Source organism: Aricia agestis, chromosome 9 (assembly GCF_905147365.1).
Source record: "Aricia agestis chromosome 9, ilAriAges1.1, whole genome shotgun sequence".
In the NCBI taxonomy this organism is placed as follows: domain Eukaryota; kingdom Metazoa; phylum Arthropoda; class Insecta; order Lepidoptera; family Lycaenidae; genus Aricia; species Aricia agestis.
The window spans coordinates 9106889-9235787 of NC_056414.1; the positions used below are offsets into that span (position 1 = coordinate 9106889).

The 128899-nt window shown below is 35.8% G+C and overlaps 3 protein-coding genes across 5 annotated transcripts; all 3 read right to left on the bottom strand.

Annotated features, from left to right (window-relative positions):
* Positions 1-17319: 17319 nt before the first annotated feature.
* LOC121730467 (lachesin-like) lies at positions 17320-99372 on the bottom strand. Its single transcript, XM_042119511.1, has 9 exons — positions 99047-99372; positions 30021-30124; positions 22371-22578; positions 21767-21925; positions 21565-21693; positions 20993-21286; positions 19952-20047; positions 17758-17868; positions 17320-17586 (listed from the first exon to the last, which is right to left on the bottom strand). Exons 1-9 carry the CDS (start codon positions 99195-99197, stop codon positions 17510-17512), a joined length of 1329 nt encoding a protein of 442 aa, XP_041975445.1. The 5' UTR covers positions 99198-99372; the 3' UTR covers positions 17320-17509.
* Positions 82029-107212, bottom strand: LOC121730471 (survival of motor neuron-related-splicing factor 30). 3 transcript variants are annotated; one of them, XM_042119516.1, is made up of 7 exons: positions 107047-107212; positions 106636-106898; positions 106273-106419; positions 105917-106187; positions 104099-104102; positions 98632-98640; positions 82029-82040 (listed from the first exon to the last, which is right to left on the bottom strand). In XM_042119516.1, exons 1-4 carry the CDS (start codon positions 107086-107088, stop codon positions 105917-105919), a joined length of 723 nt encoding a protein of 240 aa, XP_041975450.1. In that variant the 5' UTR covers positions 107089-107212; the 3' UTR covers positions 82029-82040; positions 98632-98640; positions 104099-104102. The 3 variants fall into 3 exon arrangements, with proteins under 3 accessions (XP_041975450.1, XP_041975449.1, XP_041975451.1); XM_042119515.1 differs by lacking the exons at positions 82029-82040; positions 98632-98640; positions 104099-104102 and having other exon boundaries at positions 105819-106187; XM_042119517.1 differs by lacking the exons at positions 82029-82040; positions 98632-98640; positions 104099-104102 and having other exon boundaries at positions 105819-106187; positions 106273-106415; positions 106632-106898.
* Positions 107213-109721: 2509 nt separating this feature from the next.
* On the bottom strand, positions 109722-117829 carry LOC121730465 (solute carrier family 12 member 8). The gene is made up of 11 exons (XM_042119508.1): positions 117590-117829; positions 117338-117518; positions 117117-117262; positions 116726-116954; positions 116435-116636; positions 115987-116221; positions 115585-115778; positions 114897-114996; positions 114226-114369; positions 110416-110594; positions 109722-109972 (listed from the first exon to the last, which is right to left on the bottom strand). The coding sequence occupies exons 1-11, from the start codon at positions 117770-117772 to the stop codon at positions 109810-109812; spliced, it is 1956 nt and encodes a 651-aa protein (XP_041975442.1). The 5' UTR covers positions 117773-117829; the 3' UTR covers positions 109722-109809.
* Positions 117830-128899: the final 11070 nt, after the last annotated feature.

The window sequence follows — 128899 nt, forward strand, 5'->3', positions numbered from 1 at the left end:
TTCAACCTAAACGCGATCAGAACTCTATGTAAACAAGTTTGCGGTTCGGAGCATATTCTCGTAAACATAAAGACCGGTGATATGCCAACTTTATCAATAACAATGAAAACTTGTCGCTTAAAAAGGAAATTCGCTGTATAAAAACGGTATTCATTAAAAACTTTACTATTTTTAGTTTTACCCGCGACATATTTTACTCGAAAGAACCTTTTATGTGTCTAGTAAAATACGTCTCGCTTTTAATCAAAAGTAAATTTTACAACTTTTCTATATCGGATAAAATTAAATTTAACCACCTGCCTAAGTTTGGAACTCACCAACAACAGTAACTAAAGTGTACTTGTGGTTTGACGAACTCTATGTCTCAGAATTTGAGTTGGAGAATAATGAATATTGAATATAACTTACTTATAAATTTTGATTTGACTTTAATAACCTAATAGTAACATAATTATTAATTATTATATTATATTTTATTATAGTGCCTTTGCCTGGGACTGTCTGTACAATATGTTAATTTTATTACTAATTCATTGAAGTGACTATAATTTATGACATTCAATATTTAAAATAAAAGGAATTTTTAATTTTGATAGTCTCGCTTAAACTCGGGAACTACTGAACGGATTTGCCAAATTTTAGTCTTGAAATATTATGAGGATCAGGGAAGAAAATTGAAGAGGTATATTAAGAGTAATACAATTTATAAGAAATTGATTAGTGTAAATAAATAAAATAAAAATAGCGTGTACATTTACTACCGTTTTACATGCAGGATTCATTTAACAATTTCACAATAAAATAATGCTTAGTTAGTTTTAAGTAATTCAAATTTCAAGTAGTGGACCGACTACTAAAGCTTTAATAAAAAACTTTAGGAAATACCTACGTCGTAGAAGCGACTACTGTAGTCGCCTCTACGACGTAGGCCTCTCCTAAATCCTTCCAGCAGTTTCTAATAGTTTGAATAATAAAGACCTAATAGTAAATAATTTAAATTATGTAAACTTATGTCATAAATTGTATATACTTGTCATTTATTTCAATACATTAAGTTTTCACCCGTACGGTATAGCTACTTATGACATCATTATTCATTTACCATAAAGTATGTATTTCCTAAGTTATACATTAAAATACCTTGAAATTTATTCGGAATGTTCGTATAATATAGAATTTAGCTTTCATTACGTTTACTAATAACTGTCAATAGTCTCCGTTATTTTTATGATAGGTTTAAGGTTCAGCAATAAAATGTCTTCAGTGAACATATTCTTCGACTCACATAGCTTGTCATCTTTCTGAACTTTGAGTTCAGATAGCACATGTCGAAGTTGTAAGATGATAAGCAAAATATTAGGTAGGTGGAGGAAAATCGACCTACCGAATAAAAGTTTAATTGCAAAAGTTATTTGTAGTGCGCAGACAGCGCACGACTTATCGACTCGATCTTTCTAACTCTAAACACGGCTAGACTTACATTTGACTCGAACATCTAATTTGATTCTGAGTCCTACTGAAAAATATTTTATCCTAAGACTTTTTTTTACTTATAATAAAAATGTACAATGAGTTTCTCACACTGGCATCGCCTATTGGTGATGATGGTTTATTTCATTGATATTATCAAATATTACGCCAGCTACGCAGGAGTAATTTATATAGTTAAAATTCGCTTGCATTATATACTGGTAGAAAGGAACTAAATAAATAGTATACCTGTCTATGTAATTTAAATCCTACCAAAAACATGCTTGTTAAAATGGGGCCGAGTTCCTATCGACTAATTCTTGGCCTAAAAAAAAGAGTTGAAATCCAATCCAAGGCCAAGTTTATATGCACTTCATCGATCATAATCATCTTCATCTACAGCCTGATCCATAATACTTCTAATTTGAACCAGATAAATTTAATTAATGTACTTAGTACTTACGCGAATTAATTATGAGAAAACGTGCAGATACTCTAAATTATTCTATTTTTTGCTTACATTCAAGACCGTGGTAATTAGATCAAACTTAGAGAAATATCTGAGATCTAGACTTGAAGTAATAGGATTTAATGTTAACTGAGTATTGGGGCTACGAAACGTGGACGACATCGGTCTTATTCGGCTACGTTATTGATCACTCGTTTAACCCTCTGACTTCGTCTGCTTCGTCTACAGCTGCCAATTTGAGGCCTAGGCCTCAAATTGGCAGCTGTAGACGAAGCCGAAGTAGACGAAGCCACTTAAGTAAAAATTCGTAATATTATCTTAACCCTAGAATCCTAATCTATTTCAGGAATACACAAAGCCTGTAATATACGTCTCAGGGGCGTACACATAATTATTATAATTCACAATTTTTATGTAAAAAAAATAGCATTATTTTGCTTCTTTTGGGAGTGAAAATTTAAATTTGGAACATAAACTAATAATAAATACGAAATTTAATGAATAATTACTATGGTAATAGTTATTTATCACAACAATAAAATATTTGCAAAAATAGGAACAAAAAATCAGATGCCTCAAAAATGAACAGAAATATATTATTTTTGTAAAGCAATTTTTGTTTTTTTTTTAATTCTAATCAGTTATTCATAGAGCAAACATATAAACTAATTAGATTTCAAAAGACTAGATAAACCTTAAGAGCAATCTACACACATATAAGCCTTTCGCTCGCTATACACATATTTTTCAACATTTAACAGACCAAATTAATACTTATTTTCCTTTTTTTATAGGAATAAAAGGTGCAATATTGACGTAAAGACGAAACACAATCAGTCACATAACTTTTTTTTCTTCCCTTTGAACGTCGTCGATATTTTGGTCATTCTCAACTTCGGTATCCGAATCCGAATCTTCCTTATATATGTATATATATATATATATATATATATATATATATATATATATATATATATATATATATATATATGCACCAATGACCAACAATTTTACTGCCGTTTGAGAAGACTAGATAAGCTGCAAATAAACATTACCCTAATGCTACCGTTAACGTAATTAGTGTTGAACAAATACACCCGCTTATAAAATGCACGCTGAAACAACACTCGGATCCGAGCCTCGGTCTATAATTGGTTTAAGTGGCCTTTGGAACTAAATTAATTGGGATAACAAAAAGTTTATTTGTTTGTGTAGGCTTGCCACCCTGGTGTCATAAAACTAATATAGAGTAGGTATTATCGTACCTGATGTGGAGCAGAAGATTCTTTCTTGAACGTAAGCGGTATATGATATCATTAAAAATAAAACTATAAAGCGTGTTCAAATAGAATAAAGTGTAATAAATTATTAATGTAATAGAATGGAATACAAAACATTTAGATACAAGTACACGACACCCATGACGTATTATTGAAACCAACCCAAAGCAGGATTAGAGGAATCTAAAAATACATGTTTGAAAATACTAAGTATTAAGCTTTCTTTGTTGTCTGAGTAGTTCAGAAATCAAATATTTTATATTTTCATAAAATATAATATTGTATAGTAAATTGAATAACACACAGCACATAAGGTAAAAGCACTAATGCTAGACACGGAACTAATAGATGACACTTACGAAAAAAATACCATAAAATAAGAATTATTTTAATTATTTCTCAAAACTGTTAAGCTTGGTGTCTAATATTAGGCCTTGTATTGATCTAACAAAAGAAGAAAAAAGAAGAGGCAAAAGAATCACGGAAACTAAAGACTGAAAATAAATTTGCTAGGAAAAATATGAAAAATAAAAATAAGAGGAAAGATAGTTCCAGCATGGAAGAAGAATGGATAGAATCTGGAGACAACGTGGATAATATTTCTGATGCATGTAGTTACTATGATGAAGTAAATGAAATCTTTAAAAAAACGGCAAACAAAGACCTAAATAATAGGAAAAATGTAAAATGTAATGTAATGTTCTATGTCAACTATTAGTTCATGTTGGTTTGGTGTCTACTATTAGTGATGTTAATTTTTTGTGATGTCATCCATTAGGTCTTATGACTAAGTTTACAAAAATACCATTTTTTTAATGATTTATCTAATAGAATAATAATATCTGCGTCGTCTTAACACTAGTAAACTACTTTGAATTTACTCGACTTCCAAAAACGGTGGAGGTTCTATGTATTTCTAGATTAGTAAAATACAATATGAATAGTTGTAAGTTTTTTAAACTCTAGAAGCTACGTCTGCGAGACGTACATTAAATCTAATATCGTTTGTATTTTTCTCATCATTAGCCGTGTACTGACCAAGCGAGCAACCTCGAGAGGCAGTTGCTGCGGTCGGTCATGACGTGGCAAACGCATGCGTTGCCTCGCCCGAGCGTGTCGCGGCTCACTCAAGACGGCAGTGTCTTGCCTCACTTTTTCGTTGCGTGTTAGGACTTATGCGTCATGCAAAAAGAACAGTGTCTTAAACTAATACAACTATATGGTGAATATAGACGATTTTGGGATGCTCAATGTCCTGATTACACAAATAGGGGACTAAGGGAAGATGCATGGAGAAAAATAAGCCAGGAAATGAACCTTCCAATAGCTGAATCATTAAAAAGGCAGTGGTGGCGACAGCTTTCCAAACGTGCATTGTGCGGCCTCATGGTGGTCTTGGGCAAACTATACGCACGTGCGGTCTCTATTTGACTTCAAGCTAAACTGAGCGTCGATGCTGGCTCAGCCTAATGATGGCTTGGCCTTGCCGCGCGAGGAAGCCTCGGATTAGAATAATATAGACCGAGGCCGCCTCGCGCGGCATGCGTACCGCGGCAAATGTCCGAGGCGGCCTCGCGTGGCTGCTCGCTTGGTCAGTACGCGTCGTGCTCTTACGCCAACTCAATGGAAAAACGAGCTAGCATACGATGTCCTTATTGTTAAAATAAGTTCCACCATTTTTGACTTATCGAAGGATTGCACGCCTGCGAGACGTATGTTTAGGCTTTGTGTAAGTTTTAACTAGTTTTATGTGATTTTACTTTTGCTTGTTTTTCGAACTTTTCATGTCTTTTTCGTCGTTGTTTCAGACATATATATATATATATATATATATATATATATATATATATATATATATATATATATATATATATATATATGTCTGAAACAACGACGAAAAAGACAATCCTTATATATATATATATATATATATATATATATATATATATATATATATATATATATATATATATATATATATATATATATAAAAAGCCTCGGATTAGAATAATATAGACCGAGGCCGCCTCGCGCGGCATGCGTACCGCGGCAAATGTCCGAGGCGGCCTCGCGTGGCTGCTCGCTTGGTCAGTACGCGTCGTGCTCTTACGCCAACTCAATGGAAAAACGAGCTAGCATACGATGTCCTTATTGTTAAAATAAGTTCCACCATTTTTGACTTATCGAAGGATTGTCTTTTTCGTCGTTGTTTCAGACATATATATATATATATATATATATATATATATATATATATATATATATATATATATATATATATATATATATATATATATATATATATATATATATATATGTCTGAAACAACGACGAAAAAGACATGAAAAGTTCGAAAAACAAGCAAAAGTAAAATCACATAAAACTAGTTAAAACTTACACAAAGCCTAAACATACGTCTCGCAGGCGTGCAATCCTTCGATAAGTCAAAAATGGTGGAACTTATTTTAACAATAAGGACATCGTATGCTAGCTCGTTTTTCCATTGAGTTGGCGTAAGAGCACGACGCGTACTGACCAAGCGAGCAGCCACGCGAGGCCGCCTCGGACATTTGCCGCGGTACGCATGCCGCGCGAGGCGGCCTCGGTCTATATTATTCTAATCCGAGGCTTCCTCGCGCGGCAAGGCCAAGCCATCATTAGGCTGAGCCAGCATCGACGCTCAGTTTAGCTTGAAGTCAAATAGAGACCGCACGTGCGTATAGTTTGCCCAAGACCACCATGAGGCCGCACAATGCACGTTTGGAAAGCTGTCGCCACCACTGCCTTTTTAATGATTCAGCTATTGGAAGGTTCATTTCCTGGCTTATTTTTCTCCATGCATCTTCCCTTAGTCCCCTATTTGTGTAATCAGGACATTGAGCATCCCAAAATCGTCTATATTCACCATATAGTTGTATTAGTTTAAGACACTGTTCTTTTTGCATGACGCATAAGTCCTAACACGCAACGAAAAAGTGAGGCAAGACACTGCCGTCTTGAGTGAGCCGCGACACGCTCGGGCGAGGCAACGCATGCGTTTGCCACGTCATGACCGACCGCAGCAACTGCCTCTCGAGGTTGCTCGCTTGGTCAGTACACGGCTAATGATGAGAAAAATACAAACGATATTAGATTTAATGTACGTCTCGCAGACGTAGCTTCTAGAGTTTAAAAAACTTACAACTATTCATATTGTATTTTACTAATCTAGAAATACATAGAACCTCCACCGTTTTTGGAAGTCGAGTAAATTCAAAGTAGTTTACTAGTGTTAAGACGACGCAGATATTATTATTCTATTAGATAAATCATTAAAAAAATGGTATTTTTGTAAACTTAGTCATAAGACCTAATGGATGACATCACAAAAAATTAACATCACTAATAGTAGACACCAAACCAACATGAACTAATAGTTGACATAGAACATTACATTACATTTTACATTTTTCCTATTATTTAGGTCTTTGTTTGCCGTTTTTTTAAAGATTTCATTTACTTCATCATAGTAACTACATGCATCAGAAATATTATCCACGTTGTCTCCAGATTCTATCCATTCTTCTTCCATGCTGGAACTATCTTTCCTCTTATTTTTATTTTTCATATTTTTCCTAGCAAATTTATTTTCAGTCTTTAGTTTCCGTGATTCTTTTGCCTCTTCTTTTTTCTTCTTTTGTTAGATCAATACAAGGCCTAATATTAGACACCAAGCTTAACAGTTTTGAGAAATAATTAAAATAATTCTTATTTTATGGTATTTTTTTCGTAAGTGTCATCTATTAGTTCCGTGTCTAGCATTAGTGCTTTTACCTTATGTGCTGTGTGTTATTCAATTTACTATACAATATTATATTTTATGAAAATATAAAATATTTGATTTCTGAACTACTCAGACAACAAAGAAAGCTTAATACTTAGTATTTTCAAACATGTATTTTTAGATTCCTCTAATCCTGCTTTGGGTTGGTTTCAATAATACGTCATGGGTGTCGTGTACTTGTATCTAAATGTTTTGTATTCCATTCTATTACATTAATAATTTATTACACTTTATTCTATTTGAACACGCTTTATAGTTTTATTTTTAATGATATCATATACCGCTTACGTTCAAGAAAGAATCTTCTGCTCCACATCAGGTACGATAATACCTACTCTATATTAGTTTTATGACACCAGGGTGGCAAGCCTACACAAACAAATAAACTTTTTGTTATCCCAATTAATTTAGTTCCAAAGGCCACTTAAACCAATTATAGACCGAGGCTCGGATCCGAGTGTTGTTTCAGCGTGCATTTTATAAGCGGGTGTATTTGTTCAACACTAATTACGTTAACGGTAGCATTAGGGTAATGTTTATTTGCAGCTTATCTAGTCTTCTCAAACGGCAGTAAAATTGTTGGTCGCAAGGTAGTTAACCCTTGCGGGAGGCGCCCCAGCCGGAGCGCGGGGGCCGCGGTCACGGGGCCCCGGCGGCCCCGCGATAGATAAAACAGTGATAGAACATGCACCGCACCGCTACCCATGAATTATTCATTAGGTTCAGTTGCCACTTTTGTCGGTATCGGTGGCTTTTCAGCGCTTCACGCCGTCAAAAATGTGCGTCCGCTCCCCATTATCAACTGAAATGTATTACCGCCTTTGTTTATTTTGCGCTTTATGTCATCGAGTTTGAGCATCTAAACACTCTGCCATATCTACTACTATAGTGGCTAACCGCTAAATAATTTGAAATCTCGTGATAACCCCTATTTTTACCAGAATCGTGATTATGTTTTCTGACGACTGGTATTATTCGTCAAAGATTTCAACAAATACATAATTTTATTGCTGCTTTCTTTTAAGTGCTTGTTTTATACTACATACTATTGGGTTTTAAAGAAATCGGTTCTTCTCAAGGACCAGAGTTAGGCAGGCCAGACGTTCATTTCGTCCGACCCCTGCTACCCACGTAATTTACGATCATCCAGGAAATCTCTGGATTATTTTTATTCGATAACAATAAAGGTCGGGAGGGTTACCTTTATTATCACTCACTGAGGGACTTTTTACAACTTAACATATTATGTAGCAAATGGTGACGGACCTAAAACGATTATTCTGGTTGTATTAACGTATGACTTACCTTTATTTTTATCCGAATACAATTTTTCAATATCAATATTAATTATGCATCACGAAAATATTTTCCTCATTTTGTAAAGGTCTCAATTAAAATAACTTTAATTAAAAAAAAATAAAAAGTAAATTCGTTTGAATGTCCAATATTAGTGACACAATATGGGCCATATCATTTATGTTAATAGATTATAATTGATGGAAAATAGGCTGAGGATGGGCTGCGGATTAGGCGGCGAAAGTGATCCGTTATAATTTCGGAAGCTGCGGCTGGTACGCACAGATTAGCCCCTTCGATAAACAACAGCATTAGTATGCGAGGACGCGGTGACCGGCGCCGATCAGGCCAGCCGTGCTCGGATTAATTTGCCTCCTCCAAATTATGGGGGCCCAATAAGTCTGTGTGGGGGCCTCTGTGCACGAGAACACCCTATAATCTCCGACGGGTTATTCTTCTTTTGTTATCGTGACGTTCAAAACTATTGATCAGGTATAATAGTAGTGTAGATTATAAAAATGTTGTAATTACACGTAACTTTCAGGGTTTCTTTAGGCGTGTTTTGTTATAAGAAGGGGTATGGGTGTAGTCTAGTCTAGTAGGTAACTAGAACGAAAGTTATATTATGAAGAGCTGTGCTTTTTAAATATTATTAAGAAAAAACTATAATTTTATTGATTCTCATTACAAGCAATAGCGTGACTTTCTATGTAGGTCAATGTGTCGAAGTCCGTCTGTGAGGTAAGTCCGTCTAGCGGTAATAACTTCCATATTTGAACGACTAGTTTCATATGGCTCAGTGGGTAAAACAATATTGCAAAGTTAGTTTGACCTAAGAAACAGACATGTTGTACCTGTTACGAAAAAAACGATCTCAAATTTTTTTTCGTTTTGTACTCGCAGTCGGAGTGTAAGTCTCTGCCAAAAAAATTAAAAAAAAGTGGAAATACGAAGGAGTTTTTGGAGTTTCTTGGATTACATAAGTAATTTAGTGATCCTTTTACTTATTACTGGTGTTCGATTCGTTAATATCGCTTTAATTTCGTTATTATCACCTGCAACATGTGTCTAACCTAAAATTGCAATAATTGGGAAATCCGTCTAGTTTTCATAAGGAAAGGCCGCCATATGCCGGTCTTGCCTCGAATCAAATATTGTCAACATTTTCAAATATACATGTCTTTATTGTTAATTTGCATTTAAACTTAGGACTAGAAAATCATAGCATTGCCCAAATTTTACTGCACGAAAAGAGCATACAAGAGGGGCTGATAAAAATGGCAAAAGTTATAAACAACAAATTAAAAAAGAAGGGTTTGGTTTTTTTAATATTCCCAAAACCAACAATTATTTGAGATAATCAAAATTTAAAAAAATATCTTTAAAGTTTTTTTTTTTTTAAATCCTACCTCCCGGACCAACAAACCTTATAATTTTAATTGAGCGGCGAAAATAATGGTAAAAACGCGTAACTTTCGCGTGCATGGCCTTAATCTGCCACATAAACTAAAAAGTTATTTTAACTAACTAAATATTAATATTACGGAATAAAAATAGGTACTATGTAGACTTTCAATAACAATAATCAAATCAAAATTAAGTAGGGGAGTATGTTGAAAAATGTCTCATCCCATAAATGATGATGAAGCAAAGTTGTAGATTTTACCGGCACTAATTAATATACTTTTGTTGTAATAAACATTTATGTTTATACTTAGTGTTTAATTTTTCAAAAAAATTACTATAATTTTAATGAAAATGTTTGCAACCACTTAGACTTACGATATGCTGGACTTGCCTCAAAATGATATAAAATTAATTATCTCTGGAATACGAACCGTATTATAACTTAAACACATATTTGAATGGCCGTTTTGCGGCTTTGCTAGACATCGTTGCCATGCATTTTACTTCACAAGTTATGCCTATACTGCTGCTAGACGGACTTACCTCAAACTGTAAGGGAAGTCCGTCTACACGCCGAGTTTAAAAAAAATACCACGTAAGTAAAAAAATACGGCAACTAAGATTATTTTTAGATCATTATAGGTCTAATTAATATATAGCCTATAGTTTCCGATAACACAAGTAACTTTAAAAAGCGAATCTCAAGTCAAAAAATTATGTTAAACTTAAATTTTAGAAAAGTATGCCGGACTTCGACACATTGACCTTATAAAATACTCTGTCGCATAAGAGGCCTATTAGCAATACTGCAATTGCGAAGGGTGACTTTTAGAGAGCTCCCCAGATTGCTTGGGGGACCTAGATGAATGAATTACCTATTTCCACTTTCAAAAGTATGCTAGCTCAGAAAGTTTATTTGAATATACACACTAGTTACGTGTAATTGTGTAATTTAATATATTTTATTAAGTCTACTATGTAAATGTTGTACTGTTATGAATATGATGCTGAATGTAAAAAGAATCAGCCAAGTGCGAGTCGGACTCGTCATAGAGTATCGAAAGTAAGGAAAAATGTGTTTTTTGAATGAGATTTATTTATTTAATTATTTATTTAATTTTTTTTTAATTTTATTATTAAATATTAATGTACACATATTATAAATGAGGATTTTGTAAATATTTCAAGTGTCTACATGTTACCGTTATGGATTATGAGCCAAAAAGGCCAAAAAAATCATGTTTGTTTTATATCCCCTTAAATATTAACTTTATTTTTTTAGTATTTTTTATTAAAGAAGCAACAGAAATACACAATCTCTAAAAATTTCAGAAGCCTAGCTACGACGGTTCTTGAGATACAGCCTGGAGACAGACAGACGGACATTGAAGTCTCAGTAATAGGGTCCTGTTTTTACCCTTTGGGTACGGGACCCTAAAAAGACAATTTTAATTAACTTCAAACGCAAATGCGTCGGATCGTTTAAACACTAAAATCGATTAATTTTGCAAATAAAACTTAAAATGCATACTCTATATAAACATAAACATTACCTTTCGGAGCATTCGGTATAAAATAAGGCTGAATATCCCCTGGATGACATAAGCCACAGAATCATACCTCAGTAACAGTATTAAAAGATTTTCTCCTGCGAGAAACAAGTTGCATTAATTTTAAGTTCCAAGAAACGACTGTCTGGCAAAATGTGTTCCGGCAAATACCTGTCTTGGATTTCCGTGTGCAGTCTTTAACGTTCACTCCTTAAATGCACTACCTGAAATCCTTTTATTTTGGAGAAACGAGCAAAAAACTTCAACTTTAAAATGTTACTTACTGTGAGCTCTGCTTTTTAGACTTGCCGTCGTTTGTTTTGTAACTTATTTTCGGCGACTTCAAAAATTTTTATTATAAGGTGGTTTATTATAATTTTTGTGGTCATTCAATAAGCAGCAACCAACCAGTATTTCAGATGTTTTTTAATGGAATAAGGGGGCAAACGAGCAAACTTTTTATACGTGGGAGAGCCATGCTTCGGCACAAATGGGCCGGCTTGACCGGATAAATACCACGTTCTCACAGAAAACCGGCGTGAAACAACGCTTGCGCTGTGTTTCGCCGAGTGAGTGAGTTTACCGGAGGCCCAATCCCCTAACCCCTACCCTATTCCCTTCCCTACCCTCAACTATTCCCTTCCCTTCCCTACCCTCTCCTATTACCCTATTCCCTCTTAAAAGGTCGGCAACGCACTTGCAGCTCTTCTAATGCTGCGAGTGTCCATGGGCGACGGAAGTTGCTTTCCATCAGGTGACCCGTTTACTCGTTTGCCCCCTTATTTCATTAAAAAAAAAGGGTCACCTGATGGAAAGCAACTTCCGTCGCCCATCGACACTCGCAGCATCAGAAGAGCTGCAGGTGCGTTGCCGGCCTTTAAGAGGGAATAGGGTTATAGGGGAGGGTAGGGATGGGAAGGGAAGGGAATAGGGGAGGGTAGGGAAGGGAATAAGGGAGGGTAGGGAAGGGAATAGGGGAGGGTAGGGAAGGGAATAGGGGAGGGTAGGGAAGGGAATAGGGTAGGGGATTGGGCCTCCGGTAAACTCACTCACTCACCGGTTTTCTGTGAGAACGTGGTATTTATCCGGTCGAGCCGGCCCATTTGTGCCGAAGCATGGCTCTCCCACGTATAAATATATTTTTATTTATATATTTTTATTTAACAGTTTTTTTTAACCTAATAAAAGTCAACTTTATCTACTTTACTTACTAATTTCAGAATTTTAGATATACAAATCGATAGCCACTAAAAGTCATCAATCGAGGTACTTAGAAACAGTCATAGTAGAACCCTTCTTCTGTGCAGTTGAGTAAAAAGTAACATAAAAGAGCTCAAAAAGCATCGTAGATATACAGTGGTTATACATCGCTGAAAGTATCCCCAGCTTACAGTTGACAGAACAACAGTGTCCAAGCAGCTGGGAAGCCATACATAAGCTATTTAATGTTAGTGCAACATTTTACAAGATTGTATTGGTAGCTCTTAAGTTAATACGTGTTAATTTTATTTGATTGCTGTGGTGTCACCGGTATCCGGTTGCGGAAGCGGGAACGCCCTATCCATCTATTCACTAAGTAATGAACTAATTAAATTATGCGATTCAAACCTTACGTCGCACTCTTAAAGCTCAAGTTTGTTAAGCAATTTAGTTCAGAGTAAAGTGATACTATCGAATGTATTGCCACGGTTTCGATTTAAGTCAATTAAAAACAAATTAAGCTTTTTATCAATCACTTGTTAACATTAACGTTAGTTTTTTTATTTCAGGTGTTAGTTAAATCTACAAATATCTTTAAGGTTTACCCTTCCTATTCTCGTAATTCCGTAATGACTAATGACCACTGGTGCTATTTTATTCTATTTTGAATATTTACACCTATGTCTACTGAAAAGTCAGTCTGAAGTCTTTATCCCTACCCTCCCCTATTACCCTATTCCCTCTTAAAAGGTCGGCAACGCACTTGCAGCTCTTCTAATGCTGCGAGTGTCCATGGGCGACGGAAGTTGCTTTCCATCAGGTGACCCGTTTACTCGTTTGCCCCCTTATTTCATTAAAAAAAAAGGGTCACCTGATGGAAAGCAACTTCCGTCGCCCATCGACACTCGCAGCATCAGAAGAGCTGCAGGTGCGTTGCCGGCCTTTAAGAGGGAATAGGGTTATAGGGGAGGGTAGGGATGGGAAGGGAAGGGAATAGGGGAGGGTAGGGAAGGGAATAAGGGAGGGTAGGGAAGGGAATAGGGGAGGGTAGGGAAGGGAATAGGGGAGGGTAGGGAAGGGAATAGGGTAGGGGATTGGGCCTCCGGTAAACTCACTCACTCACCGGTTTTCTGTGAGAACGTGGTATTTATCCGGTCGAGCCGGCCCATTTGTGCCGAAGCATGGCTCTCCCACGTATAAATATATTTTTATTTATATATTTTTATTTAACAGTTTTTTTTAACCTAATAAAAGTCAACTTTATCTACTTTACTTACTAATTTCAGAATTTTAGATATACAAATCGATAGCCACTAAAAGTCATCAATCGAGGTACTTAGAAACAGTCATAGTAGAACCCTTCTTCTGTGCAGTTGAGTAAAAAGTAACATAAAAGAGCTCAAAAAGCATCGTAGATATACAGTGGTTATACATCGCTGAAAGTATCCCCAGCTTACAGTTGACAGAACAACAGTGTCCAAGCAGCTGGGAAGCCATACATAAGCTATTTAATGTTAGTGCAACATTTTACAAGATTGTATTGGTAGCTCTTAAGTTAATACGTGTTAATTTTATTTGATTGCTGTGGTGTCACCGGTATCCGGTTGCGGAAGCGGGAACGCCCTATCCATCTATTCACTAAGTAATGAACTAATTAAATTATGCGATTCAAACCTTACGTCGCACTCTTAAAGCTCAAGTTTGTTAAGCAATTTAGTTCAGAGTAAAGTGATACTATCGAATGTATTGCCACGGTTTCGATTTAAGTCAATTAAAAACAAATTAAGCTTTTTATCAATCACTTGTTAACATTAACGTTAGTTTTTTTATTTCAGGTGTTAGTTAAATCTACAAATATCTTTAAGGTTTACCCTTCCTATTCTCGTAATTCCGTAATGACTAATGACCACTGGTGCTATTTTATTCTATTTTGAATATTTACACCTATGTCTACTGAAAAGTCAGTCTGAAGTCTTTATTTTTGGCAATATAAACGATAGTTTCCGATAAATTCTGGTCAAATTCATTATTATATTTTCAATGAGTCCGCAATAATTCAATAGACCAAAAATACAATGAGAAAATCCCTAAAGAGTTCCGCTGAAAAAATAATTCCGTTAACTTAAGGATTGAAATACATAACATAATTAAGAAAATAGGTGTAACATTTTAAAACTACATTCATCACGAACTAAAAGGGTTTGAAGCAAATTGCGATTAAAAACGTAATTTATTAATAACAGAACACCGGTCGTAGGAATGGAAAACTTCAGGAGCAATATATCAAAAGCTAATTTAGTAAAACATTTAGGGGCGGAAGTCGATGCGTACCGTAATGCTAACATCAAAAACACATTTAAAAGAAGTTAGATTGGCTTACGGACTTGGCCATACAAACAGTGCGTTCAGGGATCATTTACATCAGAATTTCTTTAAGAATGAATCTTATGTTGAAGCAAGTAAAGGTCATGCTTGGTGTAAAATTAATTTGAACAGACTGTAGTTCGAGCCTTTTCGGTGCCTCATGTTAGTGTATTGTATACATTGTTTAATGACGAATCCGTAAGTTTAAACTTCGAGTGTATTTGCATCATAAGATGTGTAGCAATATCAAATCCTCGTCGGTTTAAACTTGCTACCAGACAAATCCTTCGATTGATTAATGTAGGTAAATCTTATTACATATACAAGATGTTAGTGTAAACACCGTTATCCTTAAAACCATCTAATGAGCCCGTCAAAATTAACAACTTTTTCTTTGAGAACAATGCTGGGTACTCAAAAAAATCCGTCTTCATACCCATACAAATTGCCAATCCGGGCATCCGGGTATGAAGATGGCATTTTTTTGGGTTCCCAGCATTGTTCTCATAGAAAAAGTTGTTCATTTTGACGGGCTCATTTGATGGTTTCAAGGACAACGGTGTTTACACTAACACTGTATAATATAATGAGAAGGTTGAAGAGAATAAAACACAGTCTTTTAAAACAAGCTTTATTTTTATTACCTACAATAATATTATAGCCTTACGCACAAAGCGTACTCGCAGTTTGACGTACAATAAACATTTCGAACAATCAATATCTGTTAAAACTTTCCACTGCTTTGGCTTATGGGATATATTTACAATATAATCTATGCAGCTTCCTTATATTAGCGAATTTGGCAACATTTTAATATTTATACTTACATAATAGGTATATATAAACATTAATTGACTGATAAAATGTACGAAAAAATAAATTTCAAACATTCGGACAGCAAATAAACGAACGCCTCGAAAGAATATTCGAAATTTGAAATAAATCATGAAGTGGTAAACAAGTGTTAGACCAGAACAAAGTTTGCTTGATAATATCAAGTTTTCGTGTCTCCTCTCACATTTTCTGTACAATTTAAATTTCGTTTCAAGTTTCCCAATGAAATATATGTTCAGACGTATCCAATATAAATTTTTGGTTCTTTGTGGCATAAAATGTTGTATGTAAATATTTGGATGGAACCGCTCTTTAAAAGACAGACGACATTTACACGGGTGCACAAAACCACGCTAAATACGCATTTAAACGTTTCTATGACTGTTAAAAACCTCTTACAAAGAAACGGTTAATTGGCCTACTGTTATATAAGCTGGAATTATAATATTACTACGTTAGTTGGGCATTTGTCGCGTACCATAAATTCACCCGTCTAAATAAAGTCTTACTACATAATTTATTTAATTTTAGGTTCGTAAACTATTTTACTTATGAATATTAATGCCTGATGTTATCAAACAATGTTTATCACAGCACGAGGTTAGGCGGTTGAATCAAAATAAATAACTCAGTCTTATCCTATACGGTAAGTGTAATGTACTTAGTATAGTGCACTTTATTCTATATTAATATACGTGCAGCGATTACATTAAAATCATAGGGGTGCAGATTTATTTAAAAAAAATAATAAAATAAAGGAGAATTCAAATAATTTTAAATCTGCTCCGCTATGATTGTCTTCACAGAGCAAAGAAAGGAGTAGACACGTCTATGTGAACGCTCTTTACCGGCTAAAGGCTCTATCAGGGATTTCTTCGTTGTGAGTATTATAACCGGCGTGATGGATTATTATTTTAACAACCGATTTTACAATATTACATTGTTATTATTTTATTTAATCACGAAGGAAATACATTAAAATATTTTCGTCTAATAAAACTCAGTCACATTACAGATGCGAAGCCGCACAGACGAGAACTGACTCTCCTTTGCCCCGTGAACATTTCTAACTACTCTTAAGGAACTGTTATACATTAATATAAACAACAACATTTATACACTTTATATAAATATCGTCTGAGACAGTTGAAACTAAGGATCATAGTGTAAAAATGTATAAGTATATCTTAAGACTACGATACCTGTTTCGACGTAAAATTTTTGATAAAATTAAAACGATCAATATATTTTTTTTCATTTTAAGTCTCCTGTGTTAAGCTCTTTTCTAGAGCGTCGTTCGAAAGCAAGCGATTCTTAAGAGTGATTAGCTAAGCCAAGATAGTGCAAAATTATAAACCATCTACCTAAAATTTAAGTCACTAATTCCAGTATTATATTAATCTGTGCACGAAGAAGAGAAATAAAATTACCATTAAAGAACAATCATTCAATCATAACTTCACATTTTCTTTCATGAAAATTTTACAAAATAATCTAGAAAGACAAAGACAAGAAGCCAAATGCTTCCATGACAAACGCTCAACTCGCATACTTATATTTTTTGAGTATTTAATATATTTTATTATATTGAAGTTAAATAAATCGTACATTAATTTAAATTGCATTTTGAATGTCTAAAATATTTAAAATCTATTTTCGTTATAATTACGGACTAGGTTAACATGGAGTGATCGATCTATTCCTTATTTCTTTAGTTTTTGTGATTAAACGTCCCATTTACAAAATTTCAAATTTTGATTTGTTAAAACAAAAATCTCAACATGCGTTGACTTTGTAGTAAGTAACACAAGTGCATTTAAAATAATCCTAAGTTTACAATGACGTAAATAACTACGACAAGTTCTAGATGGCACCTTCTCCTCTCAGCGTTATCTGAAAAAGATTATACAATTTCAAGATATAAAGTAAAAGAATAATAGAATTCAAATTAAATTCTTAGTTTTATCCCACTGCCTTTTTGTAAAAAAAACTCGGTTCCATTTTTAAAATTGACCATAGACGCTAATCTGTTTTACTCAACTGAAGTGAAAAATATTTGTTTACCTGTAACTTGTGATGCACCACCCACCCAGTTGAGGTGCGTCTTCCCGCCCCCCTCGTCAGACTTCTGCTTCCCCTTATCGATTTCATTCAAGTTGGACTGATACTTCGTTCCTGGTAAAAAAAGCACACGATTGAATACTTCGCCAAGGAAATGTCTTGGTCAAAGATTGTGATTTAAAGTTGAGTAAATAAACTGAGAATTTATGTAGGAAATTATTTACGTAAAGAGTGAGATACACGTTATATGAAAGATATTTTTGAATTTAAATAAAAACGTATGTCTAAGACATGATTTTATATTCTATTTAATTTAAAAATGTATTTATTAATAAAATAGCACTGTCCTTTATAATATTTTTTTACATAATATAATAGTTTCATTAACGTTTGTTACTTATATTGTATCTAAACAGAGCCTAATTCGGCACCGTTGAGGGTTCATATTACTATAAGAACTAAACATAACATTAAATCAATTTTTGTAGAAGTTCAATAGCGAAAAGATTCAATATGGGAAAGGGCGAAAAGGGGCGAAACGTAAATATTGAAAAGTTGCGCAATTGTCAAGTAGCCCGCCTAACCGTAAATTCGTAGTGGACAAAAAAAATTAAATCGGACCGACCGCAGAGTCGCGGAGACATCGAGCAAAAACAACTCTACAACTCTAGATGTTCTCACTTTAATAAATTGTTAAATTGAAAGTTTATTTTTAGGGAGATTAAAATCCGGGGAAGTCATCGTGCTGTTTTGATTCCAACATTAAGATTTTAAGCCCGCGGAGGTTTATATAATTCAAAGAACGATGTAAGCTTTGGACGTCGTAAAATTAGGAAGTTGTAAACAAATTATGATAAACACGTGCACGTTTCATAATTTTGCATCGAATTACAAAACTTAAATCTTTCTAACAGTGCATAGAACTATGTAAAATTTCAACTTTAAAAAGCCAATGCACTAACATCAATAACACAGCAAACTCGAGTTTAACTGATATAAAAGTGAGGCTTCAATATTATTTAGAAAGAAACGTTAGCGATATCCGACGAGGGACATTTTGACTTTAATAGGTTCTGGCGCAAGATGTTGTCTTGTCCTACATGTCTGGGAAGTGGCGAACTTACCAATAACGTCGACGTAATGGCGCCCGAGTCCCGACTACTTCCCCGAGCAATATCGCGCACGGACGCCGATATTAAATTATCACATGTTGTTCATTACAAACAGCTCCACGTAATGAAATCTCTGTTAATTTCGGCGCTACGGTCTATAGTTATTGTCGTTATTGTTTCGGAAGATAGTTAACTTTTAATCGACTCCACTCGTAACAACTTTTTAATAGGCGCAAACGTAAACACGAGTTAACAGAGCAGATTTTGTATTTTATCGGCGTTGTAACATTTAAAGCCAGTTAACTGTTTGACGATACAACGTCGTAACGCTTTACGATCTATAAACAAATATGACGACCACTAATAATAACTGGAACAGCAAATAGTGAAAATAAACTGAGCGGTCCCCGGGGCCGCCTCGTAAAAGTATTATTATCTCTTAATAAACGAAATCACCGGCATAAAAATCTTGTTTGGACGAATTTTATTGTATCGATATAGGGAATTAATGAACTCATCTGACCACGAAAATTGTTGAATCGTTTTGTTATATAAATAATCGATCGCTATCTAGCGGAGCTGCGTAATAACGGTTTATGTTGTAGTAAATTTTAGTGTATTTCTAAGCGTACTCCTGTTTATGGACATTAAGTTCTCGGATATTCTGTAACTATTATTCATTTAGTTAACGTGTGCAGTTCCACGAATGTTACTGTTAATTAATTTCAAATACAAACATCTCGAGTAGGAATGAGGGAGTGATACAATATCTCCGCTTCCGCATCGCAACGTGAGTCGAAGAGCGACGTAGCCATCGTAGACAGGCGTAGCGCTACGTAGCAGACATTATTTGGACATATTTTTTTTTTAATTTAAAACCCACATTGGATTTTACCTGTATAATAGGCACATTAATTTAGTTTTATCGCGACTCATAAATAGTAGAGTAATAAAAATTATTTCTGTAGCTATGGTTAAACCACTGATGCAATAAAATGATGTGCCCGCATTGTTTTATTGCCTCAGCGGTTTCGCTTACCTGCAGCAGAACTGAATACTTAGTCAAAGTGCGCATTTGGATATACCTTTGTCTGTGAGTGGTGTGTCTCGTCGCGGCGGCTTTGACGGTGGCGGCACCGTCATCGCTAGGGGGTCCGGCGTCGTTGTCGGTGGTGACGATGCTGGAACGAACCAAACACGTTTATTCTCCTACTAAAGACCTGGATTACACATATCGAGTGGATCGGCGGGACAGTGCCACAGTGGCGAGACAGTTTTCGGTAAATCAAATTGGTGAAACCATGCCGAGAGCACTGTCTCGCTACTCTACTCGGTAGGTGCAATCATGGCATAAATACTTGGCAAATAAAATTATTTGCATGGTGAATGATGATGATGGTATACATTTTATTCATAATATAGTAATTGGGGAGGGGAAGAGGGGATTTCGGGACAAGCTCGAGCGTGTCAGATTAACCTTGTATAGGCTTCCAACATATTGTGTCTAGTTATCATGGTAAGTATAGAAATCAGATTTCTCACGTGGTGGGTTAAAAAAAAGGATTAATATTGAAATATCATCGGATCTGTCAGATTAAGAAAGGGGATGTTTAGTATGTCCCAAAGAAGCCTGTAGGGACATTTTAAAATATAAAAAAATAAAGCTTCATATTTTCGTAACTAAGCTTCGCAGATATTTTATTTTGCACCAAACTAAATGATTTAGTCCTTTTTGTCTAAAATATGTTTATAATTTACCTAAATAAGCAATTTTCTGAATATATTTTCTTTTTCGGAACTTTAAAATGGCTGCAGTTTTTGAACCCATCGCTAAAATAAAAAAAAACGCTCTTATTATTTTTTTATCAGTTTTACCTAATGCAAAAAACTTACTAGGTCACCATGACGCTCGAGTGACTACACAAATAGCACCTTCCCCTCCCCTACTATAGTTATTAGTTGGTGATGATTCGACTACATGTGGTAAGTTTATAATTTTTAGTCGTGTATTTTGTGCGATTTAAAATTAACATGTGATATATTTTATGAACATTGAAAAGGCAGGAATCATGTTAAAAGCCCCTTCACAACTGGTAACCGCCAACCGGTAATAAAATAATACGTACTGTATAATCTGATTGTCCCGTCCGACTCCCCTCTGGGATTTTTAGCGACGCATTTGTATGTCCCGTAGTCCTCGGATATGATGTTTCTGATGAGAAGTTTCATGTGGGTCTTGTAGGAAGGCGATCCCACGGTATTTTCCATGTGGTATTTAGGGCTTTCGTGTATCATGTGCCCATCGTCTCTGGTCCAGTAGTTCAGTGAGGTGGGGTGGGCTTCGGTAAAACACTCCAGCGTCACGTTGTAGTACAGTGGCGCTCCGACCAGCTGGTGCGGGATCCAGAGCATGGGTGGAACTGAAAATGTTTCAATGTATTAAAAAAAGTTTTCTTAAAATATTTTAAACTACTATCAGGAAATTGTTTCGAAGACATATTGCAGATCTGCTTAATTTGATCGTGTATAATATTATAATTAAATAAGATGTCGATTAATAATGACTTGTCTCTTGATAATTATAATCAGAACAAAATATGACCTTGGTCCGCTTTCTACATTTGAATCAATTTATTTAGCGATACGAATTGGAAAATAAAATAATCATTAATTATTATTAATTAATGAATAAACTAACAATCAACGCTGACTTTGACTCGTTTGGACACAGTGGGCGGCACGCCGTTGCTCGCTATACACAGGTAGGCGCCCATATCAAGCCGCGAGATGCGCGCCATCTCTAGCACCTCGCCCTCCCACTCCGACACTGCAGCGAAAAAATATAATTAAAATAATTTCACGAGGGCGCTTAACATTTTTTGTTCATTAACAAGTCTGACCTGAATGGCTCTTGCTGATGGAGATTTTTGAGTTGTCATCCCGCTTCCACTTGATGGTCGGCTTAGGAGAGCCATTAGCGCGACACGTCAGGGTGACGTTCGCCCCCTCTCGGACGATGACGTCGCTCGAGCTCAACGAGTCGTCGATCGACGGGGGAACTGTAAACATCAATAACCGAACTTTCGAATCACTTTTAGTTTGTCCGACTACGTTTTTTTGTTACTTCAAAGTACGGCCTAATGAAGTAGAAAGTTAGGTAGGTTTCGATTTAAGATCGCTTTTTATGTCTACAAAATTTATTATGCTAGAAAAAGTTAAAGTGGAAGAAAAAATATCTCATCTGTAAGTATTTTTTTTTTCTCTCCATTTAATGACAACTCCATATAACGCCATAAAATGCAAGGTCCCTTCAGTGTCGTTATATAGAGTTTACACTGTATTAGCAAGGTTATACATAAGTCATGACGTATGACTCGTATGAGTTATGACCTTACTAATAGCGCTCGAATCTAGATTTAGACTTTTCTATGAAAATTAAGGATGACTTTTTTGACGACATGTCCTTGCTAAACTAATATTCTGACTTGGGCACTATCATCTCACCGACAACATGTAGATATCCGAACTGAGTCTTGGCGGTGACGGTGTTGATCTGGCACATGTAGCGGCCGCGGTCCTCCTCGCGCACGTCGCTGATGTGCAGGAACCACGTGCGGTGCTTGTCGTGCGTCACGCTGACACGCGGGTTGCGCGTGATCACGTGGTTGTGCACAGTCAAGATGGCCGACTGCTCGAAGTGCATCCATGCCACCTGTGTGCGTAAACTTATGTTAGTTTAGTGGTAATTTAAATTGTTACCGTAGGAGGCAGAGGCAACACAATTTCGGAGCTGCATTGGCATGATTAAAAAAAATTACTGAGTTCAGTATAAACAGTGTGTCCACTACTGCATCAAAATATGTAAATCGAATTCCAATCGAGGATAAATTGTTATAATTTATTGAATAGGTATTCAAAACTTTCAAAATACCATCAACATAACTTTGTATTAATATAGATTATAGATGTACGATATCATGAAGTTGTGTAAGACCCAGGCGGGGTGTAAAAATCGGAAAGTGCCATGCTCCAATGATTTCCAATTGCTTTCTAAATTTGACAAGTGACGTAACGGAAATTAAAGATTTCAGCGAATGTTTGTATTTGAAATCGGAAATGTGATAGTCAAGATGATATAGAATTTTATCGGCTAAATTGGTCTACGTATTTTGATGGGTAGGTACCTAAAATATTTCAAATCGGCCAAGTGCGAGTTGGACTCGCGCATAAAGGTTCCTCAGCAGCAATAAGGTTTATATTTTGTATATTCCAGTTGATTTAATGAAAGTTAAATTGTGTAGGTGAATATTAAAACCCGGCAAGTCACATCCATACTCGAAACTAAATTCTTGTCGATTTTATTGAATTTTGTGAGAAAAATGGAACAACGCAGTATATACAAATTAGTGTGGTGAATTCTGAAAGAGAAAAGAAGATGTCTGTGTCAAAAGTTAAAAAGAAAAATGCCGAGAATAAAGTTAAAAAAAACATATTTCTCTCATTTGCCAAGTTTCGCTTATGGTGGACATACCATTGGGATTTGATATTTGCCTACATAATTAAGGTTTATCATTTATGATTTATGGCCTATAAAAAGAACTACTCGATTTGATTTTCGAAGACTTATCCATAGATACCCCACACGCATAGGTTAGATAAAAAAAAACCTTTTTTTTAGTTGTGCCTATGCAGACCCCAGAATTTTTCCATTTTTATATCAAAATCTTAATGCGGTTCACAGATAACATCTACTTACCAAGTTTCAATAGCTCTTATAGTTTCGGAGGAGGAGTGGCTGTGACAGACAAACAGCTGACAGACATGACGAATCTATAAGGGTTCCGTTTTTTGCCATTTGGCTACGGAACCCTAAGAATCAAAACATAATTTACATTCCAGTTTTTCAAATTGATGTTTTGCAAAACTGTTCAAGCAGAGCTGCCATTAGATCAATAAATATTATTATTTGTTACATTCTACCACAGAATAGATAATAGTGCAAGTAATTCTACTAAAAATATATTAAAAATGTTTGCACTGTGTGTCGAGCTATTACTACATTTTTTTCATTTTTACACACATTAGAGAGGTTTCAAAACTAATCAAGGGCATCAAAAATATTCGATGGTGCGGTAACGTAGTGGAAACAACAGTAATGTCGGCGAAATTGAACGCGGCACCATTAGACGCGACATCTGTGTAATTGCGTCCCTTCGCCCCGTTCGCCCCTTCACACAGCGCTAACCGCTCAAAATGCATTTTCCCTGAGATTGTCACTGAAAACAATCCGGCCACTTTTAATCTTGACTCGGACGCAATTTTGCATAACAAACATTTCGTTTCGCTACGTTTATTTGAGTAGGAATTTAAATTATAGGTAAGTAAATTGTCTTACTCCAGTTTCAAATTTCGTAGAATTGTGTAAGCAGTTAGGGGTTGCGAATTATATTTTATTCGTATGGAAGTGGTGTTGGATATTTTTGGGTAATTGTTTGTAAAATGCTCTATATTGTTTTATTTCATTTCAATTAAAATTGTTTATTTAACTAATCTACTTTCGTCAAGAATTAGATAATATTTAAGTAATTTAGTGTGGTTAAGATTAATTAACCTCTTATTAGAGTCTATATAGTTTTTACAATTACTATATAATAACTAATTACTTCAACTCAATAACATTAAATCTCATTTAAAAAGCACTTCTAAAAAGCGTTGTAGAAAGTACTTAAAAAATTAAGTGAAGTAATAAAAACCGTAGTGTGGTTTGAATTTCAAAAGTTACAAGAACACTTCATCTTTTAATCCGGCTTTAAGTTTGAATCATGGCTAGTTCTTTTTATCAAGATTGTGGGGCGATATAGGTGGAAGTTTGTTAGCCGTAAGTCGTGCCCGGTCACATCTTACCTATCTTAAGATACGCTCTCAGCCGCCGTCTAATTTATAATGGACTTGAGGGAACTTCGTCCATTTTATTATTCAATGGGCCGGCGGCTTCTAATGACGGCCACCGGAGTTGGTGACCTCACAAACTGTACAGAATTCGTTATTCAGAGTACGTTTTGTTGCTTAAATTAGTAATTAGCGCAAAATTGTGTATAAGGAAGCGGAATATAAAAATATATATTTGGCCCTAGCCGTGGCGAGATAATTAGGAAAGAAATATTTAAGGGACATTAATGTAGTAAAAGGTGGCCATTTAAGACTGTTTAAACTTTTGAACTGACTGTTTGAACGTTTAAATTTTGAATTGCGAAAGGATTCAAATTTGGGGACTGCAGTTCATTTAAGGAGTCGGGAGATGAGATGCGGGGGCTGCGAGATGAGGGGCGTGGGGTGAGGGGCGCGGGCACCGCCGGCGGCGACGGATGTAAATCTGATCTGCGTAATTGTGGCCGGCGTCTAATCTAATCACACCGGTGTGTCCGTCTGCGGCGCGCTCATTCAATTATGAACCTTAACTCCCCGCAACAACCTATATTATATCGATATTTAAATGTATGTCACGAACGTTGAGATTCGCAAAACATAGGTTTATTTAGGCGCAAGGACTCAAGGAGTAATTCTAGCTGGAGTTAAGTCGGACAATCATTCATGACAATGTTGTGTAAGTGAGAGAGAGAGAGAGAGAGAAGTAGATTTTACTGTCATTTTGCAAAATATTCTTGTTTTCCTTTTTATGATTTACCTAGCTAATTTGTAATCTACACAAAAACTGTAAACGTATACCATGTCATTATCAGCCCAGCCTTTTACTGCCGGGGATGCATAATAGCATTTCCCGATTTCCCGACCAAAAAAAATATTGAGAGGTGTCAAGGGACACCCGAATGGAACGAAGTTTCTTATGTTCAAAAAACCTGTATACACTATGCAATACTACACATATACACCCAAAAAAAATATTAAAAAAAAACATATATTGACGCCCAGGAATACTAACGAGTCGGTTTATTCTCAAAAACCGGTATATAGTTGACGCACAGGAATACTGTCAACACCCTCTGCCCCTACCATGCAGGTACTAATAAAATAGTGTCGTTACACGCGATAAGTGACGTTCCAAAAAAAAGGCTCAGCCTTTTGGTCATGGACTCCTATAGCTAATTCAACTATATCGTTGTGAAAACATATTCTAAGTATATTAATAATAAATTAATATACGATAAAATTTTAATGAAAGTGATTATTAAAATACTTTTTACAGTTTCATTAACGACTCTTCACTCTACTACTGTAATTATGACCACGTGCTCTGAGAAAAGCAGTTATAATTGCCTTCGACGTCATAAAACTCGCTTCTATTGTTCGAGCTATTAAGGAGGAATCAGGATTTTACAAGCGGTTTAGAGATAAGCTGAGTGTTGAACTCGGAGAATTTTACGTCCCGCGGTCGGTCGGGGCGGCAAACTCAAATATTTCCTAATGTTCCAACTTAATTCGGAATTCGGATGAAATGTGTAGCTTAATGAGAGAAATTGTGAAATGGGAAAAGATTCAATTTCGTTCAAATGAAATTAATTACTTATGATTCATTACAAAAGTTGAATTTATATAAAAAGCGTTTGTACTACGGTTTCGGTTTTGTGGAATTTATTTTACATACCAAGTAAAATTACTTGAAGTAAGTATTTTTTAAAATAATACATAATTTATAAAAAGGAAAATAAACGATAGCAGAAGTTGCGATGTATAATTGCTGCGTACTAGAAAACTTAACTTAATTAGTTTATATTACAAAATCTAAAGTGGTAGCTCATTAAATACTACAACAAAGAGCCAACTTGTTTACAATAATTAGCGACAATTGGAAATGGCGCTTAACGTGCTTAGTGTGTAATGAAGATGCCTGCAAATATGATATTTGAAATGCGGCGGATAAGTAATTCCATTTGGCGGCGCGGTCTAAACGAATTACACGCGGCGAGTTGACACCCAGAGCTAGGACATGAAAAAATTACCAATTACGGTCGAAGAAAATTTTATTTATCATATTGAGGCCGTACTTAGTACTTGGCTGAGTTAAAAAAAAATTAAGTTAGTTATTTTAATTTGGTTACCTACTAGTTACTCGGTAGGTACTCAGTAGTAGTTGACCTTAAAATTAAATTAGTTTCTTAAAAAGATTTAAGAGTGAACAAGAAGCTGACGTAGCAAATTAAAATGGATATCTCCTTATTTTTATGTTTTTTTTTTCAACGCATTTCTAACAGAGATTACTAATGTAGATTTACCTACATTACTCTGGCAAACTCCTTTTAAAAATTTCCGGGGATAAAGCTCCACCCTCAAAGTAAGTTTTCATTAGGTTTATCGAAAGTCATAAATTGTAACCGCCACGTGTTTCAACGTAAAGCGTTGAACTTGCGTAAGCCTATTACCTCGTTATCTTGAACCACCTTTAATTTGGCGCTCCTTTCTTTTTATCTTAATTGTTGAGGCATTAGGGAGAAGTCGAGGCTCGATGGGAGACGATCCCTCAGGACATGCCTGGAAGGCGTCGTTTGATTTATAATGGACTCGTAGCAAACTTTGGCCATTCCAGCGCGCACCGCACCGAACCTCTTTAACGACGGACCCCATCGCCCGAGGAGATGATTCGTAGATGTGTTTAATAATATTACGACAGATTTAATTATGAAACGTTTAAGGGGCCGCAATTTACGCGGTTATCTCTGTTGTTTGCTCAAAACTTTGCTGAATCTTTTTATGAGAGAGTTTGTAACTTTTGTAAATTTACAATTAAATACAAGCTGTTGAGAAAAGTGGACTCGAGTTCAAGGTGAATGTTTCATTTTAAAATCAGTCACACCATAAAAAGTTGAAGAATTCATTATCTAAATTGACCTCTATGTGCATATTTTAAATAACTACGAAAGAGTAATAGAAAGCGTATAAAGCGCGCCGCAAATAAGAGCGCTGAAACATTTTATTTATATAAAAGCAGCGCAAACGATGGCTCACTAAGTAATGCAATCACACACGTAGAAATAAGTGAACATCTTGCACAAGACGGCTTAGCTTACTTCTACTAAAAGCCCACTTAGAGATCTCTTCGGCTACGGATTTGTGTCGAGGGTCCTTTAACTTTGCGCCAATCTTCAGCCAATAAGTTTATTTTAGGACCGATGTCACATCACAGCACGCTACTTTATCTTGTCTACGTGAACTGTGTGTGTTGTGTGCAACTATATACATGACTAATTAATCAAACTTATCGATACTTTGTACTTCTATAAAATTATCTCTAAGCCTAAAAGTTTATATATATCTTTGTTTTCAAAATTAAACCACTGCATCGGGTTTGATGGTAGAGAGAAGTAGATTTTCTTAATTTTGAAAGATATACGACAGTGTTTTTTTTTTTTCAAGGAAAAATGTTAATAAATAAACCTGTGTGTTCAATTATTAAATCAATAAAGAAACGTATGTCTTCGACCTTCGTATTATTAGATAAACTAAAGAAGACGAAGGCATGAGTTTCCCGAATATACTGTATGTACGAGGGATGCAGCCTCAGAGAGCGACCGGCCTTCAAGCTATTTGTTATTATAAAACATGCAGACACTACTCGTAACGGCATCTCTTAATCTCGATTGTATTAAAGGGTCCATATTAAGGCACGAGAAATATGTCAGAATTTGAACAAGCGGCGCTCACATGTGGCGTGCGAGCGGTGTGTGGGGGCGGTGTAACATAGCTGCGACTCGTTGCGGCATGTTATTGCAAAGCCGCATACGTGCTATTACGACTATCTGACATTTCATGCCGATGAACTGGCTACGTGCGCATACTTTGTAGCATTCTCTTAAAACGGGAAATGTACCGCTTGTTTTCATACGAATATCTCCATTTATCATTGCATTGTCGGTGGAGTTCATGCGAGGTCAATTATTATGAAGCTTGGTTAATGGTTATGTTTAAAATATTCTTCAGTAGCTAAAGCAACTTTACGGCCGACTAACGAAATTGTTCACTCTGAATATTTTATTGCTCCTTGTAGAGAAGTATATAGAATCTAGATACTTTTCTACCTGAATTACTCTCCAGATTGTATAGAGTAATTCGTTAACAAGATATGTTTAGTATACTTATGCTCATTTACAAAAATGTGTACTTGAATACGGAAATAATAAAATATAAAAGCACCTGATAAATAAAATGGAAAGCATTTTACCACAATATTTGCGTGACTCAATAATTCTAAAAAGACGGACGGAGAAGCAAATCTTTTTAACCGATGCGGAAAACTAATGGCACAGGCGAGGCTTTCGGGGAAATCCGCTTCTTGTTGTCAATACAGAGCAACACTGATGGGCCCCTCTGTTAAGCCTTTATTTCACTTCACTATCTACCTTTATTTCCAATATTTTAGAGCTGCAGGTAACTTATTCTGAGTTTAATACAAATTGTAAAAGTCAATAGAGCCAAGGCTGTTTATTTAATTATTAATATCCATTATCTTTAGGTTCACATTATGATATTATATCGTTATAAAAATATTATAAGTTTTTACCTATCTACTCGTATTACTATAAAACTTTAAGTTATCTATTCTTCTATAATTGTTGCTCTGCTATCAAAGAGCTATGAATGTAAAGTATTTCTGGAGCCACGTCCGTGGTACGTGTACGAGGTGCAAACTCGACGCCATGACACTAAATTATAACCCCCTCCGTTTATATGGACACTTTGTTACAGAAGCGCGTTCTAAATCAAATGATAAAATGCTTTTTATTTTATGTTTCCTTCGGATGCTGCGTGCAGATCGCTTTGCGACTTCTTGTGACATATTTTCGATAAGCGATCCAATTTTATTGCGATTTATAAACTTATAAGACATGTTATATATTATGGAAGTTTATAATGCCAAAGTATCTATGAAATATGTGCACCATATTTTATGCCTTAGTTCAGTCGCATAGTTTTTAAAACTACACGTACAAAAATTAATGAAGCGACATGAATAAGTCTGTTTTTTCAACTGAGTGTTCATGTGTGCTAGGTGCCAAATTAATTACGTAGACAACAGTACTCAAACTATGGACAAGTAGTCTTTTCTGTATAAAGAATTGAACTAAAAGTGGTGAGTGACTGAATGAAGAAGTACGTGCCAATTTACGATATAGAGAGTATAGAGATATGTGTGTGGCATACCTTGTAGGAGCCCAGGTTTTTCACGGAACAGGCCAGCCGGACGCTCCTCCCGGCCGGAACAGTTACGTTTTGTATAACATCGGTGAATTCCGGCTCCTCCAGAACTGCGAAAAAGAAAATTAATCATTTAAATGGGCAACTCACTCGTTAGGATTAAACTCCGAGAAGAATTATTTTTACCCCTTGAGGCTTATCAAACAGAAATTCTGCAGTCGGAGACATTTTTGTGACAGAGAATACGATTTGTAATTTTCAAATTATCAAAGCAGAACGCTTTTACACAAATTGAGTGGGCGATAAGGAATAATGTCGTCGTTTATCAACCTGCAAGATAGATTGCCACTGCTCTACTCTACCCATTTTAAATGCGTTCGTCTTTGACTCGCCGAATCGTCTTCGTGAATTCTCACCTTAATTGGGAACATTTTTGTTTCACGACGCTACGCGATGTTTACTGGGAAAGTTTGCGAGTCGTGTGGCAGTAAACATTAGTTATTATTTGTCCGGCGTGGATCGGAACGGAGCGAGCGGTCGCCGACTAAGGACGAGCCAACTGACTCGGCGTTCGCACACAAGCCCGCAGTGTTTGAAGAATAAACTCACCGCTGCCAGAGCTTGTTTACGTATCACAGTCTCGCACAAACTGCCATCCCAGAATTTATTTTACAGTGAATTTGTACCCTACCTTATACGGCGTCACTGGATATATTTTATCTATGTGTGGTTTCATTTTGTTTGCTACAGTTATTATGTATTTTACTTTGTAAGATCATATACAGTGTGTAACAAAAATAACTGATAATACTTTAGGGTGTGTACGTGTTCCTTGTACAGAGTTCACTGTGAAAGTAGCAGTGCTGAAAGACGAAAATGTTTTTTCACTTTTGTATGGCCTGAGCGTCACGAGTTTCCCCATACAAAAGTAAAAAAATTTTTGGTCTTTCAGCGCTGTTACTTTCACAGTGAACTCTCTACAAGGAACACGTACACACCCTTAAGTATTATCACTTATTTTTGTTACACCCTGTATAACTATGTATTAAAATACTAAGAATATTCAATTTGAACTTGAACAAGTTAGGCTATTAGACTAAAGAAAGAACAAGGAGTTAATAGTTAAGGTATAATATTATTCTAGTTAAAGTATGGTAATATCTATTCAATCTTTAATTATTTCATTCAAAAGAATTCAAGAGATTCTAATTATTTTTAAATAGCCGTACTTGGTTGTACATTTGCACAAAATTACTGTCGAGTGTTAATTTATTGAAATCCTTTCCGAGAGACATTAGCGGGGCGACGCGCGACTGGAGATGAAAGCTCGGGTATTCGTTCACCTGATCGTATTAGCTCTAAGCTTCATTTTCTAGCCGGCTGCTTAAACTCAACGGATATGAATCGCACACATTATCACCACAACGCACCCCGTCCCCGTATACGTTCACGGTTAATTCTTACGTGGGTGTTAATTCATTTGAATAATTCTGGATTGTGTATCGAGTAGACACAGTCTGTTTATGTCTGATGAGTTATAATAATGCAGTTATAATTCCATTAGAAGTAAACTGAAAGGATTTTTTTTTAAATAAATATGGTTTGATTTGATTTGAGAAAATATATACAAAATACGTTACTTGACTTTTAGAGAGGAAAATGGTTTTTATGTGGTTTTTATCCACGTGTATATTTTCATTGTGAGTTCAAATGACTAACATAACATATGAAATGTTCATTAACGATGTGGTTAGAAGAAAAAACATAACGTAGACAAACAAATAGATACGTTGCTTTTAATAAGCTTGACAGAAATGTCGGTTTGTTAATACATTAAAATGAACCAATAATCGTGTTGCCGTGCGGCGGCCGGCGGGGCGGTGGGGGTTTAGGGTTAATTAAGAAACCGCAGACAACCGTACACGGTAATTCCTTTGTCGCCAAGACTCCCTAGTCCCTACATACGCTCTCGCATTGCAAGTAATGTAAGTCGACTTTTGTAATTTTCTGTTTACAATTTTTTAGTTTTAAATTTAGTTTTGAGGATCGAAGGGTTTTATCAATTGCGTTTGAAATAATAAGATCAAAATGTTTAATTTATTCTTTAGTCAATGTTTGTACAGGATCATATATTATTTTAAATTGTAATTTAGTTTCTAATTTTTGTACAAATAAAGCATTTTCTATCTATCTATCTATCTAGTCACTAGGAATTTGGAAAATTACTAGAAATGATAACAACAGACATCAAATTATTTTTGTTCACGTATCTAAAAAAAAACTATTTTTAATTTAGTGCTTTTATCTTCTTTCTTAAATATTATCGTTATTTTGTTATTATTAGTGACACAAGCAACATCGCTACAAATTGACAGTCTCATTTAGCGTTGAGCAACGATTGACAGAGCAGATAATCACAACATTCGTGCGTGGTCGATGGTGACGCAAATATAGCGTGAAAATATTTTTTTATGATCTATAATAATATAATATCTATGGACGCTTTACACTATGTCAGTCTGGCCCTTTGGTAAGTACCTGAAGGACTTGTGTTACGGGTACCAGACAACGGAAATATATTTAATACTTTTATACTATACTTATATTTAAGATTTTTATTATATTATACATATATTTAATACACATCCATGACTCAGGAACTTTGAAAACTTTTTGTTCAAATACAACCCATTTAATCAACAGCTGCTAAAAATGTAAACTGCGGTTCATTTCAGTCTCGCTAACAACTATAGTAATCAATTAGTATTTGTGGGTTTATTACTCAGCGTAGTCCGTTCCGGTTTTCGTTAGATAAAAAGTATATTGGAAGTAGTCCAAAAGCAAACGTACCCAAGTAATATGCAGTGTAACACACTGTTTGCAATCTCCCGTTTATTTGAGATAAGAGTACATGTTGAATTTTTGCGGAATACGAAAATAATATAGGAGCAGATAGGACTAAGGAAATAAAGCTCAAATTTCCGATGCTCATTATAAATTTTATTTTGTTAAAATCATTGCCATATATTTTAAGTACTTTTTTGAGCACGTGTAGTCTGAGTTACTTTATAGGAGCAACAAATTTTAAAATAGCGTTTTAGCACATTTTGTTTCACACCATTGCAAAAAGCGAAAGATAAAATCCAATATTTAATAAAGTATGTCTATTATTTTGCTCATATATCTATCAACGCAACTCATTGTATTGTATGTACCCGGGTAAACTAACCGTAACTATTTCCTTTATTGACAAAATAATCTATTTTACTCAATTGTGATAAAATTGTTACACAAATAAACAATTTAACAAGTAATAGGCAATCGTGATTGGGTTACAACTATATTGTTGTTATTTCCACAAAAAATAGATACGGTAATATACTCGCTGGACAAAAAAGAATGATTATTATGTATTTATCATCTGCTAACTTCCTGATGTAGCCTAAAAAATTACCAACAATTTGATTGACTACTTCTTTTCTAAATGTTATATTTCTTACATAAAGTATATTATCTACTTTTTTACTAATATCATGCGATTACATAATTTAGTAAATCCCCTAAACCACATTTATTAAATAAGATTCCCGACACGCTGGCTAAATAAAGTATACAATTATTTTCCTTGTCCCAGTGGCCTCTATATTCAAATAGTCGAGTCCCGCCGCAGCTGCCACCCGTAATATTCTCATATGCGATCAAATTCTTTTAAGAGATCCGCAGATAAAGAACATGGCGGGTGTTCGGACGGTCTCGGACTTTCACTTATTTGTATGCCTCACCCTTCGCGCGGCCGGGACGTGACTATTCGAGATACATAAACCCTGAGTGAATACAGAAAATAGAAATAAAGTAACATATTATCTTGCAGTGGACGGATTGAAAAAGTATTTCCGTAATGGTGCTTCGTTAGGCTTTCACGGCATTTGAAAACATCTAGTGGTGGTGAAGGTGGTTTAAAAATAAAGCGTGTGAATGTGTTAATCCCAAAAAGATGAGTAAGATAATTTGAATTTTCAACTTTTTTTTATGAACATAATATAAATAAAAGTAATAAAAACATTGTTAAAAGAATAAATGTAATGACACATGTTTGTTCTTATTTCGTGGTTACTTGTTTGGATACAATGAAAAAATAAAATATATAAAAATATTCACAAATTAGAAGTATAAATATTATTCATCATTCTAAAATGACGACTTCTGTGGCTTAGTGGTGAGCGCGTTGGTAGCTCAAGCCGGGGGGGTCGCGGGTTCGAATCCCGCCGACGGAACAAAAAAAGTTTTTCAAAAGTTCCTGGGTCATGGATGTGTATTAAATATGTGTATCATATAATAAAAATCTTAAATATATGTATAGTATAAAAAGCATTAAATATATACCGTTGTCTGGTACCTGTAACACAAGTCCTTCAGGTACTTACCACGGGGCCAGACCGACGTGGTGTAAAGCGTCCATAAATATTATTATTATTGTTAAAAAGTAATAACCGATTATACTTAACATAACTAATCAGTAGTAACGCCTTGACCGAAATACATATATTAACTGCTTCAAATAACGGTAACAATTGGGCAGTTATCATATTTCATTGGTAGTATAGCTATATCTAAGGGTGGGTCATGTCATATTCAGTCTGCACCGGAAGATGTCGAAGAACCAGCTAGCTGTCACTGATACTTACAAAAACGCCCTTCCTTACCCGAGAAAACGTACAGATAGGTAATACAATTACTACAATGTGTTAGAAGTGATATTTTTGGTACAGATGCAACAAGAAAATGTATTTTCTTGTAACTAATTCCAAAAAGGAGGAGGTAATACGTTCGGCTGTATGTATCTTTTTTTTTACAATACTAATTGGACTATACCTGGTTTATTTGCAAGTCATATCTGTGATCTTTTTTAAAGTCTAGTTACACACGGTAGGGTGTCGAGTTCAAGTTTTGAGAGTATTGCTTGCTTTATATTAAAAAAAATGACTAACACATATCTTCATGTTATGTCTCACATAAATTAATTTATTTTGGGCTATTATTAATGATCTTCAAGTATTCGATAATCGTCGTTCATTGCCAATCAAAATATAGCCACTCTACGACTTACAGAGTGCAAGATCACCCGGACTAGCAGTTGAATCTTAACGAGTGAGCGTTTGCATAATAACGTTTCTTAAGGCTGATCGCTAATTGAACAAGTGTTTGGCGGCTCACGGCGCGCGGCTGGCGGGGGCTCTAATTAAGGCACCTACCGCGGCCCGGAGCCTATTATCGCGCCTCCGCCTCCATTAGCATTGTCTCCGAGAGGGCGATACTTATCTTTATTTAAATTCACTTCTTGGTAATTGGGTTGACGACTAGACAACGTGATTTGCATTGATGAGAATTGGCCAGTATCCGTCGCCGTAATTTACTTTATTGTTTGCGTCATCCGGTCCGGGGCGCACCCTAATATGATCCGAAATGTGATTCGCGAAATCATAGCGAGCGACGCGTTCGACGACGGGAATTCGCTAACGACTCTCGTCTATAAAATTCCGCGTACAATTACTTTTCACTGTTGCCGGCGCGGTGTCGCGAGCGGAGTTTATGAAACGTAAAAATATAAGGGGTTAATGTGTAGCGGCGATGTGTGCGCGGGCGACGGCGGGGGGCGGCGCGGGGGCCGGGCGGGGTCGGGCGGGGGACGGAGCTGCGTGCGAGTGCAGTCAAAGAGGATGCGCTTGGTTATTTCTCATTAAGGCACGCGATAAAATCACACAGACTCGTTGCCTCATTAAAATCTTCTGGTGCGCGCATCTGTAAGCCTTTTGTGAAGGCGGCAGCGCGACGCTCTTGACGCCTTTCACATGTCATTTTGGGCACAATAACGTACGCGGGGACGCCGAGTCTCGCAATTTTAGCGGTGACATATCAGCGTGTGCTCTTTATCGGTTTATCGAAATATTTTTCGACGGTGCGTATATTTGGGAATAGGATTTGTTATGGAAATGTCATTTCATGTTTTTTTCTCGTGAACATACCCTTTATTTACGTACCCCTTCCCCTTCTTTTCTTTTATAACATAAGTCTATTTCTTGAGGCATTAAAATGTGTGATACCAATTTGAAAAGTTTTAGATACCTAAAATGTAAGATATAAAACTTGTACTTCATACAGAATTACTTCAGTTGAAATAATAAATTATTCAGATATTCTTTAGAGGAAAAAATAAATTTATCGGTGCGTCAAATTAACTTACTCGAACGGCAGACATGTTTGTGATTTTATAATGTTTTCTAAACATATATTTGCTATTGCGAAGCAGAGCAACATTGAAAGCTTAAATAAATAGAGGAATGGTAATTGATGGAGTGTGCATTAAGGCAATACCGTCGACATGAAAATGTATGAAACTGCGGACGTGCTACGAACGAGCTACGAAAAAGCTACGAGCCTGATTATGTGCTACGCCGAGCTACGTATGTGCTACGCCGAGCTACGTATGAGCTACGTTTGGCTACGAATGTGCTACGTATGTGCTACGAAAGTTTATACGAGCAAGAAACGGGCTCCACAAGTCACAACTCACAACACGGATTATATACGGGTTTTCGAGCATATTAAACTGTATGTAAAAATAAGCAGAATAAAATTAAAAATGTCAACACAGTAAATTCACCAACTAAAAATTTAAGACATGAGTGGATGAAATGGGTGACTACAAATTTGACTATAATAATACGCGACCCGCCCCGGCGTCGCACGCGTATAATATATATATAGCCACTGAAAAAATGATTAAAATCGATAGCCTATGATCCTTCACGTGGTGGTCTACTTCTTATCTGTGCCAAATAACATAAAAATTGCTCCAGTTATAGTTCGCGAGATAAGCCCTTTCAAATAATTTCCCCCGTTTTTTCCACATTCTCCTATTAGTCTTAGCGTGATAAAATATAGCTTATAGCCTTCCTCAGTAAATGAGCTATCTAACACTGAAATATTTTTTCAAATCGGACCAGTATTGCCTGAGATTAGCGCGTTCAAGTTAGCCCTTTCAAATAGTTTTTCCCGTTTTGTCCACATTTTCCTCTATTTCTTCGCTCCTATTGGTCTTAGCGTGATAATTTTCCTCGATAAATGGGCTATCTAATACTGAAATAATCATCAAAATCCGTAGCGTAGTTTTAAAGATTAAAGGGACACGAGGGAAAAAAGCGACTTTGTTTTATAATATGTATCGATATATAGATACTTTAGGACAGGGAAATTTATTTGAAATAAAGCTATGTGAATTCTATGTATAGCTTAATGATACGAGGTAGGTAAGTGTCGAGGTTTGTTTGAATTATAAGGGAAAAAATTAGTAATTGCTCTTATGTTGTAAAATGTCACTTACCCACTTCAATAAATGTTTTAATAGTTGAAAATTAAAATTACATTTTAATAATATTATATTTGGAATCTATATATTAAATTTTATTAAAAATTAAACACAATCCAACAAGTTTTACGACGGACACGGGAGGATGTGCAAGTACTTCAATAAGATCAGGTAGCGGGTTTAAACGCACATTTAAACACAATAAGGTGGTCTGATATTCGAAAAGCTTTTGCATATTCAGAAGGCTGGTAACGCGGTAACGGGTAAGGTAAACCGTAAAGCATATTACACACTACGCAGATATACGGTAATATTTTATTTTCGTATAAAAACTATAAAGTTTTATATCTAAAGGTGCCGGTTGGCAGCGGGCGACATGAAGCAGCGGCAGACGACGTGTCGTCGTGACATTACTGGTTTTTATTATTTCTATGAAATGTCGCTAGCTGCGGAGGATATTTCATAGAAAAACATAGAAACCGGTAGTGTCGCGACGACACGTAGTCTACCGCCGCTTCATGTGGCCGGCTTCTAAACACACTAACCATTTACAGTAATATACGAAATGATTAACTTTTGCTCGGAACATTACTTTTTAAAAACTTACATTGTTTTTCTGTCACCTTCTGTCTCACAGAAAACTTAGTAAAAATAGCATCATCAGATGATATATTTGTAGTCGCAGATAATAATCGCACCATTTTTCTAGGCATGCTCATGGATACGTTACGATAAAATATAAATTATTTGCGCTTTATATTCATACAAAAAAAGAACATATTATATAATATATACGGTCATCTACAGAAATCTCCTCCTTTTTGGAAATCAGTTAAAACATATAGAGAACTAATGAAAGATCTCAGATATCTTACCGTATCTATATAGTGTGTGACAGGCTTTACGGGTAACGGGTAGGGTAACGCGGGTCACGGGCTGCGCTACACCGGGCCGGAATTGTAATGCCGCCCATTAGCCGCAATGTGCCCCGGCCCCGGCCGCGGTGAAACTTAAAGCGATTATTACCTATTCTCTAATTTTATTGGTCAAGTAAGCGATTGTGGAGATCTATTTTTTAGGGTTCCGTACCCAAAGGGTAAAAACGGGACCCTATTACTCGTTATTATTATTAAGTCTTAGTGACTTCGTTGTCTGTCTGTCCGTCTGTCCCTCTGTCTGTCAGCAGGCTGTATTTCAAAAACCGCTATAGCCAGACTTCTGAAATTTTCACAGATTGTGTATTTCTGTTGCCGCTATAACAACAAATACTAAAAACAAAATAAAATTAATAATGAAGGGAGGCTTCCATACACGAAACGTGATTTTTCTGGCCTTTTATGTTTGATTTCAGTAATGGTAACAATTAGTCACTTGACATTTTTATAAAATCCTTTATTATATGTGTACTTTAATAATAATTGATAATAAATAATAATATTAAAATTAAAAAAATGAGGGGGGCTCCCATACAAAAAACACAATTTGTGGCTTACTTTTGCTCTATAACGGTACGGAACCCTTCGTTCGCGAGTCCGACTCGCACTTGGCTGATTTTTTAGTTCATGTCAGCTATTTCTTTCTAGTAATCTTGAATCCAGTAGATGCAAAATTGCAAAGCTACAAAAATCAAACATGTGTAATGAATATTGTTATTCATGTAGTTGCAAACTTAATAGTCACATATAACATTATATCACCGAATAACCTTTAATAAAAAATTAAAATTAAAGCACAATTAAAATTATTTAATATTAATTGTGCGAGAATGAAATAATTGAGTTATAAATGGCTCGAGCCTCGAGTATGAACACTCAATCAGCCGCCTACCTGCACCCCCTGCACCGTCAGATACAAATATTGACTGCGGCGCTGCCACTACCGCGTAATTACTGGAGGGTAAGTCTGTTGACACAAGCACCGTCAGCATCACAACAACTTCGTTCACCACATGTGCCAATGAGGGGAGACTCGTTCGAGTATTTCTAAGCCTGAGATGCTTTTTGTATTCATCAACTTGCAAGAAATAAAATGTACTCGCATTTATCATTGATGGACCAACACAAACAATTACGGACTTGAAATGGGGTATATTCGTCTACATATCTAGGAACTTTGCAATCTGTAATACCCTAATGTGAAGTAGAGCCTGTATTTTGTTTCGCATTATCATCACCAAAAACTGTAACAATTGGCTGGATGATATTATATTTCGTGAAATATTAAATTTAATACATTAACACCGTTAAGATTGTTTTATAAATGGTAATGTCTTCTAAAGCCATACATATCGTAGAGGATTTAAAATTGTCTGAGTCATGGGCAGCGTAATACCTGGATGAGAAGGCAGCGGTTCATTCCACGTAAAATATAGGATTCTAGGAACGCTCCCGTGTTCAGCTGCGAAATACGAATCCTCATATATCAGTGGTTAACATGATTCCAGTAATGTTACTGGAAAGGTTTCTGATGGAATTGAAAAATTGAAACAAATATTCCTAGACAAATTATTTATTGTACCCAAATATATAATATGTCTGGATATAATTTATATACTTTATGTCTGTAAAATTTTGTTGTTTTGTAGAGTTTGGGCGATCAAATTTGGATGTAGGACGTTCAAAAATGCATATAGCATATCGTACTGTTACATGGTGTCATATATCGCAAAAATAACACACAAAATTCTTCTTTAAAGCGAATAGGAGTTCATATAAGAAAAAAAGTTATTTTAATTGAACCGTTTACAAAATTTGAACCCAACTCTTACTTCGTCCTTCGTTCGCAAGATACAAAATAAACTGCACAATTTAATCCATTTTACCAGAGCAACCACAGACTGCTACACCACTTTAAAGGCTAACGCTAAGTAACTAAATCTGAGCGAAAATGTAAATTAAAGCTTAAATAACGCCATGACACTCCAACAAGAATACAAAATGTGCAAACAAAGATGTAACTTGCGTAGATGTGCCAAGTCTGAGATTGTGAGTAATTAACTATTATAATTAAAGATTCCTGTGTGAGTATTAAAATAAATGTTTTGACTGAATTACTCAGTAAGGAGCTGATAGTTTTGTTTTTATTGCAATAACACCAGTAAATGTATCGATTGTAAATTAAAGTTTAAATTTGCGTTTTTTGTAACATCTCAATCGATTCTTATAAAATGACTAGCTTTTGCCCGCGGCTTCGCTCTCGTAAAGAAGTATTATTATATAAAATCTTTCATCCTCTATCCCACCTCTAAGAGGATAAAATAGAGTCTATTTTATCCTCTTACGGGTGGAATTGATCAAAATCCTTTCTTAGCGAATGCCTACGTCATAACATCTACCTGCATGCCAAATTTTAGCCCGATCCCTCCAGTGGTTTGGGCTGTGCGTCGATAGGTCTTAATGTCAGTCAGTCAGTCACCTTTGAGTTGTATATATTTAGATTGTATCTTAACTATAGTATTTTTATTACTGGTTTTAAACATATTAATCTAGATTGTTAAAGAACATAAATTACTACTTAACTAAATTCTATAACAGAGTAAAGTGGTAAACGGACTTTCCACTTTACGCTTACAATTTTCTACGGAATGAATAGGAATGTTCCACTAATTTAATATAATCCGATGATAAAAAGATATGACACTGACTCAGGGAATTTGCTTTAAGGATTCCTTTGATCGGATAGCTGGCCGCTAGTATGTAGATCTTAGTGAATGCAGTTACGTATTCTGTCGTCGGGGCGGATCGTTATCTGTTTCCACTAAAAGAAACTGGCTTTTCCATGAAGACCCCCGCAGTTCGCCTCCCCAACTCGCCCGCGACGGTTTCTCCTTTTGACTTATTTCATTTTTCTTTGCTCCGTGCCTGCTAGTTAGCTACCGTGAGCTTTGAATGGTCGTGCGATATTTCAACGTATCTAGCGTATAGAAATTAAGTTTGCTCTTTTATTTCTGCATTCACGTTCCGCGATAATATTCAAATTTAGGGAAGACTTTGAACGATTCCTCGGGGAGTAACTGGCGCGACTGGCGCTACCATAAAATTCTTAAGCTATGCTATGGTCAAACTTGTAAATTGAGGCAGGAAACGTGTATGTTGATGTACACTATGATTTATGAAATTCTGTGCTATGTGCTGCTTTGACCATATTTATATTATAACAGGTATAAGACGTAATGGTCAAAGCCACGTGACATGCACCTACATACTTGAAAATTATGTTCAAATTACGAACCGCAAAAATATGCTTAAATAACTGATCGCTGTACATAATGTTTAATCACCACACCCAGCAGTAAACTAAGTACTTCTTTAATAAACGCTGACGTTGACGCGACGGGCCACGCACTTAACGTCCGTGAGCGGTCCACAGTATGTTATGTTAAATATTCATAAATTCATTATAAGCTTAACAATGTAACGGTTAAAAACATGTTAAATAGTACTTGAATATAAACTATTAATTTAGAAAGGTTTTTTTTAAACCTATTTATAAACTCTATATTACTAACATTAAAATAGGTTTAATCAATATAAGTATTTTATATAAAATTTATTTGTTTTGTTAAAGTTAAAGTTACATTCGTCATTTGGCTTCTCTACTTTTTAAAGTAAACCTACATTTAAATTACAACTAAAAGATATTTAAACACATAAATAAATCCAATAATAGAAGTAATTCAAATTGAAACGAACAATTTATACAGAACGCAATAAGAATTTGCTATTCCATATTAAGGGTCGTAGATGAAACTTAATGGTGGATGTCAGCGCGAAGAATAGCTCGGAGGTGCTTGAACACAGTTTCCTGATACATTTGTATTCCTCACAGACGAGTAATCAATATCGCTTCGACGGAGATCGCTCGGACAGGAGTGTCTTTTGATCGAGCCATTTTTCTCGAACTCTACAACTGCTTTTAATAACTGTCTATAATGACGGTTATATAATATGTAAGAGCGGGGGGGGGGGTGTATGTAAGAGCGGGGGGGGGGGGTATGTAAGAGGGGAGGAGTCTCTATATTGTTAGTATGTATGTGGGAAGCAAAACGAGTGGTGGAGTTTTTTAAAATAACCAGTCGGTCACCGAAGAGTATTGGTTTCACTATGTACATATTATTTTTTTAGAAAATTTGATTTTCATGTTGAAATATCTTCTAGGAAGTCATTTTATTGCCTACAATGCAGATACTAGAAATACCAAGATCTTGATGAAATTAATAGAATAATGCTTAGGCCAAACCTACGCGAACAGGCGTCTGCGAAGCGGAGCGGAGCGTCAAGTTGTCAAATGTGTGTTTTGTATACAAAAAAACACATTTGACAACTTGACGCTCCGCTTCGCAGACGCCTGTTCGCGTAGGTTTGGCCTAAGCTTAACGAAGATATTATGGCCTACCCTTATAGTATCTGCATAGAGAAAATATACGTATATTTTCCTTAGTCTATGGTATCTGTAAGGCCACACATGGAAGTTTGCACAATTTTGTAGTAAATCTTGGCAAAACTTAAAACTGGAATAATATAATATTCGTACATCAACAATTTTTTTTTTAAATAATGTCATAGCGTCAGCGACGTGGACTCAATGGGTTTTCAAATCTGTTGGAATTTGAGCATCGCACGGCCGGAGAAATATAGGCCCAGCGTCACGTGTACAAAATAACAACGACAACACAGTGCGGATGGGGGTTGATACATATTTGAATATATTACCGAACATGCAGATAATACTCGCCATCGAAGGTATTCATAACGCCGCCTCATATCGAACGTGAACGAGAATATTTTACCGCGCCGCGCCCAGACGAGACGACGAGAATACTGCGTAATGATTTACTGTAATAACATTACGAGGTACATAATTTGTAGGAAACATACGCTGGTTCTTTGTTTATGGGTGGATTGGCTTTATAGGTGTGTTTTCGAACATTAACTTTTTAGATACCATATAATATATTTTTTTAATAGTATCTCTTACAAAATTAACTTTTTGAAAGTCAGTTAACAAAAGATCTATAGAAGAAGAGATAAAAATAGCATCTTCCTTTCTTCTCACGAACGCCCGACAACATAGTATTTAATTGTATATTTTTAAATAGGAGCCTTAGAAAAGGATCGTCAGTTTCGACTCATATCGAAGTTCAAAATCTTCAGCCAGTGTAAAAAATAAATAGGTTTTAATATAACTTCGGTATGTTATACTACAAAAATTCCGGGTTAAATGAAAGACGTATTTATATTGTATATTTCATGAAGGCTATTAAAATTTGTGTGAACGCTATTAAAGTACAGGTATTAGACAGGGCTTGTCACCTTACAAAGGTGCTCTCAAGTGAAGTAGCTCTTGAGACAAGCCTCTCCTTCTATAGAGACGTTTGAGCAAATATAGCGCTGACAAAATATTCAATATTAAATATGATAATATGACCTTTTTATTCCTAATGTTAAGTAATTGGGATCACCTAATTTTCATATAGTCATAATTTGGGTATTAGCAAATAATCTGGGTATTTGTGTGATAGGCAATTGGTAATTTGCTTACATGGAAAAAAGGTTTAAACACTCGTAGATAGGGAAAGATTACTTCGTTAATAAAGCAACCCATAAAATCAAAACTATTACACTCCTAAATCTTTCATTCTTAATAAGCTATTCCCCTCCCGTCTTCTACTGGGGGTGACAAAAATATTATAAATTTAACAGAGATGACAATATAGAGAATTTAGCCGAAAGCGAAGCGAATAATTAGAAATGTTCAGGCGCAGCGTCCGCGAGTGATTGATGTAGTGGAAGCCGTGCCCCCCCCTGCCCCTCCCCGCCACCCGACCGCGCCCGCGCCGAGCTCTTGGAGACATTAAGAATATTTAAATTGTAAATTGCACCCCTGTACTGAATACCTATTTGCTAAAAGTTTGCCCTTCTCGAATCGACGCATCGTTAGAATGTTTATGCCGACCGGAAATTTTCACGCGACTAAATTATCCCGAAGTAATCTTTTGTGAAACACCCATAGTATGTTCAGATTTATTCGGGCAGATGTTAGAGACCTAATAAAATTGTTTGGGTTTAGTTTAGCGATTAGATAAAAAAGGAGTAGGTATAGATATTAGGTATAAGATATAGCAAGTTATGCAGTTATTTTCCTCATTCTCAATAATTTTGAAACCTCAGTAAAATAATATAAGTAAGACTAATAAGCTAAGTAGTGTTCAACAAAGCTGTCTTTGCCGTCTGTGCCTCGCTGATATTTCATTCCGTAACATTTGCGCTTTCATTTTACAACTATGCTCTTTCCCATTGAAATCCCGCAAGATGAAAAAAGTCATACAAAAAGACAACAAGCTTTTAACAATAAGGCTCATGGATCCCGGATAGCGACTATAATATGAATATAACAAACTAAAGAACTGCTCTGATTGAATCAGCCGACTGTTCTTTGTCATAAATCCGGCGCGGCCGGTCGTCCAACAATGCGTCCTGAAATCGTTCCATTTCTCATTTTGTTAGTCTCCCCTTTAATCTCGCATCCGTAGAAAAGTAGATCAGCCTTGCAAAAGGGCACTGCAGTGTAGACTCGGTCTGATTAATATATCACCGAAAGGGCACCGACGAATATCCTGCTCCATTGTGATGAAATGATTATACTTATTAGCTTTTACGTGCATTACTTATGCTTACGCAACTTCTGCTCGAACCTAAAAACACCAACTTAATCGTTGATGCGGAACGCTGCACACACACTCAACCAATTTTCAATCCTTCGGTAAATGTAAACAGCAAATAAAAAGTTTTCACATAATTGCGTAGCGTCAAAGAGCGAAGTCAGCCGAGATTACCGCCGCTAACCGACTGATCCCTGGCGAAGAAAACAGAATGTCTCGCGAGTGGGATAATGTAAAATTTATTGCAGTGCTAAAATGTTTACGGATATCGTTTGGCGCAGCTCGGAGTGGCTCGGCTCGGCTCGGCGGCGTTCGGCGCTGGGCGGGCGCGGGCGGGCGAGCGCTACTCACCCTTGTAAACACGTTTTATTGGCTTTATAATATGTTTTACGCGTGACGTTTTACAAACGATCCCAGAAGAGCGTCGAATTATTTTTACGGCACGTACTTGTACGCGAAAACATTGGGAAATTTTGGCACACGAGGGACTCGGTAATTACACCTCCTGAACAAACAGTTTTTATTCATTGATGCTTGAATTGAAATTAACTGACTCGACTTGTTGGTAAAGTTTCGTTGTTCCAGTCTTATTGAACTTGTAAATTTTCTTCCGTAAAAATTGTTAAAGACTTAATGATTTAATTGATGGTTTTTGTCATAATATTATTGTTGTAGTTGTAGTGTAGTGTAGTTGGGCCACCACGAACGTGTAGGGTGAATATTCGACATTGTTTTTGCATGCTATAGACAGCTTGTCAATCGTGGTAACAATCGTATAGTTATTCATTATGACTTAAAGATAGCTATATAATAAAAAAAAAAACGGCTAAGTGCGAATTGAACTCGCGCACGAAGGGTTCCGTACCACAATAGAGCAAAAAAAAGACTGCAAATTGTGTTTTTTTTGTATGGGCCACTTACTTCAATATATCTTTAGACCGTATTGGAGTAGCAATTAGCGTCTAAATGTCCGCAAACCGTTGGCTAATCCGGGAAATCAGTGAGTGAAATATGTTAGTGAGTTGCGGAATGTAACGGAAACAATTGCGCGCTAATACCAGTCAGCCACTTGATGAAGGTCCGGCGCCCCGCGTCACCACCACGTAGCTACTAAATACTGACACACCCCGACATGAACGCCAAATGAAATTAATACAAAGCCACCATTAATTTTGGTGCATCATTTCCCTTTACTATTGTGTATACTATGGAATGTTGGAATTATTGCAAATCGTTCACAAATATGCCTATTATAACGAAATTATTATATCTCTACTGTAATTATTATTTATTCGAAGTATTACGTTAGCTGACAGCAAATAGGTAAACACCGCAGATACTACAAGAAAAAAACTAAATTAAAAGTCCATATATTTGAGGAAAGTTGACGTCGGGGAGGTGTTTATATAAATGCAAAACAGTTCGGCGGCTTGTCAGTTCGGCTCAGCGGGGAATATCGAGATTCCCGCATGGCCGGGGACCGTCGAGTGCCTCACACCCCACTACCTCAAACTTCATAGACAAGGTTGGACAGCCGAAAAATTATGTCAGCTGGGAATAACGTTCCTTTAATTTTATAGGAACCTGCGTATTAAGTAAAAAATTCGTTTTAGGTGAAATTTTCAAGTTAAAAAGCCGTAGACTAAAAGTGATTACTGAAAGAAACAATTAAACTCAATAAGACATTATCACAATAAAAATAAAGCTCAAAGAATATTTGAATTACTAAAGAAATCCTCAAGAAGATATCTCGAGCCAAGTATAAAATGCAGGGAATAAATGAAAGAAATTTCATAAAATTTATATTTCTTGTAACATTTTGTTTGGTCATTCGGATTTTAACGAGTAAGCAAAACAATATTAGGATTAATGTCACCGGCAATACGGCTGGCGTAAAGAAGTAAACCTGCGGTAAGCCGATTTCCTTACCTTCGTATTCGGATTCAATAGTAAAATATTTCCCTTCGGTTCGTCCCTCCCCGCTGCGGCTGAATCTAATCGGAGGGATATTAAAACTTTCCGTCCGCTGCCGAGCCCTTTGTACTAAATGGAGACCGCGACCCTCCGTACCGTTCGCTCCGTACTCCCCCGCTTTATCTGTTTGCTTTTTATTAAACATACACGAAGATAATTCAGATTCTTAAATTAGGATTATAATTACAAAATAGCAGGTAATTTGATATTTTGCTATGATTTATCGACTTATTCCGGACACTGAAATGTACGGCTTAAAAAAACATACTCGCTTAATAGTTAATACAAAACTATATGTATCTATCTACCTATGAATATTTTACAAAAAGTAATTGAATAAAATAGATATTTTTAAAGAATTTATCATTTTCACGATATAGGTTTTCGTTTTAATTTTGGCGCAGCGGCAAGAGTGTTCCTTATTCAGGCTGCAGCGCATAAATAATGAAGAGCGCGCCGCGTGCCACTTGGCACCGGCCACTGCTAATTACAACTACCCTCCTTCGACACTGGATCACTCCACTCCGGATATAGAACCCATAGACGGTTTTCAACTTTTTAATATTTAGATATTAGACTCGGGTAGTATCTTTAAAATCTTTTTTTAAACAAAGTCAAACAAGATTAACATGGATTAAAATGTACACTTGTATATTATACAAGTCGAATCTGGTAGCACGACACGTCGGGGACTGCCAACAAATCGGATTTCCCTATCTTTCCATATTTGTATTCGAAGCCAGATCCATCTAATATTTCCTTCCAACCCCGCCGCTATCTGCGTTCTTTCCTGACACTGAATCTAATCGGAATAGATATTAAAACTTCCTACGAATGTCTCGCTCTTTTTCCGTCACGGCCGGGATAATAAGACAGGAAGTAAAACCGCTCATTTTATACTTTGCTTGTCGGATTCTATCAAATCAAATCTAACGGCAAGTCGCATTTTGTAACGGAAAGAGAGAAATTGTAATAACTAATATCCACTTGAATGCGGCTAGCCATAGTTTTAGTCATACACGTAGATTTACAGATTACACATTATTATAATTATAATGACAGATTGTAATCTTTATATAGTAACGATAGTTAAACAAAGAAACAGTGATAACAGATAACAATAGTTGAAAGTAAATATAATTAAGTATAATATTTACTTTCAATTTCATTCCTTATGTGTGTTCCTTGTCTTATAACATCTTTTATTATCTAACTAACTACTATTAATAACAGATGTCATAACAATCTACTTATTATTTATTTCCGACTTTTATAAAAAATAATGAAAATTTTGCATTATAATTACATTTTGGTATTGACTCTGGTACTCTTATATTTAAAACGAGGTTTGTAAGTGAAGTTATAATTATTTAAAAATCTTATTGCAAAATTTAATCTACTTGGATTTGTAAATGAAATTGAAAAGAATTAATTGAAAAAGACCCTGGGAATTTTAGTCAAATAAATACTCAAAGAGCGACCCTTGATTAAATGAACCGTCCGAGTTTAAAACGCGACGTAAGCATACAATATCAATCCTTACATCTGACAGACTCGACGAAGACTTTCTAAGGAATGATATAAAAGAAAGGGGTGCAATAGACGAAATATGTAAGTAGGGGGAAGCACGGATATTTCGCTTAAGTAACAAAACGGAAGATCTTCAATCATGCAATTTCAGACGAAATAGAAAACATTTTTTTAATGGGAAAAACATTTTTGTATTTTGACACACAACATTTCGTTTAACACGGTAGCTTAGTTTAGTCTTTAAGCCAAGATAGATTCCATAATATCGACAACAGAGTGAAATTTTAAATTTATAGGATTTTACATAAGGCATTGGAAGCATCAAGTCCACTTAGTGACGCGTTATGTCAAGTCATAAGTACGTTCTTTACTTAGCTAAGTACACTGGTGAGGTTATCGAACATATATTATCGAAGCACTCAGATTGTAAATTAAACGTCAATTTTAACTTTTATTGACATGGAAACGACAATATTGCTGTTCATCAAACCTCATTATTGCAGTAAATTATGTCGTTCACGAGCCACGGCGGAACACAAAATATGACATGATTACGATCTCTTTATCATAACATGTGCTGAGTTCTGCGGTGGGGAATGTGTAGCAGTAATAAGCCTCACATACATATTCAGATCATATTGTTTTGACGGTCTTCGGTAGAGCAAAACAAATTAGTAAGGCTGATATATTATGGTTTATCAAAAACTGTATTCGTGTTCACGATTTTTAGTGATCAAGAAAGTTAGAGATATGCTGAAACTCCTTAAAAACTGATCAAGTTCTATAAGATATCATTTTATGATTAGTGCCCTGCAAAATGTAATAATTTTGTATGGCTGAAATCATGATGCGATGCTAGGAAATATTTCATATACTTTATTGCAAAGATAAAGATGAACCTACTACGATATTATGAAGTTTAAGGTACACTTGATAGTCTGAAACAGTAATTCAAAGTAATTTTTTACAAAAAGAAAAATAATATTCTCGTTACGTTCATAAAGTTTCTTAGGGACCACGCTCTACCTCCCCACGGCACTTTGCACCGACTTTTCTTAGACTCCAAGTTATGTTTTATTAATACAATGTTAAGGAGGAAATAACGTGTATTTACATGCGAGGAAAATAAAATTTGGTTTGAGCTCTAGAAGAGGCCCATTACTTGTCGCAGTCTTGTGAGGTCATAAAATATTTAACAAAAGACTCGACAGTGCGGTTCTCTCCCGGGACTGACGATGGGACTACTGGCTGCGTCTTCTCTGCAACGCTAAGCGCTTAAACACTGAACTGTTTTTTTAATACTTTAAAGTTATAATTTAGTTGCGTTCTCGATAGCAAATTGGATTTGATTTGTCTTCCAAACTCTGCATTTTTGTTAACGTGATAAGAGTGAAATAACTAACTAAAAACCATACAAAAACAGTATTACGAATACCATAATATATAATACTAGCTGTTACCCGCGACTTCGTCCGCATCAAAAAAATGTGATAAGTTGATGTGATGTTAATGTGATGTTCAGCCATTTCGGAGATTAGCCGGAACAAACAGACAGACATACAGACAGACAAAAAATCTAAAAATTGTTATTTTGGTGTTTGTAGCGTCTAAATATATGTATGTAATGTATGTATGTATATGTATATGTATGTATCTAGTAAAAAATGGTTATTTCAATATTACAAACAGACACTCTAATTTTATTTAAATGTATAGATGTATAAATGTGTAGATATACCAACCATATAGATTACGAATACGCAAAAATTTTGAAATCTGTACGATTGGTTTCAATTGAAAGGTTGAGAGGCGGAACTGGACGCAGTGGAGCGGCTGAACGGTGTTGCTTTGTGCCCCGTATCTCTGGTGCCCCGCCGGGCCCGCCGTGCCCGTTGCCCCGTGCTTTTAGTCGAGTGAGTCGCCCTGTCCTCACTCATTTCGCTTCACCTGCCTATTACTATAAATTATTATCAATGTATATTAATTTATTAATGCATTTGATTATTTTTTTTGTTGTCCATTTTTATGTGCGTTTCTATTAGAATGTAGATATTATTAGGGAAAAAAACTTAATTTATTACGCAAATTATATAAGTACCGATAGACTACGTTTCGTGTAGTCTTTACAAAAATAAAATTCAAGTAATGCAATATCTAGGCATGTCATAAAGCAAGATGCACAATCTGGTGAGGCTAAAATACTGAATTCATAACGTTAAAGAGGAATGGAATCAATCACATTAAACTCCAGATATATAAAGTTTCCACAAATAAACTAGTGGGGGAGTTATTGCGATGTTACAAGTTCCGAGTTCGCTGAGTGCTCTCAGTGCCTGTCTGTCTTCGATTGTGCCACGAGGAATAATTTCGTGATCGGATGCCTCGTTTTATTTTGTGCATAAGAATATTTGAATTTTCAATTTAATGTATTTTGTAAAGTGTTTTATAGTTTCAGACTAGGTATATCGTTTCTGTGATAGAATATTTTGTTCCGTTACAGGATGTAATAAAACTAAGTGATAATAATTTAGGGTGTATGTGACCCTCATATAAAGTTCACTGTGTAAGTAACAGCGTTGAAAGAGCAAATTTTTTTTTGTCATTTGTATGGGCAAGCGCTCGAGCGTCAGAATTTTCCCATACAAAAGTTTTTAAAAAAAGTTACTCTTTCAGCGCTGCTACTTGCATAGTGAACTTAATACAGGGGACTCGTACACACCCTAAAGTATTATCACTTAGTTTTGTTGCACCCTGTAGATGATTCGATAATAAACAATTTAATAAAAGGTACATCTCTTATTTATAAAATATGCACAATTATTATTTCTAAAATAAATACGAAAACATGTCTGACATCTGTCTTATATAATACCTTGCGCAGACACGTCGTCTGCTGCCGCTTCATGTCGCCCGCTGCCAACCGGTACCTTCAGTTACTACCTTCAAAAAAACTAAATTATAATTTTAAAGTAAAAGCTCTCTGATAATATAATAATAAAACACTTCCGAATATAATATCACAATGCATACCGTTTAATATCATGACATACCATTTCTGTAATAATTAGCAAGAAAATTCAAATCTTTTCAATTCAAACGTCTGGTAGCAGGAGGAAGTACTCAATTGAAACCAAGGAGCTCGTTGATGAAATGTGGCTCTTATTATCCCTCTCAGATTAAGTTACAATAAGGATCGCTTCGTAACTTCATGTACTGGATGTCGCGTTGCTTTTCCATTCACCGATCGACGCAGAACTTTTTAATTAGTTCAACAACAATAATAGACGTTCGTCTTGTTACGAATTATCGCTCGAGCAGGGCTCCGCCGTACACTTTTTGTGCTTTATTTTTGTCTTTCATTTTAGTATCGGCAAATTTTACTTTGTATATAAATTGAATAAGAAGTTTAGGTATGTGAAATCATTATGGGCTCTAAAATAAAAGTTTATTACTAGAATCCCTTTCTCTTAATTCAACTTAGGTGAATATAGAGTTATTTTAATTAACAGTTAATATTGATTTAAGAAAATATCACTAACAAAAGACTATAGATGCAACCAAACGATACTAATTAACGATACTAATAACCGAACAATATTAAAATGCAGTGACACGAAACAAAAATAAAAACAAGCATACTCAATAGTTATCTCCCCGAAGAATTCATACACATAAACCACTACGAAAACATAAATAAAATCGGACATTACAATAAAAATCATTGTTTCGTATAATAAAACACGTGCGCCATACTTGTATAAAGGTAAAACGGGAAGTAATGACATGTAGGCGAATGAATGCCCATCGGAAAGTCATCAGTTATGTAGGGCGTATCGTCGCGCCATGTGGCCGCCGCTCTCCGCCATTTTTCCGCAGGCTATAGCGGCTATACTCCAATTTTCCAAACAACGATGCCCCTCATCCTTTATTAAAAAATCAAATGCTAACGAAATATCTGATGCCGAAATATAAACAGCGGCGTGTGTCCTCGTAAATGACATTTAAATAAATTATTACGACCGCCGCGTCTCTGTCGGGCCTCATTTGAGCTTCTTGTCGGATGTTTGTTTACATACATTAATTTGTGATTTTTCCGCAATATGGAGGTCAGATTTGTTAACGCCGGATGAATACTGTATGAATATATTCGTGATGGAGACCATTCACTCCCTACAACTCGGGCCCAAAATAAATAGGCACCACGACTCCCGTGCCCGACGTAGTGCATTAAAATAGTATGTTTTACATCACGTACGTAAACTCATGTCTATATTATCTCAGTCTATAGAAAAACTAATTCTGCTACCTAAATACCCCAGCCCCCATCAAACACGGTTTCAACGAGATAAACGCTCGAAACGGTAATTCATTAAACCACAATCGGGAGCAACTATGTAATGTCCGCAGAATTATTTAGTTCGGAAATTGAAAAGGGAATGAATGAGTTCGTGATAATTGGAAAATTATTTATAAATTAATTTTACATTCGAATACATGTCAAAGAGAAAACATGAAAATATGAATGTTCTACCACTTTACACTTGATGATTTAACTTATAAAATAATATTTACAGTAGCTTTTGTCGTTGGTAATAATATTGTATGTGGTTTTATTCGTAAATATTGATTTTAAATAAAATTGGGAGACTCAATATTTAGGAGGGTCCTAAATATTGAGTCTCCCAATTTTAAATCCAATCTTCCTTTGCTCACTTAGCATTCCTTACCAAACCATATCACAAAATTTTTAAACGCATAAAATAATAATTACTCACGTTATCTCGACTGAATTCACCTACAAAACTTTTAAAACTGGAAGTACAGGCATTACTTTATAACTATGAGCATTCATAAAATGTTATGGCCCATTCACTCCAGCGGAGCACCTATAGTTTAGAAAACCGGTGCATCATATTGCCAAACAAAATTAATAAAATAAGGGAAGGATATTAGGTACACTACATCGAGCTTCTATATTAGAATATTATTATTGAAATAAAGATTTTATAAAGAAATAAAATACGTACACAACTGTTTTACATATTATATACAACATAATTATAATGGTTATGTATATTTCTGTAATTTTATTTTTGAATGCATCTAAGAAAAATAGCAAAATATTAAAATATTTTTAAATGTTTAATGACAAATTGATGATTGCTGATACAATATTACGTCGTAGAGTTGTTCGTTTGGTGCGTTTACTCTTGCTATGTACTTTTATTGTACTGCCGTGCAATAATCGTTGCATTTAAACTACCACAGACCAAAAATTATGGGCACGTATGAAACGGTTATAGTAATTTGTAATATTGTCATGTAATTAATGTTAATAAATTAATCTCCAATTCAGTAGACAAATTAGACGCAGGCTGCTCGACTAACGACGGACTATTTGGATTAAATGGAGGGTTGATGTTTATGATTTACGGAGGCTGTGTAATTGTGGCGCCCGCCAGCCGCCCACGGCCCACGCCACGCCACGCCACGCCGCAACACGCCGCAACACGCGACGTGCTCTGACGTCTGGCTTATGTAAATATTTTATTAATTTCTAGTGCATACAAACGCTTAGGCAACGATAACACCGTACGTGCTGTAAGAGACAACTCGCATTATTGCGGGTGACAAAACAAAGATCTCAGTCACCTTTTCAATATGTTCGAATTTTAATTTTTCCTTTGAACAGCACAATTTTATTGATTCGGAGAATGTAGGAGAAACGCAATTGAAACTTAAAACACTTTTTACCGTCTGCGTTATAATTAATTAAACGTCAGGGGGCGACGAGCGACGCTTATGAGCAATTAATTTTCACTTATCTCCTCATTACAGAAGATCATTATCTATGGCCCTCGTGATGTGAATAGACGGTGACAGACGGGGCCACGAGACGCCACAATCACGGTGACGTCACGTGTTGACTATTCATTATAAGTAGAGCAACACAAACAGTCGGTGTTATTAGATGCGCTGGCCGCCCGCCGCCCGCCCTGTGTTATCACGTGGCCTGCTCGCAGGATTTAGGCTTAAGGCTATGCAAATATGATTATTTTGCATCGAGACATAGGTACATAAGATCAAGACAAACCATAGGAACAATATGAAGCTCCTCTCTAAGCTTTATGAGGTAATTTTTAATAGACATTAAAGGTAATTTAAACATTATTAGAAAGATATAATAGTAGTAAAGTTATTAGTTATTACTGTTCAAAAATATTTCTTTTTAATATTATTATTGTCGCCTTAAAATACACTGACACCTTTGTCCGTTTCTTAAACTTCCTACATAGAAAGTTTCAAAAACTAACTAGACTATTTTTTTCTCTATATAATATTATAATCAGAACTTATTAATACAGATTAGTACCATACTTCTATTTAGTTAGCTGCATTTGCGGGCAGATGTCGGTTACGGTCCTATTAATATTCACCCTGAGAACTAAAAGGCACGTATTACATTAACCGCACAACATTGCCTTAGGCCCAAAGGCGCTAGCCTGGGTTGAAGATTATCGTGGATTAAGTATCATGTTATCTCTATCGTTTTAGTGTTTAAAAAGAGAAGGCAGGATAATTTGACAAACGAAAAACAATATTATTATTATTATTATAACTTAGCCTGGCGGAAATCGGAATCCATATCTAGAGCCCATGGTCTCTTATTACAACAAAATACTGCAAACAAAAAAAAACTTAGATACGCTACGTATATAGAGTTAAACATACTATTGAGATTTGACGCACGAGTATGCAGGCAACATTTCGTAGTTAAATACTATCATGAAGAAATTGAAGAAATTAATATAATGCAATTAAAATGTCGTTAACCACATTAGGTATTTTGAAATAGAGCCGTCGGTCGGATAACAAGAAGCTCGTACTCGGGAAGTAATAGAAATAGGTACATAAGGAACTGAAACTATGAAGACAACTTGTTTGTCCTCGCAGACTAATTAAAAAGTTTGTTTTGAGAAGTTCCGAGCAGAAGTGGCGCCCGAGTAGAGCCACCATCAATTTTGTTCGAGTTAAGAAAACGACTACATTCAGTTTTCAATTTAATTTACATAAAGTATAGTTTGAGTACATATTGTTCGCTTTAGTTGGAGTTTATTAAGAGATCCCCGATGTAAGTTCCATAATACACAAATTTGTATAACATTAGACAATTGTTATGAATTTTACCTTGTTTGTTTTCATTATAAATGAGGGGATTACGCGACATGCTCGAGCGTGTCAGATTAATCTTTTATAGGCTTCCCACATGTTTTTTAATGTAGTTCAACTACTGTCAAGTTAACTTAATGAATAGCATCAGCGGTAAAACATTTTATATTTTTAATTCCTTTATTCTAAATCATTTTACAATAGTCAGCTTAAAAACGTAACATACGACATCTTTAAACCGGTACAGTGGATTTAAAATATAGCGTATGTGTAGACGGGAGTCGAACACCGTATGAATATGCATGAGCGGGGACGATCCTACAGATAATGGAATATGCAGACGGAAGTGGATCCGATTAGTTTCCTGCCACAATTAACACACTCGTTACGCGCGTACGGAAAACGGAAAATATGCTCGCATCTCCATACTAAATTGTGTTATTTTTTTACTTTATGTGAATTGTTGTGACATGCTGATTACATGATTATTGTTTTGATTTTGTTGTAATTCATTTTCTTTTGATCAATTGTGATTTATCTCAGGATATATCGTTGCACGCACGTTATATATCTCAGGATTGTAATTTATTTAAAAATAATAATAACTCTACTGTTTGTGTTTAAAAATTAAGGGAGTTTTCAAATTTTTCCTTTTTTATTTCTCACAGTAGTGTTTTATTTACCGTGTAATCTTAAGCTATATTTCTTGTATACATTGTCGTTATGTCCTATCTCTTAAGTAACTTTTTAAGTAAATTAATTTTTCAGTAACACCACAAACATTTCGCCGCGTTTGTCACCTTTGCAACCAATTTATTATCATTAATCATACAAAACAAACAGGGTAACACGTGAAATAATATCTGAAGATTCCCGTAATGGCGAAGTTTGTTGGCAGTCAATTTGTTAATTAAGTGCTGTGGAGGTAATTATATAAATTATTTAAGTTGTTTGTACAGACGGTGCGGGGGGCGGCGCGGAGTGCGGGGCGCGCGTGGTCGCCGGCGGCTGTCGACGAAGTGCCACCTTAAATAAACCTACAACTTTACTCATATTTTACAACTCGTCTATTCCACTCATTCTGAATGTTTATAAACACTCTTTGTGTATAATTCATGTCTTTGTGTGATTAATTTGTTAATAGTCATTATTTTGAAGTTCCAAATTTAATCAGAAATTGAACAACACGATGGCGTACATTTTAACATGTTTTTTTATGTCAAACATGATCGTTTATTTGGAAATTAAATCTGACATAAACTTGCATGAAAATGGCATTGACTAATTAATTAAACCGGTTGCTAATAAACGTATAATATGAAAATTAAATTAGGTAATAAACAAATCCAACAAATTTGAAAATCAAATGTGGCACAAAATAATAAATGAAATACATAATGAGCATCGGGTATGATAAGCTCAGTCTACCATAATAATATTTGTTAATTTTGTTATGAGTATTTATTTCAGGTTTTATTGTGCCATTTAGTTTTTCCTTTGAAGTTTAGTTGTTTAATATCAGTTCTAATATGGTCAAAGGGACAACTTTCACGTTATACGATTGTAGCTTCTAATTCCACAAAGTCTAGTAGACGATAGCGGCTAGTCACAGCACGTGGTGGCAGCGAGCGGCCGACGACGTCTGGCCGAGGTGCGGCCGGGAAGCGGGCGAGGGTCCGCACTAAGCCCGCCGTACGCCGTAATAAATTGCGATTTAACTTGTCTCCCGGATAACGGCAACTTTCCCGCGTTCGTTCCGCACCCGACACTTTTTTCCGCATCTTCATTTCCTATCTTTTACTTTTGTATTTTTCGTTCTCTCCTCGCCGAGATAAACAGGCGAGAGACGGTGAAAGGGGCTTTACAAATTCAAATTGAACTTATCACACAACTTTTTACATTTGTTTCTGGTCGGAGTTCGGAGGGAAAGACCGAGTAGGCATTTAATAGTACAATCTCGGGCAAGATTGATGATTTTGTATCACACCTCGCTCGGGGCGGGCGGCGAGGGCGGAGGGCGGGCGGCGAGCGGTTGTAACGAGTTACATGGCACTCGACGTGGGCGCCCACACTTATCTCCGACCCGCTGTTTTATCTCAAATTACATATTTAACTTTATACGTTTCTTAAATCACAGCCCTTCTCTCGTAAGACATGTTTTTTGGCAAATAAAAAATATATTAAACCGAGAACGAACAAATTTGACTTAAGCTCGTTAGATTTGTCCCTTTTTAGGGTTCAGTACCCGAAGGGTAAAAACGAGACCGTATTGGACTTGGATGTCTGTCTGTCCGACTGCTTGTCTCCAGGCTGTATCTCAAGAACGATGATAGCTAGAGAAATGAAATTTTCACAGATTACGTATTTCTGTTGCCGCTATAATAAAAAATACTAAAAATAAAACAAATGAAATATTTAAGGGGGGCTCCCATGGCTAAACAACAAACTTGATTTTTTAGGCATTTTTTGCTCCATATCAATAATGGCAGCAGGTAGGCACTTGATATTTTCACAAAGGTCTTAAATATATATCTACTTTAATAATTAATAATAAAATAAAAATTTAAGGGGGGCTCCCATGCAAAAAACACAAGTTTTGGCCTATTTTTGCTCTATGACGGTACAGCCCGACTGGCACTTGGCCTATTATTTTCTAGACATATTAGAAAATAGCGGGCCCGACAGACGTTGTTCCATCGTCGAGTATGAATAAATTTTACAACTGTCCGCATAATATTACAATATGTTTTTTATTACATAACCTCCTTCCGACAATTTAACGAGATATAGGTAAACAACACATTTAGCTATTTATTAGGGTTCCGTATCCAAATGGTAAAAACTCCCCGTCTGTCCGTCTGTCTGTCTGCCTGTCTGTCTGCCTGCCTGTATGTCTGCCTCCAGGCTGTATTTCAAGAACCTTTGATATTTTCGCAGATTGTGTATTTCTGTTGGCGCTATAATAACAAATACTAATAAAATTAATATTTAAGGGGGGCTTCCCCCCTACTTTAGGGTGTATAATATTATGTGTCTCTTATAAAGAGTTCACTGTAAAAGTAGGAACGCTGAAAGAGTAATTTTGGTCACAGTTTTTGAATACATTGTGGCGGACCATATCCTGGTCGCCATATCCCCACAACATAACATACCATAGTAAAACAATACACAGAACTATTTCATTGCGAAAAATTTGTTAATATAATAAGATAATTGATTACATAAGCCACAAGAAAATATGGCGCGTGTAGCAAATTGCGTTCAGTTAATTTGAGGGCCATGTGCGGGCATAACCGCGGCATATTTATCCCATTATGCACGGCACGGCGACGGCGCGGATGCCGGGCACGTACTCCGAAACGAATCGCATGTGACATTATTTGTGAAGATCGTGCTCTATCTTCGTCGCCGACATGGGCGGGACGTGGAGGGATTACTCACAAAGAAGTACGATTTCAACGGCGCGATAAAGAAGCGAGGATATTCTCCTCGGGATTAACTCATGGTTAGACATTTTCACTTTTGTACGACGCTCATATAAAATTCATATGAAAAATGGACCGCCGGCTAGTTTGACTTTCTTCAATTTACTTATGAACCTTTTGATATTATTTCTGTACCTGGCAAAATATAACCAAGTATAATGTTTTACACAACAAAGTGATAATACTTTAGGGTTGTGTATGTGCCTCTTATATGAACTGTGAAAATAGCAGTGCTGAAAAAATATTTTTTAAAATCGGATATTTTTTCAATATAGGTACCAAATTTTATTATAATTAGTTTGTACGCCAGAGTGCATCTGTCGAGCGAACGACAACAAGGCCCCACAGAACACTAGGGATCGCGGTGTAGGTACTATACCGCGATCATCACCTGAGTGGGGTCCTTTTCGGCAGCATTCGCATTACACTACATTGTGTTTTGTACCCAGATAGATATTGAAAATGTGTATTATACTCGTAATGTCCGTCTGATTGTTTTTTTTCTTTGTTTTTTGTTTTGCTATGTTCTGTTTGATTTCTTATTTCATTTACTTACTTATTTTTTTCCCTTGCGATATCTTTATTGTAATGTGTTTACATGTTGAATAAAATATGTTTATTATTATTATCGAATATGGGCAAAATGGCGATGAGTAATTTCTCATAGCAACATTTCCATGTTTAGCTGATTTGTCAGCACCGTACGCGCCGTATTTTAGAAATGGTTGCATCAAATGATGTCATAAAATGCAGCGCGAAATAACGTCACGAAATGCAGCGCGTACGGTGCTGACAAATGTGCGATCACCTTTTTTATGAAATGTCAAAAATAACGTAGTTACATCCTGTATAGTGCATTAAATAAGTGGTTCAATCATCATAACCGACATTGTGTGTGCAAATAGTGATACGCATCTCGTGCATAACAAAACCGAGCGATTTCCGGAGCCGAGTTTAAAATAGTTTACAAACAGAATATCACTGTACGGGCACTCATTACTACCCATTTTGGTAATGAAATCGACGTGTGTATTTGTTATTCCGCCGGCACACGGCCGTGTTTGTGCTCATCTCAATATTGTTTATAACTCAATTAACGGTTGTTTTCTATTCGATATTAATAATAATTTGGGTAGTTTATATTAAGCCACATAAAATATAGGCCTTTTAAAATAGTTACACATTTATTTGGCACAAGCATTTGCGTGCTCATTTATGAAATTTGATTAATACACTACAAGGCCAAAAAGTCTGAAAAACAATGTATAGTTACAATATAAAAGTTACAGTAGTTTATTTACAAGTATATCGAGAGTGAAATTACAAATTCCAAAAGTTTTTGTGTATCGACGAAAAACAACATACTTATTAATATTCTTTATTAAGATCCCGTTCTCTGAAGAAAAGTACCTTGAAAGTTTCAAAAAGTGAGCAAAGAATACAAAAGCCGAGAAAGCGCTAAGCGGTGAGTATATGAGTCAGCGGATGTTGAGCAGGAGTCGGCGGTACTTGGTATTCGCCGCGCGCCGCCTGTCGACGATACCTTTAAGACAATTTGCTTTAGCTCCCATACGTTATTTACGGTGCGCTCGCAATATAACTACGTGCTAACCACGACCGCAACACATATTGTTATTCATGAGGCTTTCTGTGTCGTCATGTTTAGTTTTTTTGAACTGAAGTAGTTTTTGCGTATAACTTAGTTTGCGCAGATATTTGTATCAAGAACCACGTATTTGCTGCATTTATACCTTGATGCTTGGACCCAAGGTACTCATACCAATTTCATTCGTTTACGTTTAAGGGTCAATTCAGACTGCAACGAATATATTGTATGGATTTGACTGATTTCAAATGCGTGAGACGTCTTGCGAATCTATCAAATCCATATAAATTTAGAAATGCATCTACGCGTCGCGTTGCGGTCTGAACCAACCCTAATGCCGCATTTTCACTGGTCAATAGGGCCCGCACGCGGGGTGCGGGAGATTTCTGAAACGCATGCCACGGCCAATAAAAATGCGCCATTAGTGGTTATAGACTCCCCGTATGCTGTATACCGTACGAGTTAACGACTAATGAAAATGCGCCCTAACAGATGGGCAGATATTTTTGCAGTAACAATAGTAGTATACAGAATAGGCAAGTACGAATTAAATGATATCTATAACTTTCGAATGCACCATTTGCAATTCACAAAGCCATTAAATATTATGTTTTATTTTTATGTAACTAAACTAAACTAAGCGCTTACTTGCTAAACAATGTTGTTTCATAATATATTTAAGATGGAGACATTTAAAATCAAAAAGCTATTTGAAAATAAAACAAACAATAATAACTCATCTGTAGTACGTCTGTAGAGGCCCACAATTATTGCAAAATAACCATTCATTTTTCGAGCGCTCGGCGCGCGCTCAACCATGCGTGATTTTGTTTTTGTGCGTTTGTTCAGTGTCTGGACGCTTTACTGTGGTTATTTTGTTATTTCGAAAACCATTTGTCCCGAAATAAAACAGTTTCCTGATATTTGATCAGCGATTTGCAGTATGAAAAGGTAGCCGCACATATTTTATGCGATTGTTTGTAGTGGGGCATTCCGCGCGGCGTGTGGCGGCGGCGGTGTGTTTGATGAATCGACGTAACATTGTTAATGACATTTTGCGTAAATATTTCCGCGGCGCGAGAGAGGGGGGGGCGCACAGGGGGGGGGGACACATCGCACAATACGTTCGATACGGAACTCCCTAAATCCCAAATTAAATCATGAAACATTTCTGCACCTGTCTCCGGCCGGCGTTCAATTGCTTCGGCCCCCGCTCGTTCTTTTTACTTTGATTTTTTGCTTTGCCGCGTTTGCCAAGTGACTTTACGAGTACGTCACAAAAAGAGTTCGCAGTGCCATGGAAATGTATTATTGAAGTGGTTAGAGTGTATTCGCACATGTAAAACCTGCTCTATTTATAACAGGAATTTGCTTTGTACGGACGTTTTGTGTTATTTTATTATACTTATGAAAAAAATATTATTTTTGTTTTTTATTTCTTAGATTTAAACATACTAAGTGCATTACAACGTTCTTATAAACTTTCACCTATAAGTGTAAAGGAATTACAATACAGAGGAATCACACTTATTGTTGTACAAATAAATTAATTATCATTTGTACTCTTAAAATCGCGTCCCATAATAACTGACTGTAATAAACAGAACAAGAACCAAAATAGTTCCTTTTTAGTGTTGCACTTTGTCGTTACCGAGTTTGGACAAAAGATAAAATAAATGATCAGCTGCCTAAAAGTTCTATTGAGTGCTAAAGGATTTAGATAACCAATGCTTTAAAAGGACCAATCTTATCCAAAGAACAGGGGAAAAGCTGGAGGCTTAAGTGGGACAAATCTCCCCTCGATTCAGTCACAAAGTAATAAAAGAGACCTTTGTAATTTCCTTGGTCAAATATTTTAGATTTCTTATGTTTGTTTACCAACACATCTAACAATTTTAAAATTATATATTGCTTGTGTTATTTTACTTAGGTTTAGTTGAAATGGACTACTGCTGGATAGCAATAGTCAATTTCAAGTAATAGTTCACTATACTTGCGTCTTGCACAAAAATCTAATTAGATTTGTGTGCATGTATTGTTAAAAATAGCAATCATACGTAACAAACACTATCAGCTTATCAACATAAAATACTGTCCGCTCATCAATTTTAACTTTCTATATCGAATATGCAATCCTTTGTGTTTCATATATGACAAAATTTCCATAGCGTAAAATATAGAGACAAACTAAATTACTAGTTGTACGTCATTTGGCGTGTAATTGCAACGCACAGCTGACGCGGGACGTGCCGTAGCACGGCTACGAGCTACGCCGGCGCTACGAGCTACGCCGTAGCGCTCCGAGCGCTACGGATGGCACAAATTGGACACTATCTGTGTCCCTAATAAAATTGTTAATCATAAACATACTTTTTTATTTCTTGTTCGCTTATAGCTTGTATGTGAAATAGTAAACTTTATTAAATTTATTAATTGTAATAGGGAAAACAAATCAAATATCGAGGTGTAATAAATTTAATTTAAGCAAACAAAAATACTGTTCGTTATAATTAGTATTTGAAGTCAGTACGATTAAGTGGCAGAACATTTTACCAAAATAATGAACAATATTTGGAAACTTTGGAACGTTGCAGAGTCGAGTGCATTATAAAGGGTTATTTCGTCAACTGCTTTAAATGCAAAGTGCGTATATCCATAAATGAATCTCTAACATGTGAAACTTTCTGTCGTCTCGTCGTACAAACACGGATAATTAAGAAGCATGAAACCGTTTTGAATATTTAATGAATATTTCATATGTTTGAGGACATGGGCTACTGGATGGAAATTATATGAATCTCCATTTCTAATGAGTCCGCTTGTGCTGGAGTAATGACTGTGGGGCAGCTTTTATCTTTCACAGACAATCAAGCTCTAGAAGAACTTAAGAAAGTGAAGTTTAAGAGTACTACCTAATTTTATAAGCGGATAAATGATTGCTACATATTTGATGAGCATATCACAAAATCTAATATCAGTATTATAATTATAGGCAGGCATCGTCCGTCGAGTTGGTGTTGTCAGTTCATTAAGCTCTAATTCATTAAATAATAATGTGCAAGTCAATTTTACCATTTCGTTAAGAACAACTTAAATAGTTGCACAATATATTCACCAATCCTCTACAGAATTCATCCATTTAGCATTAGAACAGGTATTTTAAAGTGAAATTTTTCGCAAGGCTAAATGTAGTGGCGAAAAATCAATACATCTTCGTTCTTAAGCTTTCCTTGTAGTCGTATTCGTACCATTATTCCGCTACCTCGCAGGGTAACGTTTTTTAATTTTTATACGGGATATTTTAAAATTGTCTCCCTATTTTACTTGATATTAAACGTATTGTTTAGTAATAAACAAAAATATTTCGTAAAAACACCAAACGGTTATTATTTTGAGGGAAATTGTATTAAAAACTTGTGTTTTTCTGACCGTGGGACGAGTGGGACGCATGGGACGCATGGGACGAGTGGGACGCGTGGGACGAGTGGGACGGGCGGGACGAGCGGGCGGGCGCGGTGATCTCGCCGCCACATTGCGCGTGTAATTGCCGCGAGCGTGTAGCGCTATTAATCTCGCGGCGAAACGCAAGTCACCATAAAATGTAATACCCATACGGCGAGCTGAACTTTCGGTAATCATCTTTATTTTTATCGCAGCCGCATGTTTGTGCAGATTGTCTCACTTTCGATTGTTATTCTCGCTTGAAAGTGCTAAAGGAATGTATGACGGAAATGACGATTAAGGTATTAGGATCGTAACACGAAACAGTCAATGTCTAGTATTAAAATATTTAAAAAATGTTTTAAGAAATCTACCGTAACAACTGAACAAAAATAGCACCTCTTTTCGTTAAGAACCTTTCATACAAAACAAACAGTATGGGTAATTTACTCAAGAATATCTAAGTAATAAAATCATAATCATATAACATACGTGAATATGATTTTTGTATGAGGGACGACAGCTTCGTCTGGCGGGCACGTTATGAGGGGGGAAGAGAGGGGGTCCGTCGTAAATTGAATTTGCGCGAACGCCGGCGACGAGAGGTTCGCGCTAACTAGCTGCGACATGCACCGCCAGTTGTCTTACACGGATTCTGTTTGCACACGCCCTGTATACGTGACGCCGTGCTGTTTGTTATTTTTCTGGTGAAAATCCGCAATCTAAGCTCGACACCAGACTTGTGCATGAATTGTCAGAGTTAATTTTGACAATTATTATGATTTATCAGCAGAGAGAAGAATATAAACCGCTACCATTTTCATACCAAATCGCCAAAATAGAGCACATCCAATGTTAGCATAATCTTAGGTAACTAGAAGTAGCAAAACGATACAATGTCTCGTAGCAAGCGCGTAACACTTGATATAATTTATGCAGTCAATTTTTTTTTTACATTCATACCTAGATATCTTTTAGATTTTAACGTTACTGTGCAAGTGTGTATTCCTTAGGAACTTGATTTCTTTACATCTGGAATTCCCAAGGTGGATAGCATCTTATTTATATGCAAACAAAGTTAGGGTGATTCCGTTCGCTCATGATATATTGATTTGACCAAGTTACAACAGTACTATCGTACTTCAAAATCAACGACGAAATATAATAATATTTTATATTAGTTTAAAAACGTCAATTTACAGTAAACTATAAGTAACTTTGCTCCCTTTGTACCAAGAATATGTTCCATACATTCATTTTCATCTAGTTTTAGTCCATCTCGCCCTTGAACTTTTGCTCTGTTTATTACTCCATAATAATAATTACAAAGCTTATATTTATGTTACTATTTTTAGGTAATTTCATTGTAAATACACAAAATTTAAAAAAAAATTAAAAACTACATTTTTTCATGAACTCCGTTCCGCCTACTGTCATTACATAATATTAACTGTGCTCAATAATTGAAAATATCCGAAAGTAAACAGGTTATTACGGCAACATCCGCTCTGCAAACGAGAGGACTAATTATCTTGGTACTCCTGGCGCAAATTAAACATGCAAATTGAAGATAAGATTAATTATAAGTGACCTTTATAAATTATTCACCACCGCTTTACACCGACTTTTAAAACCGAAGTGTGATGTGAATTCCGTTCCATTTCATTGTGTTTTAACTATTCTGTTATTTAAATTTGGTGTGTTTTCCTTAAACGATAATGATGTTTCTGTATATATATCATTCTAATTTCTATGACATTCACCACATAATATTAATAGTAAAGTCACTCAGAGTGGTTTTAGTCAAGACTGGTTACATACCTATCAGGCGTTCTTGTATCGGGACCATCACAATATAACTTGGAATCAACCTTTTTTGAAAGGCTGGAATCGAACCCATTACCCAAATAACTGAACCACGGAGTATTTCTAGTGTGTTCGTTAAATCATTCTTCCTTTGAGACCTTGACTGGAGCGTCAGAAAATGTTTAACTTTCCCAATACATCATTTCTATTCCATTGACAAGAACATTTATGACGTTTTATAAAAACATAGTGTGGCTGATGACGACACTTGTATATTTATTACGAAGTCGGTAATCGTAATAAAATGTAGAAAAATGAGCCTAAAGAGAAGGGCCACTACGTCTCTTAGTAGTGGCAGTGAAAACACATTTGTCTTGTCCCGGCCCGTTAGCGTATATTACACCGAGACGCCGCCCGCTGTGTTCTTAACTTTGTTTCTTTAGATTATATTTGTACGTATATCAGGATTAAACTAAACACTATAATAGCTCCGCGAAAGAGTTAAGTTGTATTTATATCCGAAATTTGAGAAGTTTTTAACATAAAAAAAATACTCAGAAAATATAAATTCCGTTTTCACTTATAATATTAAAAGTAGATTTTAGATGTTACAGTTCTATTTATCGAATTTACCACACATTTTGCCGCCACCTCACTTTTTGCAAAAATCGTCTTATATCATTTTTCAACTCTAATTCGCTTTAGCGGTTTTAACGTTACCATATTATAACAGATATACAGACAGATAGATACTTTCAAATTTTCAAATAATATTTAAACTATATATAGGTCTACCAGGATCTGATGGCAAAAAGTGAGAAAATAAATTGACTCTAGCAATACCGGGGTAATTGGAATAAAATATTTTAATCCTTTTCTCCTTACAGCGGCTGATTCTGTGTGTGGAACATGCAAATATAAAAATTTATCCAATGATCAATGATATTTTTTCGAAAATCTGCTATCCAAATTTGCCAACAGAGCCAGCCGGGCTAAAATGGTCGCTTTGAAGAATCAAGACGTGAATCATAATATGATTCATTTTTCTAAAATCGCAAAATGTAACTCTGCTTGCAATTCATTTCTGTATTATTGTACTGATTTGACATTTTGTCGGTTTGACAGTTTTGACAATTCATTTGTTGAATTGATTGAGAGGAATTGCTAAATGTGACCATTTTAGCCCCGCTGGTAGACCTATAAAGCAACATTCCAATCACATACATAGCATACATTTTCACAAATCACATTGTCTAACAAGGGAAAGATACGTCGCATCCAGAAGCTCTTTTCCAAAAACTATTAAACGAAACAGTAACAAAAAGTTGACAAAGGCATGTGTTATCAGTCGTAAGTTTTATATGTGGGTGGTGTAAGTAGCCGCGGCGCCGCAGAGTCTGCTCACTTCGTCCCCCTAAATCTCCAGCAACACGGTGTCATAATGCAAGTAACACAAACATCTACGTGCGCCAAGCCTGTTAAGTGGTTCGGAAGAAACTATCAGAAAAACTTTTCTCATCGCACTGTATTAGGGCATATTATGTAGGCATCGATTCTTATGAATCGCGGAGTGGATTCATAAAAAATGTACGCGCGTAATGGTAACATTAAAATATCAAATATGTAACAAAGGTATACGACGATGTGCGTTTTCATTGTAAGTAGTAAAATAAGTAGGTATTGTTTGTAGGAGTAATAGGTATTCATAAAAGAATTAGATAATATTTATTAATTCTTCAAACCCCATAAGAGCACCGGTGATCGCGACAACAATAGAATACAATAGCATTTCCTGGAAACTGTGATCGAAGTATTAATATTATAAAGTTGTAGAAATACCTACATACAACAAACTGTATGATTATATTATAATACTAGCTGTTGCCCGCGACTTCGTCTGCGTCAGCAAAATGTGATTACAAAGATAATAAAAAAGAGAAAAAAAAACCCGTTTTTAAGGTTCCCTTATAAAAAAAGTGGAATATATCCTCCTCCTTATCGGAAGTCGGTTAAAAAGTAGCTTAAGTTATTCCTTACTACATCAGCTATGTGCCTAAAAAAGTCCCGTCAAAATCGCTCCAGCCATTTCAGAGATTAGCCGGAACAAACAGACAGACAGACATACAGTCAAAAATTAAAAAAAAATGTTGTTTTGGTGTCTGTACCCTATATACATTCATATGTATGTAGTAAAAAACGGTTCTTTCAATATTACAAACAGACACTCCAATTTGATTTATATGTGTATAGAGTATAGATGTGATAACAAAGATAATAAAAAAGAGAAAAAAAGACCCTTTTTAAGGTTGCCTTATAAAAAAAGTGGAATATATCCTCCTCCTTTTCGGAAGTCGGTTAAAAAGTAGCCTAAGTTATTCCTTACTACATCAGCTATGTGCCTAAAACAGTCCCGTCAAAATCGCTCTAGCCATTTCAGAGATTAGCCGGAACAAACAGACAGACAGACATACAGACAAAATTTTTAAAAAATGTTGTTTTGGTGTCTGTACCCTATATACATTCATATTATGTATGTAGTAAAAAACGGTTCTTTCAATATTACAAACAGACACTCCAATTTTATTTATATGTATAGATATATAGATGCATAAATTATATGTATAGATGTATAGAAGATGTATAGATTATTATTAATCGCATCCTGCTGAAAGTACTCTTGTAAGACAAGAAATATTTATATTCCAAATGCAAAAAGACTTTCAACGAACTTTCAAAGTCTCACTACAAAAAGTATATATCAAAGTTTGTTGGAGGGTCCGGTAAGACTTCTCAAGTTGGCATCATCCTTTGCCGACGTTTATGATAGAGATTGTGTAATAATAACCTTTGTAATTTCTTAAAGTAAATTTTACAAGTTCGGTAAGTATTTCTCAAAGCGAGTTTACCGTCACTCCTTATATATTATGAACAGGCTTTTGTACTTCCCGAGCGATTGTTTCAAACTTCTTTTTGTAACATTCGCGGCCCGCTATTTTTGTCCGTCTGCGGAGTTTAAACATTCAAACTTTGCCATAGTCTGATTAATTTTCTATTAACATTTTTTCGATAGATATAAAATCAACAGTAAGGCACCAGAGTTCAGCCCTTGATGCATTTATGGAATAAAACAATAATAATTACTGTTTGTAAAATTTGAATTGTATTTATTCTAAAAGCGGGAGAAAATACTTTCCCAAGTGTTCTCTCCACCGCCGATAATAATAATTGATCAAACCCCAAGAGGGAAAATTGTCAGTATGTGAACCCCATTGTGAACCGATATAATTTCTCCATACAACCACAAGGACTGCGATTTGCGAAGTTATAATATACTCCAAGAAGAAGTCTGCTGTTATCCGAGCCTATTGACAGGATATTTCGTGAAAGGTGGAAGAGCGAAATTTTGGACCTGTATTAAGATTAAATGTACCGACAAAACTATTATGTTTACAAGCATACGCTCAAGCAACAAGACTTTATTAGCGCGTTGGCTGCTTCGACAGGAGTAGTAAACCATGAGGAGCCCTTCATAGTACGGCCACAGAAAGTGAAATTCGCTCCTAAAGAGACGTCCGTTTCAAGTTTCCTTTTGATCTTCTTAGTTTATATTTCTATTCTATAGTTTTATTGTTTTTAAACTATTATTATCGTTTAGTTTTATTCTTTTTAGCTTTATTTCAGGCTATTTTAAGAACGTTTTTCTTTTTAAGTTGTAAATGTTAAGCAATAGCCAAGATGCAGGGACGTCCACTGATGATGCGATCGTGCCGCTTGAAATCTTAGTGCAGTGTACACAATGTCCCCAACCCCGATATTTCAGAAGTGAGAGGGGCCTACGTATTCACAGAGGTAAGTGCCATAAGGAGCCTTTACTCTCTTCTCCTTCGGATGCCCCAGTTTCACCTTCCCAGAACTCTACCGCACGGGAACCCTTTTGGCAAACAATATCCAAATTAAAACAATCTGTCCCAGTGCTTAGGCGGATCCCTAGGGGTGCTAGAGTAGCCGTAGCCCAGAAGCTTGCCGAAACTATCCACAAAACGGTGAATGAAAACTCGAGGCAAGCCTGGGAAAACCTCTTGACGTTTCCCTACCGCACTCTTCACGTGACTAGGGATCCCCAAAATAATACCTCCCTCACTTCCCGTGTTAAAAAGAACTGCGCCTCTGATATTGTTTTGAATCAAAATTTTCCTTTATGTTCTTCAGGCAAAAATAATATTGTTAAAAATGTTGAAAATAAAATTAGTGAGGGGGATATTAAGGGCGCTGCGCGGCTGCTCTTTTCCAGCGACACGATTGCTCCGAACTCCCCAGAAACCGTTTCGGCCTTACAAAAGAAACACCCCCATCAACTGACTTCTCAACACATTTCTGACGCCCATGACGGAACACCACCTCTTCAAACGACAGTCGACAGTGTTCGTGGAGCCATCATGTCTTTTCCTCCGGGTTCAGCAGGCGGTCTCGACGGTATCACCTCTCAGCATCTGAAGGACCTCACCAGCGGTTGCTGTGGGGATGCCGGAGAGAAACTCCTGCAGGAGGTCACGAATTTGTGCAACCTCATGCTTCGTGGTGAGGTTGCTTCAGATATCGTAGACATCCTGTATGGAGCAAACCTCTGCGCGCTGAGGAAGAGAGATGGTGGCATTCGACCGATCGCTGTCGGCTCAACATACCGGCGCCTCACTGCCAAGATAGCCTGCAGGTCCATAAAATCTCTGTCATCATATTTCCAACCCAAGCAACTTGGTTTCGCCTGCAAAGGTGGCTGTGAGGCAGCCGTTCACTCTTTTCGCACTCATGTTCAAAATTCAAAAAATAGTATATATTTAAAGGTGGATGTTTCAAACGCTTTCAATTCTGTAGACAGGGTCGCCATGTTAACACAGATAAAAACCAAAGCCCCCACCATTTTACCCTTCATGTTACAGTGCTACCGAGATCCCACTAAACTCATTTACCAGAACCACTTAATCCAGTCTGAAGTTGGCTGTCAACAGGGCGACCCTCTAGGTCCAGCAATTTTCAGTCTAGCTATTCACCCGGTCATCGAACTCCTAAATTCCAAATTCAACGTGTGGTATCTAGATGACGGGACCCTTGCCAGCGACGCATCTACAGTTCTTTCGGATTTTCAGACTCTGATTCGCGAATTCAAAATTATAGGCCTAGATTTGAACCTGGGGAAGTGTGAACTTTTTGTCCCTGATGATTGTGGGGATAGAGATGAGATAATATCCAGTTTCAAGGCCGTCGCCCCAGAATTATCAGTGATTGAGAAGAGTGCACTTTTTCTCTTGGGTTCACCTGTTCTAGCCGATTCTTTTCCGGACTATATAAATGAAAAAACACGGAATTTTAGTGAAAGTTTAGATCGTCTTCTCCAAATTAACAGTCACATGGCATTTACTCTGATTCGATATTGTTTATTCGTTCCAAAATTTACGTTTGCTTTGCGGTGTTGTCAGCTCTGGAAGTTCCCAGAACTTCTCCATAGCTTAGATGACACCCTAAAGCATACGCTTTCCACAATTTTAAACATAAAATTTGATGAACGTTCCTGGACCCAAGCTACACTACCAGTAAGGTTCGGTGGCCTGGGAATACGAAAAACATCGGACACAGCTTTACCGGCGTTCTTGTCCTCGGTCCACGCAAATCGCGCAGTAATAGCCAAAATCTTAGAGCCCTCATCTTGCCCATTCGTCATTCCCTTTGCGGACGAGGCCAAGGATGCCTGGGACATTGCTAGTGCCGGCAGCGAGGTTCCCAAGAACACATCTTCCCAAAGGCTCTGGGACGAGCCCATCTGCGAACTGGTGCGTAATAAACTGTTTAACACGTCTACCAGCGCCGTAGAACGGGCTCGACTTTTGGCCGTGGAGAGGTGGGAGTCGGGAGCTTGGCTGCAGGCACTGCCATCTAAAAACACAGGAACATTGCTGGACCGTAATACATTCCGTCTTGCCACTGCCCTGCGTCTTGGTGTCCCCCATGTCGTCCCCCATCAGTGTGTTTGCGGCGCGCGCGTTGACAGCTATGGTCACCACGGGTTGTGCTGCTCGCGAAGTGCCGGACGCTTTTCACGGCATCACAACCTGAATGACCTCATTCGTCGGGCTCTTGTCACTGCCGGCGTGCCAGCGATACTGGAGCCCTCCGGTTTGGCGCGCGACGATGGCAAGAGACCCGATGGAATGACCCTGGTGCCCTGGAATGTGGGTTGGGCCCTTGTGTGGGACGCTACTTGTGTCGACACACTCGCCTCGTCCCATATTCAGAGCACCTCGAGCTGTGCGGGCGCAGCCGCAAACCAAGCAGAGAACCTCAAGCGGCGCAAATATGACAACCTCAGCGGAGATCTTATATTTGAACCGTTTGGGGTGGAAACTCTAGGCGCATGGGGTCCGGGGGCACATAAGCTTTTTAGAGGAATATCTAAGAAGCTTGTTGAAGCCACCCGAGACCCCAGAGCTGGGAGCTACCTGGCACAGCGGATAGCAATTGCCATCCAACGTGGCAATGCTGTCAGCTTGCTGGGCACTCTGCCAGATGGGGACGACTTGGGCAAGTTTTTCTTTTTATAGTTTTATATTTAAAGTTTGTATATATAATATATCTGTATATTTTAGATAGTATTTTAAGTAAATTAAATTTAGATTTACGATATAGGAACTATTAAATAATAATATAATACTTGAAAAAAAAAATCAACTTGTATAATATGTTCACTACAAAATATGTATGTATAAAAAAAAGAATAATTTTAAATAAGTATATGTAATTATCGAAAACAGCGTCGAAAGATTTCATCGCTAACTTATATTATTGTTTTATAACATAAGCCAGCGATGAAACCTAATCATACTTTAATATTCTTATGAATATCAAAGTATTTTCGCTTTGTTTATTTAATATAATATAATATTCGGATCAATGTGTAATTTCACTATACTCTACAGTACTAATCTGTGATACATAATATTTTGTCATATTTCTGCAACACGTGAGTAGTTTAATAATTTTTGAGAGGCGTAATAAAATCAGGGTGTAATGTCTGGCGCTGCCCCCTAGGCTCCGCTCCACGCCGCGCCGCGCCGGGCGCTCGGGGCGACTTTAACGACGGGATACAGCCCGAACCTGCCCCGCGCGAATATTTTTTGCGGGGACATCATAATAATAGCTCTGTATTACTTCAGGAGAAATTCCAAGAAGTTTATAACTCGAGATGAGTTTCGTGTTCCCTGTCATAAATAATAAAGCGGTCGTCGACTACAACGTTGTGCAGATTTTGAGTGAAGTAAAAATTCACGAAATAATTTTTCATTCCCCGAGTCATCGGTCGGGTGAAATTTTGTTCAATTAATGAACAATCTGACTTCAATTATTGTGATTTAACTTTTTTTCATGCATTTTCATTTTTACTTATTTATTTTTTTATTACTATCTCGATTCTAATATATTATTTTGTGCACTATCAAAGAAATTGATTCATTGACAGATAGCGTACCTACTATATTTTGGTCGCGTTATATCAAATTCATCCAATAGCTCACAGCTAACAATCTAACATTGAATTGACATAATCCGACCAAATGATGTAGGTCCGTCAACTGCCTATGTATCAATTTATTCGATGGTACATACGTGAATATAAAACTTAACAGATTGATCTCATGGTAGAAGTCGTAGTTGACTACCATATATTTTAAGTTTTGATATTAATAAAAAAGCAATTTTGTTCAAAATAAAAGTGGACACAATAAAACGAGCTTTTACGGCAATTTTATTCTGTTTATACATTTTAAGCATGGCAATATTTTGTGACTCCCCCAAAGTTATTCATGGACAAAAATATAACATGTAGTACGAGTTAGAAGTATAATGACTTAGTGGTGAGTCGTTTGTTACTGTCGCTACGTTGAAGGGTGACTTGTCGCTTTACTGAGATACTGTCACAATATGGTGTTCCTTTCATAAAACCTCCGTGATAAATTGCATACGAAAGGAAAATAAAACATTGATTTTATATTTGGGTTAAGACATAACTTTAAAAATGAATTTTTATTTTAACTCACGATTAATTTATCATATTTTTGTCGGCTAGTATCAAAATATGTTGTTTCAAATTTTTTATCACAGGTTTGTGGAAGATATAGGCCGTGGCTAGCCGAAAAACTGAATTCAAAAGCAATGTTTTTTTCCGCGCAAAAATGTTTGTGCTAGCTCGGAAAAACATGTTTAAGTTTTCATAGACAGTTTTAAATAACAAACAAAAGAAAAAGCCTCCAATGTGTCTAGCGTGTTTTTAGTATAAAAAACGAATAAAAAGACAGCACACCTGAAAACCGCCAACGATTTTATCGACATGACTTTTTCTCAAATATATCACATTCTATAAATCCGATTATTTATTGACCTATTCGGTTTGTTTGTCACACATAAAACGTTTTATAATCATTTTACTGTAGTCGGATAAAACCAAAGACTTGAAATCATAAATTTCGTTTAACGTCGTAGAACATGACTGAAAACTATTTCCGTGTCTACAGATTCTACTTAACTTAATGGCTAAGTTGTGAAGGCGCGGAGTTTACTTTGTGTGTGAAGTGAAGGTAGACAGACTATCTCCAACTTTTTTGTGTTAATTTCAACTAGCCAAGATTAGCGAATGCATAAAAACTACTGAAAAGTCCATGATTTTTTTTTTAAAGAAGGCAGGTCGCTGTAGCCCCGACGTATCTGCGACCCATGAGGATCTATTGTGACTCCTTCGCACTAGAGTATCATCCCCAATCCAATACTGCTCATAAATTGAACGATATGGTTGGGGTTGGTGCCACGAATTTCCTTTGTGGACGAGTATTCGTGGCGACCAAGGTGCCTGTTCCTGCTCTGTAGTAGAGCAGGGCAGTCGAGGAGAAGGTGAATAGGTGTTTCATCCTCCTCCTCACAGAATCTGCAAGTTGTTATGCTACAAATACCCATTCTGTTTAGGTGTTCCATGTCCATGATTACTTTTCAACGTTATTTATAAGAAAGCGTACGCTTTCTTACACACTACTGTGTGTAAGAAAGCGTACCGAAACTTGGGGCTGGTGTTACGTATGACAAATAAATTTACCAACATGGGAGCTGTAAGAACATTATATGAAGCTTTAGTAAAGAGTCACTTGGAGTGCAACTCGGTTATATGGTCGCCACATGAAACGAAATATAAATTAATGATAGAGCGCATACAAAATAAATTTATCAGGTACTTGTACTCGAGACTACACGGTGTTTACCCTGGGTATCCGTTGTTGTATCCGTCCTTATTTCTACTGGGTATGACGGGCTATTACAAACTCGAAGTACGTAGGGAGGTTGCACTCGCTACGTACTTGTTTAAGTTACTTAGAGGTAAGATAAATAATCCTGCAGTTCTGGAAGCAGTCATTGTGTTGTGTGTCCCGGATGGGTATGCGCAGCGCCGGCGCCGGCCACCTCTGTTGCTGGTGCCTCGTGCGCGCACCAATTTACTGCAACGAGCGCCGCTAACACGTGCGCTACGGGCGCTCAACATGTTGTCTTTAAAAATAGACTTATTTTCTTGTTCACTGAGTGAATTCACAAGAGCTGCATTTTGTCTTCTGACATAGTGTAAAATGTATATTATATTAATTATAAATAGAGTTCCTAATTATACTTATTGTGCTATTAGCTGTAAGTTGTGATTAAATTTGTGTTGTAATGTTTAAGTTCCTATAAATATCTTCTGTATTGGGTTATCCTGTAATAGTAGATAAGTTTGTTTAATAAATAAATAAATAATTTTTTTTTTTTTTTTTTTTGCAGGCGTAAAAGGATTGTTTTAAAGGAAGGCTGTGTTTAGGCCCGATCAAAATATTGTGCCCAATTCTGACGAGTTTGACAATATATGTTGTCTAAAATATATATACTAAAGATTTCTAATAACTCGGCAAATGATAAAAATGTTAAACATCACAATATAAACGTAGTTTCAAAGATAAACACAATATAAAGTAATTACATTAACATAAAGTTGGTATACTAATCAAAATGAAATTAAAAGTTATTTGCAAAAAAGGAAACTCGGCTTAAACTTCATTCTTCAGAGGAATTTGAGGATTAGCATAACAAAGTAACGTGAAACTGTATTCAAGGTATGCGTTCACTTTCTTTACTAACTATATAATATATTTTTGAATAACTTACCATAAGTTATAAAAATGTACATGATCTTAATAACACTTTTAACCGACTTCCAAAAAGGAGGAGGTTATATATTCGCCTGTGGATATATTTTTTTGTACGAATGTGTGAGGTGCAAAAATTTATTAAATATCCTCAACTTAACATCTATAATATTATAAGGCATGTATTTAAATCAATATCTGTATATTCCCTTTTCTCGATCAAAATATTTGAAAGTTTCACCAAAAATACTGACTAAGACACTAATTATGCACCCTAAATAATGCGAATTCAGCATACTATTTAAAGTTATTTGCGAAACTGTTATACTGAACGAATAACTATTATTAAAAAGTATATCTAACAATTCATTAGTTCAACAAACATACTACAACTTTTTAAAGGAAAACCATCACCTAAATTACTTTTAGGAACATCATTTATTCTAAATAAAACCCAATTCAATCTGTTAAGATAATAAGAACATAAAAATCATCAAGTGCTAACTTAACATGGACTAAACTTTGGCACAGTGAATGGTAACTCAGCTTATAAACAATAATAATAAACAATCGGCAAAGAGCGAGTCGGATTCACGCACAAAGGGTTTCTTACCGATATATTGCAAAATAATTAAGCCTCCGGCTTAGGAATTGCACTCTAGGGGTTGACAAGCTACTAAAGAAAAAAAAAACAACTGGCTTCAATTATGAGTCGACGGAGCCCCGCTACGCGGGGCTCCTACTTCTGGGTGGTTCACAAAAAATAACCACGATGGCTTAGCCATCTAACCTAACCCAATCAAGTCATATTGGGCCAACATTGCTATTAATTATTTAAGAATCATTAATAAATTTATTAACCCATACAATTACAATACAGTAGTGAATTTTGATAATTTTTCTTAATTTTTATCAAGAAACCTTGAATTATATAGTTTTGGAATGATAAAATCTTTCACCATATCTCATCATAATTACCAAAAATCTTTGTCGCTAACACAGAAATAGATCAAGATATATCTGTGAGCGCTAAAGAGTAAAGAGCGAGCGCAAAAGAGTGAGTGCGGCGTTAGATTAGGAGGCCCCAACATGTTTTTCAGTAAAACAGAGAAACAAAAAGAAAATAAAGTTAGGTTAAAAATATTTTAGTTGCACGATTTGTCAATTTGTAGACTAGTTTTGATAATAGAAATTGATTTTATTGTAATGCACCTTTCGCTATCGTTTTTAGAAATTCCGTTGTAAAATTGTACAATTTAGAGTGCAAGTTAGTATTTTTGATAAACAATTTAAATTTTAGTTTTACAAATAATATATCCGATGTATGAACCATATTTTTGGTCTGAATTCGGTTATAAAGGTCGTCTCGTTTTGTACCATGTTTAAGTTTTTTTTAACAATTTTTTTTTGACATGTTTTTTTGATTTTTTTCATGAAAACAAGTTTTTTTGACATGTTCAGTTAATCAATTGTTTTTTTTGATCAGCATTAGTTTTTCTGGTATGCATTCAGTTAATTAGCGGAGTTAAGGTAGTGTGCTGAAAAATTATTCTGATGTGCATTTAATAATATCCCATATTATAATGCCATCTAATAGCTAACCGCTTTAGATATGATGCGCATCGGTATCGGTAATGTACTTTTAACTTATCATTACCGATTACATACATAAAGATTTTTTACAAAATGCATTTAAATACATAAAATACACTATTGTACAAAATACAAGCTTTATTGTAAAAGCGTTCCGCACTACACTTGAAAGATAAATATTAAACTAAGTTTTGAAGTACAAACGAAAACACTAATGTAATGATATCGATATGAAAGCAATTCCAAGTCGATACAGAGCGATACGATCTAAATCTACTCGGAGTTGGAGATGAAATGTGTTGACTGTGGAGCGATCTCGGGAGCGGTCGCTAAGTACCAACTTGCCCGCTTGCCTCTATTAGCAATTGCTCTAATGGAATTTATTTCATTTCCAACTCATGCCTCCTCGAGTAGACCTCACGAGACTGAGCTTATGTAACGGTAAAACTTCTCCGCGACTTAAAATTGAAGTGCTTTTAGTCATCATAAAATTAATTTACTTCCTTCTGCAAATTATTTCACTCGTTTGCTCAACGCGAAGTACATATTTGATACTTTTCACAACTTCTTAACTCAATGTTCATTATGCATCGTACGAATGTCTTTGAAATTCTCATGGAAATAGTCTTTAGAAAGATGCGATGCAAAAAATTGCGATGCGATGTAAAATTAAGATCGAGAACTTGACATTTTCCTTTAATTTCCCTTGTCTAGAGACATTGCGTCAGCACATCCGCCGTATTCACTCCAATAGCCGGGGAGGTGTATTAAAAATCTAAAAAGTAACCTTAGCCAGCTGTACGTGTTCTTTGTCTCAAGTTTCACGCGCACCTCGCTCCCCAACCCTCAACTAATATTAGTCAATTAGGTATTCAGGACGCGCGCCCGCTGCAGCCTGCCGCCGCCCGCTCGCCGCTCACGCGCGCCGCAGGTCTAGCTAGCCGCGGGCTGTGTGCATGATACGACCTATCAATTCAATTACTATTTTGCAGCTAAAATAACATCACGTGCTGTTGAATGCGCTGGATGGACGACATTTTGCTTATGTTAGAAGACAAAATTTTAATATTGAATATGGTTCTGTAGCAGCAAATAATCCTACGCAGTATACTTATCTGCAAAACATATTATATTTTTTAAATACGTGATTATGTTGCTTACATAATCTAACGATAGACACTGAAGCATAGAGCAGGAAAATACATCTTCCGAGATGTATTTGCGATAAGTCGGAATATTTGAAGGTTCTTTTATATCTTAAATATAGTGACAAACATTGTAAAAGTTACAAACTGTGGGCGAGGAATACTAACACAATAATTTTCTCACAAAAGAGCACGAGAGGTCTTTGTGGAGCAGTTTGGGGTGTTACAGTTTTTATCGTAGGAAATCTCTCTCGCCTCTGCATAATTCATCGCCGTGAAGTTGAAACCGAACCCGAGTCGTAAAAGAAATCGCTCTATGATTTGATGTCTCTCGAAACTTGTCTTTCCTTACGAATCGATGATTACCGTAGGGCTTTTTATGTCGACGTTACGAGAATATTAATAAAAAGTCACTTTGCGTCGATCCTCTGAATAAAATTAACTTAAGTTTTGGCTCAAAGTAAACTTTGTCAAACTTCCATATCGAGTATAATCGTATCATAATGAATATTTTACTCTGATTTTACTAAGTAGGACTCTATTCCAAGATAGTGTCAATTTCATATCTCTACTTTACTGATATTACCCCAAAATAAGTTTAAAACGTTAAAAATAATTTTATCATTCAAAGCCAAAAAGAAACTTTCGAATTGTTAATTGAAAGTACAACAATTCGATGTTTGTTTTTTGATTTGCATCCTGAAGGTAATCCTGAACTTGCCTGCTCTGTTTGTTCTCAAGTGGATTCCGAAAATTTCTTGCATTGCAAAAGTACAAAAGAAACTCGAACGAACTTACTAGGCCAATATTTGTTTATCTACCTGCACCGAAGTAACAATATTTTTTTATGCATCATTTTATTTTAAATTAAAATATATTTTTTTAAACGAGCAGGTGGTCCCATGATTGCAAGCAATTTCTGCCGCTGCCCATGGACACATACAACGTCACAGTAGTTACAAGTGAAACGCGTCTACCTAGTACTTAATTTTTTTACTCTAGTTATGTTTATGTTAGGCAACTACGTCAAACACAACATGTAATAGTATTATTTTATATATGTAGATTTGTACTGTGATTATTTTTTATTTCTTACATTCTCATCAAGCTCGAATGCCGAATATTATAAGCCGACAAAGTCCCCTTTTCATACCACGGAGCCGTAAAAATGTGCAAATCTTTAGTTCTGTTCGAGCCGAGTGTTAATTTAGCATCCACGGTCACCCCCGTATCGTAAATAAATCCCTACCGGACAACGTGCTTGACTAATCCCGCAATGAATCATCATTTGTAAGGAATAATCATAATAAAGCGAAACTGAGACGGCCGATCGCCGATCGCACCCATATATCATGTTGCGATTACGCGCATCAAATGAACATTACGCTGACTTGTCCGCTTCTACTATTTGGGGGTTGTGCGGTTTTATTAAAAAACAAAAAAACCCGCCAAGTGCGAGTTGGACTCGCCCATAAAGGGTTCCGCAGGAGCAATAAGGTTTATTTTAAGGTTTTTGATTTAGTTTTATATTTCAGTTGATTTAATGAAAGTTAAATTAAGGTTTACCATTTACCACGTATATAAAAAACCGGCCAAGTGCGAGTTGGACTCGCCCATAAAGGGTTCCGCAGCAACAATAAGGTTTATTTTTTATGAAATTAAAAGGTTTTTGATTTATTTTTATATTTCAGTAGATTTAATGAAAGTAATTTAATATAAATAAGTAATTAAATTAAGGTTTACCATTTACGACGTATAAAAAAACTACTTGCTAGATTTCATTCAAACCAATTTTTGTTGGTAGTTTTTATAGTAATGTAGGTACCTACATCATATATTTTTTTTAGACTTATCATGCCCTACTATAGAAGTTAGAGGGGGGGGGGGGGGGGCGATATATGTTACCACTTTGGAAAAGTCTCTCTCGCAAACTATTCAGATAAAAAAAAATGATATTAGAAACCTCAATATGATTTTTGAAGACCTAACCATAGATACTACACACGCAAACATTTTTTTTTTTTGTTTTTTGTTATAAAAACTACATAGCTACTAACCAAGTTTCAATAATATAGCTCTTATAGTTTTGGAGAAAAGTGGCTGTGACATATGGATAGACACATGGGCGTACCCAGGTTCTGGGCCAGGGGGGGACAAATTACCCAGGTTCTGGGCCAGGGGGGGGGGGGGCAAATTACGCAGATTCTGGGTCAGGAGAGGGCAAATCAGATTTTTTAGAAGCTAGGTGTTTATAAAGAATAAAAAATTAATAATTTTTAGTTGTAAAAATATTGTATTGCAAACAGATGGCAAAAATTCATTTTATTATTTTTAATTTTTATAGACGAAAGTACTAGATAATATACTTAGTAGGGACGTCAACATGATCCAGGCAGCTGCCCCCCCCTGTCCCCCCCTCGGTACGCCCATGGACGGACAGACAGACTCTGTCCTAAAATTTGGATTTGCTATTTATAGGACAATGTTACGAGTACTCTTAAATTATATATCTAAATTAAATCCATCAAATCAAAGTATGAAATCCTTTCTATCTCTGTTAGCTACCACTTTCAAGATTTTTCGCAAATAAAAATAGTGTTTGTCTATCAAATTGATGCTACTCACAAAAAAATTGCTTGATATTAAAAAAAAATTGTTCCTCATAACATATTTAATCAAATCTACACAAATATAAATTCTTTCATAATTCAAATGTTCCAAATGTTTTATCTTTTTCAATGGAAGTTGGGATGACCTCGTGAGTTTTTAATGGTTCGTAGAATCGACATGTTCTTGACTTATAGTGGATTCAATCGCTCATAAATTTCAACTTTCCAAGTTTATACGCGGTTGTGACGATCGTTTTTGGCACAAAACGCGCGTAATACGAGTATTATGTTCGCTTGTTGTTGTTAACAATCCCTAATACTCTCCATTATTGTGTCTGTAACATCTTTTTTAAAGTGCTGATCATTATTATTGCTTTTTTTATGCTTGCAACTTTATTGTTATACATATTTATTAATAATAGACTTATAATACTGACTTTATAAAAAAATTGGCCAAGTGCGAGTCACACTCGCGCACGAAGGGTCCCGTACCAATACAGAGCAAAAATAGGCAAAAAATTTGTTTTTTGTTTGGGAGCCCCCTTAAATTTTTATTTTATTTTAATATTATTATATAATATTAAAGTACACATATAACAAAGGAATGTGTGGAAAATTCAAGTGCTTACCTCTTGCCGTGATTGACAAAGACCGAAAAAAGTATGGGAGCCCCCCTTAAATATTAATTTTATTTTTCTTTCAGTATTTGTTGTTATAGCAACAACAGATATACACAATCTGTGAAAATTTCAGAATTCTAGCTATAGGGGTTCTTGAGATATAGCCTGGAGACAGACAGACGGACAGACAACGAAGTCTTAGTAATAGGGTCCCGTTTTTACCCTTTGGGTACGGAACCCTAAAAAGTGTTTGTGTATTATTTCTTCACGTCACAGACGCAAAACCGATTTCAATGTAATTTGTTACAAGAATACTTTGTATCCTTTTCCTGACATTATGGGATAGTATTTGTCACAGAAAATGTAAAACGACTACGCGATTAATGATTTTTTCTGCAAAAGATGTCGCAAGAAACGTCTACAAAATTTTACTTAAAACATGTTATATAATATATTAAATTCGTAGATGTTACTGGCAGAAACTATCGCACTATTTACAACAATTTTCAATCTGGTCATAAAAGTTAAAGGTGTAATCACGAGCTGTAGAAATGTACGTTCGCAATTAGAATTCTATCGCGCGATGACGTCACAATACTCGTTTTGGCACGAGAGAAACCAATTCGCCGATAGTACAAACTACAAAGGGAACCAATATGCGACTAACAATTATTGAAAGATATTTTCCTAAACGCAGGTGGCTTTGTTCTTTTGTTATGACTTCGATTCCTACTACGTTTTTAAGGTTTACACTCTGAATTATATATTTTTAAAGCTTGTTACTTAGAGTTTATCTAACGGATATGTTTTATGAGTACCTAACTACCTACCGAGTACAAGCATCTTGGTAGTTTGCAGTTATTATAGATGGTATATCCATAAAATATAGTGTGTTTTTATTAAAATACTTTTTTTTTGCTTACACCTTTATGACCAGTAGATGTATTCAACAACACAATAGAAATGTAGTCTTACTAACCGATTTTGTACCTGACTGCACCTATTTCTACCTATTTTATTAACAAAGTGCCTTCATTGTTACTCAAAAATAGTTTTAATATGGAAGGTAACTTTAACAGAGAAACAAGTGCATAATGCTTAAAAATTTTTGGCATCTCGACTACAGTCCTTTTAGTGCTACAATATAAAGTGGTAAGTGTTGTTTATAGTTGAATCTGAATCGCAATTTCGGCTATAAACTTACGAGTTCGTAACCACAGGCCAGCTACTGCCAACTACATCGCTGTGTTTAGTCTCTACATACGGCTATGACTACACATTTGTATATGATGCACAATATGTACTTATATTTCGCTAATACCTTTAGCCACTCTCAGACAAAACAAAAAAGAATAACCCCAAAAATCATTTAGACTGAAGGCGCTTACGGCTTACTGTTCACAAAACCATGCTCGAAGAATTTAAAATTGCGAGTCAAATTATTTTTTCGAAGTACGACTGTCATTCATCGCAGCATTCAATGTGACGTGGGTGGAGAGTAGTGATTTTATTTCAAAAATACTGGGAATGCACCCTAATACTTGTAAATTAAAAGGCACGGTAGCGCCCCCGGGGGACCCCGTTTTGAATCACTAAAGATTTAGGAGGGTGCATTCTCTCGACATGCTACAATCGACCATTAATTATATTTTGTATGTAATATTCACGCCACATGTTGCAGAAGTCGGTTTATATCATTACCGTTCATTTGGCTAAATGTTTTGGGTGAAATTTCTAATCTCCAATTTCCGCTAGTCAATGGAAGCATTGTATTCAGTCTTATATTAATTTATCTATCAGTCTTATATTATAATTACATATGGGTGAATTTCAACAAATGACCTTTTTTTATCATATCGGTGAACTTTTTTATTTATACATATTTCATATACTTTTCAGGTTTTATGTATTCTTTAGGACTCAAAATGTTCCCAAATTTAATATCATTAACGTATCATTTAAGACTAAGGAGAAAATTCAGTTTGAATTCTGGTTTCCACCGATATGATAAACCGGCACTGATTTTTATTTAGTTACACCGATATGATAAGCTTAACCACCGAAATGACATACTAATCCAGCGATATGATAATAAGTGACCGACCGAACTTTCGGTTTCGGCCAGTTTCGGCCAAAAAATCTAGTTTCGTCCTAAGTTTCGGTTTCCGCCAAAATATAGCCGAAACTTTCGGCCCCGCCGAAACTCATGCGTCGTTCGGTAAACTTCGTAGTTAACTCGTGCTTGCTTGCCAGCGAGGCTCCGGCTCAGTTCGCCAACTAGTAAATCATCTCGCCTCATTCTTTTTCTTTTCCTACCACGCGTTTTATTTAAATATTTAAAATTAACTTTTAACTATGGACACGCAACCTCTTTGACCGTCCCTACCCTGCTAGAATCTTATCTAGCCTACTTCCCCGTAAGCTTTACTCTTGCGGCCCTCAGTATATTTTTCAGGTTTAGTGGCAAAACGCCTTCTGGAGCAAAAAAAAAATGTGACGTCAACTGCAAGTTTGCTTATTAATTTCATTTTGAACTTCGACCACGGTCGTGTCGATGTTTCCCATAAAAATAATATACTGCAATTATTGATTGTGTTCTCAGTAGTACGCCGTTAATGTCTAAGAGAGGATTTCACCAATCACACAACTTCGTTTTATAAAACTTAGTTTTCATTAAACGCGTTCCTACTGGGATGTAAATCTTGTTTTGTTTCAAATGGTTTTCATAATCTTCTCTTAATCATGATTAATAAATCTAAGTTTACGTAACGTCACGCGATGATTTTACATTTTGGAGTCTAGTTATGTTACTTTATCAACAAAAAAGTAAGACTACACTGACAGAACTTTAAGGGCTTTTATGAAGTTTAACCGTACAACATTGGACTTTCTGAACATAAATTTCGTATTTGCTGTGAACGTTATGTTAGTGAAATGGAATTTGATGCATAAACGCGTTTTTTAGGTGCGTTTAAAATTTCTTAGGTGAAATCGCACCTAAATAAAATGACTTGAAATAACTTGAAAAAAATAATGCTCTTGTTATTATCACACACTTAAATTTCGTTTTATTAAACCAAGTTCTCATTGAACAATGAACGTGTTCATGTGGCGACGTAAATCTCGTTTTGTTTCAATTCGATTTTAAATTTTTCTTTTAATCGCGATTAATGATTATAAGTTTACGTTCCGTCACGCGATGATTTTAATATGTTTTTATCATCTTGGAGCCTTGTCACGTTGTTTTAGTAACATAATAGCACGAAACGATAAATCTAACCAAACGCATCTGTGAAAACTGTCATCTTAACAATTTTTTCGTCTATAATATTATAAACGTGTTTATACGTTTAAAACCGGTTTAGTGTGCGCTAAACGCGTTCAATTTCTTAGGTGAAATCGCACCTACTTGGAATCGTATAAAAAAACGGAATATAGTACAAAAAAGTTTCTAGGGAACATGTTCGAGTCTAAGATTAATAATATTTATTTTAAGAAATGTTGCAAAAAGTAAAAAATTTTATGTGGTACTTTTTCTTTAGTTTTAAAAGTTGTAATTTATGTTAAAAATCTATAAATTTTAGTAAACAATCGTAATTTTGAATGTTTTACCAAGTTTCGGTTTCGGTTTCGGTTTTGGCTGAAACTGAGAGTAAGGCCGAAAGTTCGGTTTCGGTTTCGGCTGAAAAATCAGTTTCGGTCAGACACTAATGATAATATTATCTTCATAATATTATATTTATAATATATTTATTTTGATAAAGAACAGAGTTCTTAAAATAAAATTAAAATAATTTTAAAATGTTTTACAATATTTGATGTAGGGACTTAGAATTAAAAAAAAAAATAAAATGTATCATCGTTGTCTTTACCGATTCAGTGCGGATGACACGGGAGCCGTGTCATACAGGTTTTTAACGTATGGCGTATGACACGGGAGTTAAAAAACGATTGTATCTCCCTCAAATTACACTTTAGAAGGTTCTACCCAGCAGGGCTAAAATGGTCACATTTAGCAATTCCTCTCAATTAATTTAGCAAATGAATTGCCAAAACTGTCAAACTGACAAATTTCAAATTGTTCAATATGAACGTGGGCGGTGGCGCTGGCGCGACCATTTTAGCCCCGCTGAACAATTTTCTTTTCATCTTAATTTTCTACGTAAAACAAGTCTATAGGCTGCGCCTCTGCATATTCTGTGAATTCAAAAAAGTAGGGGCCATCAACCTTTTTTAAAGGTGCATTAATTGCGGATTACACGGCGGGTCTTATGGGTTTTTAACATGTGGCGTATGACACGTGAGCCGTGTCATTTAGAAAGCGATTGTTTCGCCCTCAAATTACACTTTAGAAGGTTCTACTCCGAACAAAACCGTCTTAATTTTCCACGTAAAACACACCTATAGGCTTCGCCTCTGAATATTCAGTGAATTGAAAGAAAGTAGGGGCTGTCCCCTTTTTTAGCCCGGCCGTACATTATCAGAAATTTCTGATCAGAAAAATTCAGCCAGACAATTCGGTAGCATATGATCAAATACATCCCATACAACCAAAATAACCATATTATGTTCCTATTTGATTTTCAAGAAGTCCTCTGGATCCTCATGGTTCCCATCATCAAGCCACCACTTTTGTGAACATGGTACCAACTCGGAACCGGATCAATCGGAACAAATACTCTATACAATAAAAGAAAAATTTTGAAAATCGGTTCACAAACGGCGGAGTAATCGTTGAACATACACAAATAAAAAAAAGCCACAGCCGAACATATAACCTCCTCTTTTTTGGAAGTCGGTTAAAAACAACAGAACCAAGTCACATATAACAGACACTTTATAAAGACATAAAATACCACAGTAAAAATAATGTACAGTAGGCTCTATCTTTTATCAGATTGCCCGAATAGGGAATATTACGTAAAGGGTGGTGCAGAGGGCGCTACTAGCACACACATTAAGGTTGGGTTGCACCAGAGGCGTGGTTAAAGTTATGGTTATAGTTAAACTTCTTTAAATGTATCTACGAACGTATAATTTACATCGGAAACCCAGATCTATTTAATATAAGTACTCATTTTTCTAACTTTGAAACCTACAAAAGGTTTGCAACATCTGAAAAAAAAATCGCTTGCCTTCCATTTCCAGGTTAACACTTAGTAAAACTACTCGAAATCAACTCAAAACTACGTAACCTTCCGTTAACATCAATGGTTTGGGTTCAACTAAATAAAACAAGTTAAAAAACGCCTAAAAACCAAGAAAAACAATAAACCTTTTTGAACGTGGCGGGTGACACGGTAGCTGTGTCACCTACTTCTATGGCGTATGACACGGCTCACGTGTCACGAGAAAATTGTATGCCGCCACGACTGAAAGTCTTCAAAAATGTGCGCCGCATTGAATTGGTTAAAGTGAACTAGATGTGAAAAGAAAAATTAAGTAAAAACTTTAAATTGGCCAATACATCCTTACATCCATTCATTTTTACAATCTTGCGCATTTGTAATTTTTTTTTTTTGTATACTTAACGAAATGCCACTAGATCAACCGATATGATAAAACAATTCACCGATATGGTAAAATTATCAACCGATATGATAAAGCAATCCACCGATGTGACAAAACTGTGCGTTGGTCATGATTCCAAACACCGATATTAGATTTAAGACACCGATTCGTTTTTTCTTATCGTTTCGGTGTAAATTATCATATCGGTAGTTAAAATGACCACCGATTACACCGATATGAGAGCAGCGACGTGAGAAAAAACGCACTTTTTAGGAAATTATAAAAAATGCATTATATCTAAGATAAATGTGGTTACAGATAATGAAGCTTAATTACTTACTAAATTCATTAGAACCAAACAACAATTTTAAAACTATTAATTACATTAAAAAAATTCAATCACCGATATTATAAAATAATTGACCGAGAGCATTTTAATGGCATACTTATGTTGTTCACGGGAATACGCAGCGTTTTGACACAAATCCGTCTTGACTGCGTGGAAGCACACACTAAGGAGTAAATTAAAATTGGAGTGGGGGGACTGTCCGACTCGTCGATGAAAAGTAATGCTTAAATTTCTTTTATCCAGCGAAATTAGAAAAATTCTCAGGTCAAGTACATTTGTGCCTCTAAGTAACTATAATCGTTAATTAAATAATAAAATATGGTATATAATAATAGATAAACTAATATTCTATGAAACAATATAAGTTTTACCCTTAAATTATTCATATTTGCTAGTATGTAAGCGTTTTTGTTTGTAAAAAAAGTAGAGGGACAGCACCGATTTGATAAAAATAGTTATTTAAGTTATTTATTTCTACCTTTGTAATAGTCCTAGGCATATTATATTTTTGCCACAATCCTATAGCTACCCATTGAATACTAAAACAAATAATTTACAACAATATTACCTTTTTTTAATAGTAATTTCAACGAAGACAAAAAAAAGCCGTTTGGGAAATTCACCCATATATCATTATTTTTATTGAAAAAAATCGGCCAAGTGCGAGTTGGCCTCGGGTTCCGTACCATTATAGAGCAAAAATAAGTAAAAAATGTGTTTTTGTATGGGATGTAATTTTATTATTAAAATTTATTTAAGTATAAATACAACTGAGTATTTTGTGAAGATACAGACAGACATAATATTTTACATGCTTTAAACTTCAAAATTGAAAGAGTCATCGATAAGCCAGCCATGGAAGTAAGATAAAAGATTTTTTTACAATTCTGCGTATAATAAATCAATATTTCGAAAATAATATGTAACGACGACTACAAAAAATATACATTTAAATACGAACCACATTTATTAATTAATTCGACAACACTAAAACCACTTAGCTTTGTCACAAACAAATAAACCAAATATACGCTAATCAAACATTATCGTCCAAACCGATCACGTAATGTAATGAAATACACAAATATTCGGCTTTGCGAAGGTAGCAATATGCATTTGGTCCGAAATACGCACTTATCGCACTTATACTTGCAAATATAATCACATTATGTCGCATCGCCCCCGTATTAGCTTTGTGACAGGGTGCAGAAATTAATAGCAACAGAACACTGATCGAAAACACAAGGGGCCCGTCTCGCTTACTCCGCAGATGCTTATCTCACGTATGGCTCGGCCTCTGATTATGGTTTTCTGTACTAATAACAACACAGCAAACAAGTTTTCATGACTGTGTATTGTGTAATGCAAACACCTTGTTAGCATAGCAGGCGAATATTCACAAGTACACGTCATGTGCTTGTGATACTGTTACATTTTCTAAGAATTCTCTTTAAAAACATTATTCTGCCCAGTTTCCGATATTTTTTCAATTTCCTTCGGGCAGTTGACTAGCATAGATAAGTGTATGTTGCATTTTGAATTATTATTTATCAATTAGTAACAAAAGCAGGTTAAATAAAATATAATAATTGCTGCTATCATATCTGACGACTGACGGATGAGTTCTTATCATTGTTGTAAAGCTATAATAATTATGTCGCAGTCATTCATAATGATATGATAAATTCACTACAATCCATACAATAATTGCAATTTATTACAACATCTAAATTGAATGTATCAAGACTATTTTAAAATCGAATACTACAAAATTTTTGTGTCGTGGTGTTTAATTCCCACATTGAGCCGAAACGGTTGAATCAATTATTTTATAGAACTATTGAGCTTATAGGTTAGGTCTAAGAATTGACAAATATCTAATTTTTATACCCGATATAACGTTTATGGCAAATCGACCAGATCAGCTTGTATATGGAGAATATAAGAAAATGGAAAACGATTGCCGTCGCCCATGCACACTGGCAACACTAGAGGTATAGATTGTAAAGTAAATATTTAAAAGACCGTACCATCGACACCCTGCCGTAAAATAATCTCTGTGATTTGTTCCATTTCGGCGTCGTTTAAACTGAAGGGAAGCGCCAATAAAAATTCCGCGCTAAAACAACAAATTAAACGAAGCCGGGCCACTTGAAAAGCCATAAGTACATACCTACTCGTCTCAATTGCCATCGATAAGAAATCCAAGCCGGAGCGATGTATTCCGGGCACGTTCGGCTCACAGTTTTTTGGAGCCGGCCGTCTTTAAAATGAATTGATTCTAAAATTCGTAACAATGAAATGTTGTCGGAGTTTTATTAAATCGAGTGTAACCATTCCTAACATTACGCAAATGGGGGGTCCTCCCCTACATCTGTCGCCGGGATGCACCCCCTTAATAAGTGTTAACGCTCTCCGCCCGCGACGAACACTCCACCCGGCTTAAGCTAAATCTCTACAAATTCTTGACACGAATTAACGCGGCGGGTCGACTGTGCGTCTTGTAATTTCATTCGCTGACATGACATCGCCTGTACCGCGCGCCGTGCCGCGCGTGAAATTCCATCGACGCCGGCTAAATATAGAGCAAAAAATTTGTTTAACGTGAGCTTTTCGCGGGAAGCGGCATTAAGTACGAGATAAAAATGCAATACGTAATATGTCTCCTCGGCTAAAGTGGATTCCGCTACATTAAAAATAAACCCCGTAAATTCGCTCAGTTGAGCTCCTCGCCTTTGATGTTTAGTTACACGGAGTGGAGCTCGAACGATTCACTCACGCCGCGTGTGTACTGCCATTCACGGTCTCTTATATAATTATTACGTTTCACTCAATATTCGCAAATTGTAGGTAATTGATACGCAACGTAGATGCCATTTTTCAGACCATTAAACGTCGGGCCGTCGACTATAACACGGGCGCAACGTAGCGCGATGTGTAAAATAAATGCATGCCGAATAGCTCTGCGCCGGTATCATCGTTACAAATGTAAATGAACAATTAAAGCGTTCACGGTGACCAGGAACAATGATAATAATTATTTTAGTTCGGTGTCGACGCGGCCGTCCGTCTCCCCCCGGGCCCCGGTGGAATGTTCCTCACCCCCGCTCCCGCCATTAAACAGCGACACTTCTGCTGTTCGTAAATTATTATCGAGCGCTTTCATTACTCGGCTCTATAACAAAGGAACTCCACAAACCTAGGCGCCGTGATTTAACTTCGCAACTTTAACTACGTTCGGCGCGATTGTTCGGCGCGCGGTGGCGCGGCGTTAGAAATCATAGTTCATATTAGACGCTAGGTGAAATCTCGATTAATACATTAAATCGCTATCGATAGTTGCCCGAACTTCGCTGAACCAATTTCTTGGGTAGTAATCAACGCTCCTTATTCTGTGCTGAATATTAAATGTGTAGGTTCTAATTCAATGATGATGCCACAAACTTTGGCTCTAACGTTTCCTTTGTACCAGTCAAACTCACAGTTTGATGCCAGGTTTGGTTTTAAAATCTGGTATTTCCTCGAAGGCGTTATGAATCAAGTTTTTTTTATGAAATAAGGGGGCAAACGAGCAAACGGGTAACCTGATGGAAAGCAACTTCCGTCGCCCCAAAGAATTCTATTTAAACTGAGGCGTCGCTCATGGACACTCGCAGCATCAGAAGAGCTGCAGGTACTTTGCCGGCCTTTTAAGAGGGAATAGGGTAATAGGGGAGGGTAGTGAAGGGAATAGGAGAGCGTAGGGAAGGAAATAGGAGAGGGTAGAGAAGGGAAAAGGGTAGGGGATTGGGGCTCCGGTAAACTCACTCACTCGGCGAAACACAGCGCAAGCGCTGTTTCACACAGGTTTTCTGTGAGCCCGTGATATTTCTCCGGTCGAGCCGTTTCGTGCGAAAAGCATGGCTCTCCCAAGCCGAATGTGACTTTTGAAAAATCTGACCACTATTGCACAGAATTAAAATTAAAATACTAACAAAGGTGTAGTTATTCAAAATTATAATGCAATAAACTAAACATCTCCACCAGAGCATTAAGAGTAATAACAATAACTCTTTCGTTTAGCAATCACTTGGTAAACTATGTCGGAAATGTAACAGCCGAAGCTATTTCGAGCGGCCAAGATTTATGTGTAGCCAATCTAAACGAAATTTGAACAATGATCGCAAAGATATCCTTAATTAAATTTCATGGATACAAAGCTGATTTGTGAAGTGCATCGGATGCCGACATATCAGGCGCGAGAGCTGTGGGGACGCGCGTTGCCGGCGAGCGGCGAGGACTGTGGAATGCTTTCAACGCACGTAATTTAGTTAAACATGTAATTTACGACTGGCCAAATTGCTGAATGACTGTATCACTATTATCCTCCATTTGTATAATTTTTATGTGTTACGTTCTATTGTTTTTAACTGCATTCTGTTTCTAGCGTGTGCCGTAATGTTTAACAACTTATTGCTTATTCTCAAAAAGATAGCTTTACAATGAGGAATAAGGATGTTTATTATGTATCACAATTATTCTCATTCTATGTCGTTGAATTTCATTTGATAGATTAGAGGTGATAAACCTTGGTGGTTCATATTGCAGAAATAATTACAATGTACGGTAAAAGCACTAATGGTAGACTCGAAACTAATAGATGACACTTACGACAAAAATACTATAAAAATAAGAATAAGTCTAATTTTTTCTCAACACTATAAATTTTATAAGCTTCTCAAGCTATCTGTTGACGTGAAAAAATATATTAGGGACGCCTTCGGGAACAAAATTTTAAAATGGGATCAGTTTTCGTAAAAAATGTGACCGCGTCAACATGCGTTCGGCAGTTTCTTAGCAAATAGGTTAAGGAAGGCGAAATTTTGCACGTAAGTTTTGAATACATTTATTTGATTTTTTGTAATTTCTATAGATTTCATTGGATTAATGGTCATGTTGTTTACACTAATTAATGTTAATTTATGATTTTTTATCCGTTTTCCCTAACAATGTAAAGGGTGTCTACTATTAGTTCTTGAAAATGTAAAAAATCTAAAAGATGACATGGAACTCATATCATCATTTTGCAATACATACTAAAGTTATTTTGTAGTTTATTCTACTGCAAATATCATCAATATTCTCTGAATATATAATTATATTAACAAGCTAACAAATTAGAACTACTGTACCTAAAAATTGACATATTAGACCTCGTCTGATCTAAAAATTGATTGCTTTGGTTTTTAGCAGTAAAAAGAAGAAAAAGGAGAGCTGAGAAAAGAAAGAAGAAAAAGAAGAGGCAAGAGAAGCATGGGGCTAAAGACTGAAAATAAATTTGCTAGGAAAAAATATATGAAACATAAAAATAAAAGGAAAGATAGTTTTAGCATGGAAGAAGAGAATCTGGAGACAACGTGGATAATATTTTATATGCATGTAGTTACTATGATGAAGTAGATGAAATCTTTTGAAAAAACGGCAAATAAAGACCTAATAATAGGAAAAATGTTAAATGTAATGTAATGTTCTATGTCAACTATTAGTTCATATTGGTGTCTACTATTAGTGTCAATGTTCGTTTTCTGTGATGTCATCTATTAGTTGTTATGACTAAGTTTACAAAAAGACCAATAATTTATTTTTTAATTGATTTGTCAGTGAATAATCATAATAGTTTTATTTTGTAAGAGTTACTGAAGACATGGAAGAATTTATCAATCCTTTATTTTAATAAATATATATTTTACAACATTCAAATGTTCCATGTTTCCTTAAAGCATCTGCCATTAGTGCTTTTACCTTATATTGTATGTAATGGATAATAATTTTCTCCAAGAGGCTGACCCGCAAAATATAGGATTTTGTATTTAACCCGTCAAGCCCCATAAACTCACCGGTGAGCGAGACACAATAGAATAACAATAGATTTCCAAGAATCCACGATCGAAGGATTAAATTAACAGTTTAAACTATATAACACGATCTTCAAAGCTATAGCCTCATCGTAATTCGAGTACCTACTAGTAAGGCGGATAGCTACTATATTAATATATTTTAAAATGGTTATATCAAGTTAATGTTAATCAGGATTTTTCGGCTTTTCTTGACTTCCCCCGAAAAAATTGCCTAAGTTTGCCATCTACTTATGAATCAATATCTCTAATTATATAATATACAATTATACAGGGTATAACAAAACAAAGTGATATGATGGTGTGTATGAGTCCCTTGTATAGAGTTTACTGTGGACGTAGCAGCGCCTAAAGAGTAACTTTTTTCTTAATTTGTTATGGGCAAAATCATGAAGCTGAGACGATTGCCAATACAAATCACAAAAAAATGCTCTTTCAGCACTGCTACTTTCACTGTAAACTGTATACAGGAAACTCATACACTTACTTTAAAGTATTATCACTTTTTTGTCACACCCTGTATATATGTATAACCTACTACATGTTACAGCCATGTTCATGAATTGACCAGCCTAAGTGACGGGACTAGGCCATTTATGAGTTTCATAAAACACACATTATAAAGAAAAATCACATAAATATAATGTTAATAAAGTAAAATATACTCAAATATATACTAGTATCTAGTATCCTGAAGTATCATTAGGTCTAAATAAACATAATTATTATTTTAGAACGTATTTCATGTACAGGTTAAGGTGTCTAGTTGGATAACCAATTCAACTAAATGGCTATCATGAATGTCAACATTTAACATTATGCTACAGCCATCACACTTGAGTTATAGAATTTTACAACAGAGGTTATTTTAGCTAGCCAATGAACGCCGGTCATTAATCTTACTCCAGAGTTCAATAAAATAGGTAGACTGATAAAATAATGATTTAAACTTGAATACGTACCTCGATGTTCTTAAATTTATGACCTTTTAAACACTAGATCAAGGGTGGCCAACCTTTTCGACACTTGGGCCAAAATTCAGAAGTAGAATTTTACCCAGAGCCGCACTACCAAATTTTATGTTACACATACTCGTACTTGGTAGTTGATATGAAAGTCAAAATCGGATACTAATTTTTCCTATTAGAACTTAGAGCTTTTATTTTAAAAGTAAAAGAAAAGATGTGTTTTTTTGCTTTTTATAGTAGGTATGGTAAGGTAATTTTAGTATTAACTTTTTTTACTTTAAAAAAATGTGCTCGGCTCTGCGGGCCACAAGGTAACAGACGGCGGGCCGCGTGTTGGCCACCCTTACACAAGATGATGGCAACTACATTGCGCTAAAATTAGTTTATAGCACCGGAACCATACCGTATTTTTCCGAGATATAAATTATCCTCATATGTCTTTCCGTGACTCAAAGTATCTCTATACCAAACAGCAAAATCGGTTCAGCAGTTTGGGTGTGAAGAGGTAACAAACAGACAGACAAACACACTATTGCATTTATAATATTATTATCTATGGATGTTCACTGAAATTACATAAAATTTTTTTTAGCGCTGCTACTTTCACGGCGAACTATACATAAGGTAACTACACATACACATCCTAAACTCTAAAGTATAATCACTTGCTTGTGTTACACCGTATACAAAGTCCCTGCATTTACAAAAGTAGTAAGAAATTTCCTTTCTTATTATATTCATGTTTACTCATTTCCTTTTCAATTCATTTTGAACTAAATGTAATGCTTGTAAGATAACGCCTAAAGCCTCTAAAGGTCGTTTATGAAATAAATGGCTAATCGTAGGGTAAGCCGCGGGTCGCGGGTACACCAAGCTTGCGGCGGATGTTCCCACTGAACTTGCGGTCATGTGGTTTACCGCTTGTGATGAGCAACCGACTCGTCTACCTTCACACTTTTGTCTATGTAAATATATAAATCAATTTTGTTAGTCTCGCTTAAACTCGAGTTCGGTTAAACCGATTTGCATAATTTTAAAGTTTATGTTACCGGGTCATCTCGTTATCTATAAATGTTAAAGTTTGTGAGTGCGTATGTTTGTTACTTTTTAGGCCAAAAATTATTGAACGGATTTTATTAACTCATCAACTCCCAAGCGGCACCCGGGTGCCGCATAACAATTGAAAATATATTGTGTATTTGTGTCTTTGATTCCCACGAGGGAATCAAAGACACAAATACTTCGCTCGTGCGAAGTATTATCTAATGTTTAGCTCGGTAGTAGTTCAGGTTCTGGTTTAATACATTGGCTTCTTTTCATCCCAAAAAAGTAGTGTTCCCCTTGGGATACTATAATTTTATTATGTTTTTGTTCCTTTCTCATAAAATGTTTAGAAAACGCTTACAATTCGTGTTTGCAGCACGTTGGAAAATACCATTTAATAGACAGAGACAGTCACATGGATTCGAGTACGTGTGGAATCACTATTTTTTTTATTATTGAGGGTCAAATTAAAACGGTAACACCGTCAAAAATGCAGTAACAATCTTTGGAGCGGATAGGCGAACGCGATCAAAACGCAAACGTTTTATTGAAAACAGTAGTTAAATAAAGCTTGACGTTGAGTTTTGTTAAGTGATTGAGGATGGGACCTACAAATTCGTTACCTCCAGGCGCCACATAAATACCTCAAATACAAACTTCATAATTTAAATAACGTTAATTATTTAAAGTAATATTATTGACCAGAAACAGAAAATAAAAAATACCTATGTTTATGTACAGTTTATATTTAAATACTACATAATTATTATTACTACGAGGATCAAATTCTACCAAATTGCAATATTTTTGTCCAAAACAATATATTCAAATTAAGATACTGAACAGACTTATCTTCTTCTACCTCCATATATACTTTAAAATATAATATTTTTAAGAAGAAAACAGAAAATAACCACTCTACGGGTTGGCTGAGGTACCTACCAGACATTATATTAGGTACTCAATTTTATACATACAAATGTTGGTCGTAGTACCATATATTCTGTGTTATATTCTATTTCAGATTATCTACAATCCTAAAAACATCATCTTAACACGTAAATACTATCTACGGCACTATCTCGTAGGCCCTAGGGGCGTAGGCCGTAGCGCGTCTACGACATAAATCTACGGCCTACAGTGCTACGGCCCCGTAGAACGTCTACGATGAGCTGTCATCCACATCCACACTTCCACAGTCCACACTAATAATATTATAAATGCGAAAGTGTGTTTGTCTGTCTGTCTTTCTGTCCGTCTGTCCATCTGTCAGTCTGTTACCTCTTCACGCCCAAACCGCTGAACCGATTTTACTGAAATTTGGTATGAAGATAATTTGAGTCCCGGAAAAGGACATAGGTTACTTTTCGTTCCGGAAAAATGTACGGTTCCTGCGCGATAAGAGTATTGGTGCAACGGAGTTGCGGGCGTGATCGAGTGAGTTATAACTTAATGGCTAATGTAGCATTCTTTACCATTATTCTATTTTTACTATGTTTTACAACTGTTAGAATGTTTGGATACTGAATAACTAGTATATAAAAAATTGATCTCAGCTTCGAGAAAATATAACGTCTTTGATTCTTCTTTCTTTTTATATTATAAATATCTCATGAAACTAGAATATTTACATGTGCAGAGATATATATTGAAAATATAACTCACCTAAATAAATCTATATTTCCGTAATATCTTTAGCTAAAGTGAATCGAGAGATTTTTTTTCAAGTATCAATTTTATATACAATAAGATCATCTACAATTAAATATTTATAAAGATTTTCAAATTCTAGTGCTATAAATTAATATAAATTAAGTTAGTGATATCTGAACTGTACACGGCCGACGGGCAACGATATTATATGTGACGAAAATCTTAAACGCGTTGATGTTACCCCTATCATTGTAATATTAAAAAATATATTAAGTGTGTACTATTAACAAGGAAAACATTATATTTAGAATATAAACAGTTAATAGTTTTATTATAATAGAGTCCAAAGTTCGGTAATTCATCAAAAATTCTATAACGTACTATTACAAGCCATAATAATTACATAGGAACTAATAACTAATTACTCAGTGCTTTCAGTGAAAGACTATTAAAGTTTTAAAAATTCGTGTCCTATAACTTAAAAATGTTAGGATGTATTAACACAAAAATTTTGTTTAATAAAACAAAATTTTGTGATTGCTTCGTCTGTTTCTAATAGTAATCGTTATTTATTTATATCATTATGTTTACTAGTTTATAATTTGCAATACAATGTTATCTACTTAATATTGAAAGTATTAAATTATATTCAGTAGTCAAGAGCTTTATTTATTTATTATATTGCCAAGTGTCGTGAAAACATTTTATAAACCTTGTTATACTTATAAGTTATAATACTATGTATTAATTTGTAAATAGTATTTAAACTTTATTAACCCAATTTGTTATTACATTGTAACAATTAACATTATATTATGTCTATTCATTTGGCGACCGAAAAATATTACTCCTGCCTATCGCATATCATAAGCCTAAACTGAGTTGTTTATTCCCCAACAATATTGTTTAATCAAGCAACTAAACCACTACCTAATATTAGAAACCTCCTAGGACCAACTTTACACCGTATATATAATATATTAAGTACAATGTATAGCTTTAAAATAGAAGCAAATGCCATTACTAATATAATTAATAACTTTCAAAACTCCTAAATTTTTTTTTTTAGGTGAGTACATACTTATATTTATCAGCAAAAACCTACCTATGTATCTGCAAAACTCTTTCTACTTTTAACCAAACTGAGAGGCATTACAGTCAAATGATGATTACTTCTCATTACCTCTCATGTCAAGAGACAATCAGTTTCAAATACTCTTTCCAGCCCTCAATTTTAAATTAAAATCCCTGGTAAATAGGGTTAGAACTTAGAAGTTTGTGAAAAAGTTTGTGGAGACGGGAAAAATCTTGAAATAAACATCTGCAATAAGTTTTTTCGAAGTACCGCCGAGGAGTGTATCTTGTGTTGTGTATTCGTCTGGGGCTGAAGATGACAGTCTCACCTGTGTTAGTCAAGGTGTTGTCCCCCAGCCCCGTGGAGGTGTCGACGTCGGCGCGCGCGCCCAGTGCCAGCGCGCAGGCCCACGCGCAGCTCGCCAACACCACTCGCGCGCACTGCGATCTCCGCCGAACCCTTCCCTCCTGCGGGCCCATCGCACATCACCAGCGGAGACCGTCGATATCGTAACCCATAAACCTCTCGTGCGGTAATTAAAACTTTCCGGCCATCTTTCCGAGTTCGAAAAGTTTGTCTCAAACTCGCGTCGTGGGGAGCGCTGCGGGTGTGGTGGCGGCGGCGCGGTCGCAGCGGCACTGTCGGCGGGCCGCATCGCCGCGACCGGCGCCCGAGGACTCCGCGCGCCGCACGCCGGCCGCGGGAGGGCCGCTGCGCGCGCCGCCGCCCGCTCCGCCAATGGCGCGCCGGGGGAGGGCCCGCGCGTAAGACGCGCGGAAGTATATGCGAAGGCCTATGTACAGTGATGATAGCGGACAGGTGGTTTCGCGGCTGCAATTAGGCGGCTGATAACTTCTAGTAAAATAAATATATTTAAACGCTCCGCGATTAAGATAACGCCGTAAATGGTTTTTCTCGACCTCGTTTACTTTCCTTCGAAATGAGAGCTCCCGGCGTAACAACTTGTATTTCGCCTACCTGCGGGGATATTACGAGTATTTTATCTCCTACTTTTTAAATGTTGCTTAAAATAATATTCTGACTTTATTATTTATTTTGATAAAATAAGTGAAAACACACCATACCTGATACCTTTAACCTTCTTTGTTTTGTAAACTTGGTACCTATATTTACTATCTTTTTTATCTTGTTTAGCCATGAGGCTATGAAGACTGTTCAAACTATTTATAATGTCATCCAAAGGTAATAATTATCTATATTATAGACATTTTTAAACTAATTTCAAAACACGTCTCAAATCATTCAATGCCTTTAGCAAAAAATCTATTGGATATTAAAAAAATATTTCATCAGGTAGTCAAATTATATACTACTAATTCAGTTATTATTAATTAATTCTCGAAATTAATGCAATATTTTTTTGATGCTAATAAACTTTATAATTTATTGCATTCACTTCAAAGATTTACATTATATCCATATTCCAGATATACATCCATTGATATACCTAATTTAGAATCTCTTTTGTAAAATGTTAACTGTACAATGTACTAGGTATATGATGTGACCAGACCAGATCGCTCTTTACAATAATGATAACATATAATATAAGTCGGTACCAGCCCAGAACTGGGATACTTGACATAGAACTTCACCAATACCGACATCAAAGGAATGAAAATTGAGTACAGAATTCGTTGAGATTTAGTCAAATTTTGAAAAAGGCACTACTGAAGAATAAAAATTATTTCATACTTTTTAGGTCATTTTAAGAATAGTGTTTTTTCATTGGAAGTCGGCTTACATTTTTTTGTTAAAAAATAATAATTTTACTCTTTTTAGATAATGCTTTATACGTAGATAACCACTACGAATATTAACTATCCATATTATATTACTGTAAGCGAAATTGTGGTAAATGCTTGCAGTTATCTAAGCGATGCTGCAATTTCCAAACTTTTATCTTTAAAGGTTCAGGAGTTCTGTTCAGTGCCTTTAGACCAAGAGTGCCTTGACACCTTCGTATGAAATATCTTTTATTCGTAAGTCGTAATATAATATGTTTAAGTTACTAAAAACAACATTTTAACCACTATGAGTATTTAGATAAATTTCAAGGGTTTCCCTCGATTACTCATTGATTCCATAATAAGCTCACCACTTTCGTAATTGTTATACAAAAATAAGATTGTATCCTAATTTGTATTAAAATTGTAATCCAAAATTATTTGTTGTACAAAACAAGAATTTTGAAAATCGGTCTAAAAACAACAAAATAATCATCAAAAACATCTGCTTCGGTGCAAAATATCACGAAAAGTACGATTAATTGGGTCATAATGTGATGACCCATTGTATAATAATTATGTTTGTGATGATGATGATCAATCAAATTGATGTGTTGGCTTATGCTTTCAGTTGTTTAAACAACGCCGAAATCCCATAACCTGTATCTACAGTCTACACGGATTCAAAAGTTCTGTTCGGTACCTTCGGATCCAGGGTAGGTATAACCTGGTGCGAAGTCTTACTTTTTGACTATCAAAAATTACCTCGAATGCTTCAGAAAAAATTTAAATCACTATATGTTTCCATACAAATTATAAGGAGTCCTCTCGATTCCTCATGGATCCCATCATCAGGTCACCACTTTTGTGAATATGGTTCCAAATTCGGATTCAACCCTGTACAACAACGAAATAATCATAAAAATCGTTCCACAAATGGTGAACATACAAAAAAAGATATACAGACGAACAATAATTATAACCTCCTCCTTTTTGGAAGTCGGTTTAAAGAGGAGGATTTATACGTGGGAGAGCCATGCTTCGGCATGAATGGGCCGGCTCGACCGGAGAAATACCACGTTCTCACAGAAAACCGGCGTGAAACAGCGCTTGCGCTGTGTTTCGCCGAGTGAGTGAGTTTACCGGAGGCCTAATCCCCTACCCGTTTCCTTTCCGTAGCATCCCCTATTCCCTTCCCTACCCTCCCCTATTACCCTATTCCCTCTTAAAAGGCCGGCAACGCACTTGTAGCTCTACTGATGCTGCGAGTGTCCATGGGCGACGTAAGTTGCTTTCCATCAGATGACCCGTTTGCTCGTTTGCCCCCTTATTTCATTTTAAAAAAATTTTGGAGGAGGCCTATACCAGACAGGGGCCTTAACTTTAATTACTTTTTTCTCATAGATAATAATTGTATATTTATCAAATATTTTATGTAAAGTTAAGGATAATAAAGAGGCTTTATTATTATTATTATTTTAACGCCTCCGTGGTCCAGTGGTTTAGAGAACAGCTCTTGACTTGGAGGTAGTGGGTTCGATTCCCGCGTTGGAAACTTGTTGTTTCCAAGTTTGATTAGGACAATGCAGGCTAATCACCTAATTGTCTGACAAGGATGAACCATGCGTCGGATGGGCATGTAAAAAGGCGGTCCTTCCTATAAAGTTAATATACCTAGCGGAATAGAGAAACAAAGGCCTGAGCAAGAGAGATGTCACTATCAGTAACACTGCGTGGTAAAAAGAGACGTGTGACATGACAGCAGCACTCTTTTTTTGACGTCCAGTCGGCACGTGCCGCACGTTGACAATTTAATCTCATAGAATTCATATTTTTCACATATTTTTCACACAGATGAAAACCAATGTCGGTTTCGTTTGACAGCTCGAGATTGTTGCTCTATTCCGCTAGGTATATTAAAGGCGGCCACATACATCAGTTTTCCTGATTCGTATCATGAAAAATTCCGTACAAACACCACACACATCAGATTTTTTCCGTTCGGAATACCTAGATTAGTCTTGGAGTAGCTTCAGTGGAGTGCACATGTTCGGAAGAAACATGGATTTCGACGAAGATTAGGAAATCTTCGTCGAAATCGTAATCGCATTTTTAATTTCTCAGAAAAAAAAAGCATCATCGTTACTGGGTACATCCACTAAACACACAAAGATTAACGGAGGGCCAATATTATGTAAAAAAAAGTCTATCCAGAAAGATATTTTGAATATCATCGGATGTTCATTAAGCTCTTTCGAAAATTATTTGGTAAAATAAGAGACAAACTTGTAAAACAAGATCCCTGTTATGATAATCTTCGTTAATTAGATCCCACAGGCATGGGAACCCTTCTACAGTAATAATTAAGTGTTCAATGTATCACTCATCGTCAATAGTCGTATTCGTGGGTGTCCCCCTGCCCCTGCAGTCCGCCTGCAGACAAGTGGCAAAGTGCTAACGCTAACGCTAACGCTAGCGCTACAAAATGTATGCGATTTGACATAAGTCATCGCTTCGCTAGCGAACACTAATGCCCTGTCTCTCGCCAGTCGTGTCGGTCGTCCGTCCCACTGGGCTATGGGAGTAAAGGAATAGAGAGTGCTCTTGTGTACTGCGCAGACACACTTGGGCACTATAAAATTACTCCTGCGTAACTGGCCCGGCCTTGACTTTGACTTCAATGAAACTGGCCACCGTCACCGAAACCGGTGTGGGAGTGGAGTGTGTGGAAGGAGAGAGATTAAGAAAATTCGTGATTTTTAACTTGAGTATCTCACTATTGTATTGAAGGTGAGTTAAAAACAAAATATGAGTGAGCGAACTGGGATTGATTGCCTCCCCCCTCTCACCCCGTCACTCTCTCCGCTCCACGTTTAGTATGAAACTCGTGAGCATTCGCTCACCAGCGACAATTCAGCGACCGATCACTCTTGTAGGAGGGGGGTGCGGTGGGGGCAGTTACGCCCCCCCCCCCCCCCCTGCCCGTACCACGCTACCCCCATGACTTACAACTATACTAGTAGAATTGTTTCGAAACCGGTCGTGTTTTTAGCTTTTGTCATAATTAATGAATAAGTATAGTGGAAAAAGTGCACGTAAAATTGTGTTTTTATGCCTAGTCGCTGTGGCGGATTTACCAATAGGCTAAGTAGGCTGGAGCCTAGGGCGGTAGATTTAAAGGGGCGGCAAATTTAGCCCCATTTTTTTATCTTACAGAAATAAAAAAATCCCACCAAAAACATTTCTTGTAAAATATTGCCGAGACGAGCACGTAAGGCTTACGGTTTACCCTGTGAAAAAGAGTTGTAATACTTGCTCCTAGTCACCGAAATTCTTATATCCCTAGCTTTATTAACATCGAAGATAAAGGAGGTGTGAAAAAGCCCCGAACCGCTTCGAGAAAAGTAAAAAGCTTGGCTGGGGCACTGCCGTGCCCCCAGATTTATTAAAATAAATAACATAAATCTAGTACGAAAAGTCGAAAGATCATAAGAGTATAAAATAATAATCATGACCAAGTATCAAGGTCATGAAATCGCAACCGCAAACCATCGATCACTACTAATATCATTCTCAGAAATCAGAATAATGTTGTCAGAATAAATGCTGGGTTCAGCTTTCGTTGGCCAGACTCTAGCAGCGCTGAATAAGTTGCTTTTGACTTCTGTATTTCTGTGACAAATGCCCTAACGTCATGCCCATACCTACACATGCACATACAACTATTAAAATATAATAACGCCTCCGTGGTCCAGTGGTTAAGAGCGTGGCTTTTGACTCGGAGGGCGTGGGTTCGATTCCCGCGTTGGAAACATGTTGTATCCAAGTTTGGTTAGGACAATGCAGGCTGATCACCTGATTGTCTGACGAGTAAGATGAGCCATGCGTCGGATGGGCATGTAAAAAGTCGGTCCTGCGCCTGATCTCTCGCCAGTCGTGTCGGTCTCCCGTCCCAATGGGGGCAATGGGAGTAAAGGAAGAGAGGGTGCTCTTGTGTACCTACTGCGCACACACTTGGGCAATATACAATTGCTCCTTCGGAACTGGTCTGGTTTCAAAGAAATCGGCCACCGTCACCGAAACCGGTGTGAGAGTTATTATTATTATTGAAACAACTTGAGAGTTTTCCTGCCTAATTTAGGGGCTAAAAAAACAAACGGGATTTTAGAGGTGTTGTGCTAAGTATTATCATAGTGCGTATTAAAGGGTATTCTTATGGTATAGCTAGCTGTCTCTGCTACTTTCACAGAGTGGCACATACACACCCGAATGTTTTAATATCATTTATTATTTATAACAGTTTTGTTACAGCCTGCAGCACCTCCATCGTGGGTATTGCGGACACAATAGATTTTCAAAATTGTTATGCGGCAGCCGGCTGCCGTTGGGGATGCGCCATCCTGGAGATTTTTATGCACGATGTTCATTCACTGCCGTTGTCTGGAACTACTTTTCCAATCATAACTGCTAGCGTCATCTTTCGAATTTTTATGCACGAATTTTTAAAATTCCGCAACATGGCGCTCTAGTAGGAGTCATGGTTGAAAAAGGAGCAATGGCAGTGCAGTGGTTAAACTTAGTGCACTAAAATTCCACAAGATGGCGCTCTAAAAAGTGCCAGAGGATAACCTCTTCCACTGCCCACTGTTGCCACATTTTAACCATGAACGACATACTGATGCAAAGACTAGCAGTCATGCTTAAAATGGATCAAATGGAGGAACAATATATTTCCTTCTATGTGACTGTTTTACAATGTGTCTTCACTTAAGCCAGGGCGGGGGCAGAGGCAGGAATCACTAAAAAGTAGACCATACTGCAGCATAATACGAACTTTGTAGACATGCTACTGGGCTACGCTTATACGGGCAACTGAAATTGCTCCACTCCAGTCAATTCTCGTCAAATTTGACGTCACGACTACATCAAGCAAAGTTAGTTGAGCGATATGGCGCAACTTCATCAACTAGTTACTAGGCAATACTGTCATACACGAGCCCATCGGATATTCGTCAATTCGTATATCGGCGACATTGAGCGATATGAAATATCTGGAGCAATATCGCCGAAATAATTGCCACAGTTTATTGAAATTGCTCCACTACTTGCCCCAGGTCGGTCCATTCGTGTCGCCGGGCAATTATTGCTGCAATTGTTGCCCGTGTAAGCGCTTCTTTAGATAGGCAGTTTAATTATACAATGTTTTGTAATTGTCTAATATATTATAAATAAGAAAAGTGGCTTGACACACAAGGTCAAAACATTTCCTGTCTATACTTGTGTATACAGTGTAAATATTTTATTAGTAAAGCAGTTGTGCACTGAAAAAAACTTACAAGAAATAAAACAGACTTCAGTATTCTTTATTTTTATTACAAGTAAAATTTAAAGTAAAAGTAAATTAACTAAGTCACTTATTTATCGTAAGGCGTAAGATGAAGTCATTATTTTTATCCACCTTTTTTCCACTTTTCACCAGGAGTGTATTCAGTCATAGGTTTACCGGAAATGCCACAGGTCCCAATACCTACTCGGCCAGTTAAATTATCAGGAGAAGCAAAAATACTTTTTCCTTTTACACCAGACTTTTTTAATGATTTATTATGGAAAGAAAGCCACTTATTCTTTTCACTTTCCCTTTCTTCCTCAATTTGTTTAAATCTTTGCTGCTTTTTTTGTTTTTTCTTCTTTAAATATTCTCTGTTATAACCTTTCCCATGCCTAAAAGATAAGTAAGTACATTATTAATCATGTATGTTTTGGAGTATTAATTTATGACTTTATCCATAAACTTGTAAACACTTACTTGCTTTCATCTCCACTCAATGGTCTCTTGGTTCCAGATGCCAATGATTTAACATCTAACGCTGATACTACTTCCAAAGTTGTATAACCATCAAACTTGACTTTAAAATTATTACTTCCAATTTCTTCTATTGTTGCTTCATAGAACCTGAAAAGACCCATGCTTGATAGAAAAATTTAATAATAAAAATATATGAGTTTGTTTACATTGTCTTTTACTGTCTGCCAATCAATTGCACTTTTTAATGTAAACATACTCATTACCATATCATCATCAGACATTATTGTATCCAATTCATCCATATGCATTTTATAATATTGGATGAATAAGGATACAATGTCACACTCAGTAATAAATACATACATGCCATCAGCCTTCCACTTGGCCAGACATTTTTCACCAACACGCCACTTTGGTTTTGATTTCTCTACGTAATCTCCGTCGTCTGTAGCCAGCAGGGAAGCTGCAACATCATCATCATTACAACTATTATGAACATTAGAAACACTAGAATCACCCTCTTGAGTTTTTATTAGATCACGCGTCAATTCAATAACTTCCTCCAAATCCGCTTTTAGCTTCAGAAGTTCTTCGTTTTGAGGATCAGTAAGCAATGCCGCCTCGACCTTCGATATAATAAAAATGTTAGAACCTAAAGTAAAACACTTAAAAGTATTATACACCCATCAATAACATGATAAATAAATACAAATACATATTGATAAAATACGGTACAATAATTCGACAGCAGCTTTATCATCGTTGTACACTAACCTGTTGCAATTGCAAGTTATAGTTTCTTAAATCGTCAGCCATTGTAAATATTAGAAATGTGTCTTATCTAAGCAATTCTTTAGTATTGCAACTAAATTTTACAACTATATAATAATCACTCCTTTTCAGAAAACATAAAACACACAGCTCACAAACTATTCGAAGCCATTTTTGTATCTGGAACAGTGTTGCCAGACGGCCAACTCGGTTTCTCCCCAAGTGTTCCCCGAAATCCCCCAAAATTCGGGATTTCAAGAAAAATCCCCCCACAAATTATAAAAGAAAAATTTTGTTCATTATGAATGGGAATTTCACAAATGGATACGATGAATGTACACTATTTCTGCAATAGCGTCCAATCTTTATAGAATCAGCATCTTCGCGAGCTCCTTGATCATTTTATGGTTCCGTAAGTCGTAACCAAAGGGTAAAAACGGGCCCATAGTACTTAGATTTCGTCGTCTGTTCCCAGATTTTTTCCTCCAACAATCCCTCCAAAAAATTGTTCCCCCCAATTTTCCCCCCATCACCTAAAAAACCTCCAAATTTGGGGGGATTCCCCCCAATCTGGCATCACTGATCTGGAAAATCAATGTCAAACTGACATTAGAATTTTTTTTTCTTTTCTTATTATGGCACTTTAGCTGCTATTTATCCATGGCCAGTGTCAACTGTCAAGTAATTTATGGCGGGAAAACATACGGGATTGGACAGTTCTAGTCATTGGACAGAGCACAAAAACACTATTTTCTTTAAAATCAGACGTTATTTTACTTTAAAAACAGGCAATTTTAAAGCAATATTAATAAATATTGTGTTTTTGTGCTTTTTTCAATGACTGGTACTGTCCAATCTACTAGTCATTTACCCTATTGTTGCATACAATTTTCAGCATCGTTTTTCTATAATCTATATAGTCAGGTCCAAAGTCTAGTCAAAGTCGAAGTAAAAATCAATATAGTCAAGAAGTCAAGTTGGTCGATTCAGTAAAGTGGTAGACGCTTTACTGAAACTTTCGATGGAGTTTTCGAGGGAACACAAAATAACTCGTTTTTGTATACTGCATCACTTTCCTACACTTGTGCATGATAACGAATATCTAATGGTTAATATCCTACCAATATTACACATTAAAAACCCAGATTATCACAATTTTAATAAAATAATACAAAAACACAACATCACTCTTTTCTGTGACAATTAGACATATATAACTTTTTAGTTACTTACAGACTTTTTATATTAAGGCAAATGGCAATACTGATGAGCGCCTTCACATTACGTCGCAAGCAGTGCAGCTGCAGCGCTGCTGCCGCAGTGCTTGCGACTAATGTGACTATTATAATATGAAAAATAAAAGTCAATAATTATAAGTTTTCAGTTTAATTTAAAATTATTAAAAGGTTTATAATCTCAAATAAATTATTATTTTACAACAATCTTATTAATAATATTATATTATGTATAAAAGGAAGCATTACATACATAGAAAAACAGCCATTTTTTGCCAAAAATAAGTCAGTAAAATATATGATTATAAAAGTCAGTCAAATTTTTATACTAAGTTGTTACCCTTTAATTTACAACAATTATAATTATAATAGAATATAATTATGTTGTATGTGTTAGGTAATACAAATTTAAATTTTACATTCTATTGCATTTGCAATATTCTACTACACTATAAAATATAGGTCAAAACTTAGTTTTGCATTTAAATTAAGAAATCAAAATTTATAAGATTAGTTATTAATTAGTTATGTTACACCATGCCTATATAATTGTACTTAAATGAAATAAAGTAAGTATTATAATAATAATTTAATGCTACATTTCAAATATAACTTTTAATATGTTACACAATTAAAAACTGGTACTTAAATCATTGCATTCTACAAAGAAATAAATAAAATGTGTCTTCTAACTTCCAGCAATACAAAGTTAGATATTATACAATATACAGTAAGTATACTATTATCTACGTCGTTAAGACTAACTCCCGTACTAATAACAATATTCACACAGCACATAATTACTGTACAAAGTATTGTCTTTTTCTAGCACATTGAAAGAGTCACTTGAAAGACAAAGACAGCAGAACTTGAATAGTTATGATATGTTGCGTAATAAATATATAAATATTTTTATTAGTAAGGACTAAGGGGTAATGTGTTATTATATCTTAAGCACTCGCGATTTTTAATCGACCCTTGATCAGATATTTAAAGTTCAGATGGTAACTATGCAGTTGGATTTGAATATTGGTAGCGCGCAATATCAACCTATCGGTCAATTAAAAATTTGTAAGTGCGCCGCGTATATAAATACTAAATTAGGCATGAATATCTATGGCTGCAAATCACAACCAAAGGATATTGGTTTTGGGCGAGAAAACTTTGTTCCCATAGCGCGGTAAAAATACATGACGTATGTTTACCGCGCTATAGCAACAAAGGTCTGCAAAAAGGTTTTCCTTCTCGGCTTGGCTATATCGTGTCGCACATTAAAATTGTATAATCTCAAAACTCACAAATTAATAAGCTCTTCAATATTTCTTTTCTACTTTTTGTTGCTAGTAACATTTTAACTAATTTTCGAAGCCTTTTCCGCACATTAACACCTCCGTCGTGGGTATCGCAGATACAATAGATTTTCAATTGCTGTGCGGCAGCCGGCTGCCGCTTGGGGATTAATGGGTTAAGTCAATTTTGAATGTTTTATGAATTGTAGACTATTAATGCAAAAAGCTAATATCTTGCGTGTTTAAGTGTCAACACTGACGACATGTGTCTGCATTGCGGTGGACTGGTGGTAGCGACGGCGCGATGCGAAGTCCTCATTGTCGTCGTTCAACCTTTCTTGCTCCACGGGAATGTCCGCGTGTACCGGGGTCACCACGAGCTGCTCGTATTCCAGTGGCCGTTTGCTGGAAAATAATGGTGTAGATATAGAAAGAGGAAGTAGTATTACTGATGGAAACAGTAGTTAAACAATTTCATTATCATTTATCGCAATAAGTTTGACTTTATATGACGTATTTATATATAACTAGCTGTCCCGGTGAACTTCGTGTCACTTTAAAACCTTCCCTGGCTGTTGATCGAAAACGGCTGAACGGATTGGGCTAATTTTAAGACTAAAATTAGCCCAATCCGTTCAGCCGTTTTCGAGTTTTAGCGTTACTAACACAATTGAAAATCCATTTTTATATATATAATTGACGATACCAAAACAAGAAAAATAATTATAGCTTCTAAGATAAAATAATCGGCCAAGTACGAGTTGGACTCGAGCACGAAGTTACTCGAGCACTTAGGGTACGGAACCCCAAAAACATTATTACCACACTAATGAAATGAAAAAAATTACCCAATAGCTTGAAGGAACGCTATCTTAAGCCAGCGGAAGAATCTGAACTCTGATGCTCGGCCCGGCTTGACGGCGGGGTTGGCGGCGCCGATGTACATCCACAGCAGCCACAGTATCGTCAAGTAGCTCACGGCGTACATCCAGTCCACTAGCACCATCAGTAGAAGCTTGATAGCCACCTGAAAGAGTTGGGGTAACTTGTTTAACAGCCGCACTCAGAGACGCAGTAGCGGCGCGGCGTTAGGGGGGGGGGGGGGGCACTATATTTTTTCAGCACTACCAGCACCCTGGGCGCCGAAAAAATCTCGCCCAGGGCGCTGGTTGTGCTGAGACCGACCCTGCAGAGACATTGAATGATGATTAAACTACAATTAATTGAAGAGTTTGACAGATAAAGTATGGGGCTTATGTCAAAATCTTCATTTAATTACAGTTAAGTAGTTGTTATCCGTCTCTAAGTGCGTCTTTTAAACATGTATAATTTGGTTGGACCGGCGGCGCATGAATAATTTAATAAAATAATTGGAAAATACAATTAGCCAATACCTTGGCTTGCCAGGTGAAAAGGAAGGGAAACGATTTCAGTAGTTTATGTATGTTAGTCAACCAAGTTTTTAACCGACTTCCAAAAAACGAGGAGGTTATATATTCGGCTGTGGATATATTTTTTTTTGTATGTTCGACCACTACTCCGCCGTTTGTGAACCGATTTTCAAAATTTTTGTTTGGTTATATTAGGTTTCACTCCAATTTGGTCCCATTTTCACAAAAGTGGTGATCTGATGATGGGATCCATGAGTAATCGAGTGAACTCCTCAAAATTTATATGGAAATATATGGTGATTTTGGTTTTATGAGAAGCATCCAAAGCATATGCTACCAAAACGCAAGATTTTGCACCAAGGTATACTATGGTTCCGAAGATACTAAGAGAACTCCGGATTCCTTATAGATACAAGTTTGGGGGTTTAGGCGTTGTTTTAAAAACTGAAAGCATACGCTACTATGCAAATTACATTCATCATCATCATCATCACTACCATGTCAATACGAAGTATTTTTAAGGGGCAGCCCCCCGCCAAAACAAAAACAAACACAATCCAGAAAGTCCAAAAGTAGGTTAGGTTAGAACTTAGACTACAACACCCAGAAATAGGCTCCGTCGACTCTCTTTTGTAGTACTTTGTCAAATAAATTGGAGTAGGTTTGTAAACATTTACCAAGATTAAGATAATATTAAGGGGTTGAAGTACTTTCGCCATACTAATGAGGGTCACATTTCGGCCTGTCATTCGACAGGGGTTCAGGCAAGTCTTTTTCCCATAGTGCCCCGTTTCCTTCAGGCCAACCAAACAAAAATTAAAAATTACAATGTTGGCGTTGCGTTCTTTGACGCATTTAATTATTGAATGCGCCAATACGAAAGTTGAATGAAAGAAGATGACGAAAATTGAAAATGAAAGTGCACAGTGTGGTCATACATAGCTAATCTACATCGTAATAGGAATCCCACCAAAAACATTTTCATGTAAAAATGTTGCCAAGATGAGAACATATGACGAACTATAATATTATTAAATTATAGTTCGTCGTGTCAAAAAGTTGTGAGATCTCATGTAGAGCCAAGTTTCTAACCTTACATACTCAGCCCTAAATCTAAAAACCTTAATTTTACACTAAAGCGCGGCCAAATATTTGATAATAATATTATAATGTGTCAGCCGCACGAAAAGAATCTAAAAACTCTACACATTAGTTAAAATCGGTGGCCTGGCCATTTCATTAGTTACGGTATATTATTAAGTACATAGCCCTGACGAAACGGTCATAGCTAGAGAGTTGAAATTTTCACAGATTATGTATATCTATTGCCGCTGTAACAACAAATACTAAAAATAAAATAAAATAAATATTAAAGGGGGGCTCCCATACAACAAACGTGATTTTTTTGGCCCTTTTTTGCTCTATATCAATAATGACAACAGGTAGGTAGGTACTTGAATTTTTCTCAAAGTCCTTAGTTATATGTCTACTTTAATATTTAATAAATTATATTAAAATAAAAAATTAAGGGGGGCTCCCATACAAAAAACACAAATTTTTGCCTAATTTGCTCTATAATGGTACGGATATAGGTTAAGTTGGGTTTGATAATATTTTTGTTGTTTTAGTACTAATATCATGTTACATACGAAATTTCAGCTTTCTAAGACTTCAGGAAGTACCCTAACAGTTTTGATGATCGGTGAGTCAGTGGCCAAATTGTGGGTTTTTGGACACCTGTAAAATCTAAAGTATAATAGCTACGATATTCAAACTTTGCGCATTTAATAACTATACCATGTCACTATATCTTTAAAATTTCAACTGTCTGGCATTATTCAAACCAAAGTTACGAGGGTTCAAAAATACGACGAAACGTATCGAGAAAAGGTAGGTAGTGCCCTTGCGCGCTTCGCTTGGCTCATCTTGGCGGGGGCACTCCCGTGCCCCCAGATAAGAAACACAATCGCAATTAGTATAAAAAATACTTCGTTTATACGATTTATATTTACACGATTTTGATACATAAATAAACAGATCGAATTCCTATGCAAGTTTATAGGTACAATAATTGCCTAGCGGCTAGCACGTGTTTACTGTTCACTTCGATTTTTTTAAATGTATTGTTTAAAATTATCTACCTGATATTTGTGAGCACGACGTCTGACGCTTAACAAATTGTAATAAGAATTAAGATACGTAGAATATTAAATATACCTACTTACGCGATGGTTTACTAGGTAACTAAAAAGAGTGAAATTATTATTTTTAACAAAAAATTAAAACCGACTTCCAAGGTAAAAACAATAATAACATCCTTATAATATGAACTAAAAAGTATTAAATAATTTTTCCTATGTAATAGTGCCTTTTTCCGAATTCGGCTAAACCTTAACTATTTATATTTATATACTGTAAATCTGTACTCAATCTTCATAATTTTGAAGTCGGTGCCAGTTGCAAAAGTTTCAAATATTCTGTCAGAAAACTGAAGATTCAGCTATCTGGCACCGACTTCAAAATGATGAAGATTGAGTACAGAAATAGTTGAGGTTTAGCCGAATTCGGAAAAAGGCACTATTACATAGGAAAAATTATTTAATACTTTTTAGTTCATATTATAAGGATGTTATTATTGTTTTTACCTTGGAAGTCGGTTTTAATTTTTTGTTATGTTAATTACAGAACCCTAAAACGGAACTCTAATCAGCTGATTTTTTGTATATTGGTAGGTGAATTTTTTTTGGACCAGTGTTTAGAGGAAGTCACAAATTACTCTTCCTTAATTTTTATTATTCGTAGATAGTAATTAAATAAAAAAAAATATTCTAGGGCTCCCGGACTATACGTAACTATTATTATATCAACGATTATACTTTTGATTGTCCACTCCTTGTTAAAAGTATTAAGTTCTGTAGTATGGTGTACACGATTCCGCGTTTTTAGAGTAACCGTACGCGGCTATTATATTTAAGTTACTCTAAGGTACGCGGTTTTTAATGGGTCAAATGCGCGCTCTCTGTGGGGACGTTGGCGCCACTTCTCATCAAGCGCCCATGGGCGCAACATCAATTATTCTTCTAACGTAATATTTATTAATATAAAATTATTGCAATTTACATCAAATTACAGTCCACTATGCAAGTTATTTGTAATTAACACAAACAATGGTCTGATAAGTGATATTTACTCTGTTTTTCTCCACATATAAGTCTTAAGTATTATATTAGTATTTTATGAGTCAAAGATGTAAAATATCTAACTTACCCCAACCAGTGACAGCCAACGGTTGCAAAAATGCGAGTACCAGTTTTGGTTCTTGGAATGAACACTGATTGTCGGTGGATTAACGTCGCCATTAGACAACCTTCCGTTCATAATTGCTGGATCCGTCGGGGAAGGAGTAAAATTCTAAAAAAAAAACAAAAGGCTTAGTTATCTACAATCAATTATTATGAGGTATCATTAAATTCGTCTTAGTTATGAAAGTGGCACTCTATGAAAAGCTTTAGGTTAGTAAATTCCAATTTGATATCCCAATTTCTTTTTTTATATATATTTTAAAGAGAAAATAAATAATATTTATTTTATTACTAGCTGTCCCGGTGAACTTCGTGTAACTTTAAAACCTTGCCTGGACTTCTACAATTACTTTAAGACTAAAATTAGCCCAATCCGTTCAGCCGTTTTCGAGTTTTAGCGTTACTAACACAATTGAAAATCCATTTATATATATATATATATATATATATATATATATATATAGACTAGCTGTCCCGGCGAACTTCGTGTCACATTAAAACCTTCCCTGGACTTCAAGGATTATTTTAAGACTAAAATTAACAGAATCAGCCCACCTGTTATCGAGTTATAGCGTTACTAACACAATTGGAAATCCATTTATATATATAGATTAATTGATATTTATGGTTACTTACCCCAACATTTTTATGTCTTATCCTCTCAGGGAATAGCAGATCAAGATCACTTCCTGTCGCGCCGTACACTTGCGGGTCTCTTTGACCTTGTCCTTGAAATCTGAGTAAAAAAAATATGTTATATTGAGAAAATAATCTTTAGGGTTTGACTGATGATAATTATAATTTGTGAATACACAAATCGTCTATCATACAACCATAAGAATTAACACATAATGTGGAACTGTAGACATCACATTAAATATTAATAGCTGTTAATATGTAGGTTCTTGTATTGCTAGATGCTTAGTAATATATTCATGAATAATTAATCAGCAATTACTCCAATCTACACTGATTCATAAATTATAACATGGATTCAATTTAATCGCACTGAAAGATATTTCCTTAATTAAAACAGTAACTACATTAAAATCATGAAAACATTATTGTATAATAATAATTGCATTGATGATGTGTGAGTGCAGTGTTAAACAAAATAATCGGCCAAGTGCGAGTCAGACTCGCGCACGAAGGGTTCCATAACGTTATAGAGGAAAAATAGGCCAAAAAATGTCTAGCTATAGCGGTTATTGAGTTACAGCCTGGAGACAGACAGACAGACAAACAGACATCAAAGTCTCAGTAATAGGGTCCCATTTTTACCCTTTAGGTACGGAACCCTAAAAACAAACAAACAAAAGCATACCTCATTTCTCGTTTATGTTGCAAATCAAAGGTTTGGGCGAGAGCAAAATAAGAATAATCAATGCTAGCGTATGTGATGAGGAAGGGCATGGTGACGATTGGGGCGAGCTTGTTAATGTCACCTATTATTATGAATGTGACAGTCACTACTGCTACTACAACCATTGAGTATATAGGCACTTTGTTTGGACCTCTCTGTAAAAAGAAACAGTAAATTCATTATCATGCAAACTCATTTGAAATTATTTTTAACTTATGCAAGACAAGTATTGTTTGAATTCACCAGAAATTCTGGACATATACCAATATGTTAATATAGATTAAGAAAAATAAATGACAGCAAAAATTACAATATTCAGTATTTTTAAATATAAGGTACCTACATACTATTTTTTATACTTACACCATGTCCCAAGGCATCTAGTCCAGGCACAACCTTTTCATTGGCAATACTTTGTAGCACTCTTGGTGTACCATACATAGCTCCTAAGCACGAGCTCATTGAAGCAACATACAAGCCAGCCAGAAGTAGCACAGTCACTGCAGATATGTCTCTTGTAATGGAGAAATTGGTTAACAGTGCATCCCTGCTTACTGTGGCTGCTAATGTTATTACAAACATTAAATAAAGGAATGTCCTGTAAAATAATTTTTAATATTTTTATAAGGTAACAAAACTTCTATGGTGTGGTGTGTAACTGTAAGACAGAGTTTGTTATTGATAACAAAACATACAAATTAATTTGAGAATCTAGTATTTGTCTGCATGGTTCATAAAGGAAGTTTACAATTACATAGTATATTAATAACTAAATAAAGGATATTCACAATTATATTTGATAATTACATACCCAGTTCCAATTGCAGCAAGTGAACCATTTGGTATGTTAACTGAAGGGTTTTTCAAGTCTCCACTCATATTAATGCCAGCCAGTATTCCAGTAATTGTGGGGAAAAACACTCCGAAACATTTAAACCATGTGTAATTTTCTTTGTAGTCGGCCCAAGTGTTGTTAGCCATTGTTCCACTTAACCATCCTTTAAACTCAGCATCTAAAAAAATGATCAAAATCAATAAGAAAGACATAATATTTTTAAACAGAAAAAAGTATCATAACTAATTTAAAATATATTTACTCTACCTGGAGTTGCTGTGAAAGATCCAACAAAGAAGTCTAATGCAGCCAAAAGAATAACTAGTAACAGGGCAAATTGTAATTTAATAACCCACTTCACTCCTGCAACATTAATTGTTCCCAAGAGAAGCACTGCGGCTACCGCAAAGCCTCGGGCAGCCCATGTGTTCTCTGTACCAACCAAGTTGGCCATTGACTCTCCAAAACCAAACACATTTAAAGCACAACCAACTGCCTAAAAACATAATTAAAAAATGAAAACAAGGAAAAAAGGGTTTTCATTTAACTTAAATTGATTGCCAAAGACAGATAATATGAATACTAGAAGATAAGGCTGTGATAACAAGTTTTAAGTTTTTGTCTTAGAACTTTGATACTTACTGAAATAAAAACTCACCTGTCCAAAACAATATATTAATCCAAGAGCTCCACCAAGTCTTGATCCAAGGGTATGAGCCAAAAGAAAATAAACACCTCCGCTCTCAATCCTACATCTATCACAAATACCAATTGCTGACAGTACTGAGATCAATGCTATAAAAACTGCAAAACAAACAAATGTAAATAGCTATAAAATAACAATTTAACATTAGTACATTATGAGAAATAAATACTTACCTGTGAATACAACAATAAGAATAGCGTTTATTATGCCTGCTTGTCCGACCATCCAACCGGATCGCAGAAACACTATCACTCCAAAAATATTTAACAGGCATGATGTAAACACACCATCCCAGGTGCCAAAAAGTACAGGTTGTGATATAAAGAAATTAGATTTCCACCAAGGCGCGTCGCCCTAAAAAATGAACCAAGTAATAGAAATATACTCCCACGGTTTAAAAAGTAGTGGCTGTATTTGATATTTACTTGAACATCTGCAAATATTTCATTAGCACCAGAAGCTTGATGTCCACCTGTACCATATTGTGACTCGTTTCCCAAGTCTACGAAGCCGCCAGATTGTCTACGCATACGGGCTCTATCATAGCTAGAGTCTTCCCCGTGAAAACTTCCGATATAATTATTCGTGCTCCGATTGTTCTGATCCATGATTGCTTATGTGTATTATTATAATAACATTAAAAAGATTTTATATAAACTACTCTAGTGATAATTATAATAGAAATATTAAAAACTAATAAATATTATACACTATGATTCATGTTCTCACATATTTTTAATGATAAATTATGACCAATTTTTGTAAATTGTACCAAACAGAGGCACATCCCGTCAAACAAAGAGAATGTCATATACTACGTCCGTCAAATGACAAATGACAAGTGACAACTCACGTATTTTAAATGTCAATGTCAGGTGTGTCAGCTGTCAATGCTTTTTTTTTTGGTGAACGAATACAACATTGTCATCAGTCTCTTAAATCCTTTCTTAAAATATAATAACAATAATTAAATAGTTGCAAAAATTGCAAAAATGCAAAATATATAATATTTATGAAATTTTTGCTATTAAAACGTTAAAAAAATATAAAAGAAGGGCCGTTGGGCCAAAGGGTATTGTTTTTTTTACAAAAATTTCGAAATAAAAGTAACTTGAAACGGAACGGATTTCAAAACGCCAATCAGCGTTCAGTGACGTCACACATGCTATCCCAGCATAATACCTCCATGATCCCAGCGTTCCATTTAAGGGGGTGACAGACGCGCGAGTAAGTACGCGAACTTATGGCTCGAGCCGCGAGCCGCGAGCCTGGGGGCAGGGCCCCCGTAAGGGCTACTGGCGCCTGTGTGCAAAAAAAGGATGTTGGCGCCCCTTTAGGCAAACTTTTTGGGACCTGGTTTTGGCGCACCTAAAGATGGCAATTTGGCGCCCAGGGCCCCCGTAAGGGCTACTGGCGCCTGTGTGCAAAAAAGGATTCTACTGTTAAAATTTCGCCAAAATTATGCCCATTGCTATATAATAATGCTAAAAATTTTCAGTCAAATAAAACGTTATTTAATTTTAAATCCATGCCGGTGTCGTTCACTACAGCTTTCTAAAATCTGGCCAAACGGTTACGGCAGATATTTATTGTCAGCAACTGCAAATCATGATGGAAGAACTAGCTGCTAAACAACCAAGGCTGGTTAATCGCTCTAAGCCACTGCTGCTTCAGGACAACGCACGGTCTACACACACTGCACAACTGCAGACGGCCGCAAAACTGGAGGAGCTGCAATTGGAATGTCTGCGACATTCACCGTACTCCCCGGACCTTGCTCCAACAGATTACCACTTTTCGGAATTTGGTTAACTACCTATAAGGAAAAAAAATCAACTCTGATGTGGCAGTCCAAGCCGCATTCAAAGAAATTATTGACTCTCGTCCCTCCGTTTTTTTTAGTAAAGGGATCAACGAACTACCCTTAAACCCCGCGTTCCAGATGACGTTAGAAACGCTCACGCTCAAGACCGTAGTTTTCCCGTTCCACTAGCATGTGAGCGTCAGTGATACAAACCCAAGTGGAACGGATTATGGAGCGTTTTGAGCGTTTTGAGAAAAGTTTACAAAAAGAACTATATTTTTTTATACATAGGTACATTGAACCGAACTTGGATATTACGATCCTTTTCTTCAAGTCGTAAATAAAAGTAATTAATTGTTTATAGTTACATTTATTTTACAAATAAAATACATAATATTATATTTGTTTCGTTTTTAGTATTACATTTTTTTCCTTAAGTAATCATATTTTAATATAGTTAAACTTTTATTATATTTGAGTATTCACATTAAATCATATTTTAATAACAAAACCACATACTTTGAATATTGACTATTGTCACAATATACATTTAAACGTTCTAAGGTAACAATACCGCTTAATCCTTAGTCAAGTACGAGTAAGTCAACAAACTATAGGAGAGATGAAAATTAGTATTAATTATTATATTTTAGAAATCATTTGACCTTTCATTTAAAACAATTTATTTTCTAATCAAAATATTTCATTATAATATATTATTTAATTTATTTAAATAAAATATTATTTGTAATGAAATAATATAAAGTTTTTTTGTCTCTACTCTCTCCTGAAAACTTTCAGAACATGGCTTTCGCGATATAGTTACGTTAAAATTAAAAAAAAAAACTAGAACGCCCACTTTGACCCATCTTCGTCAAGGGTCGTTTTGAGCGAAAATGATGACGTCATGAGTGACGTCATAGCCGCGATCAAAACGACCCCGGTCGCCAAAGGGAACGGCAGATGGGGACGTTTTGAGCGTTTTGGTCAAAATTAACGTCATCTGGAACGCAGCCAAGATGGCAAAATGCATCGATAACAATGGGTTATGGTACATACTTTGATTAATTAAAATATATATTATACAAAAAAAATTCCTCCCATACTAAACGGCAATTTCATATGTAATTTTGTTACTCGTAGGTAAGGACCTAATAATATTATAGTTCCCGTAGTTTGTGCGCACACTTAAACAGAAACATACACTAATCTGCAGCATGCACCAGCTGACAGCACAGCCAACAGCTGATATTACAAACTAAAGTTAACGGATAACCCGCACTAGCCCAACCAAATAGTAAAGGCCTGTAATATGCCAATGAATCAATGAATTATTTTTAAGATAAACGTTAAATACTTTCACCATGTTCGAAGCCGTTACAGTGTACAGTGTACTTATTTGATGACTTTGAAAAAGTCACCACAAAGCAACATTTGAGCGTGAAAGAATCATAATATTAATACGCGAACGAAAAACTTTGTAACCCTTTTTACGAAAAATGGGGAAATGTAGGTGCATGAAATTTTGCACAGTTATAGTTTATATGGTGAAGGAGTGCATCGAACTAATATTATTTTGAAATTATGCTTTTATCATACATTTTTTTAACAAATAAAACATTACACACACACATGAGAAATGACAGATTTTTGAGTGACAAGCCTATACATACGAATTATACTCTTTTATTTATGGTTGAAGTCTGTTGATAACAAGTTGACAAATTGAAAATGGATTATAGTTTTTTTATTGAATCTAAGATACTATTAGACAATGCTTACACGGCCAGTCTGAGATCAGCTAAGTCCCAAAGACAAGAGTTGAAAAAAAATTGATAGTCAATATTTTTTACAAAATATAGGTTGTAGTCCTAATGTCGTTGACACTAAGGTGGAATTTCGACCATTAGGCGATCTCTAGTATTATTAAATGTATAGAGCACGACGCTGAAGAATACCTTAAGGTTAAGCAGAATGCTCGGGGCTCTTTTATGATATCGAATATATTACAACTAGCTGTTGCCCGCGACTTCGTCCGCGTGGATTTCAGTTTATAGCGCGCGATGTCAACAAAATTGGTGTCAAATGCTTTTATAAAAAAACCCTGGTACCCCTTAAATCAATACAGTTGTGCAGTGTGCACACAATAAGTATTTCATTTTTTTATATTAAACTTTATATTTTATGCCAAATTAAAGCTTATTTGCCCTCTAATAATACCGTAGAATAGATATAACAATCGAAAAAAATCGAAACTTAAATGTAAGATGATACCACGTCTTATAGGAAGACTTTTGAGCAAGCGTCAGCGCGATTAAGAAGACGCACGGCGCCATCTATTATGAATTGTTGGAACTAACTTAATTTGAACAAATTTACGCATTTTCACCCCCTTACAACCCTTTTTTCCAGAAAAAAAGTAGCCTATGTCCTTTCTCAGGCTTTAGACTATCTGTATACAATATTTCATTACAATCGGTTCGGTAGTTTTGGCGTTTGGCGTGAAAGCGAGACTGACAGACAGACAGACAGACAGAGATACTTTCGCATTTATAATATTAGTATAGATTATGTGCACACTGCACAGCTGTTTTTGGGTATTTTGATTAATTAAGGGCCGCGCTACACCGGAATGGCAGCGGCGAGGCGAGCACTTTCAGCGCTGCCATTCCGGTGTAGCGCGGCCCTAAGAGGGGTACCACTTACCAGGGTTTTAAAAAGTTTTTAAATTTGACACAAATTTTGTTGACACCGCGCGCTATAAACTAAAGTCCACGCGGACGAAGTCGCGGGCAACAGCTAGTTATGAATAAAAACATTATATAGTAAAGTAGGTATGATTAGTTCTGTTACAATAATAAAGTAAAAAATAAAACGCCATCTGTTTTCATATATGAGAATTAAAATGTTGATTGCATTGATATATTTTCTGGATGGAATATAGGCCAACACGGTATACTCGAACTCCTTTATTTTAGAGCGCCTTCTATTGTCAACTTGTCACATATATTAGAAATGCAGTAGGAGTTCTATAAGATAAGATAGATTGATTATTATTACTTATACCAAGTGATAATATTATGAAACATAATATTCTAACGTATTAAAAACTATAAACAAAAACATACTAACTAATAAGTATGATTAGTTCTATGTTACAATAAAGTAAAAAATAAAACGCCATCTGTTGAATCGTATTAGAACTAAAATGTTCATTGCATCGATATATTTCTAGATTTTTTTATAATATTATACATAAAATACATTTAAGATTTTTGAAATTTTATTTTAATACACATCCAAGACCCAGGAACATTGAAAACTTTTTGTTCCGCCTGCGGGACTCGAACCCAGGACCCCCGGGATGAGCGCTGGCCACGCGCAATGCGAATTCATTTTCATCGATATTTTCATGGAAATAAGATATTTTCCCACATCAAAATGTAGCCTATGTCCTTTCTTAGACTCTAGAATAACTGTGTACAAAATTTCATTGCAATCGGTTCAGTAGTTTTGGCGTGAAAGCGAGACAGACAGACAGACAGACAGACAGAGATACTTTCGCATTTATAATATTAGTATGGATTTACAACCTTCCCTTAAAGTGGTTTAGGATTACTTGCTTTGAAATAGGTAGGTAACTTGTTTTGGATTCTTATGACGCTATTGATGAACACAGTTTAACGATTTTAGCACTCATGAGTAATGGGTTTCGTTTTTATTTAAATACAGTTTTAAGCGTTGTATTTTGATCCTCGGCAATCCAAGTTGATAACAAAACACTAGCGTTACTCAGGTATTACTGTGCTACAGTATCATAATAATATAGATCAGGCTACTTCTTTGTTTAATTACAAACATATTATCTACAAATTAACAGCTAATATAATATAAGATCGTAATTGAAATACACCACAAACTTTACAAAATTCCAGTTAATATGTACTTCTTTTGATGTTGAGATGGAAAATTCAGAATACTACCTAATAGAGTACAAAACTTGTGTAATACATAAGGCACTATTAACAGCAATGTTATAAAAATATTCTCAAAAGTCAAAACACGTCGCTTCCTAATGCCGTGTGCCAAGTTACGTAAAGAAAAAAACAATATCGCAACAGCTAATGAGCGACAAAGGCTTGAAGCCACTCATTATGAGTGGCCCCCTGTCATCTGCGCCCACTAATAGGCTGACACTACACCTACCCACATTTCCAATAACAATATCGATTTTATATATAGAAACAGCGGTTTTGTGCATCGTTTATAGTTTTTTGTGTTGTGAAATTCTAATGCAGATTGCAGTTCATACTTTTTAAAATAGTCGCCTACGGTATATAGTATCTATGTATCGCGAATAGGCAAATCCATACTAATATTATTATAAATGCGAAAGTGTGTATGTCTGTCTGTCTGTCTGTTACCTCTTCACGCCCAAACCGCTAAAGCGATTTTGCTAAAATTTGGCATGAATATACTTTGAGTCTCAGGAAAGAACATAGGACTTTTTATCCCGGAAAAATTTACGGTTCCCGCGCGATAAACGAGTTTTGGCGCAACGGAGTTGCGGGCGTCATCTAGTTATAAATAATTTTAAGGGATGTCACACCTACCACCTAGCAAGAATACGTCGAAATTACCAATAACCCTGTATTTGATGTTGTGTGCCTATAATGTGATTGAATTTATTCTGAAACTAGCTGTCCCGGTGAACTTCGTGTCACTTTAAAACCTTCCCTGGACTTCTAAGAATATTTTGAGACTAAAATTAGCCCAATCCGTTCAGCCTTTTTCGAGTTTTAGCGTTACTAACACAATTGGAAATCCATTTTTATATATATAGATATATATTTTAATGCAGGCATAACCTTATCAGTAATTATTTATCAATACAACACGATAAATGTTTTTGATAGCCCTTTGAGTTTCAAAATAATTATCTATGCAATTTTACTTGGAAAATTATATTTTGTGTTTTGATATAGTTTACTATTATTGTAGTTAAATTACATTGCAGACGATTTTAACCTCGCTTTAAAAAGCTTATACAGTACTGTACAGTATGTTATTAGTCCGTCTGCCAGCAGGCAACTAATTAAGTAATTTCAGGCTACATTGCGCGCGACTTCACACGCAACGTACGGATTTTGTAATGACTGTAATTAGTATAACGCTACTCGTGTTCATTGGGCACGCAGAGTTCTTCAACTTCCAAATTACTACGTCGAAATATATATTTCCATCGTCGATTCTTTTAGCATTAACGATGTTGCTACGAGTCGTAGCAAAACACAGTTTCAAGTTAGTTTCGTAGCACATTATCGTCGTAGCATAACTACGACGTGCTACGGAGACTGATTTTGTGTCCCACATCGAAAAGCAACTATAAGCAGATTTTGCAAAGTAACGTGTAATACTTTCTTCTTATATCTTATAACATTTTTTTGCTTAAGTAGATAAAAACTACACTGGCAATAATTATGGCAATAATTTAGATAGACCTAAATCGATTGATTTAGGTATATCTAACTTTATCGAAATTCGTATCGAAACTCCTATCGCGACAGAAAATGACTACATAATAATAGTGTGCTTGTAAATACTTCGTACATATTCAAACTACCTCGATTTTATCTAGGTATACCTAGTACCTACTAGAGTAATCTGCCGTTATACCTGTATTGAGGAGCAAATTGAAAACGTATGTTTCCGACTAATAATTATTATCAACTAAATATAAAGATACGTAAGTCTTATCTTTGATTGACGTAAGACATATCAGATATGCAGCAGTGACGGTACTTTCTGCTCTACGCGAACATGTTCTTCGTCCCAATAAATGTAGAAAAGATCGAGCAAAACGAACGATATGAAAGGTATGTTATGCTTTATCATATACATGTTTACATGTTTTTGAAACTGAAATATTATATTATTTTCCAAGATTCCTGATAGGTAACTATCATACATTTCAATTCAAGTTAATCAGTATTTTTAATTAAAAAAAATATATAATTAAAATACATTTACAAACAGTGGAGTAACTTTGTAACACCCGTCGAATATTAATGTATTCCTTTTTGGAAGTCTGTTTAAATAATTTATCATGGCTGCACCAGTACCACAATACTTGGTGGGAAGCTGAACCCACGGACAGCCGCAGCGGCATGTAACTTTTACGATCCCTCGTTCAAATTATTAAAACGACAATAGCTGGAGTTAACAACCTAAGGTCGTAACACATTCGCTTTATTCGTATTTTCAAATTGAAATATTCCTGATCGCACAATTTAATTAAAAGAAATTGCAGCCCACAGCAGCTTCAGTAGTAATTAAATTTTCCTTGTCTCGATTAAACAGATAACAATTAAATACAAAACGTTACGAGTTGTAACTTTTAATCTTAACAATGTTCTATTACAATTGAATAGTATACATGATTAATTGTATGTCATGTAATTGATATTCATCTCTTTTTATTTTATTTTTATAAAATAAGTTTATGACGTACTACGAAAAGGAGACCCCTCCCCAGAAGGTACTGGATATATTTTCTCTTGAAACTTTGTAGCTGGAATATTCAGCGGATAAAAGGAGCAAAACTAGCGTAAAAGTGCATACCTAAGTCAAACTAATTTGCGCGAACATTTCCCACAGGCCTCAGGTACTACAATTACCGACAGCGGCCAAAGAATTTTAATGAAGTACATGGATGTGCCTCGACCCCATTATTTTTATTATAAGTGTACCGAGTGTAGCAATACACTACACTTAATGTGGACCGCAAATTTTCATGTGCAAAATTTTGTATTTATGCAAAAACTTATTTTAGTTCTTATACAATTTATTTTTGCTGCGTAATTTATAGAATTGTACGTTGGGAGTAAACTTTATTAAAAAGTAATTCATAATAAAAACATATTTCATGCACGTTTAGGTACCAGGGAATCAAAATTGTCTAATTACTCGAACTCGACTGAATTTGAATGCATTATATGGCTTAAAGCAGTTTAGGATGTGAGTCAGAAATTTCAGTGTGATAGCCTACTTCCCTCAGTTTGTTCAAACTAACAGGTTAAAAAAGAAAATAGCATAGAGGTACTACAGGACTCTTGACCGATTTCCCGCTATATGAGATGCGATAGGCCGCCCCCTGTCAATTTTGTAACTACTATCTACTGTTTTTCTTGAAGATTAAGAAACAGATAAACTTCACTATATCTTAATGCGGTTCACAGACTACATCTACTTACCATTTACCAAGTTTCAATAGTATAGCTCTTATAGTTTCGGAGAATAGTGGCTGTGACATACATACGGACAGACTGACAGACATGACGAATCTATAAGGGTGCCATTTGGCTATGGAACCCTAAAAAGGTAATAGTTACATAATTGTACGATACGACGACCTCTGTGGGTGGGCTGTCGGTAGCTCAAGCCGGGGTTCGCGGTTCGAATCCCGCCGACGGAACAAAAAGTTTTCAAAGTTCCTGGGTAATGGATGTGTATTAAATATATTTATTATATAATAAAAATCTTAAATATATGTATAGCACAAAAGTATTAAATATATTTCCGTTGTCTGGTACCCGTAACACAAGTCCTTCAGGTACTTAGCACGGGGCCAGACTGACGTGGTGTTAAGCGTCCATAGATATTATTATTATGTAAATTAAAACTTAGTATTAAAATATTATGTAGAAGCAGCTCCTACTGCCTAGCAAGCAGTCATTCTACTCCCAGGGTGTACCATCACTTATGAAATCACTAGATGTATCACAGTCCCGCGCGGCTTCGCTCGCGTAAATTAGGAATTTTACAGAAACCGTACATTTTCCCATAAAAAATAGCTATGTATACTCTCATCAACAACATCATCACTACCATATTATACCATGCATCGTCCCATGATTATGAGCCTATTATGACCCTGTTATTGGTACTTTTCATTGTCTTTTAGATCGAGACTCGAGTTTGTCAAGCGATAATAAAAAAATCTATCTAATACGACCGAAGAAACTCAGGAAAATGTGGTAAAATCAGGGGAAAAATTAGAAAGGGTTTATCACACTAAATACTGGAGCAATTTTTTATAGCAACATTTGGCACAGATATAGAGTAGACCACGTGAAGGGAGTATACATAGCTATTTTTTATGGGAAAATGTACGGTTTCTGTAAAATTCCTAATTTACGCGGGCGAAGCCGCGCGGGACATCTGATGATGATAAATGTAATTTGCATAGTAACATATGCTTTCCGTTCTTAAAACAACGCCGAAACTCCCAAACTTGTATTTATAAAGAATCAGGAGTTCTCTCAGCACCTTCCGAACCACGGTATACCAGATATACCTCGGTGCAAAATCTTACTTGTTGGTAGCATATGCTTAGAATACTTCTCACGAAACCGAAGTCACGACATGTTTCCCTATAAATTTTGAGGAGTTCCATCGATTACTTATGGATCCTTCATCAGATCACCACTTTTGTGAATATAATACCAAATTGGGATGATACCCTATATACCAAAAGAAAAATTTTGAACATCGGCTAACAAACGGCGGAGTAATCGTTGAACATAAAAAACGAACATAACACCTCCCCCATTATGAAAGTCGGTTAAAATTGTAGCCTATGTGTTATTCTGATGTATAAGCTATATTATTGTATAGTTTCATTAAAATCTGTTCAGTAGTTTTTGCGTGAAAGAGTAACAAACATTCATACATCCACACATCCATACATCCAAACAAACTTTCACCTTTATAATATTAGTAGGATAGTAGGATTAGTAGGACTAGTAGGATTGACCTTATAGTACTCTTTGGCACACAAACGTTCTTTCACTACTTTTTTAAATTTATTAAAGAAAAGATTTTGAACGTTTTCTGGGATTTTATTGTAAAGGCGTATACATTGACCTTTAAAAGATTTACTGACTTTACTAAGTCTGATCACCGGCAAGTCTAGCTTGTGCTTGTTTCTGGTGTTCCTACAGTGAATGTCACTTTTAGCTTTAAATTTACTTATATTTTTTCTAACATATTATATTACACTATCCAAAATGTAAGTGCTGCGTAGCAATTTCTAAACATGCTGTAACCTTTGAAAACTATTATCCAAGATGATTTGTTGTAGAAGTTGTAACAAGAAATAAGAATATGTGTGTAGTTCCGCCCTATATAAGTCGTCGCGGCGTTCACACGTGCCTGCAGACAGTAATTGGGCTATAGCCCGAGGCATCACAACTCTACAGTCGGCTTAATTAACTTTGCATCGTACATACCACAAACAACTTTACCTTTGTAACTGCGTCTCGGGGATGTACTCGAGTGTTCATGCTTTACAACTGAGCTGAGGGACAAGCAGTTGTGTATACTACAAGTAATGGCAGGTATTACACGCATCAATATTATCATGATTCTAGTATCACGCGATTCACAAGTGCACTGTGATACTGCGATTCGACCTACTACACCATCAATATTATCACAATATTGATGCGTGTAATACCTGCCTATATCTTCCTCATAGAGTTCGAGCTGTAAAGCGCTAAATACAGATTTGTTCACGGCTTAACACACGATTGTAATATTTTATACAAATCCTAAAACGCTCAGAACACCAAAAAAAAAAACATTAGCTTAAGCCGGTTTTAACATAAATATAAAAATTAAAGGTAAAATTATAGAGGATTAAAGCGAAAAAAATAATAAAGTTAAGTAGGCTTTACCAGTAAAGAGTAATGGGGCTATTACTGAACCCGAGCCGAGCAGGCCGCGTCGGGCTTGGTTGCTTCTGTGGTCGTAATTTTGCAAAGATATAATAAAGATAAGATAGAATATTGATTTCTTACATTTTTGCTAATATGACTCAAACATAATTTATTATAATCAAATTAATATTTAATTTTCCTGTACCACAATC

What these genes read in the sequence shown, in the direction of transcription:
- LOC121730467 (XM_042119511.1), bottom strand. Translation starts at nt 99,197, where the DNA reads ATGGGCCCGCAGGAGGGAAGGGTTCGGCGGAGATCGCAGTGCGCGCGA. An exon ending in CGGGACAATCAGATTATACA is followed by an intron (nt 20,048 to 20,992) that starts GTACGTATTATT and finishes GGTTCGTTCCAG; the next exon opens with CATCGTCACCACCGACAACG. An exon ending in CACACCACTCACAGACAAAG is followed by an intron (nt 17,869 to 19,951) that starts GTATATCCAAAT and finishes TTTTTTTACCAG; the next exon opens with GAACGAAGTATCAGTCCAAC.
- LOC121730471 (XM_042119516.1), bottom strand. Translation starts at nt 107,088, where the DNA reads ATGGCTGACGATTTAAGAAACTATAACTTGCAATTGCAACAG. An exon ending in AAGTGGAAGGCTGATGGCAT is followed by an intron (nt 106,420 to 106,635) that starts GTATGTATTTAT and finishes GGGTCTTTTCAG; the next exon opens with GTTCTATGAAGCAACAATAG. An exon ending in TTGAGTGGAGATGAAAGCAA is followed by an intron (nt 106,188 to 106,272) that starts GTAAGTGTTTAC and finishes CTTATCTTTTAG; the next exon opens with GCATGGGAAAGGTTATAACA.
- LOC121730465 (XM_042119508.1), bottom strand. Translation starts at nt 117,772, where the DNA reads ATGGATCAGAACAATCGGAGCACGAATAATTATATCGGAAGTTTTCAC. An exon ending in ATCTTTCACAGCAACTCCAG is followed by an intron (nt 116,637 to 116,725) that starts GTAGAGTAAATA and finishes TCATTTTTTTAG; the next exon opens with ATGCTGAGTTTAAAGGATGG. An exon ending in CTTGCTGCAATTGGAACTGG is followed by an intron (nt 116,222 to 116,434) that starts GTATGTAATTAT and finishes ATTATTTTACAG; the next exon opens with GACATTCCTTTATTTAATGT.